The 144,179-nt window shown below is 35.7% G+C and overlaps 2 protein-coding genes across 7 annotated transcripts; both read left to right on the plus strand.

Annotated features, from left to right (window-relative positions):
* The first annotated feature begins 17,008 nt into the window (after positions 1-17,008).
* On the plus strand, positions 17,009-91,908 carry LOC149577617 (vacuolar fusion protein MON1 homolog). 5 transcript variants are annotated; one of them, XM_089824667.1, is made up of 15 exons: positions 17,033-18,167; positions 34,718-34,797; positions 34,927-34,998; positions 35,119-35,158; positions 42,728-42,829; positions 43,008-43,129; positions 43,758-43,890; positions 64,835-64,926; positions 65,307-65,388; positions 65,550-65,614; positions 65,874-66,170; positions 66,301-66,392; positions 90,238-90,302; positions 91,100-91,200; positions 91,395-91,908. In XM_089824667.1, exons 1-14 carry the CDS (start codon positions 17,490-17,492, stop codon positions 91,193-91,195), a joined length of 2,016 nt encoding a protein of 671 aa, XP_089680793.1. In that variant the 5' UTR covers positions 17,033-17,489; the 3' UTR covers positions 91,196-91,200; positions 91,395-91,908. The 5 variants fall into 5 exon arrangements, with proteins under 5 accessions (XP_089680786.1, XP_089680793.1, XP_089680778.1 ...); XM_089824652.1 differs by having other exon boundaries at positions 17,034-18,167; positions 91,048-91,200; positions 91,395-91,621; XM_089824660.1 differs by lacking the exon at positions 91,395-91,908 and having other exon boundaries at positions 17,009-18,167; positions 91,100-91,376.
* LOC149577618 (uncharacterized) lies at positions 85,066-88,725 on the plus strand. Of its 2 annotated transcripts, XM_089824691.1 has the most exons (4): positions 85,066-85,139; positions 85,786-87,716; positions 87,865-87,989; positions 88,181-88,725. In XM_089824691.1, exons 2-3 carry the CDS (start codon positions 85,794-85,796, stop codon positions 87,952-87,954), a joined length of 2,013 nt encoding a protein of 670 aa, XP_089680817.1. In that variant the 5' UTR covers positions 85,066-85,139; positions 85,786-85,793; the 3' UTR covers positions 87,955-87,989; positions 88,181-88,725. The 2 variants fall into 2 exon arrangements, with proteins under 2 accessions (XP_089680817.1, XP_089680822.1); XM_089824696.1 differs by lacking the exon at positions 85,066-85,139 and having other exon boundaries at positions 85,715-87,716.
* Positions 91,909-144,179: the final 52,271 nt, after the last annotated feature.

Below are 144,179 nucleotides of genomic sequence, written 5' to 3' on the forward strand. Positions count from 1 at the left end.
GAACAGCAAATTTTTGAAGCACTTTCAGCCCAAACGAATGCTACCATTAGATCCGAAAGGCACTTTTCAACTAAGATCCATATAAAATTTGTTGATTTTAGAGACAGAGCTCCGGGAGGCAAAAAAAATTCATTTCAGGAGGTTCTATATGACTGTACGGACGATTTCGGCATCTAAAATTTTTTTAAAATATATTTACAGGTTGCGCCACCATCTAGTGGCCACCACGGGGCCACCCGAACTCAGCCCATGCTCTGCTAGGGACTGGCCACACCACCCAAGCAAAACCCAGCCCTCGCCGCGGCCCGGGCGCCACCCATTCTACCACCTCCTCCAGCGGCTCCTCTTGTTCAAACAGCTCCACCCAGTTGCGCCTCCCATTTTCTCAGCCTCCGCCAATTACTTTAGCTCGCGCTTCACTCTAGCACAATCAACATTCTTGCATAGTCAGACTAACAGTAATCAGGGCCACATCAGCTTTTTCAGTCTCGTCAGCACGTCTAGCACGTGGCACATGGCAGGTATGCCACATCAGCCAGTTTTCTACATGGCTGCCACATGACCCTCTCTTTTTTGCTGTGATGGGCCGCAGGCTGTCAAATTTTTTGTTGTGAAATGCTGACATCAGCATGATGTCAGCACTACATCAGCACCTTCCTGCCTCTCCTTCCAGGTTCTATTTTGGAGCTACTGTTGGTTTTTTGGCCATAACTTGAGCATACGAAGGTATTTTTTCGATCCGAAAGAAGCGCCAAAAAGCTGGTTCTGAGACAAAGACATTGGTGTAGGTATTTTTAGGTTTTAATGCATTTTTTTTGTATAATTATTTAGTCAAAGTTTAAAGTTTTGTTTTTGACTCCAGCTTGCATATTTTTTGCGTCTCATGTCATTTTTTGAAAACTTTATATTTTTGGAAAGCTGGTTCTGTCAACTTTTCAGAAATTGGTCATTTTCTTTAGTTTTTGGCCCATGCTCTTTCTATCATATTTTTGGCATTTTTTCTATATGGTGGATATCTTGAGTGTTTTAGGCCCGAGGATCATTTTCTTGGCATGGTTTTCTTTGTTTTAGGTTGTACTTTGTTTTGTATCAGCTTATTTTTGGTTTTGATCATTGTAGCTATCATTTTGAAGCACTTTTATGTATCACACTGAGATAAAGTACCACTTTTGCATTTCAGGTTCATGAACGTTGTTTTTGAGTCAGTTGTACATTCACTATTTTCATAAAGCGCCATGGGGGGGATAGTTGTTTGTTGTTTTAGGCATTCTCCCTTTGTCAAGTGAGTGTCCCTTCCACGACATTAGCCTCATGCAGAGTTAGTGTGACCATGTCTGTATAGATGTTTGTACCTCTTCCTCTCTCATCATTCTTGGTTCGTCTATAGGAGACTTTGGCTCACCTTCTCAGTTGCCTATCATCACACCCCGTCTGCATTAAGGGGGGGTTATGTTGTTGTTCTAATGCATCCGTGGTTCGATGGTTCGATAGTGTGAGCTATGTATTCAATGGTTGATCCCATATACAAGGCAATTGCAGTGGTTGGCTACCTATGCATTTCGGTGAGATGGATCATCTACCATATAGACATGCTCGGTTCATGCCTTCTTCTTCCATGAAGGTTCTTCAGATTAGCAGTTTTCTTCTTGATGGAAAATTTTGCGACTTCTTCATGCTTCAGTGATGCTCTTCATGATCACTCCTTGTTCCTATTTTAAGGGACATTTCCCTAGTTGGAGGCTTCTTCAGTTCTTCACTAGGTTCTTACCTCTTTTTGAGGGAGGGTTTTTCCCATGTAGTTTTCTCTCTTTCCCCATTTTCAGAGGTTGCATTTTTTTCATTTGTACATGGGGTCCCATTTCTGCATTTCTTAGTCTTGTGAGCTTAAGACATTTCCCTAAGATGCACTTAAGGGGGGGTGTTACAGTAAATAATTATTTATTCTATTTACTTAAGCTTACTTAGGTAAATGCATTTCATTTATTAGTTGTAGTCTAGGAGTTTGTTATAAGTTGTTGACAATACGAGAGTTTGTTCTCTCCTAAGTCATACTTGTCCTCTCACTTTGTTCGAGGACTTTCCACCTCATGTGGATGTATGCTTAGTTGTCACACTTATCTCCTAGCATCTTCTAGCTTCTTCTAGGAGATTCCTGGAGCTATTTATATTCGGGCTCCCTCATTGTATTTATATAACAACATATCACTTCTTGCATATTGTAAATACATATTTTCTTGTGTTTGCATATTTTCTCTCTCATGTCCGTTTAGGGTTTTTTCCTTGCTCCACGCTCTTCTCTCCTTGGATTCTCTTTGACAGGTTATTTGCATGCAAGTGATCTTGGGCATCTTCGGAGTTGGATTTCATGAACTCCAATAGTTCATGTTTCATAACATGTTCTTCAATGATCTCTGATTTTTTTGATGATTCACCTTCAAGGTAGCTAATCATTGTCATATCTCCTACAAGCCTTTGTGCGATGATTTGGTCATCAAATATGACTTCTCAAGATGTTACTTAGTTTTTGTAAGTTCTCCTTTTATCACACAATTGTATTTCTCAAGTTAAATTAACTTCAATTGAGTATCTTCATGTTTAGATGTTACCTTAGTAAGTTATGATCTCGTATTTGCATTCTCAGACCTCAAATCTATTTCCACTTTGTGATCATCTATCTTAAAACTCATGTTTAGTGCTATGATCTCAAGTTGATGCCTTATAATATCATTCTCCTTATTAATCTTTGCATTTGATTCATAATCCTTAATTTGCTCAAGCAATTATTTTCTCTTCAATCTTGAACTCTCAATCTAATTTTTTATCTTATGAACGAAATCTTGTGCATCCCTTAGCTTGGTCTTTAGTTTATTCCTTTCATCCTTAACCTTTTTTTTCCCTCGAAGTGTTGCTTCAATGTTTTTCTACAAATCCACTAAATCCACAATGATCTCCCTTAGGCTGTTAGGCTCCTTCTAAGTAACTATGCTCTGATACCAATTGTTAGAAGTAAGGAATACTCTGAGGGGGGATGAATTAGTATTCCATAATTTTTTTTTTACCCAACTATGTATATCAATTTCAAATCTCAAACTTTCATGAATGAGTAAATTGAAAAGTAATAGCATGTATAACATAAAGAAATTCATAACTCTATCTTTTGTTAACTAGGGAAACCCTGGCCAAGGGAAAATCCTAGTGGGAATGGTACCCAAAAAATGATCCACTAATCATAAGTATCTAGTGAAAGATGTTAACCCTCTTAAGAGTATATTACATGCATATAGAATATATGTCCTTATTAGATGACTAGGCCTTGTTATAAGCCTTAGCCCTATTAGGAGTTATAATTACAATACAAAGGTGAGCGCACTACTCATACAAATATATACAAATTTATAAGTAGTATAGATGAATACCACAACCTTCACTATACTGATATCTTCAACATCTAATCAGTTCCTTGCATCAAAACATGCATAATAGTGCCTATGATCCAGATTATATAGAAGATCTAATCTTTTTGAAAGTTTTTTTTCATATTTTTTTTAATAGTTTTTCTATATCTTTTTGTTTAGCCTTTTTGGAGGTCTTCTGCTCAAAATTTCAAGCTGAAACTATAATTGGTCCTTAAAACTGGGTAGCTATAGGCTTATTGTTTTAGGGATTGAACTAGATTTTTAGTTCTTCTTTCCAACAATGTAAGCAGTTTTGAATTCTAAGCTATGGATCAAAAGTTATGACCCCGACAAGTTGGGGTAATTAGACACCTAGTTTTGAATAGTTTAGTTTAATTTGTTGTTTTTAATTTTAGCCACGTAAACATTTCAAATTCCTGGTTATGGTGGCTATTGATATTCCATCACTACATATATTCTTTCAATCTCAATGAATAAGATGGCTTTTGGTTTGTATACAACTCTTTCAAGTTTTTGCAAGAATCTCCAGAATTTGAACATTGATATCATGGGTAAATAATTCACCAAATATCATGTTTGTAGCCCACTTCATTAATTCAGATAAACTTGCTCTTCTATAACCAACAAACTCGCATTTATACAATACCAACAAAGTGTGCATAAGTCAATCATATCCTTACAATACAATTTCCTTCTCTACTAAACAAAAGTTTATCCTTTTATATTGAAATCTTTAGAATGTCGGTCTTAATCTTCCTCACACATTACCAAAACTCAAAATGAAAAAATTCCATCTAAGGGTTAAAAACTAAGATGTTTCCCCTACCTTTTAAAGTCCCCGATTTGACAAGTAAAAGCAATTTCTTGACCAAACTGCCAATACTTTGTCAAATGCTTTGTTCTTGTGATGTTAAACCTATCTCTGGAAAACCTTACCAAAACATATACAAATTATACCATAATGTTTAACAACCATAAATATATCTTCTATAGTGTCCAATACAACTTCATCTAAGTCTACAAGCTTATATATGCTCCTAGTGAAGCTCGCTAAACTAAATAGTCTGACTGTGCACTACATGACTGCTTCATACTTATTTAATTTTCTAAGTTACTCAATAATAAACTTAACACTTATCTTAAACAACCTTAATACATCATAATGTTTCCAAAAATGATAACTTATATCAACTTACCTAAGCCAAATTTCTAATAGGTAGCTCATCAATATTTGAATCATAATTAGTTTTGTCACCTTTAGGTCTAACCATGTGTATGCTTTCTTAAATTGGTTCAAGCATGTGTATGACATTGTCATTGTCTATGTATGTGTATTTTACCTTGGTATGTCCATTCTTATTCTTAGATGTTTATCTCTTTTCATATTCAAGTAGAGGCTTAGTGAAAACTATGTGATCATTATTTTCATGAATCCATCAACTCCAACCTTCTTATCATCAATAAGATCTTGAATGAGTTGTTTAATTTCATGCATTTTTTTTTGTCTTGTGATCTTTATTTCTATGAAATTTACAATAATGATCATCATTCCACCATTTAGGTTTAACATCATGTTCTTATAATCTAGAGTTATTTGGTAGTGTGATAATCTTGTTTTCAATTAAGGTATTTAGCACCACCTCATATGAGTCTCCCAAAGGTGTAAAGTTACATCTAGCTTTTGATACCCATGAGGATTTTCCTCTGTAAGTATTGGATTTTTTGGATTCAATAGCCTTGGAAGCCTCTTGTTATCTTGTTTCTTGAATACCACTAATCAAATTGAAGATATGTTACTTGGACTTAGATGTATCTAGAACACCATAATTCACCACATGCTTATTTTTCGTTCCAAGATTTTCTTTTGTCTTTCTTGTTGTAGTTGGAATTACTGCTCTTAGATTTATCCTTGTTAAAATTTAGTCCCCCTTTCTCAACAACAACCTTTTCAATATGAAAGGCCCATTCAACCATAAGATCAAATTTGTGGGAGAGTTGTTTTCTTTGTTCATAATGTAATTTGGGAATGAGGTTATTCACAAAGATATTAGTTCTCTCCTTTTTAGAAAGTTGGTGTGGGTATCATAATAGAACCTTCCTCCATCAATGAAGGAAAGTAACAAAGGGTTACCTTATTTGTTTCTTAGTGTTGCAAAGTTCAAGCATTGTGATAGGATGTTGAATGTTGTAGTAATATTATCATATGAAAAATTATGCCAATTCATCAAAATACCTAAGAGGTGGAGAAAGATTAGAGAGCCATTCCATTGCTTGTCCAAAAAGACTTCTTGGAAATAACCTCACGAGATAAGTGGGTTCCTCTAGGAATTTCATACCTGAAGCATAAAACTCTCTAATCTGATCATGAGGATACTCACTACCATTATATTTTCATATTTTGGAAGTTCAACCTTCCAAGGGAAAGGACACATGTAAAAATTATGTCAAAAGGAAGTGTACATATAGCCTCAAGTGAAAATGTTATCTTAGGCTTCTATTTCTCCTTTTATATTTGACTCATCCTCTTCCTCGTCTCTTGCAATTCCTTGAAAATATTCTCTAGGGGTGAAGGTTATTCCTTTTGTATTAAGTCATCGACATTAAAGTTGTGTCAAAATTTCACTTCTTGAGAGGCTAAGTGTAGAAAGTGTTGATCTCTATTTTGTTCCAAAGTATTCATCACAAGTCTTTGCAAATGTCTATCTTGTTGAAATTGTAGGATTTTATCTTTAGCGATCTCAGATCCAAAATCATTGTCATGTTGGGAGTCGCGTGAGGCATGTCTAGTGTGTGATGAACTTGGAGGTGAATTATATATGTTATGGGGTGTCCTTGGAGGTTTCCTTGGAGATGAACCATTCCCAAAGGTTTGTGTGTTGAATTAATGAGCTAAGTGTAGTGTTTCTTCCCAAGTAAGCTCATTTTTAAAGGTCTATGTGTCTAAGTCTTTCATTCATCATAAAGATTTCATGTAAGCATTTTTCATGTTCTTCTTTAGAGATAGTGGAGGACACACCTTGTGTGGTCCTAGGTGATGAAAGAGGTGGTTCAAAAGTGGTTCTATAGGGATCAAACCAAGTTTCTAATTCTTTCCTAGTTGACTCATCAAGGTGAGGTTTGTTGGGTGATGCGACGCACTCCCCTGCCCACAGGTGGTTAATTGCGTGGTGTTCCATGTTCACTAACAGTCATGGCTTTTGGTGCAACGAAAATGGGCCCTACAATTGGTATCAGAGCCTGGTTTTGGCTTGGTCATGGGTTCAAATCTCCCCGGTGCCTTCCCAACCCGTGTAAGCACCTGGTATGCGCGTCGAGGGGGAGATTGTTGGGTGATGCGACGCGCTCCCCTGCCCACAGGTGGTTAATTATGTGGTGTTCCATGTTCACTAACAGTCATGGCTTTTGGTGCAACGGAAAATGGGCCCTACAAGGTTGGGTTTACTTTCCTTGGAAAACTTGGTATCTAGTTATCATTGGCATGAAAGAATGTGTAAAATCCAATACAATGACTAGCATTACTTGATGTCCAAACTAGATGAGCAAAGTGTCTGCTTGTACAAAAGAAAAAAGAGAGTTAAAAAAAGAAGATAGAAAAGATAACTTGTCACAAAATGTCCAAGCTACGAGCTTGATAGAGCCTATGCACAACACTTGTGAAGCAAGAAAAGAATAAAGTCAAAGTAACCAAATAAATGATAATAAAAAGATATAGACAAGTGAACAATCTACTAATCAAGTATGTAATCAAGTAACCTAGGTGATCTTTCTTAGCTGGAGACAACTTCTAACCTGCTAAAATAGCCTAAAGACCAAAAAAACCATGTATAGGTTGTCTTAACTGACTAAGAACATGTTGCAAGTGTAAGAGACTCAGAAATAATAGTTGTATGATTAACCATTGTGAACTAGGCAAAAAAAGGATAGTAGGATGATGTTTCTCCTAAAGCTAGATAGTAGAGAAAACTGGGATGATATTATGGATAATGGCAATGCGATAAAGCATTAGAAGGCAAACAATTGACCACAGTTTAGGCAAACAATACTCTAGAATGTCGTATGATATATCTCATAAAAATGGGCGATTGAGAAATATGGAAATCCAAATGGCTAAGTTTTTTACCAAACAATCTAGTTTGATTTGTTGTTTTGATAACTTTTGGCAATGTTGAATGTTTTGACAACGTCTAGACTCAATAGTAGTAGAAAGTTTGATGTTTTTTCAAAGCAAGTTTTTCAAGCAAAATTGTGACACATGGGGTAGTCTTCAAACAATAAAACAAGGGATCAAGAAACCTTGCATGATACAAGCACAGATGATGTCTCAAAATGAATGTCCTAATACTACCATCATGTGTATGTTCAAATGATTTCCATGGGTCTATCACAAAATGAATACGCACCAAGAAATATCTAACTAAAGGTCACAACTTGCATCAATACCTTGGCCCAAAACTTGATGATCCCTCACCTCAAACAAAGTGATATTGGATTTACCATAATATTCTATCAACACATCCAAAAGAATGCACATGATGAGTCAAATCTTGGGGAGGTCTAAGTAGTCCACTTGGATCATTCCTTGTACCAAGATACCAATGTGGCATAAATAGTATAGCTTCTAACCTAGGTTCTTAGTAAGGGCTTCATTCATAGTACCCTTCTTGCATCCGATATGGAACTAGGACCTCACAACCAAAAGAGTACTTAGATGTGATGTTCTTGTAAGCTAGATTAAGGCCTCGAGGACTCCAAGCACAAATAAACATATCCACTTAATGATTCTCCCATGGTTGTAATCCCATGAGTTTCCTCACTAGATGAATAGAAATATTATGTTCACCCAAGACTTTAGTCTCTACCAAGGGCTTTGTAATTATAGTAGGTTAGATTAGATAGGTTCTCTTGTTCCCACTTGGGTCATCCCCGTGATATTATTCCCTTAATGATAGGCCCTCTAAAGGCAAAAGATCTCACAAGGAGATGAATACAAAAATGGATGGCAAGTGGAGGTTTAGATTTATGATTTCCCTCAAAGAGGTAATGAACATACTTTCCTACTCCAAACGATTCTCCCAACCACACCAAGAAAGGGTTAATTAAGGCTAGTAGAGAGTAACCTATCCAAATCAATTTCTTGAACCACACCAATGTGTCAAAGTTTCTATTAATTTTCTGAGAAAGATAAGAGCATACTTCCTCACTAAAGATATGAACCCTTAATCATGAGTTGTTAAGTGCCTATGAAATGAAATAAAAGCTAATAAACCACAAATACAATATTTATTTTTATCTCTAAGGAAACAAGATCAAATCACAAGTTAGTGATTTGACATTGCAATCCTTTGACAAGCAAACCTGCAAGTTAGGGTATAAGATATCAAAACAAAGCACAATAAAACCTGCAAGTTAGGGTATAAGATATCAAATCAAAGCATAATAAAACCTATAAAACCATTTGTTAGGTGTTGTAAAAAATTAGAAAAATTGAAATGCAAGTAAGATATAGGCAAAATAATCTATCTTACTTGAAATGTGCAAGTAAACATGTATGTATGATGAATCATAGTTGACCAAAGAACCGTATGATATATTGCTAAAAGTCAGGTGATAGAATGCCTAGGCAAAAAAGATACTAGACCAAAATGATAGACTAGTAGCCTAGATAAGATAAACCTTAAAATAAGCAAGCATCAGAACTGAATCTGCAACATATCACCTACAAAACAAGGAGATATAGTATCCCATATAGAGAAGTGCCATGTAATATTTTAACCTGGAAAATGGAAATAAAAGACTTGCGATGAGAAAATTTGAAAATGCAAATAAATGGAGCTAGAAACTTGGTTCTAGTCCCATGATGGGTGCCAAAAATGTATACTAAAAAGTGAGCACACTTTTGTAAACCATTATTCTCAAAGAATCTCATAGACTAGGAGAAACTTGAGAGACAACTTATAACTCTCTATCCATGATGTGAAATAATCCAAATGATGTGATAGTGGCTCTCAAATAAACCTATAGATCGAGACCCTTAAATAGTGCACCATCAAATGAGAGATTCAAAGAGTACAAGCAATGAGAGTGCTAGTATCCAAGAATCAAAGTGATTATGCAATGCAAGCTAACTAGAATGAAAATGCAAGATTTAGCTAGTATGAGATGCAAGTACAAATAAAAGTAAACTAAGCTAATAAGATGAATATTACAACCTCCTAGTTAAGATATGTAAGCTAAGCTAAACACAATAAAAGGAAATACTAATCTAGTATGCAAATATGCTAGTGCAAAGTGAGTGCTCAAGTGCTCAAGAAATCAATAAAAGAAGCAACATAACATTAGCATAAACAAGATGGATATGAGAGAGTGAGGAGAGAGCCTACTTTTAAAGAGTTTTGGATGATCAAGATTAAGAGGAAAAAATCAACAGTGGATATTTGTTCTTTAGTTGATCCATGTGCAAGCAATTATGAAGAGGCAAAAGCAATAGATGAGATTAAGAGGCAACAGATGATTGGAAAAGGTTAAGAGGCAAAATAGATTCCACTCAACTTGGAAAGTGTGCATATAAGGTATAAATAACTGACTTTTATTATTATTTTTAAATTAGGAAATTCCTTTTATGTGCACACATAAGATAAAGAGGAATTTTATTTAAGTAAAATGGAGGGTGTTCTCCTGATTAAATAAAACTTATGATGACATAGTCAAACCATAGGATAAAATCAAATAAATAATAAATTGATGATTCGATCAAGGATAAATGATTGATAAATTATGCAAAATTTATTAAGCACATAATGTGATCTAGCATATAGATTAAAAATACTAAAAAGGGGGCTTATAGTTTACTATACCAAAATTGGGTGATTACACCTCTCATCTACATACAAAAAGAAAAGAAAAAGGTACTTGTGGAAAAATGTTTGCTTCAATCAAACCCTTGTTTAGGAATTAACCTTGAAATCAAAATATAAATTCTTAAAAATAGAAGCATGTCATTATGTAGCAGAGGCTTAATAAGATATTATACCTTCATAGACCTCTGTGATGTTGAATAACTCATGAAGATGCTTTAAATTGTCCTTTATGTTATCTTGACCATGGATCTAGGATATAAAGAGTAAGAATGCATTTGCACATGCTTAGATCTAGACATTACTCTTTATCTTTCATGCGCGATGCTTGATTGGATAAATTTGATTGCTTGAATTGCCTTAATTTCTCCTTGAATTTCTTAGGTCTCTCAAGTAAATATCTTGATTTGTTGAATGCCTTGAATGAGATAGCTTACCAAAATTAGGGAGTTATATTTTTTGTATACCTCACCTAGCCATTTCAAATATGAAAATGTGAACAGGACATGAATATTTAAGGATCCAACTAAAAATATAATACTATTGTGTGATTCATATTTGAACCCATTTCAGGGACAAGGATGACTAAACTTGCCCTTCATTCTCCTAGTTACTCCATATTAGTCAATTTGGACTTAGATTTGTGTTGGGGTCAATTTTGATAAAATATAACGCATATCGTATGCTTGGAGACTAAAGTGGGCCTTAACAAAGGACCAAAATTGTATAAGGAAATAATTTAGGGCACAACAATAAGCAATTCTCTTGCAGTTTGTCAATAACGAAATTGAGTAACCACCATCTAAAAATGCCTCTTAAAATTTGTCCAACTTGTGATAATTTTGGACACTTATGAGTCATAACTTGTCATATTAGGAATCTATTATTTATCGTTAGTCATCATAAGCTCTTACACATTTCTCAAGATGTCAACACATGGAAAATAACATCTTTCACAATGTAGGAAACTTGCCTCATTATGTAAGGATAAAAATGTCCTTGTCACCTCCCATATCACCTCCTACCATGGTGAAAACTCAATGTGACGAGTCACACAAAAAGAATAAACAAGATGTGCAAGAAAATACAAACACAAGTATAAATAATTCAATTAATTAAGTATTAAAGTTGAGACATCTTAATCTCTAACATCTCTCTTTAGTTGGTAAATTTTACGTATAATTTAAAATACTATTTGTTTTGTTTTTTTGTTTTTTGATAGGTAATTGACCAAAGCCTAGATTATTTATTTATTATTTATTATTATTGTTAAGATTAATTATTATTGTGTGCTAATCTTGAGTAGATTCGAACCCAAGACCTCCTCGATGAGAAGCTTACAATTTATTGTTGCGTTGTAGGCTCTTGTCTAATTTAAAATACCATTTGTTACTCATGTGCATGATTCCTTTTATCGGATTCCTTCTAAGGCTCTCTATTTATAAATTGAAAATCTTCTTAGAGACTTCCTTTGGATCTCTTTTGATGGTAATAAATGATTTCATCATGTAGCTTGGGAATATTGGTGTCTTCCTCTTGATTACGAGAATTCAAATTTACTATGAATCCATTGTCAAGGCTTAATACTTCATGCTAAATGGATTACCATGGATCTAAAAATGACTATCTCTAGAAAGCCCTAATTCAATATTATATTTTTTACGAAGTATCTTTTAGGTGTCCATTAAAAGGCCTTAGACATCACACTCTCATGAATTTGAAGGAACCCATTTAAATATACATGGTATAGTAGTTACCAAGAGTATTTGAGAGGGGTTGAAAAAATATCAAGCCCTAACTTTTGTTAGATGATAATTATTTCTGTATTGATTTTTTTTAATTAATATTTTTTAAAGTAGTGGTCTCCATTTTCTTTTTTAAGATTAACCATTGGCTAAAGCCCCTTGATTTTGATTTGTAAAGTTTTAAAGAATAAGGGCTAAACCATTTCTATATCTTTTCAAGAAAGCCATGAATAATTTCTTAACTTGCCTCTAGTTCAAGTTAAGTTTTTGATTATCAACCTAGGATTACTAGCTAGTTATTATTCTTGAGTGGTTCACAAAAATGTGTTACTAATTTCAAGCCCTGGTGAAAAGATAAAAAATGGCAATTTGATACATGTTTTCATAATTCTAAACTTTTTAAGGGATATTTATGGATTATACCTCATCTTAAAATGGTGGCATAATTAAATATCTATTGGCACTTATAGGCCTATCTATGCACTTGACTCCACATACTCTAAGTTGGTTGGTTGACTATTTGAACCCATACTTGGTTATATTTCTTAATGTATTATTTATCAACTTGACTTCTACAAAAGACCACACTTTCTTAGGAGTTTGTAATCCCCATTGTCCATTTTGTGGAGAAATTGAGACTTTAAAGCATATTTTTAAATTTTTATTTTTGCACTAGAGCTTAAGAAGGTTGGACTTGGATTTATGACTTCTTTAAATACTTGAAGCTTGACCATTTTCATGGCATAAGATTTTTTTTGGGAAATCAATCTTGTCCTGCTTTCAAATTTACTTAGGTTTGGCATGCTTTTAGGGTGGAGATTATTTTTAGCATTTGGAAAGGGAAAATAAAAACTTTATATTATTATGGAGTTGATATTTATTATAGTTTTACATCAATAATATGATTTATAAATATACTTATACAAATTTAGGTACAAGCGAACAAAGTTGCACTTAAAGTTGATTATTTGTAAGGGTATATCACTAGAACACCTAATTTGTTAGAATGATTTTAGAATGACTGAGGGGGGGGGGGGGGGGTGGATATGTTCCAAATAATCTTTTAACAACTCAGATTTATTCATTAATCCACTCGATCTCTATAACAACTTAATAGTAACATAAACTTGCAGTTCACTATTCCAATAGTAACCTACTTGCAAAATGTAAAGTAATACAGAATAAAACACATCAAATACTATTCACACAAGTATAGCACTGAGATTTAACATGGAAACCCAATTTGGGAAAAACCACTAGTAACATGCTACCATTTATCACTCTTTTCAAGTGATCTCAGTTAAGAGCCAACCCTATTAAAGCTTACAATACACACTATTAGGTGTGACCCTATTTAAGGATTTAATCACCTTGTTAGGAGTGGCTTGGTTAAAGGTCTTAAGAACATCCCATTAGAATGTCATCTTGATTAAAGGATTTGCAAATGACTGTTAGGTCAACCTTGATTAAACGATTTTACCTGATACAATGGCTAGAAAGTAACAAGAGGTCTGATCTGGTAAATACAACTTACTTTGCAAATACATATCATAATGTAACTCATCTGCTAATCCATTGACTGGCCTTCATTAATATCTCCATTACTAATTTTCTTTGAAACCCTTCAATTAATCACACTCCACCTCTTCTCAACTCTTCACAACCTTCTACTCGAGTTCACCAATCAATAGAATAAACAACTACTCAACCTTTCTAGGTTATCCTTATGTCTCCTTAAATAGGTAGCTTTGATCTTTTGCTACTTAAACATCACCATTAATCTTAGGGTTAGGCCAGATTCATCGAATCCTTCCATCATTTCATTTCCTCCTCCTTCTAGATACTTCTCAAAACTTCTCTTTAAATCCATGCCTAGGGACACTCAAACACGATTGATCTTGCATTAAATGCTCCTGTAGACGCTCAAAAATGGTTCGCATCTCTGACTTCATCACTTCTTCATACTAATTTGTCCCATTTTCTCATTTTACTAACTTCGATCTTTTGGCCAGATTGACCATATTTCATCATTTGTATCCGCCTTCACATCAATTTCATATCAACTCGAAATCATATCAAATCAACTCAAAACCATATCAAATCAACTTGAAATCACCCCAAATCAACCCGGAATCACTCAAAATCAGTCCTAATCAACCCGAAACGTATCAAACATCCCAAATCAATCATCATTTATCTGACTCCTAGGTATTGTTGTGGCTTTCAATGCCTTGGAAACCTATCAACCTATCAATCTTATCAATTTGACCTTAGTACTGTCGTGGCTCTCAGTGCTAGGTCAAACTATCATTCATGTCATCCAATCTTTGACATTGTTGAGGCTTTCAATGTCAAATCATGACATCATCAACCATTTTAATAACATTGACAATGTTCGACAGTGTTATTATGATCAAACCTTATCAATCAATTTCAATCCTGTAGCATTTACAATGTCGGTTAAATGTTACATGTCAACCAATTCATGTCATGTGTCCTTGGCATGTGATATCAACTTCAATCAATCAATCTGACCATGGCTTTGATCTACTGGTCATCATCTTATTCCATATCCATCATCATTAGATTTTCATCAAAGGATACTGTTGCATTCATTTAATCAATTTGGCCAATCATTTACTAATTCTCTCTATAGGATTAAATAACCTGTAATTTAATTCTATTATTCTTCCTAATTATCATCCTCAATTAATTAATCTTATTAATTAATTGATTCATTATCTACAAACCATGGAAATTCTTAATTTCCCAAGTTCCATTTTTCATCATTAATTCCATTTTCTACTAATTCTTATTTTGTGGAATAAGAGGATTTTTAATTCGAATATTTTATAAAATATTGCATCATCATGACACTTGGATATGACACCTCGTGGATTCTCCTTCGACACTTGGCTAAGACTTCTCATAATCAAATATTCTTATTCTCTTACGCATGTCTCTATTTGGCTTCTTTGTCATAGACTCTTGGCTTTAAGTGGGTTGAGGTGTCTTATGATGCATCATAGATTCTCTTCCACATTTAGCCATGTTTGACTTTCATGTGTCATAGAATCTTACAATTGGCATATTTTGTCATATGTGTCATGGATTCTCAAAGGAATCTCTTGCCACATCGCACATCTATGGGTGACAAATCCAATGCCCTCACTTTGAGTGTTGATTATAAAATGGACACTCTTTCTCTCATTTCGGGCCCTCTTGAAGTCTTGGAAGCCTTTAGGTCCTAATTTATTTTAGATTTCTCACTCCATCTCTCACATTCAAATCACAACTTCAAGTATTCTCATGGCATTATCCACATCATAGACTTTTGCTTCAATTTTGTGTGCACTATAGGCAACTTTGGAGCTACAATCATTTGGAGAAGAAAGAAGGACATGGGAGCTACAAGCGAAAAAGGGGGTTTCTATTGCTTTCTTTATTAGTTTGGCTTTCATGGTAGACTAGTGGGTGCTAATGTATGTTGATTGAGTTTTGTAATTTTCTCATAGTATGTTATGCATTTAACCCGTTTTCTGGTCCTACAGCTCTAACTCATCAATACTTATCTTTCACACACTTTGACCAATCCAAAATTCAACTGTGTTGGCTAGAAATTTGAATTCCTTCACAAACTATCAAATCCTGAAACTTGGTCAATACTGAGTTCCTCGACCTCGGTCATCACTAGACAACTCGGTCAATACTAACTGTCTCGCTTGGCATACTCTGTCTTTTCTTGGTTTGAATTTTTTGATACTTAGCCTTTACTGATGCTCGATTGACACTATATTTGTTCGACTTCTACTGTTCACTCGGTCCACGCTAGCACAATTCAGCTTCAACTATAAGTTTCTTAATCTTCTTCTCTTTTTCTTGGTTTAGCCTATGCATTTAGTTTTCAATTGATCATCTTTGTACTAGGCTTCAATTCGACTATCTTCTCCACTTAGTGTAAATATTAAACAACACATTATCTTGTCCATGTGCCAACTAATCAAGTGGCCATTGTAGTTCCACATAACTCAACCTTTCCACCAGCTTTTCTTGTTATCTCTTCTTTTTAAACCCTATTCATCAATCAAATGATATGACACTATATTTAGGTAGCAACTGTCTCACCAGTAAGGTTTGACATCAATGACAACACAACAATTGTTTCAATTGTAGTTTCCAACACTAATGTTCATTGTACAATTGTTAGAGGACTTCTCCTTCTATCTCTTGCCAAGATACTCCCCTATATGTGAGCACATATATGAACATTACTAGTCTACTATGGGAGATCATGAATCGTAATCACATGATTTTCAACTACCTTATTAATGAACAGAATAAATTTTTCCCTCACAATTAGTCTTTAGTATTTTCAACAATCATCAATTAGATAGCATAGTTCTCTTTACATTGTTGTTTTGTTGATTCTTGCTATTTAGATTTTGTCTAATTATACTTTATTTTACTACGTTGTCTCCAATCTGATCTTATACAAACATTAAAGTCATGCCTTCTATCATCTACCTTTTATTAAAAATTATTAAATCTATTTTAACAAATAAAAGATAATATAATAATCATTCTTCGTATAAAGAGAAAACAATACAAACTCAAATGCATATCATGCCATGGAAAAATACAAATTGAAGTCTTAAATTTACAAGTAAGCATCATGTCTCTTTTAAAAAGAGTGTCATAATCTAAATGCAAATTAAAGTGGGAAAACACAAAACAAGACAAAGGGAAAAAACTAGATGATACGCACTTTTATTTGAAGTTTTCCTATGTTAGAAGTAGGGAAAACATGATAAAAGAAAACGTTGCGCTCATTCCTACCATTCCACAAAAGAGTAAGTGACAATATCCGAAACCAACAGAGAGTAAATACTAAATAATAATAATAATAATAAAAAGATTAGGAAATGAGGGCCCTTTTTAAAGCCTAGGAATCCTAGTTGTTGCCAAAAGCTTGAAAGTGACACGCTTCCATATCAGTGTAAATTTTATTACTCCAAGTAACGGGTGATATGAAAAAAGCAAGCGCAAATCGAAATATTTTTCTAGACAGACGTTGTTACCAGCAACTACTATTCTACTCAAGGCTGGCTTAACGAAGAATGGTAGATATGAGGCAGAGATCGTCCCTCGATTTTGCTGTTTATGTAATCGTGCCCATTTCTTTTGTCTTTGAATGAATATATAAATAGGGCCGTAATTTTGGACCCACTTCGTTAAATTTGGGGAATTTTGATGCTGGAACGGCAGAGTTCCGAGCATTGAAGGGTTTTGAAAAGTAAACGAGTTTTTGAGAGAGAGGCTGTTAGTTTGACTGTTTAAATCCAGTTAGTTTGGCTCTTGAAGTCGCCGAGCGGGCTCACTTATTGTAGATTTGTGCTGATTTGGTGAAGAAGTTGAGGTGTTGATCAAATGTGAAAGTTGTGTAGTTTTGCACAATTTTACAGAGATTAGAACTCATGGAATCAGTTTCCGCTCCGGGAAACAACGAAGAAGAGAATAAATCTACTCCGGCAGATCCTGCTAAAATTGATGTGGCAGTAGAAAATGATGATAATAATAATGATGTCGAATCGGTGGAAGAGGCTTTAGAAGTATTGCGGTTGAAGGAGAATTACTCCGTGCAAGGAGAGCGGAGCAACGAAGACGTTGGGCAAATTGAGCCTGACATTAACGGAGATAATGGGATTCGACCGGTGGACGTTGATGATGACGGCAATGATAAGACTTATAATAAGAATGCGGACTGTATCTCAGGGGTTGAGGAACCCTATGCCAGCCAGGAATTTGTAGAAATAGGTTCGCATAAGGAGGTTTCTGTGGAGAAAGACGGAGAAGACGAGGAATTTTTAGAACCGGAGAAGGGTGGCGTTGATGAAGGTGAAGAAGTAAAGGAATCTTCAGAATTACCTGAGCGATTGGAGGGAGAGATCTCGGAACAGGAGGAGAATGAAATTGAAGCTGGGAGTAGCCCGAGCAGTAGTGGATATGCGGGTGGAAGAGGTAGTAGCAGTCCTGCCAGTGTTGGCAGTGGCAGTGGAGCGGACGAAATCAAAGAAGGTGGAGAAACAGGGTTTTATGATAATGGAAATAGCCCACATCCAATGAGGGCAGCTTCGAAGCGGAACATTAACGAGGTGAGGAAACCTGACAAATATAGGCTTTTTATTGATTTTGGTCCTATGGTAAATTTCCCTGACTTGTAAAATTGGGCGTAGATGTTACAACGTGACGACAGATTACCCGCCTCATACATTGAATTTGAAGTACTTTGTGCCAACGATTGCATTTGCTATTTAACCTAATTTAAAATTTTGCCTCCTCGACGCCATATGTTTCAACTTTCATTCTCTGTTATTTGTGGCAGTGGTGCTGTACTCAATGCCAACAGATGGGAGCTGGGTTATTTTTTGTCATCTGCATGCTGAGACTTTTTTATGTTTTTAGGATATATGTACTATTTTTCGAATGTGCCAAAAAACAAATAAGAATTGCAAACAGCCATAGCAACAATAGGAAACTCGTCCTCATATACTTATTAAAATTTGACATCCTCGTATAATGATAACAGTGTAGCATGGGTAGCTAGTACAACTTGGAGCACTCTTATCTCCTATAGAAATATATAAAATGTACTTACATAAGTCCGCAACTTATGTATAATCTTCAAATGAAGATCACACTTATAATAAATCTGCAACTTGCAAACAAGGTCTGCACCTTACATGTGTTAAACTGGATTAGAATATGTGTACACCATGATATTTCTAAAGTACTATATGCAGAAAGGACCATCTTCACAGACTCTGGAGCAGAATATAAGATTACTGCAGATGAGTGTTGTAATCGTCTTTATACCTATGACCCTTATATGTATTGTTATAGCACCTTCTAGTATACTGTGGACTGTTGCGATCACCAGTCATAATTGCCCTTCCTCCAATATGTGCAGTGAGTACAGGGTTGTTTTTGGGCTGTAGTGTCGAGTGGCTTCATGGAATCAACATCAACAGAAACAGCTGCTGCTGAATAGTTTTCCTTGAATGGCTGCAATCACCCTCAACAATGAGTATGGAATACTGCAATTGGTCACATTCTGATGTGGCTCACTAAACAGTGATGAAATACAGTTGTAGACTCTGAAATCAACAACAGTGGTGCTCAAAGTTGTCAAAAAATACATTACTGATCTTCGCTAACATTTGTTTACAAATTCATTCACCCAAATTTGAAACTCAATAAGTATTCCATGCAAAGACAACTATGGATATAGAGCAATTCTGACAATATATTAGCAACAATTTTCCAAAAATCTCTTTTACAAATGAGGAGAGCAAGCCTTATAAAGGAAACTCTAGTGCAACAAATGATTAAGATTTAACCAAGATCAATGACCTAGATTGATCCACCAAAGCCCTAATTAAGGTTTCCACAATTACTACTAACAAACATTAAATGCTAATCTAATTACTGCAAAGTACCACCTTGTGGGTCAATAAGAAAATTACTTTTCTTTTGAGAGCCAATAAAAAAATTGGTTAGGTAGGAACCGACCACAAAAGACACAAATAAATGGATGAACCAAAATGAAGCATCTATACTAATGAAATTCCAAATCACTTGCACAAGTGCCACTTATATTTTTCCACTAAGCTGCATTGCACAGAGCCATCAAATTCAAAAAAATTGTAGTCTTTTCCAATTGTTCTAGCATGAGAAAATTTGCTTCCATGATGTAGACATCTTTCACTTTTCCTTTCAACTGATCTACACTTAGCTTTTCATCCTCCAATTAGAACAAGTCTCACATAAGTAAGAAGGTCATTCTTTTCCTGAACTGTATCTTTTGAAGTTGAATACCACCTGCTTAGATTTCCTTCTTGAGAGATGGTGGATGATGCCATCCTTGAAAATCAACTTCTTTACCTCTCTTCAACACTTCAGCCTTTATCAATGTGTTCTGTGGTGTTTCCTTGATTTTTTGTGATCGGGAGAGTCTTTTCATTACCTGGGATGAATTCTTCACAATCTTTCAACACCACATAAATTTGCTATTGGAGAGAGCATGGTGCTGTAGTTGTTGAAAAACCTTTCAATAAAACTTGTTTGCTTCTTTAAGTATTTCTGCTACCCAATTCTTTGCTTTTTGTCCTGTCAATCCAACTCTTTCCTATCCATCCATTGATGCACTAGAACAAGTAACTAAAGGAACAAATGTTTGAACTTTGATCAGCTTGCTAAGTCGGGTTCATCAATTGCTTGTTATATTTTTAACCATTTGACCTCTTCCTTGTATTTTCTTTTCTTCTCAACTTCCTTGTTTAATCGCTCTTCAAGAACTTAAATGGATTCATTTGGATATCATAATCTTGTGGTGGCAGATCTTCTCTAGCTTTATCCACCTTTAGGATAGCAATCTGTAGAGTGCGTGCACTTGAACTCTCTCTTGTAATTTTATAGAATTTCTTGCCTAGCATCTTTTATTTTCATTGTCATTCATTTCACAAATATTTCTACACTCTTCAACAGGCTGTGTGACCGTCACTTGTTTTCTCTCCATTTGCTTCAACAACCATGCTGGTGCAGTGAACTCTCTTAATTCATCTTCTCGATTTTCCTCTTGATTTTTATCTTGGACCTCCATATTAACATCTTCATTTGTACTATCATGTTGCAGCTTCTCCTCGCCATCTTCTGAAATGGTTTAAATATCGATCACATTATTTTGCTTCTCTTTATTATCTTCAATTCTTTGAGGAGGAGATTCTACTTCTTGCTCTTGTTGATCCAAGGGAACATGACTGGAACTTTGGCATTTAGTTGCCTTTGATTCAATTTCAACTTGAGCAGACACTACATTCTCCGATGTGGATATCACATTCACTTGCCTTGTATCAGCTGCTCCTGACTTTTGTTTCTTTTGCTGTGGCTCTGACATGTAGCTCCTTTTCTTTTCTTCCCCAGGGTTTGTGAGGCCTTATCACTATTGTTATCTTTCTTGCTACATTGACTCTCTTGCCTTTTGGAGACTTCTTGTGGTTGGTCAGACAATTCTTCTTCAGGTTCTTCCACATCTTTCATCAACTCATATGTCAATGAAGATCCTCTTGCTTGCAACTATGCCATTTGTTTGTCCAACCAGGCATGAGTGAATGCCTTAATTGTAATTGTTACCATCATTGCATTAAAACTCATTCCTCGTCAATCCAATATATAGCAGGACTGATATCTTTTCTTGTCTTATAATTAGGTTGAAGACACTTTCCGTCATCCTCAATTTGATCTTGAATCTGAATCCATTTGCCTTCTCTAATCAGTTCTATTGACATTTGAGAAAACGATCTTCTCTTTATCTCAAAATCATCCTTCGCATTTGTCCAATGATCTTCTGCATGTGCCAAGTGCCTCTGTACCATACTCTATAAGCTCTTTTTATTTGATGGTATGGATCAAAGTTTGTCCTAGCATGGTATATCCACAATGAATAGTATTCAAACTCTCTCCGTTGCTTTTGCTGCCAAAAGGGATGGACAAAATTCACTTCTAAAACTAAATGGAGAAGTGACCCCTGGCTCGTGCTTATGTTTTTGAATATTGCCATATGTGAGCAGTTACCTTGCAATCTCCATTCTTACTAACTTGTTTGGTGGAAACCTTAGAAGCTTATTTGGGCACGTGGTCCTTCCTAAAACTCTGATATGGGTGAACTTTGAAAACTAAGTATACACTTCCTTATATAATTTATTTAGAGGATTTCCCATGTTAGAATGTGAGCTTGATGGTTGTCATTGATTTCAACATCTTTCTCTTAATCTTTGGTGTATTTATAGTTTTGTACTGATAGTTTTGGTGTATCAGTTGGTTGCATATATTTTATCTTTCACCATTAGCCTGTGTTTCTGGTATTGTGCATTATCGTTGGCCGAGCACCAATTGTTTTACCATTTCATGCCTCGGTGTTGGCATGCAACATTTTGTCGGATTGTGTCTTGGGTTGATCCTTTGTGAAGCATGTGGTTTTGATTTCAGCATGTTGATCATAACCATTGGCACCAAAGATTGTTGTAGTGTGTTGGTGTGCTTGAGGATTGTTATATTGTTCAAGGTGGTGTGACCTATCTCAAATTTGTTTTAGTTGAGGAATTTGTTTCGTGCATCTAGTATAAGTGGAGTATCATTTCATGTGGGATGTATGGAAGTCCGTCCATGAAAATATTCATGTGATCTTGTTCCCTTATATGTGATCTATATGTGATGCAAGTGCAAAGTTACTTAGCTGGCTGATTCGAGGAGGTGTAGACAATAGCTGACTATAACTATAGAGACTCGACAACTATATCTTGTGGTGGTTTCAACTTTCTACTTCATCTATTATTGATAAACTGAATTTCTTTCTTGGATTGCAAGAGAATGAGAACATCACAAGCATTTTTATTTGTCAATCCAAGTGTGTGAAGGAAGAAGTTTGGCTTAGAAAACTCAAAACTAGTAAGTACTCGTATTGTTATGGGCTGCAAGTTGACTAAGGAAGACAACTCACCAAAAGCAGATGATTGGAGGTTTGTTGTACCTCAATGTATCTAGACCAAATATCATGTATTCAGTATGCCTAGCAGCCAAATTTCAGCAGGAACTGAAAGAATCTCATGATATTGTTGTGAAGAGGGTCTTTAAATACTCGAAAGGGATTAAAGATTATGGGTTATGGTAATTAAAAGGATAAGATTTTACATTGACCACATACACATGCTAATTGTGCAGGATCGTTGGATGACCAAAAGAGTACCAGTGGGGTAACCACCTTCTGAGCTCTTGATTAGTTTCTTGGTCAAGCGAGAAGCATAATTCTATAACGCTTTCAACTGCTGAATCAAAATATATTTCAGTGCTCCCCTGTTGTACACAGGTATTATGGATGGAGTCTTTGACGAACATAGGAATTAGATTCTCTGAATCAGTTCCCATACTATGTGATAATATCAGTGCTATAAGTATGTTAAGGAATCTGGTAATGCATTGCAAAACATAACACATTGATATTAGATGTTATTTTATTAGAGAGCAGGTTGAGGTTGGAGAAGTCAAGTTATAGTATGTGTCGACAAAGGAACAAATCACAAATACATTCGCAAAACCTTTGTCTAAGGATACTTTCGAGTATCTTAGAGTGAACTTGGGCATTTTCCCCTTCCAAGTGCTCATTAGTGTGCACTGGTGCGTGCATTGGTATAGCTTTTTTGCACATTTACATCTTTTTGGATTAGTGCTGGTGCACTTCCTCTCAAGGGGAGTAAAGTGTGTTAGTAAGGGGGAGCAATATTTTTTTTTCAGGCCCTTTTGTCATTGTTGTTAAAGGTGGAGAGTTTTTTCAGGAGATATCTTTTTGTGCTTTGTTTATTAATGAATGTTGCCATTAATGACAAAGGGGGAGATTAATAGAATGTGAGGTTGATGGTTGTCATTGATGTCAACATTTTTTTCTCAACCTTTGGTGTATAGGCAGTTGATGGTTGTCATTGATTCAAACCCTCTCTGTTGCTTTTGTTGCCAAAGGGATGGACAAGTTTCACTTCTATACTAAATGGAAAAGTGACCCTTGGCTTATGCTTAAGTTTTTGAATATTGCCATATGTGAGCAATTGCCTCATAGTCTCCATTCTCACTAACTTGTTTGGAGGAAGCGTTGGAAGCTTCTTTGGGCATGTGGTACTTCTTAGTACTCTGATATCGGTGAACTTTGAAAACTAAGTATATCCTTCCTTTGATAATTTATTTAGAGGATTTCCTTGTGTTAGAATGTGAGCTTGATGGTTGTCATTGGTGTCCAGGTCATTGATGTCAACATTTTTCTCTCAACCTTTGGTGTATTGGTAGTTGCGTACTGATAGTTTCGGTGTATCGGTTGGTTGCATATTGATTATCTTTCACCAATAGCTTGTGTTTAGGGTATTGTGTATTACCCTTGATTGAGCATTAATTGTTTTCATTTCGTGCCTTGGTGGTGGTGTGCAACATTTTGTTGGATCGTGTCTTAGGTTGATCCTTTGTGAAGAGTGTAGATTTTATTTCAGTCCCAACAACCTTTCCTAGCATTTTCGTCATACTCGTTGGCATCGGAAATTGTTGTAGAGTGTTGGTGTGCTCGAGTATTCTTGTATTGCTTGAGGTGGTGTGACCTATCTCAAACTTGTTTAGCCAACATACTTGTGGCATACATCCAGTATAAATAGAGTATCATTTCATGTGGGATGTATGCAAATCCACACATGAAAGTATTCATGTGATCTTGCTTGCTGATATGTGTGCTTATCTTTCATATGGTGATCTACTGTGCTTTAATTGAAAGATCTTAAGTGGTGGTTGATGACTGTTAAGTGCTAACTAGAAGATCAATTTTTTTTATAAGTGTGTGGGAATAACTGATTCACCCCCCGCTTAGTTATTCGGCTTGTTCAACAACCTGCAGTGCCCTCACTGTATGCATGGCAAAGACATCATCTAAAATCTGGAAAGCATTATTGTTTCGAAGGTTTAGCTGTGGGTACAATCTTTTACCATGTGTTTAGCCTTTTTTCTATCAACCCTAGACATCTCCATCCATTTCCTTTTGAGATCTTCTCGTTGATATGAATTTTGAACAAACTTGTACTTGAAATCACAATGCCTTAGCTATGATCTTCTAGAAGTGATGAGGCCTCACATGTAGTTAAATAATTTCTAATTGATCTTGGATTTTTGGAGGAAATTCAAGATTGTGATAATATCCTCCATTTGTAGACTTTTTCATTTTCCTAGTTCAACTCATTTTTTCAATTCCAGTTTGATTTGGTTATTGGGTTTGCACCCTCATTTTGATATTCGACCTTGAACCATCTCGCTAACTTGGTGAATACTTCATGTTGCACATGATGTTGAGATCATGCTCGCACTTGAACTATTTAGCTCCTTGGCTACTTTCTTGCTTGTCAATTTTATGATTTATCTTGAGAGTCACCCTCACTTGAACTTCAAGTAGCTCTTCCTTCGTGCATCCACTTGAACTTCCTTCCAAATTACATCAATTTCACATTGCAAACAAGAAAGTAATTGTGTTAAATTTGTGAAATGGATGTATGATACCCCTCATAATCCATCTTGCTAACTTGGTGAATACTTCATGTTGTGCTTGATGTTGGGATCATGCTTGCACTTGAACTATTTAGCTCGTTGGCTCCTTTTTTGCTTGTCAATTTTATGTTGAGAGTCACCCTAACTTGAACTTCAAGTTGCTCTTCCTTCGTGCATCTGCTTGAACTTCCTTCCAAATTATATCCATTTCACATTGCAAACAAGAAAATAATTGTGTTAAATCTGTGAATTGGATATATGAAACCCCTTATAATCCTTGGATTTTCTAATTTAAATGATCCCTAAATGTCTATTTAATTCTACCTTAAGCTCTAAGATCAAATACTTACAATTGACTTGGAAAGTCCTATCTCTAGATGCCAATTTTAATTAATTTCACCATAAATTTGTTAGAAATTACATTCTGATTTATTAGTTCAAAATCTGGTTTCTAACTCCTGATTACTCTTTCTAAGCCTAAGATATTCACTTTCCTTATAAAACCACTCAATAATCTCCTTGAAAATATGTTGATTAATCATCAGAAAGCTGATCACCTCCATACCTGATTGATTTTCCAAAGATTTTGAATCTAGGGTCTGTAGAAATTTGCTAATTTAAACCAACTTTCCTTCAAAGCTCACCTGATTTTGATTTTTCTCTAATTACTGATCTGATTTCGGCCTTTAGATCTGTCTAGATGGAAATCCTCAGTATTTCACACCAATTTGGCAGTTGGGGTGGGGGGGTTCTTTCAAACATTCCAATTCTAGGCACTTAAACTCCAAAAGACATGCCCTTTTATCAGGCCAACCTGGCTTAGGGTTGAATTGAATTTCAAATTATTAAATCACCATAAGACCGACCTACCTTGGCTAATTGAACTTCCAACCCACTCTTGACCCTTACCCGACTACTTGCCTTATTGAACTTCCAACTTGTTCTTGACCCTTAGCCGACTTGGTTGAGGCTTCTTAAATGAATCTCAGTTGCAATTAATGAAGGGGTAGAAATCACAATCTTGCTGGGCTCTCATTTTCGAAAATCACCTGCTTGGGCTCCACATTAGATGTTAAGCGGATTTTACAGCCTTCTTGGGCTCACTTGCCAAACCTTGATCTGATTTTGATGGTTGCTTGGGCACTTTAACTATATGCTGACCAGACTTTGTCTTACTCTTGGGCCCCATCCAATGTGAGGGGGAAATTAAGGTCTCTTTGGGCTCCATAGGACTGGTGGTGGAAATCATAGGTTGCTGGGGCTCTTGCAATCAAGTCTTGACTTGGGCAGAATTTCCTTAGTGCTTGGGCTCAAACATCATAATGCAAGGCAGAATTTGAGGCTGTCGTGGGCTAAAAAATATTGGAAATTTAGGTTTCTTCGGGCAACCTCAAACTAGATCAAAATTTTGAGTGGTCTTGGACAACTTAACTCTTGGTGGAATTTATCCTCGAGTTGGGAAATGTAGGCGGGTTTCAATCCCTTCCTGGGCAAGGCCAGCTGAGATTAATCATTTCTTGGGGAACTTCAGCACTTGGTCTCACATTTTTTCATCAAATTCCCCCCTTGATTTGCTTATTGTCTTTCTTTTGTCAATGCAAATCTGAATATGTACAACTTAAATTGCCTTTGAAATCAGCCAGATTTCTTCGCTTTACCTTGGAATCCTGATTTTGAGAGCAGTGGTCTTTGCTTGGAGCTTGGAGGCTCTCACCAAGGAAAGGGAATTTGGGGGGTCCTTGGACACGCTTCAAAACTCGTGAAAATCTGCCAGTCCTTGGGCTCATGCATTTTAATGTGGCAGAAATCCAATCTTGTTGGGCTCCATCAGTTACAGCCTAGCAGAACTGGAGCCCACTTGGGTGCACACTGCAAAACTTGGTCAGAGACTTCCTAGTCCTTGGGCTCATCAACAAGCCTTTTGAGTGGAATTCACCTTGCTCTTGGGTTCACTCAAAGCTAGGAGCAGAAACTTTGATGGTCTTGGGCTATGCCAATAATGGGGCAGAATCAGGAGCCTTGTTGGACTTGAACAGCTGACTGATGTGAAAGACTAAATGTCAAAACTTCTAGTTGTTTAGTTCAGAATTGATCTCTGTTCTGCTTGACTGTCACCAGTGCTTGATCCAACTTTGTGTGCTTGCCCAAACTTGCTTTCAAATTGAGATCATCCTTGAACTAAACCTGTAACAAAGACCTCTCATTTGCTCAAAACTTCTATCTTTTTAGTCCTGCAGACTTCAAAATGTTGCCAAGCTACAACAGAGACCAAAAAACTAGAAACAACTAAAGCAAAGGAGGGGGGTTTCCATTTGCAATGGAGCGATGGTGTGAAAAAGGTCTCAACAGATCTCAACTTTTCGTAGAATCTTGTTCATTGGCCACTAACCAATGGAAGCTGTTAATCAAGGATGGCTAATTCATAAGAATTCCTGGACAACCAGTTGGAGCATCCAACAAGCACCAAATTTTTAGAAATTATATAACACAAAATCATTTTTCCATTTTAAGAGTTGGGGATTTTTTTGGAGAGACAAGCATTTTGAAGGTACTCCATCGAAGATTATAATTTTGTTCCTAGAAGATACTGAAAATTGCAAAGTTGTTCTAGGGCAGATTTTATATCTATTTTTCTTTTTGATAATGATATGAATATATGATCAAGGATCTGATTGTCTCCTGCACTATATTGCACATTCTTAGAAAGAAGTAAATTCTCAACAAGAGTAGAATTTTTACCTGCACATTTGTTGTAGGACTCAAATTTTTTATCAGTTCATCTTCAAGTAGGGTGGTCAAACTTTTCAAGCAAGTAGGGCCCGTTTGGCTGCCAGAGTTTGTAATTCCAGCATTGTTCTCAAATCCGGAATTTGTCAGATTCTGGATTTGAGTGTTCGGAATATGATTGGACTCTTTTGGTTCACCTATAATTTGATTTGGAATATGTTTTTCCTGTGTTTGGTGGTACAAAGCTGCAATTGGAAGTAAGGGAAATGGAATCTTGAAAACATACTGATACTGAAAATGAACAAATTGAATCCTGCAGAAAGGCTATTGAGTTTGTTTGGGTTCAAAACATCAAATAAACATAGTCCAGTTATTGGTAGTAGCCAATGAGCATATATGGACAAAAGTCCCAGGTTCAAATCGCAGAATAGTCAACCTCCATTACTTAAAAAATAAAAGCTCAGCATCCATTACTTACGATATAAAAGACCAATGTGGCGAAAAAACATTAAACCGAAGTGAAGATCCAAAACAGTAAAATATCTCTCCACAACGTAGATCATGAAGCTGAAGCGGAGATCAGTGGCGAATAAAGTGTGCAGGAAGACCCATGTCATTCGGACTCCTTCACTGTTACGTTTGCAGGTATGGAAGCGGGTCATGCCTGCAAAGTTGTTCGCCACAAACCGAGGCTGACGGTTTGCCCCGTGAATGGTTCGCTTCAGCCTAAGCTTCGTCCCTTTCTCTGGTTTGATGCAAACAATGAGTGCCAATAAAACTCAATAATGACCATCCACAAAAACTGAGCGCCAATAACCTTTTCACCAGGCCCACAAAATATTATCAATTATGAAAAAGTGAAATGGGAATTGGAATTTCCAATTCCAAATCCACCTCCTGAGGTGGAATATCAAATTCTCATCTTGTGTCCAAAATGGGAATACAAGCTCCAATTCTCAATTCCATTTTGGTGCATCCAAACTGTGAATTAGAAATTTTAGGAATTACTAGATTCCGATTCCAGTTCAATTCCCACAAACAAACAGGCCCATAGTGATAGAGATGTGTGGTACTGGTGAAGGATTGATTAGTAAGAAGAATCTCATTCAGCAAGTCAATAAGAAGGTTTTATATTATTGTAAGACAATAATTGATTACTATTAAACTCTAGAAACTGAATGTTGGCATACTATATCATATTTAATAGGTTTTTGGCTTTGTTTTAGAATGTCTGAACAATATCACATTGTAATAGGTTTGACTCCCCAAGGAGTGGATATCAATCTGCAGCAATACCCTTATCCATTCATAAAAATATAAAATGAGGAAGCACACTTCAGTTTTGTGTATCTATTTAGGTATTTATGGTACATACATGATTGCCCATTAAAGGTACAACAAAACTAGTATGTGAAATTATCTGCCTTTTTCACTATGATAGGCCCATTATCCAACACATATCAAGTTATTAAGTCTATACTCCTAGGTTTTGCAGAGCCTAAAGCCTAGGAGAGTTATATACCTCTTATTCATTGGCTCAGCATTTTAGTTGTTATGATCATAGGGATTCAAAACCTCCTAGAAATAACTGGTTGGAGAACAACAAGTTGTAGACACCAAAATTGGCCAGTTGGTGCCATCCTAGAGAAAAACAACACAATTACTTCACCCCCTATGGACTGTTGAATGGTAGCTTGGATGGCTTGCACTACTACCGAGCAAATGGTTTCTATCTTTTCATTAGTCTTGGGAGCATGTCAACCAAGGGGTTTTATAGTCAAAAAAAAAAGGAAGATGGTGTGGGCCTAGTCCCTAACACAATAAGCAGCATAAAAAGAGAATTGTGGTTCCACAAAGCACATGTGGACCAATGGCACAGATAGGGACAAAAATACCTTTTTCCTTTGAAAATCTCACACCCCTTTGGATGAGGCTGATGCAGCAAAATTGGATGGCACACATTCTTGGAAACTTCGATTCACAGTCAACAGCCCCATGCACACCACAAAACTCAGTAGAATATATATTAAATCTCCAGGTTTCCTTGTGTTCTTTTCTCTAGGAGGAGGAGGAGATTGCTGTAGCTGTAATATTTCCTCCTTGCTTGAAGAGTGCTGAGAAAACTATTTGCTTCTCGTGTTGAGCAAAAGCTGTTGCATGGCAAATGACATTTCGTTCATATCCCAGCCTTTTGTCCATTCTTCAAAGTAAAGGCCTGGAAACTTTATTCTATATAATATTTAAAATTCATTTCTATCTTGTTCATGCTCCAAGCCTGTTCTGGATATCAAGTTTTATAATAGAGGTTGTCAGGATCATCACTCTGATACCACTATTACGAGCCTAGATAAGTCTGAACTGAAATTGGTAAAATTCTTGGAAAGAATTTTGTCAATAAAATTTAGAAATGTAAATTTCTTGGAGGTAAAACAAAACAAATTTAAGAAGTAACTGTCACTAGAAACACAACTTGATCCAGCAAAGCTGCAAGTTACCAATGGTGAAATGAATAAGATATAAAGAAGATCTGCCTCCTGGAAAGAAATTACATGATTTCAAGCTTAATTCAAAATTGATTGCCTTCATAATTAGGAACAGCTCACAATGTTGCTAGAAACAGATTTAGAAGTAGCTTTCACTAGAAATTACATAACTTCATTGAATCATTCCAATTGGTCATCCACTCATTGCAAGATATCTTGCTGTACTTGCAACCAAGGAACCCTTTCAAAATATAAAATAATATTTGCCTAACACAATCTTTGCTTTATTCTTTTGAAAACAGAAAAACAATCTATTGCTTTTCATGGCCTTATACTCTTTTGTCCGTCTTACTATAATAAACTTATATTCTCTTTTCCGTTCTTTCCCTAAAACAGCTTAAAACTTCATTCTCATCATCTTTTCCTGGAATGCATTTTTCCTATCTCATTCCTGAGATAACTGTGTGATTTGATACTGTTTTACACAAAATGCATCTTTCTAATATTTCTAAATTCAAAATTCCTTCTATTAAAATATTTTGCTTTATTATATCCTACAAAATAAAGTTATAATTCAAAACTTCATTTTGGATATTTTCCCAGAGGATTGTTATGCTATCTTATTGGCTCCTGTTATTAGTTATAGAAGAATTGTAGGGTGCACACCCTGCATGCAGGCCCCTTCCCTTCCCTTCCCTTTAATAGTAGGGGTAGGGGTAGGGTAGGGGAGTGGAATTCTAGTTCCACCCAACCTACTATAGCCTCCCACCCCAGGGGGTTTATATTGCCATGCAGGGTGGGCAACGAACGAGTATTCATTCTCTTCAAAACAACAATGGCCTTTAGAACAACTAGAATTTCCTCACGCATGAGCACCCCCCTTTTCTAATAACCTGGGTTCCCTCCCTCCTGCAGGGGGTGCTTTCCTTCTCTCACCCTGCATTGGTGGCACATCCTTCTGGTGCACCGAGTAGACTAGTTTGATGCAAAGAGCCTGTGTGCAGAGGTGGAGCACCCCCTGGATGGATTGACTTGACGAGATGGGCGATAAGAGATTGTTTAATTTTATTATGCCTTCAAAAAATAGTTTGCATGCATGTAATATGTACTCAGACCATATTTCCATACAATGTGAAGTCCCTTATTGATACCATTATACTCTAACAGGCCAAATGAAGGCTCAGTGTTAAGTTAATCAAGCTTGAAGTTATAATGTTTATAGACACGGATACAAGTCCATTATGGATGTGATTGTGAATCCACCACGTTTTGTTTTTCAAGACAATAGGCTAGTTTGTTTCTTATAATGTTGATCTATGCATTATCTCTTTGAAAAAATACACCTTCTACCCTCATGTTGGAGAAATCTGTCTATATGAATACAAACTTGCTTATTGAATGTCTGCATATCAAATTGTTGACAGTAGAATCCTTATGCTGCTTGAATTTCATTTATTTCCTTCTTTTACAAAATCATGTATCTACAAAATGCTATGTTATATGGGGATTCCTGGGAAAGTCCCGTGCTCTCAAACCCCAGGATGTTTTGAGGACGTGGGGATAGTTGGACAGCTAGGGAGTGTGTAGATGTTGCCCAATTTTCTTGGGGATGATCAGTCACTCTTTATGGCTCAGCACTCTAAAATATAATAGTTAAAAAAAGGAAGAGAAAAAAGAAAATGAAGGAACATAAAAGGGTAATAGTCTGCTCTGCTTGTTAGTGATGGCATTCATGCTATGAGCATCTTAAGAGTATCGCCATTAATGATAGGAGCATCTCTGGAGTAGCATCATTGACTTTATAAGCAGTATGGAATGATATTCATGCAATTATTGGTGAACGATATTAGTCCCCTAGCACCCACTTTTTATGGTAATGGCATTCTAGAGTGCCACCATCCTAGGAGTTTCTATCAGGAATACGCCTTTTTGGCATGGTTACCGATTTGTTCTGGTATATGGTGGATGTGGAAGTGTGTGGATGCAGGATGCAACCGGAAGCCCTGTGGATGCTTCCCGGAAGCTATCCATAGACAAATTTCAAATTCACAGGCTGTAAATCCTCAAAAAATTAACAAATTGCAGGTTTTCCCCAATTGCAGTCATCTTCTGCATCACGTGATCTCCAATCACTCATATTAAACCAAATAAAGCAGCAGCAAATAGCTTCCCAAGTTATTCCTCATAGTCAGCAGGATTATCAGAAACAAATTATTCAAAAATTGCAATTGCTTATGCAACAACATGCAGTGCAGAGCTTTCAACAGAACAAATCAACATCAGTTCTCCAACAGCAACAATCACTCCAATCCCAAGTGATACATCATCAGCAGAATCAACAACAACATTATACATATGCATATGCATAGTATAACTGTATATGCAAATACATAGTATAACTGCATATAAAGATATATACACGCATCCGCATCCGAATCGGTAACTTAGCTTTTTGGAAACTATTTACTTGTCCAATGAGTAACCTTTCTGCAGCTATGAGGTGTATTCAGAAAGATTAACATTTAAGAGGGAATAATGAGATGAAAGTGCATAGCTAGAGGCATCAATAAGAGAAGCAGAGTGAGATCCAAATTGGCAGTCTGACTTGAATGAGGCTAATTCTTGTTCTTGAGCAAAGGTGCTGATATAATTATCATCAATAAATGAATGATTACCAACTATATCTAAGCATAGTAGTAGAAAAAACAATGAAGAGGTTTTATGTTGTACAACTATGACATGATAACAAATGAATAATGCCTCATCCCAAGACATTTAGGGCAAGGTCATTTACTTTGATCTAATAGAGAATTGAAGTACTCTGTAGTGGCTAGTAATAGTGTGTTCCTTCTAGATCTAGTGACGACAAAGTAAACAATGAAAGCCATATGTCATTTCTTTATCTTTAATTCTAATGTAATATGCAGGTACATAAACGCAGTGAAATTTTGTTAATTTCTGAGATGACTTGCTTGTAATTTCTCAATTCAGCTCCAATGCTTTTTTGTTTGGTAAATGTTGCATTATATTGATTTATATAAAAAATAGTACAAGTATAGATAGTAGATACCATCTCTGTAAATATGAATTCTGTTCCAAAACCAGACTCCATCCATTTGCCATTGATCACCTAACAGCCTCTGATGTCTGTACCAAAAAATCATACTCGAATCTTCTGCCAGCTATACCCTATCCGTCTATCAACTATTCATATATTCAATTTTTACAATCATGCTTCATTCAATTTACAAAATGCCTGAAATCTTGAACAAAAATCAGGTTATGAGCAACCCTATACATAGATGACACTCTACATATTACCCAAATGCTTCAGAAAACTCCAATTACTAGGTTATCTACTCTAGAAGCTAGACAAAAGCAAAAGGACAAAAAACCAGAACCGGCCACGTATGGAGTACTGTTTCATTCAGAAAAGATAGTGTGTTTGCCCTAAGGATCACTTTGTACCATTTCTTTTTGTGGCCTTTTCCTACACCCTTGAAATTTGGCGATTTTTAAGGATTTAAAACTTGTTTCATGCACCCATTATGGTGGCGTTCATGTAGCTTGTAATTGACGATGATATTGAAACACGATCACCCACTCACATTCTAGATGCGACTTTGTATTTCAATTTGAATGTTTTTAGGGCCACAAGGAAGAAATATGTAAGAAATATGTTTGAGTGTTTTAGAGCTTGCTCATTTGTTATGTAAACTCCCAACTTGTGATTACATATTTTGAAAGTTTCTCTGATTGCTCGCTCAGTGAGGAGTGTCATCACTTCCTTATCTTTCCCATAGTGGATTGCCTTCATTTGTGGATTATACTGCATGGGACACTCAAGTACCGATTCCGTGCATTGCATTGTTGGAGGGAAAGCAACAGCTTGAATATTTTATTTCTTTACCATTCACCTCCCCGTCCCTGAAGGATTCCCTCTAAACATTTGGTCTCTTGTGACATGTTCACCGTTCCGAGGTTGTTATCTCTAATCTTCTTATTCCTCATAGTGAAACTAGTTTCAGGAGTCATCTCTTTTGTGTCATTCTTTGTTTTTCTATCCTTCCTTGAGTTCCCAGTTTTAGCTCTGAACAATAAGCGACTACATTGCTATTATCAGAGTCCTCATTCAATGTTTCCTCTCTGGATATATTTTTTGGAATTAATATTGTTTTTCCTTCTCAATTTTTAATGTTGTAAGCGTGAGGATCACACATGCTTCTTACTAAAAGAAATAAAAAACTTAGGTGTTTGTGGTTATCAAAATTACAGTTATCTATCTATTATCTGTGATCATTTTCTGCTATCATTGAAGAAGAGGTTTCATGGCTAACCATACATGTATCTAACTCTCTTGGAATCTGTAGGACGAGTCCTCAATTTCATGGAGGAAGAGAAAGAAGCACTTTTTCATACTTAGTAATTCTGGCAAGCCAATTTATTCTAGGTTTGTACGCTGCCATCCAAATAGAATGAGATATGAGCTTTGATCACAGAATGTAATTTTTATATTATCTATACTTTTATATTCAAAACGACCAATTTTCCGTAAAATTTTACTGGTTATGCTAATTAGATATGGTGATGAGTACAAGCTGGCTGGTTTTTCTGCAACTCTGCAAGCAATTATTTCGTTTGTGGAGAATGGGTACATAGATTACATTTCTATCTAATCTTTATCTATGTTGATTCTCTTTGTTTCTTCACTCAAGAAGTATACAATTTCTGACAGTGTTCTTTGTATTGTTGGTTGTGTTGTTTGATGAAGTGGAGATCATATCAAATTGGTATGTGCGGGTAACTATCAGGTTAGCCCTCAGAAGCTTTGGTCATTTATTAGTATGCTAGAATTTTCTATGCTTAGTCGTTTAAAAGGATCTCTGTTCAGTTTTGGAGATTTATATCTTTGATTATGATGTAAGTAATCCATATGAATGAATTGAAGATGAGAAATGTGGATTTGTTTTGACCCCTAGATGTGATTCTGGAGGATGAGATGTGGTCATTGATGTATGTTGCTCTTCCAAATGTAGATTCAATGAATTGGAATTTCCTACAATTTTAGCTGCTAGGCTTTCATACCTTATTAATTGATTGAATCTGTTTGATAGCATGAGTTGCGGTTGTCATTGTACATGTATTCAAAATGAACGTTTCAGGCTTTTGCTGCTATAAGAAACATTTTTGTGCTTAATTCCTCGAGGTAATTTCTTAGGTAACTATAGAGCTACGGAAAAATATTCTTAAATTTATTCTATCTGCCAAGAGAGGATATGCTTTGCACTCTTTATGATATAAGCAGATATTGTTAACAAAACCAAAACCATTGAACAAATGCAGCCTACCTAAAACAAAAGTTTAGGGCAAACTTCAGTAGGATTCTTTCCAACATTTGATTGAAAAGAGAAATTGTTAAGCTGTCCTCATGGTCAATATTCTCATTTTTGTATATTTGGTAATGCTTCAGACTGTTTCACTGAACTAGCTCTTTATCTTAAAAATCTAAAAGTAATAATGGCTGTATAAAACGATTGTTAATATTTCATTGTTAGCACTTGGAGAATTAAGAGGACTGCTAATTTAAATTCTTAATCAGATAAAGTATACCATTTTAAAAGAAAATCTTTAGAGAATGATATAGAATCCAAGGATCACAATCACTGCCTCTGAGGTCTATCTTGTTGCAGATAGGGTAAATGAAAATAATTAGTGTGACTCATCATAGATAACATAGTTCACAAACTCCAACAAGAACAAAAGATAGCATGGATAACAAGGTCACAACCTAATTGTGCTAGTTATGGTGACATAGAGGGGCACGTCCTTCACTCCCAACCTCCAAGTTTACGGTATGGGGATGTCATGGGTACGGAGCATCCCCTGACCATCCAGGGGAGTTCTGCTTGTCCCCTGTCAGCAGCCACTTAAAAGGATATTTAAAAAAACATGTTTTTAGTTTGTAGTTTGGGTTCCATTTGAACTTTAAATGGAGGTGGGTCCTATCTTGGGCACTCCAAGCCTATAGAAATCCTTCAAGCATCATTTTTCTCACATTTGCATTTCTCATTGTTTGCTACAATAGATAGAGAAGAATGAAAAGAAGAGAAAGGAGTGATTACAGGAGTGAAAGGAGTGAGTGCAAGTGAAAGAGGAGCAAGAAGAAGAGAAGGAAGATTTTACACCTTCTTCGAAGAGATTCATCAAGTATAGGGGAAGGTTTTGTTTTATTTTCTGACTTATGTATCTAAATTTCAAGTTTTATTAAATTGTTGAATATCGAATGTTCATTGTAATTTGTTTTACAATATTATTTCATTTTTTGTTCAAATTTTGAATGTTTTAAAGCTTTCTTTTTAAAAATTTTGTTGTTCGAGTTTCATGTTCTAAATTAGAATTTTAAATTATGATGACTCTTGATGGCAAAACGAAGAATTTATGATAATTCATCATTTGTCCTCAAGATTGATAAGTTTTAATTTTGTTTGACTTTGAAATTTGTTAAAATCAATAAATAACCTAAAATTTATAGTTCTAAATTTTTATTTTTTTATTAAAAGTAGGTTGAAACTAGTTGTTTACAGAATTTATTTTCATTTTGTGAAATGCAGTATTACAACGAGCTCTCATAGTCATGATATAAGTGGAGATGAGGATGGAAATTCAGTCCAAGGGTGCAAATTAATCAGAATATGAGGTTGAGCTTGAGGAGAGTGACGTGGGGCTGATCCAAAGCCTAAACTAGCTCCATGGCCAGTTGACCAGCTTTTATAGATCACCCTTCCCAGCTTTTGTTAGAGTTTTCTAGAGGGGTCAGATGATCCGAAGTCTCAATTTAAACAATTTGCAACGAGAACAACAATCCTGCAGTTCGTGGCACAATAAAATGGAAATGCAACATTTGTGGTTTGGGATGGCTTGGGAACATCATTAAAGTTAATGTACACTTTCTCTTTTGGAGAGGGTGTGGTGTGAATCCATGTAAATTTTTGCAAGACTCTAAAAATATCACGTATTGAATTAAATTCAACAATCTTTGGGGTGTCCCTGAAGACAGTGCAATTGCAATCCCTACTACTTTGTATGCAAGGCAATAGGTTTAGACAATTCAGCCGATGTAGGTGCAACAACTTGTTTCTACTCATACATTGCACTAGAGTGTGAGGATGATGTAAGGGTCATCCTTAGGACCATCCATCTTGTCAGAGTGCAACGCGGGAGGGTAGTAGCAAGGGGAAACACAAGGCATGAACTTGAAGTAACCCTATAGTTGAAGGATCAAATAGATGATTCCATTGGTAAGTTCTTTGCCAATGACATCCCATTGTGTGTAGATATCCTTATTATAAGGAGATGATGGTGATGGTGGCGAAGGAGGGACCATAATATGTGCCGTTAGATGAGCACAAATGGTGGGCCACGATCTTCAATAATAGCTATGCCAAGATTAATGTTTTGATGGAGCAGATGAAGGAATGTTGGATATAGTCTAGATACAACATACCTATGGAGGTGGACGGGCATTAGGCATTTTCTACACATCAACATCATCGTTACATGTTCAGAGGGCCCATACTTTCTCAAAAAGCAATTGATTGTTCAGAGCATCATAAAGATGCTGACTTTTCAGTTTGAGGTCCTCATGGAGGCTATTGAGGTTTGGGCCACAAAATGTGGTCCAAGTAGTGATAGATGCAACACTTGTGTAGAGCTGTAGAAAAGCTTATTGAGGCATCCTAGAAACATATTTGGTGAACTCCATGTTGTGTGCATGCCATGAATAATGCACTCAAGGACATGGGGAAGATTGTCTAGATAAGAGGAGTGGTTAGTTATGTGAGAAGGGTGCAAATGTTTATTTGCAATCACCACACTTTACACGCACTCTTTAGGTTCTTTGTGAAGGATTTTATGAAACTAGTTGAGACAAAATATGCATCCTATTACATTCTCTTGGAGAGAATGCTTGAGTTGCAAGAGGCATTGCTACTCATAGCTATGATGAGTGGAATCAGTGGGATTAGGCAAAGAGAGAGTAGAGGAGGAGGGTGAAGGAGACAATGAAGAGTGATAATTTTTGGAGTGATGCAAAATACATTGTCTCTATTATTACTTTGGTCCAAGCGATCAGATATAGCGGTGGGGGTGTACCTAACATTGAAGAGGTATATGTGTGCATCAATTCTATGCTTGACCAAATGAGGGTTGCTATGTGCGAGGACCCCACTTTAGCATTATGCAATGAGCACATTTAGCTGAGCATAAGAGGGACCTCAAAGAAGTCAATTCAATCCTTGCAACACAAGTTACACAACATAAGCAATACAAAGAAACTGAGAGATATGCAAGATCAACCTTCTGATAATGAGATAATCAAGTACATTGGATCTGCAACACATAGTTTTACATTCCAGGCATATAGCCCTGATTATAGATGTCCTATATACTAACCTTTAAGAAGTTATCGAATTATCCAGAATTACTAAACTACCTTCTTCCTAAAATTGCCTCGATTGACCAATTACGACTTATAAAGCCTTAACAAGAATTTAGTCGACTTGAGAAAAAATTACATTCTTCAAGAATAGGAAAATGTATTACATAATAGGTTAAGACCTAAATCATAAGAATCTTCCATGACTAGGTAAAATACAACAAGCTATCCCACAAGTAGGTCAGCCATGGCGTATAGTAATCGAGAGATGAGCCACATCGGTGAAAATCCTTCGGAAGATTAGGAAACACAAATTGGTTGTGAAACAAAGTGAAGGTAAAACATGATGCTACAAACATGCTTTGAGGTGCGCAACAACAAATGATCCAAACTAAAGGAATGCTGAAAGAAATTCAATGACCAACAAACCAAAAAAATAGGAAATGGAATATTTTTGGATGGTGTAGATTGCCAAGAACCCAATCTGCTTTTGCATCACTTCACATGCACTCTTCTGGACCTTTGCGAAGGAGTTATGAAACTAGTTGTGACCAAATATTGGTCCTACTACATTCTCTTGGAGAGAATGCTTGAGTTGCACGAGGTTTTGCAAGTCAGAGTTATGGTGAGTGGAATTAGTGGGTTGAGGCCAAGAGAGAGTAGGGGAGGAGGGTGAAGGAGACAGAGAGAAGTGATCAATTTTGGATTGATGCTAAATACACTATCTCTATCACTACTCTAGTTTTCCAAGTGATCAGATATAGTAATGAGGATGCACCTAGCCTTGGAGAATTGTATGTGTGCATCGATTCTATGCTTGACTAGATGAGAGCTGTTGTGTGAGAGGACCCCACTTTAGCATTCTATAATGAGCACATTCAGCCTACCATTTAGTGTTGATGGGGCAAGCTGAACACTCTCTTGCACATGGCTGCTTATGCAGTGACTTTGAAGTGGTACATGCCTATAGGCCTAGTATACTTACACTAGTTTGGGATATTGAGGTGAAGGCATGATTCTTCAAGTGCATTGATAGGATGTATGATGTCATATTGCTGATTAGATTTACACTGAGTGGATATAAGAAGTATGGCACAAGAGTACCCAATTTTGCGGTGGAACTATCATGGAGTACAAAAAGCCAAGATTACCACACTAGCCATTTGTCTACTAATTCAGGTTTCTAGTTCTTCAATTGTAGAAAGGAACTGGTCTACTTATAGCTTCATATCTTTTCTTAAGAGGAACAAATTTACATCTAGGAGAGCGTAGAAGCTCGTGGTTGTACATAGTGCCTTGCATATTATTAACAACAAGAGACGCGTATGGAAGGAGAGCCTAGCAACATGATGGGATGTAGAGCTAAAGGATCCAACACAGATTGATGAGGATGTAATGGCTTTAGATATAGGGTTGGTTGGTGTTTGTTTTTGGTGGATCTTGGCTGCTAGGAGTTTAACACAATTCCAGTGATGAGGAATTCTCGCGTATCATTAACCACAAGAGACACATGTACAAGGAGAGCCTAGCAACACAATGGGACGTAGAGCCATAGGATCCAACATAGATTGATGAGGATGAGGATGTAACGGCTCTAGATGTGGAGTTGGTGTTCGTTTGGTAGATCTTGACTATGAGGAGTGCAGGAATTCTAGTGATGAGGATTTATCTTGAGAGATGATTATAGGCCTCCCTTCACTACATTTTGACATTTTGTACTTGTATTGATATCAATATCATGCTACTCATTGTCATTATCTTTATGATATTTTTTATATAATAGAAATCTTTGATTTTGTGTTTTGACAATTTTATTTAGCATTCTAATTTCTAATTAGTAATTCAATAAGAAGTGTTGTATCGTTCATTGTTCAATGCTCAATTATACTATATTTAGTATTTAGCATTTGCAAATTTGCTATTTTACTTCTTATATTGATATATATATTTTCATAACTAGCATTTTGTCATGTCCCCTTCTCCGTACTAGTGTTATGGTGCCGGGTTAATCTATCTCCACATCCGGATAGATTAACGGCATCAATAGTCAGGAGGCTTACCAGTCGCACAGGAAATTTTATCTTTAGTACATCATTTATAAAATTAAAAGTGCTAGGATAAAGTTATTTTATGTTTATAAAGTCATTTACTTTATAAAGTGACTTAAGTGTCTATAGGATGAAATTGTGGTTTTATCCCACATCTCTTATTCAAATGCTCTTCCCCTCACTGCGAGGTTATAAAAAAAGAGACCTTGCCTTGGGATTTACACACAAGAATTTATGAACTGAATACAATGACATGTTCTGGTTGCTTCAATGTGACTGGCTAGAAAACTCTGAGGACGAAATCCCTCGAGTTATTCAAGGAAGTTGGATGTCACCCCAACTTTCCTCCTTGGAACTAATACATTATCCAGGCAGAAAATTGGCAAGAAGTTTTTGGCACTGAGAAGTACAGTCAGAGTTTCATAGTGGGATATAGATTATTATATTATTTTATTTGTGTGGAGGAACAGTGTTTGGTCGATTAAGCAAGGCAGTTCCAGATTGGAGTTTTCATAGAAGAGATCATATGTAAAACATTCCAGCGGGCTAGCAGTATCTCCTGTCCGTAGAAGTTCTGGATGTCACTTTCAGGTCTGAACCGATAGCACTATCTTATACCTCCGGCATCATCCTCTTCTCCGAGCAGACGCACAGGGAGCAGCTCCTGTTACATGTGGTGGACTGACGGTCTAGGAAGCTGTTGGATATATTAGGTGTTACGGGTCAGTTACTTCCCAGTCGGACGCAATCCCAACTCACATGCCAGCAGTGAAGGCATGGGCTGTTGGAAAGAGGTGTTACTGCAGACCAAGCCGTGTAGCATTCATTCCTGCACGGGACGGTACACAACCAGTGGTCTCTCCATAGACAGGGCAACGTCAACGCCACACTAAGGAGTTGTCTTGCTTCAGCATTTGTAGCAGTTGACAGTCGCAGTGAAAGCGATATCTTGAATGGATTTCACCAGTTTCTGCAGGACTCACACGTCTATTGTATTCATGCATATCGGGTCTGTCCCCTCTTTAGCACTCTCTATTGTCATGGACTTAGAATGTTAGTGTAAGATTGAATTTCTGTTCAGAACGTAGCTCCAAACTTATCAATATTATGGTATGGATAAATACTGTGGCTAGTTTATGTTCAGTTACCAATTCTGGTTAGTTTGGATGTATCGGCCTTTGTTTTCCTTTTATATATTCTGGGCAGTAACTTCATGAATAAAAAGAAGAGTTGAGCAGTAATATAAGATTTACAGACGCTGGTTTCAATCCAACTGTTTAACAAAATTCTTGTCAGCTTGGTTCAAGTTTTTTTAACTCAAATCCAGCAGGGAACCTTACACATTTCAAGTGGTAAATGTATAGTATATAGTATATAGGGCACCACCCCCTGTGTCCCCATATTGGACATCCTTGTCCCGCTGTCTACCCGCTCCCCTGTCCCTGAAGGCCTATGTTACACTGGATAGTTATTGTCTGCTTTTGTCATTGGTCAGTAAGTGGATGACATCTCCTTTTTGCTTTGTTAGATAAACATCAATTTATGGAGCTTTGTTGGGCATTTGGTTTTACAGACCACACTTTTGACACTAATTGTAACATTCCATCCATTACTATTTCTTATGAAAATTTCACTTAGAATATATAATATCTCTGAAGGTCCATGACATCCTCTTCATTTCAGCTGCAAGCTCAATACTCCCTAGGTCAGACAGACGGATATGGTGAGAGTTTAAGAGGGTGTTGCATGGTTCTGACAATGTAGAGCAATTGTTGTTTTATAAAAGAATTCTATGAAATAATTGAGTTAGTATCTTGAAGTTTGATGCGAATATTTTGTCGGTTTCTTCTGGGTACTTGTTATGCAGGGGGATTAATCTATCTTCTACTGTTATTCAGATTATTTTTCTTGTTAAGGGTCCAATTTATTTGGTCTGTATAAGCTGTACAGAAGAACCATTTCGAGCTTTGAAGGGGCAGTTGGAACTTCTTTATGGCCAGGTATTGATTTTTGTATTCTCTCATTTCTTTATTATTTGGCTTTATGATCTAGAGAATTTAATTTTAAAGGATAGTTTCATGATGTATTTTAATAGAACACAAAGCCCTGCAAATTGCTTGTTGATGACATTTGTTTATATTTCCTATCTGATACATTTTCTATTTTAACACCATGCAGATGCTGCTAATTTTGACAAAGTCAATAGACAAATGTTTTGAAAAAAATTCCAAGTTTGACCTGACACCTTTACTTGGAGGCACAGATGCTGTCTTTGCATCTCTTGTACATGCATTCAGTTGGTATTGTGCTCTCAACATGGTAGTTTTTACTTAATATGTTTTATGTCCTTGATAAGAGTAAGAAAAATCCCATAAATCAGGAGGACTAGTGCTTGGCTTCTTAAATTGTAAGAAACATTGAATGCATGATTATATCATAATAGGCATCCACATAAATGTTTCATGATTGTTTTGTGCATCATGGCAATGCATACACGCTTCATCTGAAAAAGTAAGAAAAATCCCATAAATCAGGAGGACTAGTGCTTGGCTTCTTAAATTGTAAGAAACATTGAATGCATGATTATATCATAATAGGCATCCACATAAATGTTTCATGATTGTTTTGTGCATCATGGCAATGCATACACGCTTCATCTGAAAATTTAATAGTGCAAGATATGAATTGAAAAAATAAAGGGGAAGTTTTGTCATTTTACTTATTTAATACAGTGTAGTTAGTAATTATATATACACGCTGAAAATTTAATAGTGCAAGATATGAATTGAGAAAATTAAAGGGGAAGTTTTGTCATTTTACTTATTTAATACAGTGGATTTAGTCATTATATAGAAAGCCGCACATCATTTTTTCCAGAATACAGTAGTTCTAGACTATCTTTTTAAAATTATTCTTTGGCTTTTGTAGTAATCCTGCAACCTACTTGCATGCGTATATGTGCCTTCCTCTACCTTACTCAACAAGACAAGCTGCTGGTGCAATTCTTCAGGACGTTGCAGATTCTGGTGTTTTATTTGCCATTCTCATGTGTGGACATAAGGTAGACCTCCTTTTTTCTGTATCCTTTATAAACTAGTTGGAATGAAGTTTCAAATGCAAATTAAGAGGAGCAGTTTGTGAAGTTGGTTTTCTTAAAACATATTCATGCAATGGAAGTAATGAAGATAGTTTCTGCACATGAAATTGAGAATGGTGGAAGTTATTAACAATTGCTTAATTAGCAATTTTTTTTTGGGAACAAATTGGCAAAACCAAAAGATAAAAATATTTCTTACTTAATCATGGAAAAGTCAGGTTAGGGTTAGAGAAAGGTAACATAATATCACTGCAGAATCCAGAAAGAACCTCAAAAAATCAGAAGAAATAAGTAAACATTTGCAATCTTTTTGGTTGAAAAAACACTAGCCACTTGATCAGCTGCCAATCATTTGTGATTCAACCATGGTTTCTGCTCTAAATTTGTTGCAGATAGTGCTGTCAATTTGTTAATGTGGAGAGTTATCTTGGCAATCATTTTTGAAGGCTGTAACCTCAAGATCAAAGTTTATTCATTTGTGCATAACTACATGTTCTATGTCTTCAGCCTACTCTTTCAATACCCCCTGCACAACCCTTACCCTTTTCTCCACATATATAGCACAAAACTTTTCTATTGATATTATATGGTACCACTCTTGGAGGCTCAATTAGAAAAAAAACAGAATTGTGGCTAACTTAAGGATGTCTTGAATGTTCTTTTTATACTCTCACGTGGAACAGGCAACTGGCTATTCGCAATACACCTTAAATGAAATTGGGTCAGCTATGTGAATGATATGATATATCAAATAAAATTTGAACAAGCAAAGATATATATATTAGTGCATTTTGACTAAAAGATACAACTAATAAAAATATTAGTATAAAGAGTGCCTAATGCATTTCCTGTCTAAACAATAATTAGAAATATGATTATGGAGAATGGATACCCAAATGCAAAAGTAAGACTACAAGATTAGTTTGCTTGTATGATACATTCGTGTACTGATAAGACTACAAGATCTAATTGCATGGATGATACATTCATGCACACGATCTTGTCATGATATAATACAGATCAGATTAGCTGAAGTAACAGAAGTCTAAGTAGCCAGAACTTTGGCCTGCATCGTATTTAAGGCAGAAACATCCAACCTAGTAAATTGCCAATGGTGGATCTTAGGGTTTTGTTAGAACAGACCAATCCTTTCTGGCATTAGAGGAGGGAGTCCACTAACAGTCAATGCTAGAGATCTAATGGAATAAGAATTGAATTTAGTCATGTAATCCTGATTATGACTTTAAGATTGAATTAAGGGAAAGTTATCATTTTGTGTCATTCAATATCAGCGTGATTGCATCTTTGGTCAGATCTGGTGTGAGCTTTCACCCTACAGCTCTTTGCATTATATGTAATACATGTGCATAGACACTAACAACTGAAAGAAATCTCAAACTAAAATATTTGCAACAAGTTTTAAAATATCTTGTCATTGATGTCAAATCAGAATCAGATTGAAATCAGTTTTTGTATGATTGAATTCCTTGGCTGCATCGCATATGTCTGTAAACAGAATGTCAACTTGGGATCCGATTTCGTGTGATAAAATTCTTGGTTGTCTGCAAACAGGAAGATTTCTGTGATTCTCTCTCTTGTAAAGTATCCAGATTGATATGCATCTTGTCTAGAATTTGATGAATGATTGTTTTGCACAGGATGGAACATTCATCCTGTCTAGAGCTACATTATTTTGCAGAGGATAATTCCCAGAATATCATATATCAGGGCTGCACAGGTGATTAATAACTATGATCAAAACTTTTGAATGAATATTAAAATATTGTTTTAGATCATATTTCTAGAAAGCACGGAAGATCTTTGATCACTCTCTAGCATCATAAATAATTATAATCTTTGAAAGAGAATTCAGTGGTTTAGATTAAAAGCCACAATGGCAGATGGCTAAACAGTGGTTGTCAGTTTGGACATCTTCCCAACAGATGGTAGTTACAAACTCCTTTAATGCACTTTATTCATACATACTTTGCATTCGATTGTAATGTGAGTGGTGTGAGTATTGTGTCAAAAGGAAAAGGCAATATTAGTAATAATATGCTTAGCATATTTGGAGAAAGAGAGTTCTTATTGTGTGAAATAAATGCAGTATGTGTGTAAAGATATTGAATATTGCTGTGAGGTTTTCATACCATCGCCCCATTGTGAATGGGGACCCCCTTTTTTTGCATTGCCGGTAGTAGTTACTCTTAGTTCGTTTCTAGGATCTTAGATGGCAACAATTTTCAAGTCTTCAAGCCATAGTGGGAAATGAATTTGAGTTTGATGAAATCCAAGAAGTGGGCGCGAGGTTGACATTTAGTCAAATCCTTGATTTTAAGTCTATGTCTTGACAGGCCCTTAGTAGGGTAGAAATTATTAAGTATGAGGTGTGAAGTCATTAGGTTCAGACAAGCATGCTAAAGGAGGAGTGTCCTCAAAATGGAAAGAGAAGACTGGATGTTAAAGCATTACTTAAATCCTTGGGTAAGGGCAAAATCTGCTCCCTACCTAGGATTTTTATCCTGGATAGGTCAAGAATTCTGCTTTGGTAGTAATTCTTACACCCTTTCTAATTCAGCCTTGATCAAATAATGAGATCTTGATGTTGTGAGGCAAAGTGATGAGGGGAGTGAAAATGAACATGGAATCATTAAGAGTTTGGAGATTGTCAAGGGAAATTTATCTAGGGATGGTGGGTTCCACCATCCCCCAAGGATAATTGTCCTCTCTCTATACCAAAATCTTTGCCCTCATTAGATTTTTTACTTACCAAAATGACGAGTGTAGAGCAAAACTAAAGATGAGCTTTTTTATATCAACACGATTGTGAGAGTGATGTTAAAGGGCAGGAAAATCAGATGTGCCTATAATGGTGATGATTAGCGTGAAGAGTTTGAGATGAAGCAAAATCCTTTGTAAGGGGTCAGTTTCATTGGCATATGAGGACTTGATAATCCTTCCTTATAGTTGGTGTATTGTCTTAAAATGGACATACTTTATATTGACTTTTAGCCCTCCTTAGTGTGGTTTCGGTCTCTCTCTTTCCTCCTCAGTCCATCTCACACTTTTAGAACATCTTGCGCCTTCCAATGTGGTCCTTTAATTGTTGCATTATCATCTTTTTGCCAATACCTTCAGGCGGGTCCAGTATTTCCCAATTCTTTCTGCACCTCCTCTAAGACCTCTAGTAGCCCTTCTTGCTCTCTTCTCTGGGAATAGGTTGACTTGGTTGACCTACTCCCTTTGAAGTCGACCTCTTCCCTGATGATTTGGGGTCATGGGGCTCAATGTGTCTCATTCCAATGTGGTCCTTTAATTGTTGCATTATCATCTTTTTGGCAATACCTTCAGGCGGGTTCAGTATTTCCCAATTCTTTCTGCACCTCCTCTAAGACCTCTAGTAGCCCTTCTTGCTCTTTTCTCTGGGAATAGGTTGACTTGGTTGACCTACTCCCTTTGAAGTTGACCTTTTCCCTGATGATTTGGGGTCATGGGGCTCAATGTGTCTCAAAGTTTCCAATTATTTTATTTTACTCTTTTGTTAGCTTGCCTCGTTTTCTAGTATAAAAGGAGGCTTGGAGGCTTCATTTTCACATTCACACTCTTTATGATCAAGCATCCAAGGCATTTGACAGCTCAAGGCATTCAAGCAATCAAGCATTCATTCAAGATCAAGCATTTCCTCTTTGCAATAGGCTTTTTCTTTTAAGATGGTCGTGGAGTTTGGCTTCAAAGAAGAAGATCTATCATTCTAAATCCTTAAAGATTCTTCTATCATCCATCCATGACATGTCACATGCATTCCCATTCATGAGGTTTTGGCTTCTTTGATTTCATTTTGACTTTTTTGAGTCAAGGCTATTACATTTACATACTTGATCATATATCAAATTCAATTATATTTACAAAGGTAATTGTATCTTTTAGTTGATATTATTCAGTCCTACTACATGTTAGCATTCCCTTTAACAATTACATTTCAATTCAAGTTTGATTCTTTAATCGAGGGCTCGACCAAGGCAAGCCCTCATCCACCCAACAACAAAAACTTCAATTTTATGTGTGTAGGAGCAGGATAGTAAAATTGTGATTGCAGAGTTACAAATAATTCTCGAAAAGCTTTCTGATGGATCTAAATTGACCTTGTTATAGTGCCTCGAGAACACAGTGACATTGTGGGAATCGTTCTAGAACAATTACCACCAAGTCGGCCTGTTCGTTGCTCCTCGACCGAAGAATCACTTTTTGGGTTTTTCAGGCTGTTCGGGGATCTACTGCTAGAGTTTCAGTTACAAGTCCATATTTGCAATTTTCTGAGCTAAAACACAACTTCCTCTACATATTACAAGGTGAGTTTTTTATCTTTCATTTCAAACCATAATCTTGGCATAATTCTGTATCTAAATTGGGCTGATTTCATACACTTGGCATCTAGATTTACATTACTTAATCAATTAGCTCAATTTGGCATACACATTATCACACACGGACTAAAGAGTGTATATTCTTATATTGCATTCCTTTTCACAATTCAAATTCAGTTTTGACATCCCTTGCTTTTGGGCCTTGCTAATCTAATTTGGATTAAAAAAGAAATCATATTTGGAGATTCGCCCTTTCCCTACACACACATATTCTAATGCTTTAGTGTGTAAAGTGGAGGCCTACATCCTATTAAAGCGCTTCCATTTTACCCCTAAACAATCAGATTCAGGCTTGATAAGAGGAAGTGCCAGTTTGGCTTACTCTAATTTATAGATTGATGGGCGCATGGTTTTTGCACCAAAGATGAGGAATAAATGGGTGATTAGCAATAATAAGGATCAAATTGAGGAAATAGAATCCTCTCCTAGTCTTGAATTCCGCCCAATCTAGTACCATAATCTTTGACCTCCCCTGAACCCGCTTAGCACTTCAGGAGTGGGAATACATTACATGATTGCCAAGAAGTTGGGAAATGAAATAGTAAGCATGTGGAAAGTGAGTTATAAAGAAGTGTACTCTCCATTCATATCGTATTTCCACCTTGCTTGAGGATAGAATCCTCTTGAGTCGTTGATTTCCGCGTAGCCTAAATGGAATCCTCGTCTCCCTTGGAATTCTGCCACAAAGGCAATCAAGTTGACCGCATGCTTTGGGACTTCTAAAATATGAAAAGCTATCGGAGGGTGATAGTAGGAATCAATTTGGACATGTAAAAGAAAGATTTGGAGGTTGATGAATGAAAGATCCTTAGTGGAGGGCTGATTGCACCCTCCATTAAGGATTTTCATCCTTTTCACTTTCTAAATTCTGCTCATTGCCATAATGTGCCCAACTACTTGATAAGATGACCTTAATTTTGGAGCCTCATCCATGTCGGCCTATAGAGGTTTGGAAAAGTTTAAATAAAAATAATTTTTAATTTGCTAACTAAGGTTAAAGTTGGCCTCCCTGTTGAAGTGCTTCACCACCTATATACAGAGGTATAATTCATGCCATTTTGACATCTTTTAGCTATTAAATTTTTTCTACAAACAGGAAAATGCATTCCTAGCCAGCTGTGATTTCTTCTGAGCGGGGTGGGGGGGCTGTAAATTGTAGGTGGAGCAGATTTTCATTGTAAATTAATTACTTAATGCAAGGGTCCTTTAATATACCTGATTAAAACAAATTGAGAATTTGATTGGTAGCTTTAATAAACTAATGAATCTTAGTTAGATAGGAGTAAATCAAAATAAGTGCAATTGAATTTACGTGGCTTTGCTTTGAGTCTTAGTTTTCTTTTATAAGTAATTGAAATATCATTGATCAGAAAATTCAGATGAAGTCTCTAATTTTCACTCTTTCAAAATCGTTAAATGTAGATAGGGAGTTTGAGTAAATGAGATAAGTTTTTTGATAATGTAGATAGGGAGTTTGAGTAAATTCAACTTTAGAGCTTTTTAAAATTTTATTTAATTAGAGGAAAATTTAAGTGATTTTCTAACTTGGGCAACAAAAATTAATTAAAGCATTGAAAAATAACATTTCAAAAGATATTCTAAGTCCTAGCTTCTTAATTCAAATTCAAGTCATAAATCCCTGGCTTACTAATCAAAAACTTGAACTCCAAAGTCTAATTGATGATTTGTAACGACAAGGAGGTGAAAATTCTAGGTTTCTTCATTTTGTCTCTTCTCATCATCCCCAAAACTTGGTGCATTTTTCTTGTTTTGCTAGGTCGTTCTCGAGGAAGAGGGGCTTGGTGAGAGGAGATGAAGGCAAGGTGATGATCAAGAACTTCAAGGCCTCAAGCGAGTACAAAAGCTGACCTCAAACTCGAAAAATTCCAAATGAGAGAAGAGAGGTGAAAGATCAAATCATCCATGTACCAATACTAATCATGCCCAGCTACAGATCCAAATTCAAGACAAGGCCATGAGGAAAATTTCCAAGGGATAGAGAAGATCTGAAGATAAAGCAATTTGGGAATATGAGCCATCACAATCATCCTCAAAGAGATTGATAGTTTTGGAAGAGTTAATCAAAATTAGAAATGATGAGTATCAAGAGATTTTTGCTCTTCATCAAAGGATTGATCTACAAGATAAGGTTGATGAGGTGTACCTAATTGTCTTCTCCAATAAGAAAATTCTTATTTCAAGAGCAAGTAGTCAAATCATGCCAAGTATCTTATTTCCTCATTGGTTGGAAAAATTATTGTAATTTTCTTATTGGCCCATGAATTGATGCCCTCATGTAATTGGTTGGTATTTTAGCAACCCTAATTAGGGTTTGTAGGGATGAGTCTTGTCCCTTGATCTTGGACTGATCTCGGCCCTTCATTCATATTTCGACAACTATAAAAGGTTAACTCCTTCTCATTTGTATTTAATTAGCATTCGATTAGATTGGAGATAGTAGAAAGCTAGGAGGGATTAGAGGTGGGCTAGCTAAGGGAGAGATTTGATCAAATTGTTTTTATAATGTTGTCAAGGTGATTGATAATTCATTGTTGGTTATCACAATGGATTACTTAATATTGCTTTGAAGTGTTGCATGGTTTCCTCAATCTTTTACTTAGATTTTAGATTTCTTTTATGTCGAAGTAGTTAGTTGAACGAAAGTAATTGTTAATGTTTACATGATCAGCGTGAAAAATCCGGACCACCAACCTCTTGTTGATGGTATGAATGCCTTTTGTGGGTAGCCAATGATTGAAAGCACTTAACTTCAATTGATATTCAATCTTTAGTTTGCGTCATTTGATGGGATTGGAGAGGAGATACTGATTTGACAACCATTCTGAATGTTCCTAAGAAGCTTGCGCTAGGTGGGTGGAGTCATTGATGAAGTTGCGTCCGCTAATGTTGTTGTAGCTATGGTTAGATTCCTTCAGGGCGATATAGATAACATAAAGGTTGTGATAATATAATTATTGTGATATAATAGTTATATTGATAAAACTATTGTAATTGATAATATAATTATTGTATTACTTATTATGATATAATATGATTATATTATTATGTGATATAATAATTGTAGCCACTTGAAGAGTTGCGTCCCTTGGCGGAGGGGCACCACAAAGGTATAAAGGAAGATTAATCTAGTATAGTTCAAGTTGTCCACGACTCCTTGCATTCATAGTCGGGAGTAGCAGCATAAGTAAAATCTAAGGTGAAGTGCAAGTTTGAAACCAAAACTATATTTTTATTGCACATTGTGAAGCTAAATCTTTACAAATGTAAGTGTTTGATATCCAGTGTAGTAGCATAAGTAAAATCTAAGGTAAGTGCAAGTTTGAAACCAAAACTATATTTTTATTGCACATTGTGAAGCTAAATTTTTACAAATGTAAATGGTTGATATCTAGTGTAACATAGGGACTCACACCCCCCTCCCAAACCTTAAAGTACCCATCCTCGAGACATCCTCGCACAGAGTACTTGAGTACTTGAGTACCCCTGTCTCTACGCCTTTCTGCAACCATGCCGCCGTTGGGGTGGGTACTTGAATTTATATTTGAATTTTGATTTTTGAATATTACTATTGGGTATATAATATGTTACTATGTGAATGTTCGATGGATCTAGTTCATGTTGCAAATTTTCTATATTCAAGTATTTTAACTTGGTATGTTCTACTGAAAAGTGAAACATCATTTCATAACTAGTATTTGAAGTTCTATATGAATACTATACAACACCCCTCCCTCCCCCGTCCTCCCCTTGCCCCCGCCCCCCCACTGTCCCTAAAACGAGGCCCATTTTCCCCTTGTCCTGGCGTCCCGCTGTCCTGATGCACCCCAATATTGGTGTTACACTATTGATATCCATTGAATGAAACAACACAAGGCTCCCAAGTGATAACCAACAAATCGCATTATTTCACTGAGTATCCACAAAAAGGAACCTTGAAGTCATTTCATGATCTCACTTTGTAACCTTAGCATGAGAGATGGCTTTATATCAAGAGAATTGAATATTTGACACTTTGTTCCAAAACATTTAGTGTTTGATTCTGCACATTGTAGTGGATCAAAACTCACATTAACAAGTATTTTATGAGATTTTTAGTACGAATGCCAAGAGTTTATTGCTAAAAGAGGTGCTTTTGGAGATCAAATATTCTTAAGTTTGAAGATGAGGTTTAATAATGTCAGTTCTGAAGATTAGTACATTTTTAAGAAAACGTCTTAAGATCAGGTATGAATAGTGACCGTGATTTGATTTTGCTTTTCTATCAAATCTGTTCTAACAATATTCTGGTCTTGGAGTTGAGATTATTCTCTACCAAATATGTTTTAACAGTAAATAGTGGTCCCTTCTGTTTCGGTTCCTATAGAGGTGGGCTCACTTTCTATTGTGGTGGTAACAAATTTCTCAGAGATGGAGTGGATATGCTGTTTTTTACTGTAAGATTTTGGGTACCATTTTGCTACCCAATGTGTAGGCTTGGGGAGCCTTTCAAAACCCCCTTGTTTGTACATCCCGCTTGATGGGTCGTTGGTTGTCTGCTGTCAATGGCTTTTTTCTCCCCACTGGATGGGTTGCTTGTTGTGTGTTGTCCATGGCCTTGTTTGGCCTCTATATTGTAAGTGGCCAATTGTGGCCCTCGTTCTCTAAGAAACCTTTTTTGGAAGTGTAGTAAATCTGTCAACTATGTGCCCTTTGTGGCCATGTTATGCAACAACGAGCCACTTTGTTTTTGTGTTGTCAATCTCTTGACAACCCCTAGGCTGTAGTTTTGTATGGGTCAACCACCTTGTCTTGACTGCTGAGTATAAATAAAAATAGTAAATAGTGGTTTAATTTGTCCTATCAAAACTGTTCTAAGACTTGTTGATGTGAGTTTATTCTACTACAAAATGCAGAACTGAAGACTTGATATCCCAAGATGAAATACCAAATTTTCAACTCTTGTTCTATCAAAACTGTCCTAAGACTTGTTCAGATATCCCAAGATGAAATACCAAATTTCCAACTCTCTCTTGACTAAGGATGCTCATATGCTGAACAATGTGTACAGTTTGTGTGATCAAATGAGATAGCCATGAGGTTCCTTCTTTATTGTGGACTTCTACTCAGTTTTAGGATCTGATATGTTGGTTATCACAAAGGGACTTATGCTGTTCATTCAATGGATACCAACTTGACTTTAACTAATTCCAACCAAGCAAACTACAAAGGATAAGGGTCGAGAAAACTATTTTACTTGTAGAATGCAAAAAACAATGGAATTCTTTGTGCCTCTACTAGACTTAAGTAAGCTATTAAGATGTTCAAACTATCGAAATTCGATTAACACCATCTAGTGATGCATATTAATGTGAAAAATATAATTGAAGTAAAGCTCATAATTAAGCCATTTGACTAGGTAAAGCATACTTGCAATCAACAAGCAGCTACTGGTTTGGTCTTGTTAAAGTTGTGGCTTCAGTCAGATTAATTCAATCTGAGATACATTGTAGTTATTGGTAAATCATCATTTCCTATATATATGTATTCATGTAATAGCAATATATAATATATGTATATTATAGTGTGTGTGTGTGTGTATATATATATATGTTATATAATACACATATATATATATTATACAAATTATTATTATCAAATATATTACTTAAATGATGATTAGACCCTAGAGGCATGTCTCTTCATGAGACATGTCTCCTCCTCTCATATTAGAATACATAGTTCATTGATATAATTGGGGGGTTCGGGGGGGGGGGGGGGGGGGGGGGCGAGGTGTGAATCAGTATTCAACTATTATTCACAATCATTAACCTTAAACAAACTTAAGCATGTGACTAATATAAACTGAAAACAAAACACAACAAGATACTCATACACAATTAACACTAGATATTTAACTAGGTAAACCCTTGATTAGAGTGAAAACCCCGGCGGGGATGGTACCTACAAGATGATGTGCGAATATAAATATTCCTTCTTAGATGATAGACCTTGTTAGGAGTCTGTTACAATATTCGGTACATATGAGTCCTTGTTAAGAGATTCCAACCTTGTTAGGAGTTGTAGAAGACAGCTGGACCCACTGCCCAAACAACTTCAAGGTTAAGATCAATGAACCCACTGTCCAAATGATCTCTATATTATTACTTGCAGAATAATACAGCTGAAATATACTTCCTTCCTCTATCTCTGCCCTGTCAACCAAACTTTTGCTCCTTCGGATCTTGTAACCATATCTCATAATACACATCCACTGATCCCTTGGATCGCTTATAGGCATTAAGCATTTTACTCCTCGCACTGCGCACTAATACTTTGCATCCCACTTGGTCCTCTAATCGAAGTTCTCATTACAAGTAAGGAAAACAACTTTCCTTTATACCGTATCTTCATAATAGTTCCTTGAGTCGACTTTGAGTCTTTCCCAATTAATTAAAATAAGATAATTAGTTAATTCACAATTACAATAACACTGTCGGCTCACGGTCTACACAAAACTTCACATGTGAAACCACGTCTTGTGCTTACACTGGCGTCACCACACGACAGACCTCTATCACTATGTAACTGCACATCTCTTCATTACATCTCAAATGAAGATAGCGATAGATCATCAGAACTCTGTTTTCCAATGCCCTGTTTCTGCACTGCTTCCAGTAAATCAAGTGTAACTTCCGTACACCATCAATTCAGACTTAGTCCTCTTAACCACGTCATCAGGACAACCTTAGGAACATGTCCTCCACTATGCATCATCTAAAACTTCCTCAGCTTCTGCGCATCATAAGGTTACTGACTGCTATTCTTCTAGTCTTTACAGAATTACTGCTATGTTGACATCAATGACAAATATAGTCATGAATGCAACATATCAATACTCTCCAATGCTTAAGATTCTCCCTCAATGTAGTATCATCAGCATTCATGCTAACAATTAAAAGTGAAAATCATGAGACTTATTAAAGTGAATGTTATTGGCGGTGAGGAATATGAACCAGCAAAATCAAGGAAGGTTGAATACCAATTAAAGTACAGTAGTGTACATGCAACATACATGTTAAGAAAGGGAATCTTGGTATAACCCAATCACACTATATAAGGAGAATCATAAGTTATTACAATTGAATACTTGCAGAAATTATACATAGCAGACTTGGTATAGACAGCGGTCATTGAACATGGATGAGGATCAGCATTTAATGTCCAGAACAGATTGGGCACAACAGTATTGCACACCATTACAAGATACATGGAATAAGCAATCACCTTACAGATTAAGGATGATTAAAATATGAACGCAATAGTCTAGACTCCCATTATGGTGAACAAAAAGGCAAGGGCTATTATAATATTGTGCAATACTGGACTCCGAAGGAAGACCACAAAGTGTGACAGTAAAATGCATACTCGGAATTGGAAAATGATCGGACTATGTGAAATAAAAAGGAAAACAAAGATCATTCCAATCGGGAGGTGGATAGAGGTGTGAGAAGACTGTTAATGCAGACCATGGAGTATGTTAAAGGAAGACAAACTAATTTCTGGCATCAATTGTGGGCAGATAGATAAAGAATATCACCGCAGATGGATTACCAAACATTGCAATCAACCCAAAACTTGATAACATAGTCACTGTTAAAGCGGAAATGTCATTCCATTCAGCATCTGATGATTCAATTCTGTACCAGATATATGTTCAACCTTTTGTGTGGTTCTTCATGCTCTCAAGCATCCTCTAGTCTAAGAAAACAAAATACAAATATTATCAAACAACCAGTAACGGGACGATTGGATAAACTGGTTCATTCATCCTACAGATATCTAGTTAATGGAGAACAGTGATTGTCTGTGGAATCAATTGATTCATAATAGCAATCATATTGGTATCAATGGAGTAGAATATTGATGGTAGCACCTGATTATCCATGGATAGGAATGAATACTTCATTTTCAGAATGCAATCAATCCAGTAATTAATAAAGATAGTCGTTATTTACCAGTCTAGAACGCTCCAATAGCAATCAGAAAATTTGGCAGCAAAGTAGGAAAGGTATAAGCAAGCATAGAGATCCAATATTGAAAAAGGAGGTAGCAGCGAAAATATGTACTGGGAGTATAATTTTAGATAGAGCTATAAGGGAAGCAAATAAGCATAAATAATAATTATTAAACATCAAACGATACCTCAGAAATTTGGAAGCAAGCAGTGTTGGTTGACCAAGGGCCTATAATTACTACTGACGACAACAACACAGGATTGGTCAGCACTCAAATGGGTAGTCTGTACAAGCTATCAAAGGACTAAACAATCCATTGGCATGTTGAAGACTCACAGGAGTTTATTAGAAGCTTTATTTTTTATTCATTCTATATCTTCATCATGCTTCAGCCATCAGTTAGGAGTTCATGCTATAAGACTTTGCTTCTATCCCGTCGTGGGCAATTAAAGGTAACAGTATTGGATTTGCTCAACTATTAGCAGGACATTAGAAATTAATGTCTGGTGTCATGTGTGTTCATGACGCTGGAAGCTCTGCATCCAGTCACCTTCCAAACAGATTAAGCAACACACCATTATCACACCCACTGTTTGAGCCATAAAACATCCTCTCAATCAATCGTATGAACAAAGATGAAGGGATCCAGTAATATTACAAAAGACAAAGGTCCCAGAGACATATTTAGAAAACTACTGAGTATTAGTGATGTTTGCTGGACAAGACATTGCAAGAAATTTCTGTCCTTGGATCAAGTCTTTATTGATCACATGGATTAGTCAGATGGATTATTAGCAGTCCCGATTAGAAGTAGTTTAGGTGGAATGTTAATATGAAAGGAATATCGATTATGAAAGTAAATAAGGAGACTGATTTCATGATTATAGAGGCTGTGAATTTCAGGAAACAATAAGAGGCAATCTAGATTTAATGAATGAGGATTAATTTTATTGAAAATATTGCAGGGAGTTTGAAGATGTTGGATTTAGGGATGACGATATTTTGTTAAGTATAAAAACATTAATATAATGGGGTTGCCTATAGTTTTCAAGAATTGGAGATGGAAGGATCTACCTGTGCGGAGTTGGTGATCAAAGTAATATATTCGATGCTCTTATATTAATCAATTCAATACTCTAATATTGGGAGAATTTACAGTTTCGCATGGTACAATAGAAGATCCTTGAAGACATTAAGGTGCTATATGTGAGATACCCAATAACAAAGTTTGGTACATAGGCATATTTTGAAGTAAGAGAATCATTTAAGGAATTTGAAGGTGCATTACTTGGAGAAGTTGTAGGTCACAAAAGCACAATGAAAGTGACGGTAGTACCTCAAGGTCTTATTGCACATAAAAGGTACGACATGTGCCAGTGATATAATAAATTGAATCTGCCAGGTTTCCAAGCAATAATGATTATCTTTCAAAATATCGATTATTGTATGAGATATTGATCAAATAGACTAAGATTTGAAGATCTATTGAGCAAAAAGAAGGTTGATACAAAATTGTTCAACAATATAAGAATGAGTGAGAATTTTACATTGTGGGCGGAATAATAGTCAATGTTCCATTCCCTTTTGAACCTTCTTTAGAGGGGAGATGTTCCATTCTCAAATAATCTAAGAAGACATTTTTTGAATCTTCATGTGCAGATAAGTATTCTTATCTTTTACATTTATCTACTCATTGTAGTCTCTCTCTTATTTGTAATTCTATACATACTATAAAGGTTATTTGCCTTGATCTTTTCCTTTATGTTCGAGGGTGTTCTTATAGGAAAAGGAAGTTGGTACTTTACACATGCTACCAAATATTGTGCAGACTCAATCTAATGATAGTAATTCCAAAGACCCTGATGATCAAGATGGATAAAGTGAGGCTGTTGAAGCAAACATCTTTGATGATTGAGATTATGAGATCCTTCTGCATTAAGAGGGAGTATGACACTTCTTCTAAGGCAAAGTAGGAGCTTAGAAGATTGATACTCAGAGGGAGTCTAGAAATACATGTGTGTGACTGCATGATTTTGATGGGCCTACTCATATGTATATCATGAAGAAGTGATGACTTATCACTAGAAAATTAGAAAATTGATATTAGATTCAGAGTGAGTCTGACAAGAATCCTTGGGGGAAGAGAGCCTCGAAGGGAGTAACTACTGGACCTGACTTTCTAGGATCATTGTTCAAAGGGAGAATTTTTGGGGTGCAATCCTTTGTGAATGATATCTTTTCTATGAGGAGAAGTTCTAAGTGAAATTCCTTGTAATGCATTTTTCTCTGAGGGAGAGAATTAAGGTGAAAGCCTTTGCACCACCCTCTGACTTGGTTCATGGTGGTTACTATTTCACATATGATATGTAATGAAAGGTAATGATCTTTCATTGACATATACAGACAGAAGGTAACCATTATAAGTGGTAGACCTGTTATCATGACAAACTTCATTAAGTTGTTGTCCTAGAGTGTTGGAAGTCATGATAACAAACATATATAAAACAAAATGTAACCATTGTAAGGTGACGATCTTATAAAGGGTAGATCTGTTATCATGACAAAAGTCATGATAACGAACGTATCATATAAAAGGTAACCATTTAAGGTGGCGATCTTATAAATGGTAGACTAGTTATCATGACAGAGGTCATGATAACAAATGTATCATACAGATGGTAACCATTGTAAGGTGACGATCTTATAAATGGTAGACCTGTTATCATGACAGACTTAATTGAGTTGTTGCCCCAAGGTGCTGGAAGTCATGATAACGAACGTGTCATGATCAAACTTCATTTAGTTGTTGTCTCGGAGTGGTGGAGATCATGATACTTGTCATGATAGGGACTATGACATTGTGATTTCTTGTTATTTGATATACTATTTTAAATTGTTGTCCCAAAGTACCGGAAATTAGATAACTCATATCCTTCTAGGATATAACAAAGTCTTTTGGTAGGCATCAAGGATTTGATGCTAGTGCACATACCAAAAGAATATGCATATGATGAATATTATATTATTGATATTTCTTGTTGAATCATACTTCTGATTATATTGAAAGATGACATCTAATTGTGATATTGCTATCAAGATTTAACTGTGTGATTTTGAGTCAAACTCATTGACCCATGTTTCATGAGTAGTGATTCAACATGAATCCATCTCTCATGAGAATAAATGGAACACACAACACTCATTGGATCTAAGTGAGCTCACAGGGGTGAAGCACCGGGACTTCTCGGGAGGTCACCCATCCTAGTATTACTCTAGCATCGGAACCTTAGGTTGGAGTAGTACTGGGATGGGTGACCTCTCGGTGACCTTCTGGTAAGTCCCAGTACTTCACCTCTATGAGCATCACCTAGACCCAATGAGTGTTGAGTGTTCCATTTATTCTCATGAGAGATGGATTCATGTTGAATCACTACTCATGAAACATGGGGCAATGAGTTTGACTCAAAATCACATAGTTAAATCTTGATAGCAATATCACAATTAGACTTGCTGTGGAAATTATCTCCTACTTATCAATTGATGAGCTTAAGGGGCTTTCTAATGAATGGTTCATAAGGCACAACACTTGGTGAAGGTTTTGCAAATGGGGTTGCAAGCTTTGGGTTTAACCATGGAGGAAACTTGGTAGTTAAGCGTGCTTAGGCTGGAGTAGTACTAGGATTGGTGACCTCTCGAGAAGTCTCGGTGCTTCACCCTTGTGAGCATCACCTAGATCCCATGAGTGTTGAGGGTTCCATTTATTCTCATGAGTGATGGATTCATGTTGAATCACTACTCATGAAACATGGGTCAATGAGTTTGACTCAAAATCACACAGTTAAATCTTGATAGGAATATCACAATTTGACTTGCTATGGAAATTATCTCCTACTTATCAAATAACATCTAAGTTAATGGTTTTATGTTGATATTCTTAAATATGCCATTCCAAAAATATCATATTGAGATGATATGTCTCCATATTCTTGAGAGCATAATGTGTTGTATAAATCCTCCCTAGCTAATTGGGAGTGTTAAAGTTGTAGCTTCAATCGGATTAATTTGATCTGAGATACATTGTTGTTATTGGTAAATCGTCATTTCCTATATATACATATTCATGTAATAGTAATATATATATCATAGTATATTATATATATATAAATTAAATGATGATTAAACCTTAGAGACATGTCTCCTCCTCTCTTATTTACATGAGACCCAAATCTGCATTGGGAACATCTCAATTACATGGCAATGTTAGTACATTTGCAGAAAATGATCCATGTTACTCAATAGCTCTAAGCGATTTCACCAAAGAATTGTACAAATTATATACCATTCAACTAAACACTACGTCTTGCCAACATGAAATGGAATCCATATCTAATTGAGGAAATGTGGAGACCATGCAATACTCCAAAGTGATACAAGTAATCCACCATCAAGATCAACAATTGTCAATGAATTAAGAACAATTTGGCAGTATCATAGTAACAAGCTCAACAAGTCTGCCCCTTAGCTAATCTAATCTAATCTCTAATAATTTACAAATGTGAAGGCTTTGACCTTTTATAGTAGTTCCAAGTATAGTGAGTGGCCCATAGTAATCCATCATAACCCTAATTAGGGTTTCATAATCTCCACTAACAATCATTAAATGTCCACCCAATTAGCAAACACCACCACCATGTGGGCCAATAGAAAATTACATGGCTTTGTGGGCCAATAGAAAAATTACATTGCTTTGTGGGCCAATGACAGAAGACAGGTTAGATGGAAGCTTGCCAGAGAAGATACCTATCAATGGGCCAATACTAAAATGCCACATGATTATAAGAAACTTTCTTTTAGAGGATAATTTTCTTTGGTTTTTTCCCTTTTTGCAAGTTCAATGAATCTTATCATCACATTGTTGATGTCTTCCATTGGGACACTTGGCATGATCTGAACAGTTGAAGAAATGGGCACCACCTCAACATGCTTATCTTATAGGCTTAATAAATACCTCTTGATGAGGAGAAGTCATTATTAAGCCTTCAATTGTGATGGCACACATTCTCCAATAGTTTCATCTTCATGCTGTCTTCTTTATCCCTTAGGAATCTTTTTGTTGCATTTGGCCTTTTCTTGCATTCTTGGCTTCTTGATTTGTATTTTCTTGAATTAGGGTTTTGATTTACATCTTGTTTATTTTCAATTCGTAGCTTGTTTTGATTTGCATCCTTGCCATAGTTCTTTACAATGTTCATTAACAACTTCATCTTGTATTTCACCTTGACCATTTCACCTTGCAGAACAACATTGTGTAATTTAACACTTAATTTCACATTTTCATATGAAGTTCAAATTAATGTTTGAAAATCAAAGTTCTTGAATGAAAATTCCTCCTAGATAGTTATGATCATTCCATGAATTCAAAATGTAGAACTTTTATCATTGCGATCTGATTTCACCTAAACAAATGGAGATTTCAACCCTAAACAATGCAGTTATAGCCATACTCTTCTTTCAAAATGCTTGCCAAAATTGCCAAAATAAACCCTCTACTATCCATGGATTGTCAGAAGAAACTAGGTTTTACCATGTTGTGTATGATAAATTTTCAGTTTTGTGTTTTGAATCCTAGAAGGTCTGACTTATTTTCAGATTTATGAATTTTCTATGTATCTCTGTCATTCAATCACCTGGGCTTGATTTTATGTTAAAGTCTGGGCTTGTTTTAATGATGCTTTTGACTTCTGATGACATTCAGGTCTAAAATATACTTGCTGTTAAATGACTTCACAAGCTTGGTTTAGTTTATATGAATCTTGCTGTTGCTCGGATTTGATCTTCCCTGCAATAGTTTGATCTGCTGCTTGAAGAAATTAATTTTGAGATGGTGTGTTGAAGAATTTGAGGCTTAAGTCGAACTTATTAAAGTCTCTCAAAGCTTCTTTTATGTTTTTTAATTCTTGTCACTGTCCTTGGAAATACTTCAATTCTGGCTTCAGATGCTTATAGTATCATTCCCAAATTTGTTCAACTTGCTTTTTGCTGAGTCCAAAATGACCTCAGATCTGCTAATGATTTGAATTTAGATAAGCCCAGTTATTAATTGATTTGATGCATGTTTCCTTCAAGTTGCTCAGGTTGGTAAATGCTTCAGATTTTCCTCTAAATAAATTCCTCAAGACTTGATTTTGTAATGAAACTGTGGGTGTTTCTGTAGGAGTAAATTTTCTGCCCTGTATGTGATTGAATTTATTCCGAGTTTCAGACCAAAATCTGGAACTAATTAAGCTTCCTTGAAGTCCATGCCAAATCTAAATTTTATCTTTTTTTTTGGAAAGTCATTGAATTTGATCTCTGATTATAATGGTGTCATCGCTCCATTCATACTTCTAATTTGTGATTCGCTGTTGCAAATCTCCAGCTATTACTCAAGAAAGAGTCACTCTTAATCAAGCTCAATCTGCTCTGTATATGGATGGATTAGAAAGGATGTGTATTGAGGGACTTTATCCTTTCATTTACAGGCATTAACTCACCGTAAGACAAGTCTCTTTGCTTGGCTGACCTGGCTTTCCTTATTAAATTCACGTTCTTTAATTTAAAAAATTGAAAATATGCCTCCCCCATTGGATGCATAGGTGGATGCAAATATTCATTAAATCTGAGCTTCTCATGGTTTAAATTCGAGGCTGTTGTATCAGATTTTAAGGCTTTTTCATTTATGTTCACGAGGCCTTGTATTAAATTTATGGGGACCTTTGAATTGAATTTAGAGATCAGGCCTTATGCATTAATTTTCAAGCCCCCACTTCATTGATTTAAGTTCACACACTGTTATTAAGCCTCCACAATCAAGTTTAGGGCCACATATTTGGCTGAGGGGTAGATTTAGGTTTGTCCCTTTTTGGATTTATAGTTCTAAGTTCTAACCATGGCTGTTGAACTTAGGTCCACACGCTAGGTGACAAGGTCAGATCTAGAACTTAGAGCCCACATGTTTGATATTGTTTCTCATTTTAGATCATCTGTTTGCTGTTGGAGACCAGATTTAGAGACTTATTGAATTTCATGCCCAGATTTGGGTCTTACTTCATATGACCAATTTTCCACCTGTTTGAATTTAGGGCCCACGCTTACATGTTTGTCATGAAGGGCCAGATCTGCATTGAACTTCATGCCTTATTTGATCCAATTAGGTCCACAAATTTCATCGACACCCGATTCAGGGGCTTTTGAGACCCACACATTTCATTTAGGCCATATTTAGCCCCCTTCTTCATCAAATTAGGGCATGATCTGATTAGATCAGGTCCACATGTATCTTATGGGGCTGACTTGCATTGATTTTGGGCTCCATCCTTGAACTTTGAGCCACACGTCACAACTCAGAGCTAGATTTAGGCATTTTTTGGATCGCTCCTGGACCTAGAGTTTACAGAGTAGGCCTACATGTTTTGAATGTAGGCCTTGCTGATTGGCTGGGGCTTCATATGTTTGAGCACAGGACCTATGGTTGAGCTTTGAGCCAGGCCTCAGCATGTCAAGGCCATTTGAACTTGATAAAGGGGGCCTTGTGATTGGTTCAAAGCTTCTAACTTCCCCACTTTGCATTGTTCTTTTCTCCCTTAATCAATTTCACCAAGTTGATTTGCTTTCCTTTGTCCAATGAACACTACTTTATCTCCATGCCACTTAAGGAACTGGATTCCACTTTTTTATTTGTCAAGTTGCCACTTACGGAACTGGATTCCACCTTTTTATTTGTTAAGTTGCCACTTAAGGAAGTGGATGCGACTTTTCTATTTGTCAAGTTGCCACTTAAGGAAGTGGATTCCACCTTTTTATCTAACAATCTTAAAGAAGTAATTAACATTTTGAACTTTGATTTTCTAGGGCGATTCAACTTAGACAAAGTCACAAGGCTAAATTATGCATTGGTTCAAATTTTCTAATTCCAACACTTAGCCAATTTTGCCAATTTTTTGCGACAGTTATCAGCATATTAAATTCAATCACCTAGTTTGGGAAAAGGCTAGAGTTTTATTATATCTTGGAAAGTAACCAATCACAACTGGTAGTGCTAATAAATGAACCATAAAAATCAATATAAATTTGTATGACTGATTGAGTACAGGAGACATTCTAATTTGAAAACTGTTATTTACTGAAGGTCACCATAATAATAGGATCAAGGTTAACATGTGATAAGTAGTAAGATGTGGTGAAGAAATTTAATTAAATGCATAGGTGTTATTGTAATCATATCTTGATGTATCTAGAACTCTTTGCACCTATTATATAGCAAACTTATTGCACGTTCTTGGTGAATTTGCATTGGCATAGTCTTATATTTGATATGTGGATATAAGTGTCAGAACAAATTCCTTGCTGCATTTATAATAATGATGAATTTGATGTTTGTTAGTTTGATTCTAACAAAGTGGGGTTTGACTGTGGACATCTTTGTTGCAGGTTATTAGCCTTGTTGGGGCACAAAAGGCAGTCCTTCACCCAGATGACATGCTTTTACTTTCAAATTTTGTGTCATCTTCAGAATCTTTTAGGTATACAGGGAAAACAATTTTTGTTGCACAATACTTGCTAATGAGCTGATCACGAAGATATTTTTCATTTTCTCAGAAACAAGACTCATGAAATTGGCTTTTTGTTCTTAATTTTGCAAAGTGCAAACTTGCTAGGTCTCTTTATCCTCTATAGCTATGCCACAGTAATAATTATTGAAATTTGGCTCTAGACATGAATAAGTGAGAATCTCTATGTAAAATAGATATTATGAAATACTGAAGGATATTAATTGGAATTTTAAAAATGATTCATGTCATATATCCTCAAGTTTGTGCAGGTTAAGATGATGTAAAGTTCATCTGCTCAAGCTTTATTTTGCTATCGTGCATGTATTTTAATGTACTTTCTTTGCGTGCAGAACAACTGAATCTTTCTCTCCAATTTGCCTGCCAAAATACAATGCAATGGCATTCCTTTATGCTTATGTGCAATACCTTGAAGTGAGTCTTCTTGAGCATACTTGAGCTGGAATTTATTTTGATTTTTTGTGTGCTAGATCTCTTAAACAATCTCTCTCTCTCTAGTTTTTGAAGACCATTTTGAATGTTTGTGTAGTGCTTTGTTCATGATAACAGTTATCCACTTGTTTTTCTGATGACAGGCAGACACATATCTGGTGTTGCTTACCACTAGTTCTGATGCTTTTTTCCATCTCAAAGAGTGCCGGTATGATATTGATCTCTATTGATACCTTATATGATTTCCACCCAATTAAGGAATAAAATGGAAAGTTGTCCCTATACCATTAGAGAAAGCTACAATATGTTAAAATGTTTGTAATTTTCTGCCACTTTTCCATGTCTTTGTTCACATTAACATAAAAGTTATTTGAACTGTCTTATAGTATTTAGATTATAGTAGAATATTCATTCAGGAGAGTTAAACATTATCAACATTGCAATCATGTGGATGATAAATGTCACAGGATACGCATTGAGAATGTACTGGTCAAATCACAAGTCCTAAGTGAGGTTCAAAGGTCTGTGCTAGATGGTGGTCTGCATGTGGAAGACTTACCTGGTGAGAACACAGTGGCTATGGGATCAACGTCCTCCCGTTTCGAACAGGACATAGTTGGATCTTCTACAGGAATTGAGAAAATAAATATTGGAATTGGAGGTCCAGCTGGGTTATGGCATTTTATGTATCGTAGTAACTATCTGAATCAGTATGTCGCTTCAGAATATCCACCACCCTTAAATAACCGTAATGCACAGAAGAGGTAGTTCTTACTTCTTAACTCTTCAACCTTTGATCACATATATGAATGAGATTAGTGTCATAGAGATATTTTAGATTATTTTTGTGTAAAGGCCAATTTATTGGACATAGCTTTTGATTATTGCTTCCAGGTTATTCAGGGCTTATCAAAAATTGTATGCCTCAATGCATGATAGGGATATAGGACCTCATAAGATGCAGTACAGGAAAGATGAAAACTATGGTTAGTTGCATCCCTCATGTTTGTCATCAATTTGGTTCTTATCTCTATTCCCTCTATCTTGATTTATCTGACCGATTTTATACATTTTCAGTTTCAAACATTGACTGCATATTGAACAAGAAATAGAACATGCTCCTCAAATTGGTTACACTGAAAATGCTCTTATTGGATTACAAGTTTTCTGCATTGAGATGATTTTGATTCCAATTTTGTTTTGGAAGAAAAACTTACAGGGAACATGGTTTTAATTCTGTGCTGTTATCTTCTCTTTGCATTTGACACTGTCATTCTGTTTGCCATTTTTGGTTTTGCTTGGGATTCTTATTATGCGTTGATTGTCTGATAAGATTTTAAGCCAATACTTTAATCCTGTAAACAAGCATCTAAGATATTGAGTTAGCCTGTCCTTTTCTAAGAGTTGGCTCTCCTGAGTTCTATCTTTAAAGTGTTTTGGAGCTTTTGTTATGGGTCGTTATGGTTATATATGTTCTTCTTTGGCCTTGAGGCTAGAATGTGTCTTTTAACATTGGAAAGATATCTCATCATCATCTAGAATGCAACAACAACAAAGCTAGCCAGCATGATGGAGCAAATTAACTAGGAAATAGGAAATCTTCTGAAATAAAAACCATAACAAAAGCTGAAGTTCTTGTTCAGAGAAACATTGGTTGGAATAGTGACCTTACATAGCGAGGAGTGAAACTAAACTAGAGAGCCAGAGACAAATTTCCATTGGATGATCATTCATGTTTTAGCTATACGGGATATGCAAAAGCTTTATATTTCTGTCAAAACTTGGTATTTCTCATGTTTGGTATTGACCAAGGTCATAGTAAAAAACGATATGTGATATTGAGCTTGATTTCCCTTTGCAAAGAGTTGGGTCTTGATCTTTTAAGTATTGGAATTTTTGTTCACCAAGGGATTGTGGTATAATCGTACTTGAGTAGTTGTAAACAAAGTGATTCAAATTCAATTCTCGTTGGGAGGTTGACTGCAATTTGTCTCTCAATGGTTTTGGACAACAACCCAGTTGAGTTCTAAAAAAACCCACCAAGAATCAAAAGTCGACAGATTCAAATCTCTCAGAATGGAAACCCTAGTTGGATTATAGAGAGAGTTGGAAGCAAATATGCATGTAAATAATTTCAAAAATAAATGACAAATAATCTCAACCAAGAAATTATAATTATTTTCGAAAAAATTTAGAGTTTTAGCTTTGACACCATATTACGAAGTGATTGGAAAATATTTGCTTGTTATTAATAGTGATCAAGAGATCAACTTATACAATAGACTGAACGGTGTTTCCTTAAGAAACAATTGTAAAGAATAGAAATATTCTATTCTAGAAACAAAATATAAAATATTAGAAACATTCTAATATTTACAGAAAATTACAATAAATTACCATTAGATACTAAACAGAGATAATAGAAACTATCTATTATCGTAATATTATAATATTATATATATGTAGTAATATTATTAATTATATATATGCATATATGTATGTATGTATGTATGCATGTATATGATAGATTATATCAACATTGTACCTTATGATTAAATCAATCCTGTTGTAGCTATAATCTTAGTAGAATTAAGCTTGACAAACAACAAGCTGATACACAAAAACAATGAAATCTCAATCAAGGTTCTTAGCTGTGGTTCTCTCCACTAAGTACCCATTATGTAGCCGATACTTATGTGTAGCAGAACCTTGCAAGTGTCCTGGGGGTATGGGTATGAGCATAGAAGCATAAAAGGTTTGGGGAATAAATTGGCGAACCGTATTAGGAATTTAAAAAAAATGGGTCAAAATTTGGGGAAAATTTGGACTTACAAATAAAAATGTGAAAAATGAAGAAAATAGTAAAGAGTTACTTCCCTTTTAAATTAAACGACATTTCCATAGCATAGATGATAAAGGACTTAAATAATGATTGAAAGCACTTGCACTACTTCGAGGACTCATTTTTTTTAACAATAATACTATTTGTATAAATTTTCAATCAAACTTCGATTTGAAGTAGCACCAAAATTGTACGTGGGCTTTCTTATTTTCCAAAATCAGGATGAAACTTTCTTCGCAAAATAGTGTAAAAAAAAGAAATCTGCATACTCATATAAGTGGAATTTATTTGTGATATTGCTATTAGGATTCATCTATGTAGTTTTTGAGTTAAATTCATTGATCCAAGTTTCATGAGTAGTGGGTACAAGATTCCATCTCTAATGAGAATGAATGGAACACTTAGCATTTATTGCATCCAGGTGATGCTCATAGAGATGAAGCATCGAGACTTCCCGAGAGGTCACCCCTTCCAAGACTACAACACAATCACACTTAACCGTGAAGTTTCCTTCAAGGTTTAACCCACTTGCTTGCATAACCTTCAACAAATGTTATTTCTTATGAACCATTCATTAGAAAGTCCTTAAGCTCATCAATTGATAAATAGAAGATATTTTCCATAGCAAGTTCAATTGTGATATTGCTATCAAGATTCATTTGTGTAATTTTTGAGTCAAACTTATTGATCCAAGTTTCAAGGGTAGTGGTTCACAAGAACCTATCTTTCACGAGACTGAATGGAACACTTAAACACTCATTGCATCTAGGTGATGCTCACAAATTTACTCCAACATTAAGCCTACTTTGCTTCCAACCCCATCAAAAAAATCTTCAACAACTCTTGTGCCTTATGAACCATTCATTAGAAATCGCAATAAACACATGAATTGATAAGTAGAAGATATTTTCCACAATTCAAATTGTGATATTGCTATAAGGATTTAGCTATGTAGTTTTTGAGTCAAACTCATTGACCCAAGTTTTACAAGTACTGGTTTACAAGAACCCATCTCTCATGAGAATGAATAGGACACTTAGCACTCATTGCATCTAGGTGATGCTTAGAGAGGTGAAGTACCGAGACCTCCTGAAAGTCAGGCATTCCATTACTACTCCAAGTCAAGCACACTTGACCACAAAGTTTCCTCCAAGTTTACACTCACTTTGCTTCGAACCCCATTTGCAAAACCTTCAACAAATGTTGTGTCTTATGAACCATTTATTTGAGAACCCCTTAATACCATCAAATGGTAAGTAGGAGATATTTTCCACAAGTCAAATTGTGATATTGCTATTAGGATTGATATGTGTAGTTTTTATGTTAATCTCATTGACCCAAGTTTCACTTGTAGTGTTAAAAAAGAACCCATCTCTTATGAAAATGAATGGAACCCTTGACACTCATTGCTTATAGGTGATGCTCATAGAGGTGAAGCACTAGGACTTCTCGGGAGGTCACTTATCCTAGTATCCTAGGTTAGGCCACTTTTCTTGCAACCCAATTGGCAAAACCTTTAACCTATGATGTGCCTAATGAACCATTCATTAGAAAAATGCTTAATCTCATCAATTGATAAGTAGGAGAATTCATTTTCTAAAATTCTTTCAAGTTCCTTTAATTATATATTCTAAATAAACAACTATGCTCAATTATATATTCTTAGTAAACAACTATGTTCAAAATTGGCATGATACACACACATGTGAAGTGATATATATACACACGTATATACTGAAATGACTTTATATATGCTGGCCTTAGAGATTGAATGCCATGGATTATATAATTTAATTTTAAGTAAAGTTATAGAAACCTAGCGATATGATTATTGTAAGAACTTATAATTTATTAACCCTAAAATGATTATAATGATTATTGTAGGGTTCTTTCTTTTCTTCAAAATAAATAAGGTAAAACCTTGTTACCCTACTCTTTTAGATGATATCGCAACAAATAAATAAGGCAAATTTGTTAGGTTATGCTCTTGTTTCATATTGCAACAATGTAAATATTTGAAATTTATACAACCAAAATCAATGTTAAAATAGAAATAGTATAAATCAAGCTATATGATATATTTAATGTAGAAAGAGAGGAAAATCTTTGTTTATAATTGTCTATCTCCCATACAATATATAAGGATTCTAATTCATTTCATCACAAGTCTTGACTCCAAATCCGCATCCTTGACTAGTTTGGTCTATATCTCACTTATATCCCTGACTAACTTGACTACCTGTCAAGCCAAAGTTGCTCAAACTCATCTCTAAGGCTCAGTGACTCGATAATTAACATTGAACTAAGATTGCCTAGGACAACTACCCCATTGTACTAAGAAATTCACTACACTTAGGGCTATGGGGAACTAAGAAATTCGCTACTCTTAGGGATAGTGAGTATTGTGTATTGTAATTTCTAATTGGTGGTTTGATATTCAAAACATCAATGTTCAAGTATTTTGTATTTGGTATTTGCAATGATCAAGTATAATACTATGAAATGATTTGGTTCACAATTCTATGTATTTCTCTTTTTTTTTGTATATATAATGTATATATATGCACACACACACACAAAATAATAATTGTGCCCACATACTAGGTTTGTGTACTTGCATCCATCATGGAACCCCGACCAACAACTGAGATTAGCAAAGATCAATTTATCAAAGTGTATAAACATGTGATTAAATCATCATCAATCAATTCTGATCTTGGAATCAGAAATCAATCAATCAATTCATCATTCAAATATCAATTATTTAAGTTTCACCTTATCAAACCCATCTCATTTATTCAATCATTGTAAGTGGAGGAAAAATTATAAGGAGGAAGACCACATTTCAGTTTAGACCTGTGATCTGGGTGAGAAGTATTGTGTAGTAATATCTGACATACGAATGTTGTTTATGATTGTTTTTACTGATTTAAATGTGGAATAAATTGTAATGTTGAGTGATTGTTTATACTTAAATCGTTTTACATGTGTATATAGATAGTCTTCACACACACACATCTTAATTTACCGCTTCAGTAGTATAATCCTTGTATGTGAGAACGAACTGATAGATATACATACAAAATTAGTGATTTAATATGCATTTAATCTGTTGACTCTTGACTGTTGTAATATAGAGTCATGTGTGAAATACCATGTATGCCTTCTGACTATTGCAGTTTGCCATGGTAGGGTGAAATTAGGTAGTCACCATTGGGAGAGTGGTGATGAGGTCACCTTCTAAGAACATCACCTCATGGTTGTGATAGGAGAGTCCTCATGGGGCCACATGTAGACAAAGTGCACTGCCTTTGGGCTTAGAAAAGATAAGACTTTCAGAACACCCTATTGTGAATGATCCCTACAGTACTTACCATGGTAAATAGGCATTAAATCATGTGAAGCCAAGCTAGGAGTGGCAAGATGAAAGAGAATGGTGATAGGACCCCACACTAGGTAGCCCGCCTCATATGTAGCACATGGGCCATATGAGGCTAAGGGGGATGATATATCCACACTTGGTCCTAGAGTAGGAGGTTTCTAGGGCACCTCATTAAATTACCCTATCTTAACACTTCTATGGTTTGGTCACCTTAATGTTAATTTTAGCAATCTATTGATTTGATCATTTTTGTATCTGGAGAAGTCTAACTATGAATTATGATAATAAATAAACCCTAATTGGGCTGCAAGGCTTCAATCAAAGTGAAAGGTATCTCTCAAGACTTAATCCAACTTGTTTGACAAGAAAATATGATCAATGGCAAAATTTGGATAGTCATAATTTGGAGAACTTACACCAATTTATCGTCTTAATGAATGTTGACCATTTTGTCGAGTTTACATTTTTGTTGATGTTCTTTTTTCTTTTACCTTTTGATAACCTTTTAAATCTTGGTATTTTTCTTTTTTTTTATCCGCAATAAAGATAGATATATTAAATAAAAACTGGTTCCAATACATAATATGAGTCTCATCATGGACAATTGAGTATGCCATTCCCAAATCATAAGACCAACAACAAGCCACCTCGCCCACATTAAGGTATTACAAAATGATCACAAGGCCTCAAAATGTGATCATTTGAAACACATCCCAAAAACCCCTATAGACTTCAGCAGACCAAGCAACGTGAAACATGGAAGACCAAGTCACTTAAACCATTGAGCAACCTCCTCCCGGTATAAATTGGGAATGACATTGGTTGAGGCCCCCACATGCCAAACACCACGAGCACCATCTCTAGCACCACCGCTCCTCTGAGCCCGAGTTGTAACCTTGGTATCCGTGACAAGGGTAGGCAAAGAGAAATGTCTATCCCTATCACTTCATTCGTAGACATTGCAACATCCCCAAATACCCACACACCACATGCCGAACACTACGAGCACCAACTCTAGCACCACCGCTCCTTCGAGTAGTAACCCTGGTATCCGTGACATGGGTAGGCAAAGAGAGATGTCTATCCTTGTCACTTCATTTGATAGACATTGCAACATCCCCACATATCGACACACCCAAATGGCTTTGCACAATCACCCCAACACAATCCTCACCTTTCGCATCATCCTAGCCAAACCCATTACGAACACCTCTACAACTGTCCTGCCTGTCTTGCTTTGGAGGAATCTGCCTCCAAACTAATGGTCATCCATCCTCAACCAAAGGAGCAGAGGATTTGACAATTGTAGATGTCCTCTTCCTCAAACTCACCACCCTACTGCTAACCAGAGCGCATGCTATGTCCAAAGATCGTAAAAAGAATTCCAGTTTGTACCACCCCCAATAGGTTAACAACAAGTGCACCTTTGTTGGTGTTCTGGAACTTCGGACCAGAAGGGGTTGCAGGTCACTTGGGCCACTCCTAATCAATCTCCAAGGGTGGTCCTCCATATGGATTTTGACCCCCAATTCTACCCTGTTGACATCAGATGCCAAGCCTGTTGGAAGATTGGCAAGAGTGGAAGATTGGTTTAATGATGCTATGTTAGATTCATGACTAAGTTTGTCATTGATGTCAACATAGCATGTTTGATGTCTTCTGTGGTATCTGATAGAAGAACAGTGGAAAGATTAAGTTGGTACAGACGACTAGTTAAGCATGACAACCACCCGAGGTTATAAGAGATACTTCTGAGTATCTGGTATATGCAGTTAACGTCGGAAGTAGAAAGGATAAGTCTAGAAGAAGTTATGTAAGTTTTGGTGATGTCTATTCTGAGATAGAGTTTACTGAGGTATGTTCTGGTAAACTTGTTATATCTCCTAGCAGAGTTGATATCTTGAGGATCAAGGTGGAGGACATGTTAAGGATGACATAGCCTAGCTCGCTTGTCATAATATTGCATGTACGGAAAGTTATTCAAGTTGCAAGGTGGAAGATTAAGGTTATCGCTAAGTGTGACGTGTTCTTAGTAAAGCCCTATAATAATTAATTGAGAAGGATTGACAACCGACTTAGGAATTGTTTTATAGACTCGGTATAAAGGAAGGACATTTTCCTTTATCATGATATGTTGATATGCGAATTGTGAATGTTCGGAAAGCAGCAAAGAGTGCGGAATGCGAAGTTGAGTTGAGCAGTGCAGAAGTGAAGGAAACTATTACAAGGTAATTGGTAAATACTTTCTTATTAATAACAGAGACCGAAAGGTCAATTTATACAAAAGGAAGAGACGATGTTTCCTTAGGAAACGATCGTAAAGAATAGAAACATTCTATTCCAGAGAAAGCAAAAAACGAAAACAAACTAAAGCTAAAGATATTTACAAGATAACCATTAACTAATAATAGACGTCTTATCTATTATTGTAATACCCTCCCTTAATGGTTAATCTATCTAACACACCAAGCTGTCCTCTGAATTTGACAAACTTATCAGGACCAAGAGAAGTCGGACTCTGCTTAACACCCAGAACAAGTTGATCGGTGTTTCGATATTCGAAGATTGCAATGATGCGCTGCTTCCAGGTTCCATAATTGCGACCATTGAATTTGGAATTATGCTCGAGCAGAATATTTGTCAGAGATGCCATGGCACGTTTTTCAATGAAAAATTGTGAAAATCTGTGAAGGCACGTTCTTCGAGGCAAAAATACGGAAGACCCAGAAGAATCAGAGAATGACCCAAAAGAGAGCTCGAAAAACCCAAAAGAAATTTGTTGTCATTTTTTGAATCCGTTGGCTCAAAAATCAAGGCACAAAAATCGAGGCACCCAGAAAAAATGGACGACAACCCAGTTGAGCTCTCGAAAAACCCACCAAGAATCTGCAAACAAAATTTTTTTTCGACCCCAAAAATTAGGGTTTCGAAAAAAAACGGCCCTAGCTGAAAAAAGCTTGAAAAAACTTCAGATTTCTTGATGAAAAATGGTCGAATCTGCTTCCCAGAGCACGATGACAGACTGAGACGGCTAAGAGCATGAAGATTTGATACAGAAACATGTAGATTTTCACCCCAAAAACGCGAGTCTTCAAAAAATGGCCACGATTTCCACGCAATTTGCAGACCCGTAATTCGGGAATTTCTCCAAGCAGAAAAACCCTAGGTGGGTTTTGGAGAAATTAGCTGAAATAATTTTGGAAAAATTTAAACAAATAATTTCAAGAAGAAATTATAAATTTTTCCGAAAAAATTTAAGTATTTAGCTCTGATACCATATTACAAGGTAATTGGTAAATACTTGCTTATTAATAACAAAGACCGAAAGGTCAATTTATACAAAAGGAAGAGACGATGTTTCCTTAGGAAACGATCGTAAAGAATAGAAACATTCTATTCCAGAGAAAGCAAAAAACGAAAGCAAACTAAAGCTAAAGATATTTACAAGATAACCATTAACTAATAATAGACGTCTTATCTATTATTGTAATAGAAACTTCATTACCGAGGTTTTGCTGAGTGATCCGAGGTTTGGTATTTGGATCCGAGGTTCGTGACCTGGTCGACAAGATCTGATAGTGATTGGTCCAGTTGACAGGATAGACGAAAGTACAGAGGAAAGAAGAAGATTACTCGTTTGAGTAGTGAGCTCTTCTTGTAGTTGAAATTGCATGTTTGGGCAGTGGGCTCTTCTTGCATACATTACACTACGACTTCTAACAGGGTTGGCACAACTCCTAATAGGGATTCAAAGTCTCCTAATAGGGACTCATTGTACTAAATGTTGTAACAAACTCCTAACAGGGTCTATCCTCGAACAAGGAATATTTATATTAGTACATCATCTTGTGGGCATCATTCCCACCGGGGTTTTCCCTAGTCAACATATCTTGTGTAATTGTCTACGTGCATCTTTGTATGGTTGCTGTTTACTTTGGTTGAATGGATAAGTTTGTTTAATAAAGATAATTGGATAACTGATTCACAACCCCCCCCAAGTTATCTTGATGGACTGTTGTTTCTAATAGAGCCCACACCCCACTTTGGTTTAATGCAAGCTTGTACCACGCTCATAACCTCTAGCTCAGAGTATGCTATCATCAGGGCGAGTTCCAAGAACAACAATGATATGTCGAGGTTCAAACTCAACCTCTAGTCTAAACAAAAATCTTCCACAAACAACAATTTTAGAGCTTCTCAGAATACTCGTCATCGTGCTGGAAGACATTCCGCAGGTGAGTCATGGAGTTCGACCCTTCAAATGCTGAAATTTGGCCGTTTTAGCTCAGAGATAAGTTAGCCTCCATATTCAATATCTTGAACTAGTGTGATTCTCAAACTTAGTGTGGCAGAGAGGAGTGGGTGCTATGTTTTTAAAGCCACATCCTAAGCCTCGAGAAGGAACAAAAATCAATAATTAGCCCGCAATGGCAATGAAATTCAACGCAGTTCGCACATGCCGGAGGTGCGGGTACATAATGTGAACTATCACACCTATCGTCATTTGATTAAGGGATGGATATAAAGGCAAATTTAACATGGAGGGGGATCTAGATCACACAGAAAAATGTCCCGGTATTCTTCAAAGAGTACTAGATTGCCTTCACTTGCTCCAAATTTTGAGAGTTTGTCTGCAACACCATTGGCCTCCCTTAGGACATGTGATACTCTGAAATCCTTGAATTCTTCAAAAGGCACCAAATCTTTGATGTACTTATTCAAGCACCAGGCCTCCATGTCCCCTTTCACAATACCCCTCACAATCAACTAGGAGTCTCCCTCCAGATGGATTTTGTGTACCCCTATCTTCAAACCGAGTAATACTGCCTCCACTGCTATGGGCCATCTTGCTTGATTATTTGTTCTATCCACAATTCGTTTTGCGGACATTGCAAGAATGCTACCATCCTCACCTCTAGCCACTACACTAATGCTTGAGGGGCCTGGGTTGCCCTTTCACGCACCATCGAATTTTTTTTTATCCATCCTACTTCAAGCAACTCCCATTTCACCTCCCATTCGCTTGGTATCTTCCCAACCCAAACTCCAAAGAGAGTGGCTATCGCCTGCTGAGAAACCCTTTCAGTTTTAGAGAAAAAAAGTTTTGATTAGCTCCAATTAACACTGTCCTGAGGCCTTGCTATATATATCTAACACCTTTTTCATATTATGCGCCTCCTCCATGGTTGCTAGTCCAAAGAAGCATGTGTCATATGCGAACTATGAATGTGTGGTAGGTTCTCATCCTCTTGCTATTTAGAGCCCTTTCCATTGTCCTCTGTCATGTTTTCTTGAAATTACTCTCCCCAAAACCTCTACCAAAAGGATGAAGAGGAAAGGCAAGATGGGGTCGTCTTACCGAAGACATCATGAGGTTTCGAAGAAACCTTGCAGACTTTTGTTTACTAGTACCGAGGCTTTGTAACCTTTTATCATACATCCAATCCATCTTACTCACCCTTCACAAAACCCGAACTTCCTCAAGACCTCCAGAAATCCTCTGTCAACTTTTTCATATGCCTTCTAGATCTCCAGCTTCAGCATCATGTATCTTCTTCTGTGAGAGCATGCCAAGTGAATTACCTCATGAGTAATTATAATTCCATCCACTGTATTTTTGTTGGGTGCGAGTCTACGCTCAAGCAAAATGAGCTTGTTGAGGATGAGTTTTAGCCTGTTGGAAACCACCTTTGAAATGATCTTGTAGATTGTATTGCACAAAGAGATGGGTCTAAACTCATCAAAGGAGGAAGGTTTCTCCTTTTTTGGAATAAGAGCTATCAGAGTATTATTGAAGTCTTTCAAAATAAATCTGTACTTTCGAGATTCTTCTACAACATCCAAGAGGTCCTGATACAAAATGATCCAATTTTTTTTGTAAAAACAAGCTTGAAAGCCATTTGAACTAGGTGCCTTATCCCTTCCCAGACCAAATAATGTTTCCTTTAGTTCCTCCATAGTAATACGTTTCATTAACATATTGTTATCTTCCCTTGACACCAGGTTTGGAATGACATTCGAGATTTCTTCTTGTTCAAGACTCCTATCTCCCTCCTTTGAATTCCAGAGCTTGTTAAAGAAGGATATTGCTTCTTAGTTAATCAATGTGGGATCCTTGGTTTTCATACCGTCTTCACATGAAATGAATAGAATTTTGTTTATGGACCTACGTAATTTGACTGAGCAATGGAAGTATTTAGTGTTTCGATCCCCCTCCATGAGCAATATTTTCCCATAGCGACTTAACAAGTCCTTTTCGGTGGCATAATCCACCTCATCCATGCCTTCAGTCATCACTTTGTAGTTGAGTGCCTCTAGATCGCATTCAAGAGATTGTTTCTCCTTAAAGATGTCTCTGAAATGCTCCTAGTTCCAAACTTTAAGGTTTTGCTTAATGGATTTCAGTTTTTAAAAGAACTTGAAGGCCAAATTGCCATTCACGACTAGGGCCGAAGTCCACCAGCCTGCCACCATCTCCATAAATCCTTTTTGCTTGAATCACGCTGTTTGAATTTGAAGGGGCATCTTGCAAGACTACATCCTTTTGAACTAAGAGTGACACTGGAAAGTGGTCGGATCTAGAGATCCCCAGAATTGAAGCCTCAAACAACAAGGGCAAAGGACTCCAATTGCCTGCCAAGAAGAAACGATCAAGTTTCTTCGAGATGTTGGAAAACCTAGACTACCTGTTAGTCCAAGTGAGGCACCCCCTTTAGCTTCAACCTCCCATAGGCCATTGAGATTCACAAAATCTTGGTAGTCCTTTTGAATTTGACTAACCACCCTGCTCCCACCTCTTTTCTTAGCAGAAGATAAGGTCGCATTAAAATCACCAGCCATTATGATTGGATCTGCCATATGATTACTGATGAAAACAAAGATCTCCTCCTACACCTATTTTTTCTCTGTTGTCTTCACAAGCCATAAATGTTGATCACAAAGCTTGCAAAATTGGTTGATAAAGCGAAGCTAGATTTCGCAATAGGTTCCAACTTGACTGCCCTAGTGTTCTAAAGATACCTAAAGCCCCAGACACACCAATCATTTCAGCAAAGAAACTAGACTATTGTTAGCGAACACTAAAAAATTGAGCAGCATCACATTCATATAATTTCGTTTCTTGAATAGATACCATATCCTCTTTTGCCTGATCAAAACCTCTTTTGATCAAGCTTTTTTTGTTAGGGGCATTGCAGCCCATGATGTTCCAAGTTAGGAACTTCACGACGCCTTGGGAGAGTCAATGTCTCTCCCTGATCTAAGCTTTGTTTGTCCCTTCATATTGCCAGCGTCCTCTAATAACTGCTGCATTGATCTTCTACCTCTCTTTTGGCTTCCCGTATTAACCTTTGAAGCTTTAGCCTTTGATTGCTTGATTGATCTGCATTCTTCAATACTAACTTCTTTGGATAGCCCCAGAGGATCATCCTCAAAGTTGCTATCCATCGTAGAGATATCCACCCTCTCCAATGACACCAAGTTCCCTATTAGGGATTTAGGAGGGGAAGGCCCAACATGGGAAGAATTGTGGCTATTCATTCTACTGTCCACATGCTTACTCGTAGAGATCTTGATCTTCTAGGATCCATATTTCCTACCTTAGGTTCCTTTGGATTTTTGAGGACCACCATCGAAGCCACCCTAGGCTGAACTGTTTCAAGAACATTCCTATCCTTTGGGGAAACAACCCATGACCTGCGTTTCTTTGTATTCGGATCCACTAGGTCACCTGGATCCAAAGCATCAACCATAACAGCATCAACCATGCTCAAATTCTTCATCAACCCAACTATAGAAGCACTAGTTGTTGCTTGGTTCCCTAGTTCATTTATGCCGACCAACTTGTCCTCCAAGACTCCCTCTTCTTTCCTTTGCCCTTTTTTGAGGCAATGCAATCTGGATCTGAGTGATTCCATTCCTTGGAGATTTCACATTTTTCTAGTAATTTTTCCACTTGGATGCCTTGCACCATACGCCCTCAGACATTTTGATCTCAATGGCTTTCGGGAGCAGTGAATGGGGCTTCCATAGGATGTAGATCCACACGTACATACTAAAATCTTCCTTGGCATGGCTTCATCAGATTTGATGAATTTCCCCAACTTATTTCCAATCCTTTCAAAAATATCTTCAGACCAATATTCATGGGGTAGATTGTATAGCTAGATCTAGATTGAAATTTCCTCTACCATAGCATTTTTTGGGTTGAAGTTTGGAACCCAATCTTTTCTGTAATAACCAATCCCATTCATCAGAAAAGGCCCGCAATACAAAATCTAATCTTTTTCCTTTGAGGATTCTATAATGATGAGAACAAAACCGTTCGACGGGGTTTTAATGGTAACATGATTCCCCCATTCTAAGTCTACCCAATTCCTGTTTTTTGAAAAGTAGGCCACTCGCCTCCCTATTTCATGAAAAAAGCTTTATCCTTTAGGTTGTGGATAGAGTCTTTCCATGATTCCGAGTCAATCTTGATGTCGATAACTTTGTCAACACGTGGCAAGTTGTTCCTTAAGGCTTGGCTAGGGAGGATCCCCTTGCCGCCTGTGCCAAAACTTTTTCCCACAGGTTTGAAACAACCTTAGGCGCCAATAATGATCCTTGAGTAACCCCATTTGTTTCAATCAGGGCTCTTGGTGAGAGGTGACCGAAATCTTCTTGAATTGCTCTAGTCTCTGAAGCCCTTCCTCTTAGGTGGTTTTAATGGAAGGGTCCTACTGCGACTAGGGTTTTTGAAATGGTGAAACCCATCGGAGCCATGTCTGATCCTATGCCAATTTGCCCAATGCTCCTGCATTCACCAAGTTGGTGCTCTCGCATCGTCATGATCAAACTCTACTCTGCTCCTTGACCCTGCTCCAAAGTTCGTTGCTCTACCCCTCGACACAATCAACCCCAACTTGTATCTTCATCTAGAAGCTACCTCTTGAGTTGTATTTTTCTTGTCATTATTGTGGTAACTTTGTAACATAATAATTAATTTGTATCATCATTTCCTTTTATCTTCCCTTTTTTGCCCCTATTGAAAACCTTTGGAGACCCTTGTGGTAACATAATCATTATCACTTGATAGCAGATGAACATTGAGCCTCACCATCTCAAATTAAAAAATAATTTTTAAGATCCATTGCCAAGCTATGAGCTTAGGTTGTCCTAACTGTAGGATAGCAGTTAAGCTCAAGAATTTGTCACTTGATCATGATTTAATCTTAAATTAAAATTACATAAGAGTATGTCAAAGTGACCGTGAATATATTTTATATTTTGCATGTGTTATTGCCAATAATTGAAATCACGCCACAGTTAAACTGTTTCTGAGATTATTGTAGAATTTATTTTACACTATCCTATTGAATTTCTGGTTGTGCACCTTAACTATAAGGCAAACCATTAGATCTGTTGCCTTCCCAACCATAGATGATAAACTCTTATCATCACCCCCGAGTATAGCGTCTGCTTAATAAAGCAGATTGTATATATTCTTTTCTGTATATTCAAGAGAGAGATAAATCTTCCTTTATACCAAACAAATGGGATTCACGAAGGGGCGCCACCCTTCCAAAGTTTGGGCCCAATTATTTTTATATTATTATTTTATAGTAATATGATTATTATTATATTATATTGAGGGTCCAACATTATTATATTAATATAGTAATGTTTGGCCCCTCAATATAATATAATAATAATTATATAATATGACTAGTATAATTTTTCTTGATGGGTATAATATGATTAGTATAATTACAATAGATATTTTCACATAATATAATTACATCTCACAGTAACATAATAACTATATTATCAATTTACTTATTATTATTAATCAATAATCTTTTATGCCAAGGCTGAAGGCCAATTAGCATATTGTAGCTCTAGGTCCGTCCAAGAAGGGATATGACCTAGCTACAAAAAATCAACACTTCCTCTTAGCTAGGGAGGATTCCTTGTGAAAGACCAAGTCACATGTTGACAACCATCATGGCTGTTCCTAGAGGATGTGTCCATCATGGCTACTACCATTGATGAGAATCAAATAAAACACAAGTGCTTATTGTCATCTTAACATAACATTCACCATGGCTACTCCGAGAGGATGGAGTGAGGGTTAATACCTCAAACTTCTCTCATAGAGAATGATGCTACAAGGGCTAATAACTCAAACTTCTCTCACAGAGAAGAATGTTACAAGGGCTGAAACCTCAAACTTCTCCCAGAGTAGAATGCATTTCCGAGTTGATGTTGCTCCCTCTGAACCTGCTATCAACCTTCTGAAATGTCTGGCTCACTTTGAAGCAAAATGACCAAGTTACTTGAATGTTAGATCCTCTATAGCTACTTCCTGTGAACCTCAAGTTTTGATCTCGTCTCTTCGTATAAGGATGTCTCTAATGGATTTTCAGACTCCCTCTAAATATTGAATCCTCCTCTTCGACAAAACAAATAGGCTCTTCATCTTTGAGAGATGTCTTCAGTTGTGTGACACCAACTTGGTCCTATGGCAGCAAGCTATGTTTCCATTGTTCAGTCAGCGTGACTTTCTTATTAGATTTGTATGGTACTTCTTCACTGATACATCTTCATTGAGCCTCTACACGGAAGATTTGTGAATCAGACATATGGCTTCTTAAAAACTTGATCACCTCATGCTTTACAAAACATGACACTTGATAAAAAAATCCTCCCTTTAAACACTTCAAAGTTCATATATTGCTTTATTGCCTTTGTGAAAATTTCATCCAAATACTCTGTTCATCTTTCAAATGGAAAAATGTATTTATTAGAATGCATATGGATTGGCTAATAATAAATTAAGAAGTTACCAATGAGTTAAAATCAACATAACTGTAACTATCTGCCAATGTGGCTTTCTAGCAGGCTTAACCTTCCAATGGATTCTCATTCAAATTATGTAGCCTTGATACGTCCTCCAAAATTCCCTACTTGAGATGATGTGCTAGGAATTACTTCCTTTCTGAACGTACGTGCCATAATATTGTTTCATCTGCTCTAGTTGGCTTCTCATTTTGTTTCTGAAAACACCAAAACCTAGTCTTCTCAAAACTACTGCCTGATATTTTCACATCTGTCATCTGGACACTTCTGGTTCACACCAAGTGCCAAAATAAGCATTTTCATTTCTTACTTTATTGAACTTGGTAATCAATACCACATTTTCGTATCTGAAATACACAATTCATGAAATACAAACGACATAGTTTGAATGGAACACTGCTTGTCTTTTTAATGAATTTAATTGCTCACTTAATCACATGTCTTCTTTCAAAAATATGATTGAACCCACACAAAGAACTTGGGTTTGATGTTTATTTCAAGCGACAGTTTTATGTAATCAAAATAATAATATTAGTGTAATGCACCAATCTTATCCTATCATAGATAGTATATCTCAATGCATATATCAAAACATCTTTCTACAAACTTTATTGCAGGTATAATGCCATAAACCAATGTTGGAATTCTGATGAGTACTACATGGTGCGATGATGATCTTGGCCAAAATATGGATACCTGCATTAATAGAAACTCCCAATAATTGTCTTCCCTGGTATTCTTGCAATCTTATTTGTTGTTGTTTGAAGATCGTTGATTGGATGCTTCTTTTCCATCCTGTGTTATTCTTCCAATATCCCTTTCATTGCAGCGATATTTTCTCTTCATATAACTATATAAGCCATGCAGAAAAGTGTTTAGACTGAAATACATGGTGTCCGCTTATTTTCTTCCTGCTACAAATTTGTGAACTTCCACAAAACTCCTCCATTCACAAGTAGCCACAATGTCATACCAGTGCTGGATTATATATCACCATGGTTATTTGCCATTCAAAGTTGACAGGCATGAGGAATGTGTGGACCCCAAACATAAAGTATGCTTAGAAATTCTTCCCCACTAATGTTCAAATCAATTTCTCATTGCAGACATAATTCCCCAATATAATCTGTGGTAGATAAAGGAAAATCCTCAAATTGTGCATCTTGATGTTTTTGTAGACCACAATTTCAGATGTGCTATCACTTCTGGTGCATCTTATGATCACTGCGGTCAATATACATGATCAATGGTCTCTTTGGGTTGGCAGATGACACACTATTGGACCCCATGACTATACTTTGCATCAAATATCCATAACAGACTCCCGACAATGTTTAGATACAACCCTACAGCCCAAGCCTTTCACATTGAATTTTTATATTGGAGGGTATCGTGTCATATAGTCAATGTCAAGGCAAGAAACAATTCACTGTGGCACAAGGCGCAGCCTATCCAGTGAGTCCAATGGAAAATTTAGTCAGACTGGCTACTCTTCTCCATGTTGGCAAGCATCTGAAAAAATAATATCCTGATTTTCTATTTCAGATCAGAACAGACATGAGCATATCTCCCAGACAAAGCAAGTAGTGACAGATACTGAAGCCTTGCGTATTTACCATTATCTGATATCGGGAGTAGACTCTCTTCCAATTTAAGGTGACAGGATTTGTTATTTGGGCCATTGAACAACTGATGCCTTTGATGACAGAGGGCAAGGGATTGTTTGATAGAAAGCATTTGCATTGCACCACAACACTAGCATTCTGAAAGCATTAATGTAAGGCGGGAGACATCTAAACGTCAATTTATTTTATCCTTTCACAGGTGCACATTAGTTCTCTGCAACTTTCTGGAAAATACATTAGTTATCGTTATCTGCATTGATAACAGTAGAATAAATCTGAACCATGGTCATAGAGGGGGATACAGTAATTGTTTGTATCACACATGAAGGCACATAGACTCGGGCATCTTCTTCTTCCTATGTGCCTGATTATTCCTCCCAGGCTTTGCTCTGATACCATGTTGAATTTCCAGTAGTGCTCGTTAACCACAGGAAAACCATAGATTGTAAACTCTTATCATCACCCTTGAGCACATCATGTACTTATTAAAGCAGATTGTATATATTCCACTGTAACCTGGGTGCGCGCACCCGGGTCAAAAGCCTTGCGGGTACGCACCCGGTGCGGGTGCGTCACGCACCCAAGCACCCCTGCCCGCGGCTTTTTGGCTGCCGCACCCCCGCCGCACCCTCGCCGCACCGGTTGAGCACCGGGTGCTTGGGTGCTTCCCGAGTGCGAGGGTGCGCGGGTGTGCCACGGGTGCTCGCGGGGTGCTTCCCGGGTGCGCGCGGGGTGCGTCGAGAAGAGGCCCAAATTTTTTAAAAAAAACAATACTTTTTGCTTTTTTTTTTGTTTTTGTTTTTGAAGTATGCTAACCCTAATTTGGTGTGGGTCCCATGTAGTCTATTTGAAGGCTTAATAAGACCAATAGATCTCTTATTCATTTCACCATTTTGGAGCAGCAAGGAGCTAAGTGAGAAAGAGTGTTTGGAGGAGCTTGTGAGAGATTAGTGGGTGGTTTTGCAAGGGATTGCAAAATCAAGAGGAGCAAGAGGAGCAAGAAAGTTTGATTTGGCAAGTGTCTCCTCAAGTTCGAGCCTTCAAGGTAGGGTTTTTTTTATTTTACTTTGTTTTTTTGGTTTTAAAAATCAATTTATAATTTTTAAATTTGGTATTTAGTAATTAGTTTTACTAAGTTACTTTCAAGTTTCAAGTTTCATTCTTGAATCTTGTTGATAGTTGAATCTTCTTAGTTCTATGATTTTTTATTTTATTATTTATATTAATTTTTAGTTTTTTTCATTGTTCTTAAAATAAAAATATGGCAATATGGCATATGCTGAAACGTATTTAGTAAAATACATTTCAGCATATGCCATATTGCCATATTTTTATTTTAAGAACAATGAAAAAATTTAAAAACTAAAAATTAATATAAATAATAAAATAAAAAATCATAGAACTAAGAAGATTCAACTATCAACAAGATTCAAGAATAAAAAATAAAACTTGAAACTTGAGAGTAACTTACTAACTTAGTAAAACGTTTCAGCATATGCCATATTGCCATATTTTTATTTAATATTTTCTTTTAGTATTTTACTATTTAGTTTCATTTTTTAATACTTTAAATTTTTAAATAGTAAATGCTAAAATTAAATAGTAAAGTTTTAAGTTTTAAATTATTTTTACTTGGGCTGAAATGTATCATGATCATTTTTATAATTTTACTTTCATTTTGTGAAATGCAGTTTTATAAATGGCTTCTAGATCCAGCCAAAGTGCAGAAGACATGGAAATTAATGAGCCAAGTGCATTTGATTATGAGCCTGAACTTGAGCCTGAAGGAAGTGATCATGGGACTGATGTAGGTGGTCAATCTGAGCCTGTGGAAGAGCCTCCTTATGTTGCACCAGGGGTGCCTTCTACTGATTGCCCTTCAGAGATTTTGAGGAAGTATGCTAGGGGTCCTTATGACCCAAAGTCCCCTCTTAAACAGTTTGCTACAAAAATTACACGCCCTACACCTTCAGGGGGTGGCACACGCAAATGGAAGTGCAATATATGTGGAGCAGAATGGTTTGGCAGCATTACAAGAGTTAATTCACACCTTTTTTGGAGTGGCTATGGTGTGAACCCATGCATGTTCTTATCAAATCCTGAGAATGTCAGATACAGAATTGAAGTAAATAAACTATGGGGCATTCCTGATGATAGTGTTGTTCCAGTGCCTAGATCTTTGTCTGCTAGGCAACAGGTACAGCATATACAACAGTTACAGGGGCAGCGAGATACATCTACTCGTATCTTGCATCAGAGAACAGGGACTATGTCACCTACACCATCATTCTCCTCACCTACACACAGTTCAACTGGGGACAGCAATAGGGGGAAACGAAAAGCAACTTCAAGTGGTACTGATAGTAACCCCATTGCTCATTTATTTAACATGCATGCAAGGGACCGGTTAGATGATGCTGTTGGTGATTTCTTCTTTGCCAATGGCATCTCTACACATGTGGCTCGATCTCCCTATTTTGTGAGGATAAATACCATGGCAGTGAATGAGGGAGAGCCATCATATGTGCCACCAGGTGACCACAAGCTGAGGACTACAGTGTTGGATAGAGCCTATGACAAGGTTGGGATCTTGATGGAGCAAATGAAAGCATGTTGGATGGACTCAGGTTGCAGCATTATTATGGATGGGTGGACGGACATTAGTCATCGTCCACTCATCAACATTATGGTTACATGCACGGAGGGCCCATATTTTTTGAAGGCAGTTGATTGTTCAGGGCATTGTAAAGATGCTGATTTTCAGTTTCATGTGCTTAGGGAAGCCATTGAGGAGGTTGGACCACAAAATGTGGTCCAAGTTGTGACAGATGCAGCACATGTGTGCAAAGCTGCAGGGAGGCTTGTTGAGGCAGCTTATAGGCATATTTGGTGGACTCCATGTCCTGTGCATGCCATGAACAATGCACTCAAAGACATGGGGAAAATAGAGTGGATTAGAAAGGTGGTTAATGATGGGAGAGAGGTGCAGATGTTTATCTGCAATCACCATACATCACATGCACTTTTTAGGAGCTTCGCAAAGAAGCAATTCCTGAAACCAGTTGAGACCAGGTATGCATCATATTATATTCTCTTGGAGAGAATGATTGAGTTGCAAGAGCCATTGCAACTCATGGTTATGACACAAGAATGGAATCGATGGCCTGAGTCCAGAACAGAGCAGGGGAAGAGGGTAAAGGAGACAGTGAAGAGTGATCAGTTTTGGAGTGATGCAAAATACATAGTCTCCATCATTACTCCAGTGTTTCAGGTGATCAGATATGGAGATGCAGATTCACCTAGCCTTGGAGAGGTTTATGAGTGCATTGATTCCATGCTTGGGCAGATGAGGGTTGTTGTGCGTGAGAGAGACCCCACTCTAGCATTCTATACGGAGCACATTGAGCCTATCACTCACCGCAGGTGGGAGAAGTTGAACACTCCTTTGCACATGGCTGCCTATGCATTGAACCTGAAGTGGTACATACTTAGGCCTGGTAGAGTCACACCACTTCAGGATGATGAGATGAAGAATGGGTTCTTTCGATGCATTGCCAAATGTATGATACTGAGACTGCTAGTGAGATCCGTACCGAGTGGTCCGAATTTGCTAGTCTTTCAGGTAATTCTTAAATCTTGATTTAGTGCTCTAAACTCTTTATAATTGTAAGTTCTTTTAATAATTAATTGTTACTTATAAGTTATAACTTTATTTAAGTTATTTATAATTTTAATATTATGTTGTAAACTTTAAAACTTGTAACTTGTAGGATACTCGGATATTGCAAAGGTGGATCTCAAAACCATGGCACAAAAGAATCCCATTTTGTGGTGGAAATGTCATGGGTCACAAAAGTTAAAGATCACCTCACTAGCCATTCGACTGCTTTCTCAGGTTTGTAATACTAATAACTAATTCCAGCCCTTTACAATCTTAACTTGAAGAGTTTTACCTTGCTGATTTTAATTTATGATTCATTGATTCAATAATTATTAATCATCGATTTACCATTTATCATTTGTTACAAATTGTATGAACATTTGTTTGTAACTTGTAAATTGTAACTTTCAACTTTGTTATCTCAGGTGTCTAGCTCCTCAGCTGCAGATAGGAATTGGTCCACCTATAGTTTCATTCACTCTGTTAAGAGGAATAGACTTACCTCTAAGAGAGCGGAGAAGCTGGTTGCTGTACATGGTCACTTGTGGCTCAAAGATCGCAAGACACACGAGTATAAGGAGAGCCCTGCAGCACGATGGGATGTGGAGCCAGAGGATCCAGCTCAGATTGATGAGGATGCCGATGCAGAAGCCAATGTAGGGCTAGTTGGTGTTCCTTTAGAGGATCAGGATCTTACCCAGGAGGAGTCTAGTAGTTCCAGTGATGAGGACTTTGGCATAGGGGATGATTAGAGAGCATTTGAGAATCATCCATTCTCATTATTGGCATTTTTTCATTTTGTTGATTATACTCACTTTGATATGGCTATGATACATTATTATTATTTCACTGTTTCATGCTATTCAGCTCATTGTCATCATGAGCATCTTTATGATATATGATATTCATAAAATCATATTTGAACAATGAATTTTGAATCTTGCATCTTGAACTAAGTTAATTTGTCAAATGGTCATTAGTAATAGTAATGGTTATGAAATTTCAAGTTTCAAGTTTGAACTTATGGTTTGTGAATCACATTTTAATTTTCTCTATTCGTTGTAGTCAACTATATTTGATATGTTAATGTTACATTGTTATATAATATATTGAAGTATCATTTCATAATTAGCATTTTCAATCATATATATTAATAATATTATATATATACTATGCAACCCCCTCCCCCCACTCCCTCTCCTTCCCCCCTCCCTTGAACCCCCCCTCCGCTCCCCCGCCACCGCACCCCTGCCGCCCCCAAATTGAGGCTATTTTTTTTCCGCACCCGAAACTCTTCCCGACGTTCCCCCGCACCGCCGCATCTCCGCGCTGGGGTAACATTGATATATTCTTTTCTTTATATTCAAGAACGAAAGATATATCTTCCTTTATACCAAACAAATGGGATTCATGAAGGGACTCCACCCTTCCAAAAATTGGGCCCTCATGAATTAAATATTAATATAATAATGTTGGGCCCTTCAATATAATAATTATTATATATCATATATAATAATATAATAATTGTTATATTATTATAAATAATATAATAATTATTATATATAATAATATAATAATTATTAGATTTTTTTTAATTTTATTTTTTGATCGGTAAACGACGGAAGCCTTTTGATTATATTAATTTAATAAATAATACATCAAAGTATCTCCGTTCAAACAGATGCTGGGAGGAAAGAACAGAGAAGAAAACCTCCAGTCTTGCCCGGGACAGTAGTCCTAATGTTACATATTTAAAAGGGGCATACCCCAGTTTCCAATTTTCAAATTTAGATTTAGGGTACAATATCAATGCTTGATTACCATTTCTGAAATTACAATACAATAACGCACTCCTCATTAGCTGTAAAGAGCCAGTGATGAGGGTTACAATATAATAACATAATAATTAATAGACTATTATATATAATAATGTAATAATTACATTAGATAGTAGTTATAATTATAATATAATTATATTATCAAATAATAATATAACTATATTATTAATGTTATAATTATACTATCACATAATATAATAATTATAATTATTATTAATCAACAATCTTTTAACTAAGGCCAAAGGCCAATTAGCATATCGTAGCCCTAGGTCCGCCCAAGAAGCGATCCTATCTAGCTACAAAAAATCAACATATCCATGTATTATCTGTTTGTTTCCATCTCTTTGGCCTATATTTAAGATTTCAAGTCTCCATAATTTGTAATCACACAGTGTTGGTCTATTGGCTTTGGTTTAGGGTTGCAAGTCTCCATAATAGCCTACAATTCTGTGGCATTGAGTTTGGTATTGCTGTTGATATTTTAGTTTGCATCAAGGCCTATAAACAACATACTTTGTGCTATAATTGACACAATTTAGGTTTAAATGTACTGAGTTTGCTTTTAGGTTTCTTTCTAAGAACGTAAACATTTTAGTTGAGTACCATGGAATTTTCTCTACTGATTTGTTTTTTTATATTGGCAGTTCTGTTATGCTGGATTACGCAGGATTTTGAGCTTTATGCAGCTTTTGATCCACTGGCTGAAAAGGTATGTTGTTAATCAAAATAGTTGAACAAGTTGTTTTTGAGTCTCTGCATTTATGACCTCTTTTTTAAAAGCATTTTTGGTCAAGTGAAATAAGGCTTACATTCATACAGACAATGAGAAAATAAAATCTATTTGTCAAAAGATGTCCCTTTTTATTCCATGTTAGTTTTATCTTAATCTTATGGTTTGAGATTTCTTTTGGAGGACCTTGTTCTCTATAAGAGTACAAATCCCATGTCAAATTACATATGCAAGCTTGGTGTAAATGGACTAATTAATCCTTACCAGCATTGAATCTGTCTCATAATGAAAAGATAAGTAGAGCAATGCTTTTAGCAGTTTTATGCATAGTTCCTTGTATTATAGCATCATGTGTTTTGATGTACAAGTCCCAGAATGTGTTCCCAATTGCTTAGATTGCTTCTAAAAATGGCCTGGAAGCACATTTGCAGAGTACAGAGAAGCAAGCCAGATGCAGGATATATGTATGTATTTATGCACTTGTGTCATGTGTTATACCCCTGTATTGCTAAGCAATATAATGTACTCTCGAGCCTCATGAATCATGACATCAAGGCCACTACACAAAAAAAGTACTTTTGAATCTACATTGACCATTCTTATAATCTATGCTTTTATAAATATGCAATATTGAGGATAGAAAAATAAGCCAGAGTAGAATTTGTATCAATTCCTGACCTCTGTGAGGTTTTGTGAGTAAACTGTCTGTTTGTTGAATTTGTAGAGGTCCTTACACCATTCTTCAGGGGCTGATTGCTTTCATGGATTTAATGCAGAGCTCGGCAATAACTGTCTGCAATCGAGTCTGCCAATGGTTGCGAGACATTGAAAACGAGATATTTTTACTAGGAGCAAGCTCACTTTCCTGGTGATTCTTGTTAGTTTACACCTAAAGTTGTAATCTTGATTATTTTCAATTTTCTTCTCATTTTTTTTGACAAATCAAGCTGATTGTATATTGGAGCATCAATAGCTTTCCTCTGACTTGTAATATAATATTTCTCAAGACTTATTTATTTAGTAATAAAATATTTTTGAGTCTTTGAAAAAAAACATTTGCTTTTACTTCAGGTGTACCTCATTGTATCTATATGCTGAATGTTCATGTTGTCCACCACTTAATGAGTTGGAAGTCGTATGTTCTTAAGACAACTATGGTGGTAAGTTTACAATTCATATGTGCGTTAACAGTAATGCAAGGAAGAGTGCTATTCACAATCCCACTGACATCTCAACCTAAGAGTAAATGTGGAACTTGATGAAGCATCAGAAATGGAATTTTCCATTCTCTTTTTGTAGATCTCTTTGTTGCTACCTGTCAACGTTGATTAATCAGATATAATCTAATATTATGCTGATCCCTTGGGACACCCTATCAAGGGGAAAGCATTTCTGGTCATTTGACCATATGTAATGGAAGTCAATTTTTCAATGACTGGGAGGGCTAGGGTAATCCTTCAGAGTAAAGTTTAAAAATTGTACATCTTAATCATGTGGAATCCTAAAAGGCAATGACCGATAGTGCAATTCTATGATTGTAAGGACCAAATTAAAACACTCAATTGAAAATGGTTTTATACTGTCCGATTCGGTTTCCCTATTTCCTGTGTACTGATGGAGGAAAGTGCTTGAATGTCATAGAGCTTATAATGAGAGATGCTGGTTATGTTGCTTTCTTGTGTGGAATGATCTAAGGAAACAAGTGGATACTGTTCTTTTATGAATAAAGATTTTCATAGTTGAGCATCTTCGTTCTAGCACTCAGAGTAGTGACATGTTGCTTATAAAACTCAAAATTCGGAAAATATTGGGACCTTTATCTAGGTTGTGACATGTTGCTTATAAAACTCAAAATTGTATAACTTAGCCACTTCTCAACTATTCCAGTTACTGTAAGTTGGAATATATGAGCCCTATTTGATCATAGAATTCTACGAAGAGAGGTTTTGTAGGAGATCTGGAATTTTGGATTAAAACAACTTTGAGTCATTTTCAGATACAACACATAGACAATACCATCTTTACCTTGGAAAATCTCAAAATTTTAAAATAGGAGTTTATATTATGTTAAAATAAACTAAATATATGGTCCAACAGGATTCAACCTCTCTTGCTTTATTTCCTAGCCTGAAATTAATTCCCTAGAATATTGTCTTACAAGCATTTACACCGTGATGCTATCCTAATCAATTCCGGAGAGTTTGAGAGGGTAGAATTATTATAAATGCTGCATGCTACTATTCTACCAAGAAAATCTGTATCAGGTAGAACAGAAGTTTATCTTCTACCTTTCGGCATTACTTTAACTTGCTCGCAAGCTACCATGTTTTCCAATCCAGGATCAAATTTATTAGTATTTTGATGGGTTATCAATGCAAATCCTGTAAAGTAACTTGCTGGAAGAAATAAATTTGTAGCAGATCTACATTTGTAGGAGAGTAATATAAGATAATTTTTCCCATTTGACTGATTCTCCTCTGCAGTGAATGCCATTCTACAGAAGTACCAAGTAATGAAGAGTAGTGGTTTGTAATGGAGCAAGTTTGTTCTAACACACTCGTGAAATGAATAATTAATATTTAAATAATTGTTTTTGAAATAAAAAGTGACCAAAAACAAGGGGATCGGCCCTTACAACCAAAAAGCTGGTAACCAACACATTACCAATACCAGCACATTACAGCAGAGAGCAACTGAGGACCTTAACAAATTAAACTAAAGTTCCTCGTAACCACAGTAAAACTTATGCATGTTACCAACCAGCATAATACTATGAACAAAATCATCTAAACTATAATAGCAGTCTAATAAGTCTATCAAATTAGGAGATTTCATCATAAAAACTATTGACATAACCACACCAACCCAAGTTTGAGCAACAGCTGAAAACCAACAAAACCAGAAACAACATATAAACATAAAACTTGGATCTGAGGATCCCCAAAATTTAAAAAACCTAATTAACAGTTTTCTCCTTTCCCTTCACAGCCCAGAATCCGAGCCTAGTCATTAGCAAGGAATTTAAAGAGGAGCTTATGCTCCTCCATATCCATTCCAGTGTCCTCCTCCTGAGCCAGCAGTTGGAGGGTAGTGGCAGCAACGTGGGTGACCTTAAGGGCAAATTTAGAGAAGGGGAAGAACCCTTCTTCTAAAGTTGTAACCCTGTTTTCCAATTTGGCATATGCCTCCAATTGCTCCTCGGTCTGTTCCTTATTATCCGTTTCCACCTTTTTAGCTTCCTCTCTAGCATTTTGCGCCCGGTTATCATCTTGCAAAACTCTTGGGTTAGTAAAAACCTTAAGTTTTTCTTTGGCTGGGGAGGAGATAGTGATGGGGAAATTGTCCACTTTGCTGCTATCCTCATAGAACGTAATGGACTGAAGGGTAAAGCTAAGGGTAAAGCTGGTAGAAACATGGGCAATCTCCGTGGTTGCAGCATTGCCAGCTGACCCTTGAGTATTATTAGCATACAAATAGGCATTGTCAACAGAATTGTTCGCCGAGTTAACACTTTTTTCTACCTCCTCCTTTCTTTTACCTTTGGAATCCTTCTCCTCCCCTTCTTCATTATTTTTTGCGCTCTCTTCTTCAGCCTCCTCGACCCTGAAGCTGTTGGATTTTTGTTTGTGCCTTGCCTGGGATTGGACAATTCTCCCAGACCTTCTCCTAGCCTTTCCCTCAGCCTCCTCCTCTGAGTCCTCTTCCACTACCATTGGTTTTTCCATTTTAATTTTTTTACTACCTTTTTGTTCACCAATTGCAGGTTTTTTCTTTTTCTTATTTTCACGGCTAGGGGAGGGTTGCGGGGTATGAATTTTTGTTCCAATACTGGTGCTTGGGGATGAATTCTAACGGTGGTGCTGGTTGTCAACCACCACCACCCTAGGGGGACAAAGGGCAAGGTGGAATTGTTACAGGTGAAAGATATGGCCTTGGTGGATAATTGTTAATATAAAATGTTTTTTTAAATTTTAAATCTTTGTTTTTTATATTAAATAGCAGCAAAACAAGTGATATTTACAAAGGCAGACGAAAAATATCATTTATAGGGTCTAAATATCATTTATAGGGTCTAAACAACTCATCTATATGTTGGGAGGATAATGAGAATTTGAAGCACAATTTTTTCCACACTTGCTAAAAACTGTCTAGGCAATACAAACACTAGAATTTTCATCAAATGGAGGAGCAAGTGGTGAAAGACTCATTGTGAAACCTCTATTTTAAACCTTTCCTATATATATATATATATATATATATATATATATATATATATATATATATATATATATATATATAGAGTTGATAGGCAAAAGACCATAAGGCCTTGATATCCAAGATTAGGGATGGATTATTATTTTTGATTAAAGCTTAACTAATTTAATCATTTGATGCCAACGTAGTTCAACTTACATTATCAAGTATAAGTCAACATTTTCTAATCTACCGCACAATCAAAATATAATTTAGAAAATTATTATGATTATACATATTTATATTATATTTTATTTTTTCTCTTGATTGTTTTAGAACTCTATATTTAATTTTTATTAGATTATATCCCAAATAAATTATTATCTTTCTACTATTGTTACTGTCTAAGAATAATTGCCTTTTTAATGGTTAACTTATCAATTTTATCTTATTATTATCTCTTCTCCATCTGCTCCTTTATCTTATTAGTATCTCTTCTCCATTCGCTCCTTTATTAGCAAGGTTATCTGCATCTTTATTACCTTCTACAAATATGTTTGATGATTGTTTCTTTGAAATTATCAGCTATATCTAAGGCATACTCAAGTTTAGAATTTAGGATCCAATTAGGGGTTTCCCTTTCTCTGAACACATTTAAAATAATTTATGAATCACCCTTTATAATTAGTTTCTTAATTTCGATATCTTGATTGAGTCTTAAGCCTTCTATTAGGGCTTCTAATTCTGCTAGATTGTTAGGTATTAATACTAAGGGTTAGGCACATTTAATTAGACGTAGTCCCTTATCTGAATAAATTGTACATCCTAGGCCTACTGATCCTAGATTACTGTAGAAGCCCCATAAAAATTTAATCTTAACCATCCTATAAGACGAGGTTCCCATTTACATTCTTTTCTTTCAGTTTTATTTGTTTTAGTATAACTCTTTGGAGGATTTATTAGATTAAACCAATTTCTCTGCATTTCTGCATCCCAATCTGGAAAATGATCCTTTCTCCTTATATGAATTTTTGAGATTATTATTGGCTACCTCAATTATGCATGCCTTTAATTTATTAAAGAAGTATGATACATCCTTGTGTTAAAAAAAGTTAATATGTTCTTTTCTTTCCATATTTCACATAGAAGAATAGATGGGGATATTTTCCACAAATTATTATCATTATTTTTTTGATTGGTAAACGGTTGAAGCCTTTATATTATATTAAGATGTTAAAAAGATAGCGACAATGTGCTCTGTTCAAACAGACACTGGTAGGAAAGAACGGAGTAAGAAAACCTTCAGTCTTGTGCGAGACCAAGGTCCTATACTATACATAGCTTAAAAGGGGCATTCTCCAGTATATTCCTAATTAATGAGATCTTACATTGTCCAAATATTTAAATCTAATATTGACAGGAATAATTCTCCTTGCAGTATTTAGCTTGTCTTCCAAATTCAAACTTATGATGCTAGTCACGATTGCGTATACCTCCTGAGATAATCCTTCTACTAACTTTCATATCAAAGACGCCTTTCTTTCCACAAGTATTAGTAGTATTAGACCAACAAGAGTAAATGAAGATATTTAACAAGATTGCATAAAACCTTTTCAATAACAAATTTAACACTTCTCTCCTTAGCTATATGAAGTTTATTATGAGTTTTTAGACTACCATTTGATTTATCATTTTTTAATGTTCATGTCCTTTTAATGTTTATACACGCTTGTAGTGTCTAGAGTAGTGAATAATCCATGCATGTTATACTGTACTATATTGAGAAAGATTAGGAGAGAGACATTTTTCATTAAATTATTTCCTTGCATTTTTTCTGTTGCCTACTATAGTTGATTGATTTATTTCTCTATATGTTTCTTTCAAATTTTGATCTTAATTTAAATCTGAGAGTTCCTACATGAATTGCAATGTGTGGAATGTAGGCTTGTAGATAGATAGTACCAATTTATGAAGTTACTACCAAGATTCTAAAATTATTCATAGATTTATAATAAGACACATATTCAGATCCTAAAATCATCATACTTATATTGCAAAAACTAGAAAACAAATTGTCACGAACTATAATTCTATTCTGAAATTACATGAACATGGGATACATTCATATTGATTGCCCGAGGCAGATGAAACCTATCAGAATTAGAGAACATTAGAAGCAAGGAGAAAGGAAGGACCCAAAACATAACCAATACCCAAACAACGAAGGAGGAGGAAAGTAAGATACGTAAACTGATACTATCTGAAATATAGATATGCCAAAAGACAGGAAAGGAGTAACAAGAAGAGAAAACCTCCAACTAGCATCTGATATAATCAAAATTTGACATTAAAAAAACTAACAAGTAGGGGACATCAATAAACTATAACCTTTCTATTTCCAGTACACGACGATGATTTTCGCTATGTCCTTAGGGTTCTCGGTTTGAAAGTTTGGCAAAAATTTGAAGGCGCTTTTCTCCTTGCTATACTTTTCCATATTTGGGATACAAAAATCCAATGCTTCCATATTATCAAGCTCTTCTCCCAATTGAATATAGGAATTGAAGATGCTGAGATAGTTCCTGAGCTAGGCCTTGCTATTGTCTTCTAAGATCCCTCTCCACCTGAGAAGAAAATGGATATTGGCTTCCATTTTCAGCCATTCTTGAAAAAATAAAGCATTCTCTTGGATTACCAGAGAGGGACGTCTAGGGACAATGGCCAGCTTGAAGCTCCCAGATAGATGCGCCACGTAAAGCTCTGGGAGAGGGATCCGAAGTTTCTCATCTATACTCTAAACAACTTCTTCAAGACCTACACACCAAATTGGATTGAATACATTAGAGAAAAGCTTGATAATTGCCCACTACTCTACTTTGGCTTTTGCCAAACAACCTATAAAGGAACCTATAATGTCGTCATTGGTTCTCCAGGAGAAATCATTATTGAAAACACCTTCCCCTAAGACACTATTCACAACAATCCTAGTCATGTCATCTATAGGATTTAAAGGATGATTCCATCTTTTTGGTTTTACGTTACCTCTAAATGCCATGGTCCGAATCTCTAAGGCATGAAATAAGCTAACATTGGTTTCCATACTAAGGCTGTAGCTAAATCAGACTTAACAAAGAAGGGGAAAATAAGCATCTAGTATCGAGACGAATATAAATAGAAAACTAATGATTTCAGAAGAAGGATCTAGAAGAGCCGCAAGTACTTGACGTCATTTGCTGATGCTACCTTCAGGAACCAAATTATATTTAGATATGATGATGCCTAGTGTCATGAAATGATGGAAAATACAAGGGTATAATAAAGAGGTTACAGATGTTGGGAATAAAATTAAAATTAAAAAGTAGTCGAGAGAAATATTATATTTGGGGATAAAGAAACTAATAGGATTGAAAAATATGTTCTCATATAAACCTTACTGAATTCCTTTAATATTTGAAAGTATTAATGTCTTAACTCTTTTTGTTTTAAATTAAAAAAAAAGAAAGACCTTTTATTATTATTTTTTAAAATTATATTTTTAAGTTTGTCAAAGTCTTGATATATGTATGTATGTATGCATGTATGCATGTGTGTGTGTGTGTGTGTGTGTGTGTGTGTGTGTGTGTGTGTGTTTGTCTATAGCTTTTTATGTATTTATATACATATATATGAATGCATGCATGCATGTAAACGTTATGAAGATATTATATATGTTTGTATCCTTATTATCTAAATTATCCATCAGGGCTAATTTAGCTAATAAGACTGAGAGTTACATTATCTAGTTTTGTTTAAGACGACTATTCAATTTTCGATTAATTTACTTACAATTATATATTAAGATATTTTCACCATCAGCACTCTTATTTGCTAATTGATTTGCCTCTGTATTACCTTCCCAAAAAAATGTAAAATCTGAATATCTTCGAAGAGGTTTAGGAGATTTAGAACTTCTTCCAATTTAAAATTTAAAATCCAATTTGGTGTCTCCTTTTTCTTGATGACATTTAGGACAATTTGTGAATCTCCTTCAATAATAAGTTTTGATATACTTAGATCTAGACAAATTTGGATACCTTCTTGAAGGGCTTCTAATTTAGCGAGGTTATTAGTGGTTGATCCTATAGATTTAGCCCTTTTAGTGATCCAATTGCCAGAATCATTGTTAATGATGCATCCTATTCCGATAGTATCAAGATTGCCTCTCGAGGCTCCATCAAAATTTAATTTGGTCCATCCTCTAGGGGGTGGAATCCAACTACATTTTTTTCTTATGTCTTTATTCTTTTTTTTTAATACATAAACTAGGGATTAATTAGGTTTTCCCAACTTTTTTTCGTTAGACCATCCCATTCTGAAAATGATCCTTCCTCTTTCAGTATTTTTCTAAGGTGGAAGTTTAAGGTTTCAACTATACATGCCTCGATTTTATTAGTAATCTCACATACCGTTATATCTTAATCGTGAAATATTCTTCTTTTCCTTTCTTTCCATAGTTCCCAAACAAGGATATATGAACAAATATTCTAGAGTTTACCATAGATACAACTACTACTATCAGTAGGCCAACCCTTAAGTAGATCGTCTAGAGTTTCTGGCAAGGACATAGTCCAACCCAACATATGTTGGAGCCATTCCCACCAATATTGTGTATATGAACATTTATATAATAGATGATCAATGTCTTCATTGTCATTCTTACATAACACACATCTTGAAGGTCCCTCAATGCCCATCTTTCTAAGTCTATCAGCAGTTAGAATCCTATTCTGAGAGGCAGTCCATAGACAGAAGCTTGCCTTTGGCAGGTAAGAAGAATCCCAACAAAGTTTAAGGGGAGTATTAACTTCTTCCCATCTTTTGGAATGAGTGATTACTCTATATACATTTTTCATGTTATACCTGCCATCTTTTGATGCTGCCCATATGAGTTTGTCATTTCTTACTAATTGTTTTATTTTCCTCTTATGAATGATGTTTCCATACACCTTTTTAACTGCTGGTTCCAAGTCAATATTATCTAAGGTTTTCCATTCCCAACTTATACTGCCATTAATATCTTTTTTGATTTTATAATTGCTGGCCTTACGCCCCCGGAGTTTGACTAATTGGTCTTTTAAGACTAGTTGGGATACTCATTTTATCTAATCGAGGATGACTATCCCAAGAGTCCTCCTAGAAGAGAGCTTCATCACCATTACCAACATCCCAAGTGAGATATTTACTAATCAAAGATTTGCTTTTAACTATAAAATCCCAACTCTCGCATTCTTTAGGAAGGATCCTCATTCTAAACAAGGAGTAAGGATCGACTACATTTAGGTATTTGTTAGATACAAATTTTGCCCATTTTTTAATTTCTTTCTATGAACAGACTCCATGTTAGTTTGGCTCCTAATGCTTCACTTTGCCAACTTAAGATTTTGATACCAAGACCTCCTAATTCCTTTGGTTTACATAATTTCTCCCATTTTATAAGAGCTAATTTTTTCTGTTCTTCTGTGTCATTCCTAAAGAAGCTTTCGAGTTTTGCCGCAATCTTCTTGTTAAGACTTTTAAATAGAGGTAAGCAAGAAAGAGAGTAGGTTGGAAGGGTCGATAAGACTACTTTGATCTTTATAACATTACCGATTTTTGTTAACCATTTATCTTTCCAACCTCCTATATTCTTATCAATTCTATCAAGTATATTATGCCATCCCTTTTTAGTTTTACTACCTTTGTCTAGCTCCATTCCCAAGTATTTACAGAGGAATGTTCCTCTTTTATATTATACCTTTTTCAGCGTTTAGTCCAATAGACCCAAGTTGTGGTCTTTTATTGGACGTTAATAATATTATCTTATCTTATCTTTGCCCTGAAGCTTATACTATTGAATGATTGACTTGAAGTTTAGGGCCTCTTTTATTGTACTTTCTCTTGGCATAATGGTATCATCTGCATATTGTTGATGTGTTATATTTGGAACATTCTCATTTTTGTAATTCCACTAATTTTACTGTCAATGTGGGCTTTGGAAATTGCTCTACCAAAGGTTTCTGCCATGATGATGTATAAGAATGAAGACAGGGGATCTCCTTGTCTTATACCTCTTGGTGTGTCAAAGAAGCCTTTGGGAGTTCCATTAATAAGAACTAGAATTTTATTTGTTCAGATGCATTTGTATATAAGATTAATCCTTTGGTGCGAGAATCCAAAGGCTTCTAATGTTTTGCATAGAAATCTCCAATCAACCATGCCATATGCTTTCTAAATATTCCGTTTTATGAATAAGTTTGCCATTTTTGCAAAAAAGAGGGGTAAAAATTTATTAAGACAGAAAGGAATACAACAAGGAGAGCTCAACAAGGAGCTCGATCCTGAGCAACAAGATCATCAAATTCTTGCACCATCTCAAAGGACAGTTGCCCCCTATCCCTAATATTCCAACCCGGATCATGACTAGAAGCCCATTTGGCTAAACAATCAGCAGGTCTATTCCATTCTCGCGGAATATACTTGAACCTAATGAACTGAAAGGAGGAAGAGAAGAAAAGAATCTGCTTAACAACAGTGGCTAGCTGCCAACTAACATCCTCAAGCTCTTGCGAAGAAAGCATGTTCACCACCACCTGGGAATCAGACTCACAAATAATCTTACTCCATCCCCACAAGCAACACTGTTCCACAGCATATAAAATAGCCTGAGCTTCCATGAGATTATTAGTATAATCACCCTTATGAATTGAGAAGAAAAAATTAACATTCCCAGAACTACAACGAGCCACTCCGCCAATACCAGCCGGACCAGGATTCCCACGAGAAGAACCATCAGTGTTAATTTTCAGAACTCCACAGGGAGGAGGAGTCCAGTGCCCATCCCGGTTAACCCGACCATTCCTCTGATGGTGAAGCTGCCTGGACATAGAAGGAAACCTATGAGCCGCAAACCCATCCTGCAGATGAAAATTGAGGCGATTACAGATAGCAAGATCAACCGGATCCATACCCCCATCAAGCTCACACTTCACAAGAATAGTTTCTTGGAGAGAATGTGATATTTTTCACCAAAGATGCAAAACACCAAGCCGAACATCTTGGAATATCTGACGATTCCTCTCCAACCAGATATGCCAAAGCATGAAAGATGGGCCAGCAATCCAAGCAGCATGGAGAGAAGAAGACTTGGAGGGAGCACTACCCAAGCGAGCCCAGAACTCAGGCAAAGAGGAAGCATGCCGACAAGAGCAACCCCAAGCGCTCCACCAAAGGTGCTATATCTCAGTAGAATAGGAGCAATGGAAGAACAGATGGGAGACAAACTCCTCTCCATTACCACACAAAACACAATAAGGGGGGCCCTGAAATCCACGTTTACAAAGATCATCCCAGGTAAGACAACGGTTGTGAGCCACTAGCCACATGAAAAAATTGCACTTTGACCAAGAAACTTTATTCCAGACTTGCTTCCACCAAGGGACCTCAGCATCCCCAAATAATTGTCTAGTTATCTCCTGATACCCAGCAGAGACATGATATTTACCAGACAAGGTACCGCCCCAAGCCAATACATCTGGACCAAGCAAAGAGGAACACTCTCTAGAGGCCAGAATTTGAGAAAGCTCTTGACGATCCATGTCTGTACCTCCAGGAGGCCAATCAGAGGAATGCTTCCATCTATAACCAACAACAGGTCCCAATTGATAAGGAGTCTTGTAATGAGGCACTTTATCCCATCCAGCGACAAGAAAAGAGTCACAAAGAGGCTGAAGATGAGGGTATATGGATAAAATGGAAGGGAATTCATCCCAAGCATCAGACCAAAACAAAGCCTGAGAACCTCCTTTACATATCCAGAACAGACCCCTCTTCACCAACATCGCACCTGTCTTCAAAGTATGCCAAACCATTGAGCCACGACCTTCAAGAGGAAGTGCAGAAACAGAGCAAGGATCAACACCATGAAAATATTTATGAGTGATAATACGAGCCCAAAGTTGATGCTGTCCAGAGCACCATCGCCAATAAAGTTTAGCAGCCAAAGCTTGTCTACTCAATAGAGCAGAACGAAGACCAAGACCACCCTCCTTTTTAGGCCTACAAACAATTGCCCAATTAACCAAGCTCCATTTAGTACTACGCAAATTACCACTCCAAAGGAATTGTCGAGAAAGAGCATCAAACTCCTTGGGAAAGTAAATAGGTGTAGCATGAACCATGCTTCTATAAGTAGGAAGAGCTTGGATAACAGCTTGAAGAAGAGTAACCCGGGCAGCAGTAGAAAGCCATCTATGAGTCCAATGATTTACCTTATCCTGAAGCTTGGTAATCAAATTTTCCCAGAAGAGACGTGGCTGCCTGGAAACAGCAATAGGAATGCCAAGATAAGTCAAAGGAAGTGAACCTATCTGAAACCGTAGGATACCAACAATCCTGTGCTGAATAGAATCAGGAGTGTTAAAAAAGTAAATGAAAGATTTGTGCTCATTAACTTTCTGGCCTGAAGCTGCCAAATAAACGTCCAAAGCATGTCGAAAGGCTTCAGCTTCCTTGATCCTAGCAAGACCGGCAAGAGCAGAATCATCAACAAATTGAAGATGGGAAAGAGAAGGTAAGCCATTACCCCACCGCCAGCCTTGAATAGAATTCTGGGACACCTGATGCTTAATGAATCTGCCCAAGCCTTCAGCCATGATGATGAATAGATATGGGGAGAGAGGGTCACCTTGGCGGAGGCCTCTAGAAGCACCAAATAGTTGTGAAGGTTGACCATTAATAAGAATAGAAAAAGAGGCAGAAGTAACGCAACTCATAATCCAACTCACCCAGTCAGAGCTAAATCCAAAAGAAAGAAGAATACTCCTTAGGAAGCTCCATTTAACTCTATCGCAGGCCTTAGCCATATCCAGCTTAACAAACATGGCTCTCTCCCTTGAAGTAGCCATAGAGTGAATAGCCTTAGTAGCAATAACCACCCCATCCAAAATTTGTCTTCCAGCAACAAAACCACCTTGTTCTTCTGAGATAATAATGGGAAGCCACCTTTTCAGTCTCTCAGCAATCAGCTTAGTAATAACTTTGTAGACCACATTACATAAGGCAATTGGTCTAAAAAACTCCAATTGATTAGCACCCTCTCTCTTAGGAATAAGAGTCAAGAATGTAGAGTTCAAAGCTCGAAGCATCTGCTTGCTAGTATAGGATTCTTTAACCACCTCCAACAAATCATGATTAATGATGTCCCAAAATTCCTGAAAGAATTCAACTGGAAAACCATCAGGACCAGGAGCCTTCCCCTTAGGCATGCCAAAGACCACCGCCTCTAGCTCTTCCAAAGAGATAGGACGCATGAGATAATCATTCATTTCCTGAGTGATAAGGGAAGGAATACAGGACAAAATAATATTTTCTTCATTATCAGCAGGAGGAGAGTCCTCAGAGAAGAGGGTAGAGAAGTACGAAATAGCCTCTTGGAACAAAGTTGGCAAGGAATTCAGTTGGATACCTTGAGAATTAACCAAAGAAGAGATAGTGCTCTGATTCCGACGAGATTGTACTGTTTTATGGAAAAAGGCAGTGTTTCGATCACCTTCCTGGAGCCAATCAACTCGAGCCTTTTGCTTCCAAAAAATTTCCTCTCGAAGTTCCCATTCTTCTAGAGCTCTAGAAGCAAGGGATTCAGCCTGGCCAAGATCCTCCGAGAAACCTCGATCTCTAATCTCCCTTGTGATGACATCAAGATTTTCTTGAGCAAGCCTCTTCATAAAGTGAAGATTCCCAAAGCATTCCCTATTCCATATCTTGAGCTGCCTTTTAACATATTGAAGCCTTTTAGAAAATGAGAACATTGCAGTACCATATGCAGGGGCACCATCTTTCCACCAACAAAAAACAAAATCATGAAGAGAGGAGTCACGAAGCCACATCAACTAGAACTTAAAAGGAGGATGCTTCGGAACATAAGCCCCTATAGCGGAAAATTTGATTGGCCAATGATCTGAACCCCTCCAATCAAGGATTTCTGAAGAGATAGTAAGGGTGCCACTAAGCCAGAAGCAAGAAACAAGAAATCTATCCAGGCGTTCTGAGATAGCAGCAACACCAGTCCTGCGATTATTCCAGGTATAGAGGCCATTAGAAGGCTTAACATCAGAGAGATGCAAAAGAGATATGTGTTGCCGAAGAAGAGCAGAAGAAGGCCCCAATCTAGCCAAACCACCATGCTTCTCTTCCAAACTTAAAACTGAATTGAAGTCCCCTGCTAACACCCAAGGATGATAAGGATGACAATTTCTAACATATTGAATGTGTTCCCAAAGTTCCTCCTTTCCCACAAGATCAACAGGTGCATACACATTAGTAACCATGATTACCTCTCCTGAGTCTAGAGCAGAAGCTACCATAGAGAGAGCTGAGCGAGAAGACATCCAGCCAAGAGGAGAAATTTTTTGAGGATCCCAAAATATAGCTAAACCACCAGCACTGCCTGTTGCCCCAACACACTGGCATTGGCCACGAGACCAAATACTAGAGGCATGTTGGACCATAGACTCCATAGAGAGCTTAGTCTCTTGGATACAAAAAACATCAGGACTATGATCAACCACCAAGTTATGAATAGCCTTTTGTCTAGGGATGCTATTCAACCCCCTTACATTCCATGAGAGAATAATCATCATTGGGTAGATTTGGGAAAATGAGAATCCAAAGGTTTCACTGAACCAGACTTAATCAATATATCTCCTGTGAGTTTAATCTTCTCTTGGTCTGTTTTGCACCCACTCCTTAGAGGGGGAGAAGAAGAAGCCCACTTAAAGGGTCGAGGCAGCAACCCCAAGGGGAGAGGAGATCCCTTGCCCTTACCTGATGGTAGCACATCCTTAACCAAGTCAGCCAAAACAACATCATCATCTTCCAACACTGTAGGAGTCACTAGAGCCGCTGTCACAGGAGCTACAGGAACCTCACAATTCTGATATACTACAACTTGAGATGCCCCACAAGCATCATTAGGAACAGATCTCTCATCTGGGCAAGCTGGATCAGAAGAGATAGGAGGAGGAATACCCTCCTCTAGAACCATACTATCCAGCACCTCAAAACGATTAAAACCTGAATCAGATAATCTTTCTTTCAAAGGCCTCTTTTGACCACGTCCCTTAGCTCGAGGACGAACAGGGGTAAATCAATCCTTATCCTGCATTGGAGCCTTACCCTTACCTGTAGCATCTTGTGGATTCATCCCCTTGGTAGTATTAACCATTTGAGATTGTCCTTTCCCTGTAGTATCTGCCAAACCACCAGCATTTCCAGCTGTAGACCGATCCACTCCTTTGAAACTCGAGTTACGGGGGCACTGCCGCAGTAAATGACCATACTCATGACAAATCCAGCAACGGAAAGGGAGGGATTCATAATCTAACTGCTGCACCCAAGAAGAATCCCCCAGACAAATTTCCAAAGAATCTGGTAATGGATTGTTCAAATTAATTTCAACACAAATTCTAGCGAAAGAAATAACCTTTTTATCGAGGGTTTGATGTGCGATCGCAGCTGGCTTCCCCAACAAAGCAGCAATTTGTCGAAGGATGTCTTCACGCCAAAATTCCAAGGGAAGACGAGGCAAGCGAACCGAAACTGACACTGTTGAAGGGAGATCCTTAGCAGAATTAAAACCTGAATGCCAAGGTTTGACAAATAACCCCACATTGTTGTAGAAATAAGGGCCTCCTTCAAAAACACGATCACGATCAGACATGCAAGAGAATACAACAAAAAAAAAACTATTCCCTGCCAACATAATCTCCATATCGCCTTCCACCTGCCAAGAGCGGCGGATCCATGCCTCAAGAGCGGATAGGGAAATCCGGATTCCAAGAAATTTGCATATCAAAGCATGCTTGGTCCAATAATCAATGTCCTCCATTACAGCCGTTGGAGGAATAACCAGAACAGGGCGATCATGGCTACGCGGAAGACAACCATTAACTTTTTTCAGCTTGGAGCTCTCCTCTGAATAAAACAATTCAGATCGCATTGCATGCATAGTTGGAGAAGAACCATCTGTTCTCATCAACGGAGAAGAAATCCCAGGCCCTGCCATGCAAACAATAAAACCCCCAATCCAAAATTGAATGCAGAAGATCTCCAAAAACGCCGACGCAAATTATGTCCATTAGCTATCAATCCAAACAGAACAGAAAAATAGTAAAGATCAAACACCAAGAACAGGCTAGGGGAAAAACGCTAGCCCAGCCGGCAGCCAACGCTTCTCAGAGACTCCATCGCACCCCTTAGATGTTAAAATCGGATTCAACCGCCATTCAATAAGTTTGCCATTTTATTCTTATTGGTTGTGTGCAATGTTTCTTGTATAATGAGTATCCCATCTAGAATTGATCTTCCTAGTACAAAACCGGTTTGTTCTTCTGATATAATTTATGTAGAATCAATTTCATTGGGTTTGCTAAAATTTTGGATATCATTTTATAAGTGGTGTTGCAGAGAGCTATAGGTCTAAAGTCCCCTGGGATTTCAAGATTATCTTTTTTGGGTATCAAGGTTGGAAAGGTATTATTAATTTCTGAAAGTAATGATCTACCATTTCTTGATGCTTCAATGGCTTTCTAGAGATCAATTCCTATATTATCCCAACATTTTTGGAAGAAGAAAGCCTGGAATCTATTTGGACCTAGAGAACTATTAGGATTCATGCTGAATAACACAGATCTGATTTCTTCTAAAGATATGGGTGAATTTAATGCTTAATTTTCTTCTATAGAAACCCCTTTTGGTATGTTTTCAAGCATTTTTGCTTGAGCTATCATGTTCGAACTGTCAAAATTATTTATTAGTTTATTGAAATGATCTACAAAAATCTTTGATATATTCACAGAATTTTCATTGATAGAGCCTGACGCGTCTTTAATTTTTATAATTTTTCTTTTAGCTCTGTTGTACATAGTGCTATTATAAAAATATTTTGTATTATGGTCTCCTTCTAGCCATCTTTCTCTTGATTTTTGCATCCAAAAGACTTCTTCCTTTGCTAGAGTGTTTTCTTGCTTGGCGAGTAGTTCTTTTTCTGAAAAAAAGGTCTCGTTATGCTTACCTTTTTAAATTACTTTTGTGTTTAATTTTTTAGGCTTTTTTCGTTATCTGTTTTTTCTTCAAATATATTGTTGAATTGTTCTTTATTCCACTTAAGTATATTTTCTTTAATCATTTTCATCTTAGATAGAAATATGTACATTTTGGATTCTTTAAAATTGCCTTGACTCCACCATTCTCTTATGAGTTCCATAAAGTATATATATATTTTTAAAACATATTTTTTCACATTTAAAAGGATTTCTAACAGGTATAGTAGGTCCAATAAATTCAATTCTAATGTAATATTGATTAGATCCTGCTATAGGTAGAATTGAGGCTTGTAAATCTAAATCTAATTCACTTAGTTCACCTTTGAGCAAGAATCTGTCCAGTTTCTCAGCTATAAATGAAAAATCTTTCTTTCTATTATTTCATGTGTTTTTACCGTTGTTAATAGGAATATCAATTAGGTTATTAAGGTCTATCCATTTTTAAAATTCCATAGATGCTTGAGAACTTTGTTGGATGCCTCCAAATTTGTCATCTATATTCATGATAGTATTAAAATCTCCACCTATAATAATGCGTTGATTCCTGTGGTTTTTTATAAATAGACTTATCTCTTCCCATAGAAGTATTTTATCTATGTTATGGATCAGTCCATATATGTTTATTAAAATTAGTTGTAAGTTAGTCTTTATGCTTTTAATTTTGCTACTCATCCATAAGTTATTTGAATTAAGTCCATTTAGAATTACTTTCCTAGGATTCCAAATCATTCCTAATCCCCTAGAGGCTCCTCTTGATTCGTAAGTTAATGTTCCAACTACTTAATATCTTTTTTATCTTAATTCCTTCTTCCTTATTCGGTTTTGTTTCTTGTAACATTATAATTTCAGAATCAAATTGTTTTAAATTATGTTTTAGTAATCGTTTCTTGCTAGACGCATTTAAGCCCCTAGCATTCCAGGTAGTGATCTTCATGCTACCTTGAGAAGGTTCTTCCCCTTCCCTGTATTAAGTAATTGACTAATTTTTGTTGTTATTTTGCCTGCCCATTTGCTTCTCTGAGTTCTTTAAGAGACTTCCTTCGTCTTTTAGCTTTCAATCTACCATATTTAGGGGTATTGATTCCTTCTTGATTCATCAAAATACCCAATTGCTCCATGTTCTCTTGTGCATTTAAAGCACTTTCAGATTGTTTGCCTTCTTTCTCACATTTTTCTTCATTATCTGTTTTGCAAGTCTTATCTGATTATCTATATGTATATCATCTGCTAAGTCTGGTCTACTCCATGTTCTATCTAAATCCATACCATCTCCTTGACCTGTTATTGTTCTAGATTCAATTGTTTGTAAATCTCTATTTCTCTTGTCTTTATCCTCAATGAGTAACATATCTCTTCTCAAATCTTCAAAGGTGTAATTATCTCCGCTTATTTACAGTACTCGCTATATTAAATTCTCTTTTTGTGATTCACTGCTTTATCAATATTGTCGAAGTTAAAAACTTGGATCGATTCATTAGTTAATAGTTATAGGTTCTCTTTCTCTGTCTCATTTGAAATTATCATTTCCATATCTTCATTCTTTGATGAATCATTATTCAGGAAGTCATGAAAATCTTGTATTATAATTCCTTTCATCTTACTTTGATCCTTCTCCTTGAATTATGGTCACTCATCTTATAAATAAGTGATTCTTGTGTTGTGGTTGGTGTCTGCCAAAATTTGGTGCATAGATTTAATGTCTCTTTTTTAGTGTCTATTCTCTTTTGCCGGCTTTTTCATCTTTTGTCGTGGAGTTTTTGTTATTTCTTTTATGCATTTAACATTTCTTTGCCTTGGAGGCTCATTAGTGGAATGATGTTTGTTTTCTGTTTCTTCAAGAGTCTTATTGTTATTCACCAAGATCTTTTTATTCTACAATCATAATTCCTTTTCTAATAATTTTTCTTTTCCACTTATAACTCTAAAATTCTTAGTTTTCTATGTTTTCTTTTGCTTTTTGTTTTGTCTTTTGTTGTTGTTGATTGTTCTTAGCTTCTTTATATTAGAAATATTATCTTTTGTTATTCCTTCTTTTCTCCTGTTGATTTTTTTATAGTTTTGATCTTCATACACAAAATCTAAAGTCATTTGTAGATTAGTGCCTTTACACTCTTTCAAATCTAATAATTGAATAATTTCTTTATTGTTTTTTGGAGTTAAAACCTTTTCCTTTTCTTTCCTTTGAGATTCTTTTCCTTTTGGATCTTGTAGTGTCTCCATTACTTTAATCTGATCTTCCTTGGCACTAGGTATGAAACTGTTTCCCATCCCTCTAGTTGCAGTTGTAGATGTTGTTTTTTCTAGTTTGATTTCACCATCCTCCAATTTTGTAGCTACTTTTCCTACTGTAACCTTACTAGGCTCCAAAAGAGCTATTTGATTTATGATCTTACCCTAGTTTTCTTTTTTATTTCTGATGTTCATCATAGGGAAGGTATCTTTAAGATTTGATGTAGGTTGAAAAGTTTTAAATGAGATCTTTCCTTCATTATCTAATTTGATTATTTTTGAGATTTTGCCTTCAAATCTATAATATTTCAATTTGTATATGGAGTTATTTGAAATTAACTTAATAGTATTGAGTTCTAGATTTTTATTCTTATCATTAATAAAAAATTTAACAATATTGCAATATTTATAAGAAGCATCTATTCCTATCAAATTACCAATTGAAAGTACAATTTTCCTAAGAATCTCTAAATGCATAAGTTCAGGAGGGAGGGATTGAATGGAAATCCAAGTTGGCATAGGGAAGTGTAACTATTCTTCCTTATAATTTGGGATCCATTCAACGAATTTAACAACATAACCTTTACAATAACAATCAGAGACAGAGGAAATCATTTTTCACATATTCATTACTGCAGTGTATATATATCAATCTATCAGAATGGTGAGATATACTTACCTGATTTTTACAGATTTCCTTTAACTAACTAATGAGATTCGTCATTTCTTGTCTTGGCCCATTCCAAAACGCAAATACACTAAGAATATGACATTCCTGCCAGCGATCTTCACCGACTTGATTGCTCATAATCAGGATCTATTCTTCAATTTTATCATTAAAGGTCTATGGAGCCATGAGGGTTTGATTGGGGGAATGACAAGGAGAGTTGGGGGAACCATTCCTGCGATGTGGAGAGATATATGCAGGGTTAAGAGGTGATTTGGGTTTTGAATTTTCTATAATTTGAAGATTGGCTTCATGAAGCCTTGCATCGGGTTCAGATAGAAATTTTATCTACTGGGAATACAAAGGTAATCTATTTTTGGTTGCATAATTAGTATGATTAAAGAAGATTTTTTTTTTGTCTAAGCTTGTAGTGGAGCAAATGATATTAGGGAAAAATCCTTTCTAAATCGATGTGTTGCCTAATTTGGGGAAATCGTCTTGTTTAATGATTCAAGGAGGTACCAGAATCTTACTTGCCTTATTATGAACTGACGAGAGTTGGAGTGTATTGGCCTAGTTCGTTTCCAATTTGGGTCTTGCTGTATTGTTCTTATTGGATTTTGCCATTGGCCAAAACCCTAATCTTTCTGTAGATTTTGCTGATAACTTTTGAATGGTAGCACTTGTGTTTTATTACTAATCTGATGATTGTAATTTGCTTGCGGTGTACTATTCTGCTTGAAGTCATCATACCCAATTAGGGCTACAAATGAATTCAATGTCTTCACCACAAATCGAGAATCTATAGAATGAGAAACATTGAAAGGAGGAAGATCGATGCTGTGACTCCCAAACTTATCTTCTTCTCTGCTAGGTCTTCGTGGTGATGTTCATGGCTGATGCACTGGATGTTTAATAAGTGTTTGAGGAATATGTTTTGGAATATTCACCACAAGCACCGATTTCTTCAAAGGTCGGGCATGTCTAAATCGTTGTTTGTTTTTAGTTGCAAATTTCACATGATTTGTAAAATGTACTTTGACTTCCATTTTTCTTCTTCTACAATTGTTCATAAAAATATTATAATCAAGTTGTTCATTTTCCACAAATTATTATAAACATTAGAACTTTGTTATTTCAGTCAGTACTTAAAAATTTTAAAAGATTTTTAGGAAATGTAGAATTCTAGTTTAATTTTTGACATAATCAATACCAACATTCTTTAGCAAATGAAAACTCAAAAAAAAATGTTCAACAGTTTTAGATTTTTTTTCACAGAGAGGACATCTTAACGGTTCTTTAAAACCCATTTTAGTAAACCTAGCTGCTATTATAATTCTCCTTTAAAGAGCTTCCCAAGGGAAGATGCTTGCTTTTGGAAGACATATTGGATCCCAACATAAATTTAGAGGAATATCAATCTTATTCCATTGTTTCAAGTTCATTAGCTTTTCATACCCTATTTTAACTTTGTGCTTTCCATATACTTTCCGTATTTTGATGCTTCCCAAATTAGTTTATATTCCCTTTCTTTATGATTTGTTTGTCTTTTATTTAAAAATTGACTAAATATGTGTTTCTAATGATTTGATAAAGGGGTTTCATCTAAAGATTTCCATTGCCATTGTCCATAATGGTTATTGTTTATTTTAAATTTGTAATCACACGCATACCCCATATATTTGTTAGGATATGTTTTATGTTCATAGGTAGATTTGCATTATCTGGAGAGAGAAGCCCATCCCATGAGTCCTCCCAAAATAAAGCTTCCCGACTTAAACCAATGTCCCAAGTTAGTCTTTTAGTTATTAAAGGACAACAAATTAAGATAAAGTTTCAAATTCTTTATCCTTTTGGTGGATTTATTGTTCTAAATAGATATAAATGATTGTTGCTCTCTAAATATTTATGATATAAAAATTTGGCTCATTAACTCTTATGTTCTTTGAAAATTCTCCAGACAAGTCTAACCCCCAATCCTTCATTTTGCCAACTCAAGTTTTTAATTCGTAAGCCTCTATGTTCTTTAGGTCTACATATTTTATCCCATTTTATCAAAGCTTGTTTTTTCTTTTTTATTAGTTCCTTGTCATAAGAAATTTTAAAGTTTAGAGTCTAATTTGCTTTTAACACGTTTGGGTAGTGGTAGACATGACATATGATATATAGGAATAGCTGAAACAGCTGCTTTGATCATAGTCATTCTTCCAAATTTAGTTAACCATTTGCCTTTCCAACTTTCAATTTTTAGTCTATTTTCTCTATAATTGAGTTCCAAGCTTTACGTTATCTGATACCTTTTTCAAGTTCAATCCCAAGATATTTACAAGGGAAGGTTCCTTTTCTATATCCCATAATTCTGTAGATGTCTCTTTCCACTTCTTTTGTATTAATGAAGAAAATTTCTAACTTATTTCATTTACCTTTTGTCCTGAAGCTTCCATGTAACTTTTTATTATTTGTTTAAAATTTTGAGCTTCTTCTTTATTACTTTCTCTTGGTCAAATAGTATCATCTATAAATTGTTGGTGGGTTATTTTAGGAATTTCTTTAGTAATTGCAATGTCTTTTATCTTCCTTTCAACTTGAGCCTTTGTTATTGCTCTACCAAAAGTTTCTTCTATAACTATAAAGAGGAAAGGTGAAATAGGGCCTCCTTGTCTAATCCCTCTAGAAATACTAAAAAAATCTTTAGGTGTACCATTTATAAGAAGGGATATTTTTGGAGTCGAAATACTATTGTATATTAGGTTGATCCATTGACGAGAGAATCTGAAAGCTTCAAGAGTTTTACAGAGAAATCTCCGATCTAGTTTATCGTAAGCCTTTTGAATATATAATTTCATTAGCATACAAGATTCCTTATTTGATTGTACAAAGTGAATTAACTTTTGAATAATAACAATACCATCAAAGGTTGACTTATTGGGAACAAACCCTGTTTGTTCCTCTGAAATGAGTTTTGGGAGAACTTGTTTAAGTCTATTGGTTAATGCTTTTGAGAGAATCTTGTAAATTGTATTACATAATGCTATGGACCTAAAATCTCCTAGATCCTCATATTCTGACTTCTTTGGAATTAAAGATAAGAAAGTATTATTAATTTATGTCAAAAGAGATCCAGAATTCCTAGTTGCCTCTATTGCTTTCTAGAGATCATCTCCTAGGATATCCCAAAATTTTTGAAAGAAAAAAGGCTTGAAAACCATCTGGTACCAGAGGTTTATCTGGATTAAGTTGAAAAAGGGCTTATTTAATTTTTTCTTTAGTAAATTTCTTATTTAAGGTCTTACCATCTTCTGATGTTATTATTTTAGGGATTGATCTTAACATCTTATTTTGAGCTATTAAATTTGAGGATTCATAATTATTAAAATTTTTAGTATAATATTTAACAAAAGTTTTTGCAATCTCATTAGGGATTCTGTTACCCTACCTACATGATCCTTGATTTTTACTATTTTATTTATATTCCTTCTATTGATAGTACTATTATGATTTTTTTTTTTTTGTATTCCTATCTCCTAACAACTAGGTTTCTCTTGATTTTTGTTTCTAAGTTATTTCTTCTTTTGTTAGAATAATTTCTTGTTTAGCCAAAAGTTCTTTTTCTTTGATAAATTTATTAGTCCATTTGCTCCCTTGATAATTTCTTCATTTAAATTTCTTAATTCCTCTTCATTCTCTAATTTATCTTTAAAAATGTCATTAAAGTGCTCTTTATTCCAATTTTTAATTTCTTCTTTTAAATATTTTAATTTTTGATGTAAAACTGAAAATTTGTGATTCTTCAAAATCCTCTTCATTCCAGCATTGCCTAATGTTATTAAGAAAACCTGTGTAAAACCACATTTTTCACATTTAGAGGATTTCTTAATGGTTTATGTAGTTCACATATTTCTAGCCTAACTAGGTAATGATTAGATCCTATATTAGGAAGAATGACTGTACCGAAATGATGGTTAAAAGAAGTTACGTTTCCTTTGAATATATATCTATCCAATATTTCTACTATATTGCAAAAACCCACTTGTCTGTTGTTCCAAGTGAAACTTCCATTAGTTGTTGGGATATCTATAAAATTTTCTTTTGCAAAGTCTAACATAACCTAGGAAATGGTCAAGGTTCCACAAGGTTTTTTCTCCAAAGTCTAGGATAGCATTAAAACCTCTTCCAATAAAAATATTTTGTAAAGGATTTGCTTCTAGATAATAACTTATTTCATTGCATAATTCTTTCGTATTCGATGTTGGAGTTGGCCCATATACATTTATTAGAATAAATTGAGTATTGCTTTTAAAGCTTTTGACTTTCCCCCCCATCTGATTGCTTTTTGAAATGAGTGGATTAAATTCTACCCTCCCATGATCCCATAAAATACCTATCCCCTCAAATTGTTATATTGTCATTGATGTCAAACCTTACTGGTAAGGTATTTGCTAACAATGTAGAGTGCCATATTAGATGATTGATGAAGAGGATTTGAAAAGAGAGATGACAAGATGAACTAGGAAAGTGGTTGGGTAAAGAGGACTGAGTACAATGGAACTACAAAAGGTACTTAATCCGTTAGTATTTGACAAGATAAAATGTTTGTTGATAATTGTATAAGTTGAAGAAGAAAGATGAGTTGAAGTGTAGAAGAGATGTTTGATAGAATTCAAGTAGTTGAGTAAAACATGAGTTTGACCGAGTGACAGGTTACCAGGTCAATGAAGATGTTAAGTAATGATCAAGCAAGATGAAAGTAAATTGAAGTAATGAACAAGCATAGTGATGGTCGAGCAAGATAGTTTAAGCCAAGCGAGCTAGTCTAAGTGGAGCAAGATAGATGAATAGTGATTGAGCTACCTAGTGATGACTAAGCTGAAGGACATAGTGATGATTGAGTGTCAACATTTTATAATTTGTGAAAAAGTGAAGATTGGATATTGACCGAGTTAAATTTGTGGAATAGTAAAAAATGTTATTGATAAGGATTGATGATCTGACATATTTAATGCACAAATTGAGATTGTTAAGTGATCTAGGGAAAATATTCAATCAGAAGTTTCCAAAAGTTTCAATGAAGAAGGACAAAATGATGGATAGATTTAATGAATTTTATCAAACCCTAAGATCTATGGTTATGTTTAATGAGAAAAAGATTAAAATCGCCCATTCAAGGAGGCATATGGGATGTTTTACAGTGGTTGTTGGCTGGTGAATTTGTGAAGAACTTGTGAAGAACAAAAAATGTAGAGGAAAAGTAAGAAGTTAGTGCAAGAGGGATTGCTTGAAGAGTTGCCAAGCAGATAAGAGATAAGAGATAAGAGATGGAGAATGTGTTGAAGTCTAGTCAATGAAATAGGAATGAGCCGAATGGAGACTTAACATACAAAGTGAGTTGTATTTTATCTTATTAACCTAGTTGTTACTTTGTAACCATTGTGACAGTAAAATCCTTTAATCAAGGTTGACCTAATAGTCATATTGTAAATTGTTTAATCAATGTGACATTCTAATGGGATGATTTAAAGACCTCTAACAAGGCCACTCCTAATAGGTGATTAAATTCTTTAATAGGGTCACACCTAATAGTGTGTTTTGTAACCTTTAATAGGGTTGGGTCTTGATTGAGCTTACTTCAAAAGAATGAAAATGTGGTAGAAAATTACTTGGTGGTTTTTCCCAAAATTGAGTTTCTACGCTAAATCTTGGTGTTATATTCAACTTATACATGTGTGAATGTTGTTTTCATGTTTTATGCTATTTATTGTTATATGTTTCTACAATTTGGCTAGCACTATAACAAATAACTAAGTGTTGATATGAATACGTTGAATTACTAATGATTTTCTATATTGGTTGAGTGGATTTATGAGATTGATTAAATTGTTTGAAGTTGTTTAAAGTTGAATTGGTACATCTAGACTTGAGGATAACTGATACACCCCCCTCTCAGTTATTGCAACTATTCTAACAATTGGTATCAAAGCATTTGGTTCCTATAAGGAAAGTTTGAAGGGACTTAAGCTAAAAGATGAAGATGTACAAGAGAGATGTTTGAACAAAAAGAACTTCCCAGCATGATAATGTCTAATTAGGTTGCACCTATCTGGAGTTGGAGATATTGCACTATACTACACAGAAAATGAATACATAGAAGTTTTTAGACCCATGACAATTGAGCAATTAAAAGAGAAGAATGACCACAATCAAAGAATGATATATCTGACATCTTCCTTTTGTTATGTTGAATTTCATGATGTGAAGGATTGCACCACTACAGAGAAAATTTGGGATAAGTTGGTACAAATTCGTGGAGGAGGGAAAGATGTGCTAAGGGCTAAAGTTGAAAGTTTGAGAGGCAAGTTTGATGACATGAGAATGAAAGAAAAGTGAAATTGGTTCCTAGTATTGTAGTCGAATGAAAAAAGTGGTGAATGCAAATAGAGGTGTTGGAGTAGACATATATGAATAGACTGTGATCAATAAACAATGTCAAATGAGAACAATGAAAAAGTCTAGTTTCAAGAGCAAGACCTATTCTTTTGATGATATTTTGGAGTTGGTTCATACTAATTTATGTAGTCCTATTGGAGTGAAAAGTTATCATGGTGACAAGTACTTTATCCTATTTGTCGATGATTTCTCTTAAATGATGACTATGTTGTTTCTCAAAGAAAAATCTGATGCTTTTCAAATGTTTAAGTGGTATTTGGCTAGAGTTGAAAAGGAAACATGTAGAAGTCTGAAATGCTTGAGTTCATATAGAGGAGGTGAATTCATATTTGAGGAGTTCAATACATTCTGCAATGTCAAAGGAATCAAAATAAAAATATCAACCCCAAGGACTCCACCACAAAATGGGATAGCTGAAAGAAGAAATAAATCAATCATGGACTATGCAAGATCATTAATAATGAAGAAGAATGATAAGTAGGAGATATTTCCATAACAAATCAAATTGTGATATTGTTACCAAGATTTAAGTATGTAGTTTTGGAGTCAAACTCATTGACCCATGTTTCATGAGTAGTGATTCATATACGAATGCATCTCTCATAAGAATAAATGAAACACTTGGTACTAATTGGATCTAGTTGATGTTCACATAGGTGAAGCACTTAGACTTCATAAAAGGTCACCCATCCTAGTACTACTCCAGCTCGAGTGCACTTGACTACATAGTTTCCTTTATGGTTAAACCCACTCTGATTGCAACCCCATTTGCAAAACCTTCACCAAGTTTCGTGCCTTATCTTCATATATCCATACAACTTCACAACCATACTTTGCAGCTATCTTCTCCTATGGGTCAGACCTAGGTACAAATTATCACAACATTCTTGTTGCCCTTATCTCTCGCATGAGGTACAAAGCGACCGCATAGTTTCCTTAACATCGACCACTCTAGATCAGTGAAACCCCGTAGTGTTCCTCTTTGCCAGTGACACTCCTCCCACAACACTCAATGACAAAATAAAGCCCCTTGTTGCCCTCGTCCATCTCATTCATTGTTGTCCTTCCCTTTGAGGAAGGATCCCTAAACCCTAATCCTATTCGGGGTGACTCTTGCTCTCTTCTTCGTCTTCTATTTTAGGTTTGTGCTTGCTCTTTTGTTGACACCATTTGGTGCTATCTTCTTGGTTGTAAGTTCTCAGTCCCATAGACCTATGTTGTGGTCTCTTATTGGACATTAATATTATCTTATCTTATGAACTATTCATTAGAAAGCCCCTTAGTCTCATCAAGTGATAAGTAGGAGACATTTCCACAACAAGTCAAATTGTGATATTGCTATTTGGATTTAACTTTTTAGCTTTTGAGTCAAACTCATTGACTCATGTTTTATGAGTAGTGATTCATACTTGAATCCACCTCTCATGAGAATAAATGGAAAACTTAGCACTCATTGATTTTAGGTGATGGTCACATAGGTGAAACACTCAAACTTTGTGGGAGGTCACCCATCCCAGTACTACTCCATCTCGAGTGCACTTATCTATAGAGTTTCCTCCACGGTTAAATCCACTCTTCTTGCAATCCCATTTGAAAAACATTCATCAAGTGTTGTGCCTTATGAGCAATTCATTAGAAAGTCCCTTAAGTTCATCAAGTAATAAGTAGGAGACATTTCCACAACAAGTCAAATTATGATATTGCTATCAAGAAAAAAATGTGTAGTTTTTGAGTCAAAATCAGCCACGTTTCATGAGTAATAATTCATACACAAATCCATCTCTCATGAGAATAAATAAAACACTTAGCACTCATTGCATCTAGGTGATGGTCAGAGAGCTGAAGCAACATGACTTCTTGGGAGGTCACCCATCCTAGTACTGTTCCAGCTCAACTGCGCTTAACTATGGAGTTTCATCAATGGATAAACTCACTCTTCTTGCAGCCCTATTTGAAAATCCTTCACTAAGTGTTGTTCCTTATGAACCATTCATTAGAAAACCCCTTAAGCTCATCAAGTGATAAGTAGGAGATATTTCCACAGCAAGTCAAATTATGATATTGCTATCGGGATTTAATTATGTAATTTTTGAGTCAAACTCATTGACCCATGTTTTATGAGTAGTGATTCATACACAAATCAATCTCTCATGAGAATAAATGGAACACTTAGCAATCATTAGACCTAGGTGAAGAACTGATACTTCTTGGGAGGTCACCCATCCTAAGACTACTCCAACTTGAGCACACTTAACTATGAAGTTTCCTCCATGGTTATACTCACTTTGCTTGCAACCCCATTTGAAAAACCTTCACCAAGTTTTGTGCCTTATGAACCATTCATTAGAAATCCCCTTAAGCTCATCAAGTGATAAGTAGGAGACAATTCCACAAAAAGTTGAATTATGATATTGCTACTAGTATTTAACAATGTAGTTTTTGAGTCAAAATTATTGACCCATGTTTCATGAGTAGTGATTCATACATGAATCTGTCTCTCATAAGAATAAATGGAACACTTGGCACTCGCTAGATCTAGGTGATGCTCATAGAGGTGAAGTGCTAGAACTTCCCAGGATGTCACCTATCCCAGTAATACTCTAGCTTGAGCACTCTAAACTACAGATTTTCCTCCATGGTTAAATCCACTTCGCTTGCAACTGCATTTACAAAACCTTCACCAAGTGTTGTGCCTTATGAACCATTCATTAGAAAGCCCCTTAATTTGATCAAGTGATAAGTAAGAGATATTTCCACAAGTCAAACTATTATATTGCTATCAAGATTTAACTATGTTTTTTTTGTATCAAACTCATTGACTCATGTTTCATGAATAGTTATTCATACAAAAATCCATCTCTCATGAGAATAAATGGAACACTTAGCACTCCTTTGACCTAGGTGATGCTCACATAGGTGAAGCACTAGGGATTCTCAGGAGGTCACCCATCCCAGTACTACTCCATCTCAAACATGCTTAACTACGAAGTTTCCTCCATGGTTAAAATCACTCTGCTTGTAACCCCATTTGCAAAACCTTCACCAAGTGTTGGGCCTTATGAACCATTCATTAGATCATTAGAAATCCCTTTAATGTCATCAAGTGATAAGTAGGAGATATGTCCACAGCAAGTCAAATTATGATATTGCTATAACAATTTAACTGTGTAATTTATGAGTCAAAATCATTGATCCATGTTTCATGAGTAGTGATTCATACATGAATTCATCTCTCATGTGTATAAATGGAACACTTATCACTCATTGGATCTAGGTGATGCTCACAAAGGTGGAGCACCAAGAGTTCCCAAGAGGTCACCGATCCTAGTACTACTCCAGCTTGAGTGCACTTGATTACAAAGTTTCGTCTATGGTTAGACCCACTCTATTTGCAACCCGATTCAAAAAACCTTCACCAAGGATTGTGCCTTATCAACCATTCATTAGAAATCCCCCTACGCTCATCAAGTGATAAGTAGGAGATATTTTCACAAGTAGTCAAATTGTGATAATGCTATCATGATTTAACTGTGTAGTTTTTCAATCAAATTCATTGAGCCATATTTTACGAGTAATTATTTATACATGATTTCATCTCTCATGAGAATAAATGGAACAATTAGCACTCATTGGATCTAGGTGATGCTCACAGAGGTGAAACACTAGGACTTCTTGGGAGGTCACACATCCTAGTACTGCTCCAACTCAAGCACACTTAACGATAGAGTTTTCTCCATGGTTTAACCCACTCTGCTTGCAACCCCATTTGGAAAATGTTCACCAAGTGTTGTGCCTTATGAACCATTCATTAGAAATCTTCTTAATTTTATCAAGTTAGAATTAGGAGATATTTCCACATCAAGTCAAATTGTTATATTGCTATCGAGATTTAGTTGTGTAGTTTTTGAGTTAAACTCATTGATCCATGTTTCATGAGTAGTGATTCATACATGAATCCATCTCTCATGAGAATAAATGGAACACTTAGCACTCATTGGACCTAGGTGATGCTCACAGAGGTGAAGCACTAAGACTTCTTGGGAGCTCACCCATCCTAGTACTACTCCAATTAGAGCACACTTACCTATGAAGTTTCCTCCATGGTTAAACCCACTGTGCTTGCAACCATATTTAAAAAACCTTCACCAAGTTTTGTTCCTTATGAACCATTCCTTAGAAATCCCCTTAAGCTCATCAAGTGATAAGTGGGATATATTTCCACATCAAGTCAAATTGTGATATTTGTATCAGGATTTAACTTTGTAGTTTTCGAGTCAAATTCATTGATCCATGTTTCATGAGTAGTGATTCATACATGAATCCATCTCTCATGAGAATAAATGAAACACTTGGCACTCATTGGGTCTAGGTGATTCTAATAGAGGTGAAGCACCAGGGCTTCTTAGGAGGTCGCACATCCCAATACTACTCCAACTTGAGTGCGCTTAACTACAAAGTTTTCTCCATGGTTAAACCCACTCTTCTTGTAACACCATTTGAAAAACCTTCACCAAGTGTTTTTCCTTATGAAACATTCATTAGAAATCCCCTTAAGCTTGTCAAGTGATAAGTAGGAGATATTTCCACAACAAGTTAAATTTTGATATTGCTATTAAGATATGACTATGTATTTTTTTGAGTCAAACTCATTGACCCATGTTTCATGAGTAGTGATTCATACATGAATCCATCTCTCATGAGAAGGTTTTAACCATGGAGGAACAACACTTGATGCACTTGGTGAAGGCACAACACTTGGTGCACTTAGTGAAGGTTTTACAAATGGGGTTGCATGTAGAGTGCGTTTAACCATGGAGGAGACTCCATAGCTAAGTGCTCTTGAGTTGGAGAATTACTAGGATAGGTGATCTCTCGAGAAGTCCCAATTCTTCACATTAGTGAGCATCACCAATATCCAATGAGTGCTAAGTGTTCCATTTATTCTCATGAGAGATAGATTTGTGTATGAATCACTATTCATGAAACATGGGTTGATGAGTTTGACTCAAAAACTATACACTTAAATCCTAATAGCAATATTACAATTGACTTGCTTTGGAAATATCTCCTACTTATCACTTGATGATCTTAAGGGGATTTCTAATCAATGGTTCATAAGGCACAACACTTGGTGAAGGTTTTGAAAATGGGGTTGCAAGCTGAGTGAGTTTGACCATTGAGGAAACTTCATAGTTAAGCATGTTTGAGCTGAAGTAGTACTGGGATGGGTGACCTCCTAGGAAGCCCCAATACTTGACCTTTGTGAGCAACATCTTGTTCCGAGGAGTGCTAAGTGTTCCATTTATCCTCACAAGGGATGGATTTGTGTATGAATAACTACTCATGAAACATGGGTCAATGAGTTTGACTAAAAAACTACACAGTTAAATCTTGATAGCAATATCACAATTTGACTTGTGGAAATATCTCCTACTTATCACTTGATGAGATTAAGGGGATTTCTAATGAATGGTTCATAAGGCACAACATTTGGTGAAGGTTTTGCAAATGGGGTTGAAAGAAGAGTGGGTTTAACCATGGAGGAAAATTTGTAGTTAAGTGCACTCAAGCTGGAGTAGTACTAGGATGGGTGACCTCTTGGGAAGTCTTGGTGCTTCACCTCTATGAGCGTCACCTAGATCCAACGAGTGCCAAGTGTTCCATTTATTCTCATGAGATATGAATTCATGTATGAATCACTACTCATGAAACATGGGTCAATGAGTTTGACTAAAAAATAATGAGTTTGACTCAAAAACTACAAAATTAAATCCTAATAGCAATATCACAATTTGACTTCTTGTGGAAATATCTCATATTTATCACTTGATGATACTAAGGGGGTTTCTAATGAATGGTTCATAAGGCACAAAACTTGGTGAAGGTTTAGCAAATGGGGTTGCAATCAGAGTGGGTTTAATCATGGAGGAAACTATGTAGTTAAGCACACTCGAGCTAGAGTAGTACTAGGATGGGTGACCTCTTGGGAACTCCTGGTGTTTCACCTCTGTGAGCATCTCCTAGATCTAATGAGTTCTAAGTGTTTCATTTATTCTAATGAGAGATGGATTTATGTATGAGTCACTACTCATGTAACATTGGTCAATGAGTTTGACACAAAAACTACATAGTTAAGTTCTAATAGCAATATCACAAGATGGAGAAGAATGTTTCACAAAAGTATTGGAGAGAAGTCGTAAGTACTGGTTTTTATACACGAAATCAAATTCAAGTCAAGAAAATTGCAAACAAAACACCTTTTGAATTAAGGTATGGATATGCCTCCAATGTCAAATATTTTAAAGTATTTAGAAGCAAGTGTTATAAATTGAAAGATTCAAGGAATGAAAAACTTGATCTAAAGAGTGATGAAGGTATATTATTTGGATATTCCACTTAAAGAAAGGCATATAAGTGTTTGATTACTAACACTAACAAAATTGTGAAAAGTGAAAATGTTAGAGTTGATGAATTTGTAGAAAAGAATGAAGAAGAATGCAATAAGGAACAATAAGATTATAGAAATTGTGTACACATCTATGAAGGAGAACCAAATACCTTACCTAAACAAGAGAAAGAGATCATTGAGCATTAGCAAGCATGTACTACCGAGTTACAATAGAGAAGCTTCGTTGAGTATCAGTAGGCGGCTAGGCATCAAGCTACAAAGGTCGAGTCACAAAGAGAGGAGACAAAACACCAGACAGAGGAAGTTGAGTTACAACAAGAAATACCTGGAGAAAATGAGCAAGATGGACCGATTGAGATACAACAAGGAGAAAGAAGATCTGAACCTATTTTAGCAAAATATGTTTACTATGTGAAGTTTGATCCATGAATAGTTAAAGATGCATTGGAGAATGCAGATTGGATTAGAGAAATGAATTAGGAGATTGATCAAATTCAAAAAATAAAACATGGACATTGGTAGCAAGGCCATAGGATAAAAATGTGATTGGAACCAAGTGGGTATTTAGAAACAAGTTAAATGATAAAGGTGAAGTCATGAGGAAAAAATAAAGATTGGTTTGCAAGGGATATGCACAAGAGGAAGGAATTGAATATGGAGAGAGATTTTCCCTATTTACAAGGTTGGGGGGAGTAAGAACATTACTTGCATATGTTTCTTACAAAGGTTTCAAGGTATATCAAATAGATGTCAAATATGCATTTTTGAATGGAATCTTGGAAGAAAAAGTCTACATTGAACAACTTGAAGAATTTGTTGAACCTAGCAAGAAGAACATAGTATGTAAGTTGCACAAAGCACTGTTAGAGAATGGTATGATATACTACATTATATATTTCATGAAATTATTTTTGCAAGAACTAATGATGATAACAATCTATGTTTGAAAATTGAATATAAGGATAAGATTTTGCTACCTGAAATATTTAATGATGATATCATACATGATTTATTGTGTAAATCATTTGCTAATGAGATGAAATAATTTGAGATGTCAATTTTTGGAGAGATTAAATTCTTTGTTAGTTTTCTAGTCTATCAAATGAAATGAGGTACATACATTACACAATCAAAGTACATCAAGGAGATACTGAAAACCTTTGGAATCAAAGATTCAGGGCCAATTGGAACACCTATAGCTAGTGGACATAAACTTTCAAAGAATGATGATTATGTTGAAGTAAATCAGACATTGTATAGGTCATTGATTGTCAAATTGCAATATGTTGTTCATAGTAGACCTAAAATTGGATTAGTTGTTGATATTGTTGCAAGATTTTTTGTTAATCCTAAGGAGAACCACATGATGGATGTGAAAAAGGTTATTGAGATATTTGAAAGGAATATAACAATATTATTTATGGTATAAGAATAATGACCAGTTTGGGCTGAAAGTGTATGTAGATGTTGATTGGGATGGAAGCATTGATGATAGAAAGAGTATAGGTGGAGGAGTTTTCTTCCTAGGAAGGAGATTGATATCATGGACAAGTAAGAAAAAAAATTGTATTTCTCAATTCACAACAGAAGATAATATGTTGCACCAGTAGTTAATTGCTCAAGTGTAATATGGATCAAACAATTGTTGGAAGGTATGAAGGAAGATATTATTGAACCTGTGGTGATATATTGTGATAACACAAGTGCTATAAACATATCCAAGAATAATGTGAGCACACAAAGACTAATAAGATTTTAATCAAGTATCATTACTTAGGGGAGTTAGTGCAAGATAAAGAAGTAAGACTAGAATATGTGGAAACAAAGGAACAAATAGATAATATATTTACTAAGACACTACCCAAGGATTCATTGGGTATCTAAGAGGTAAGTTAGGGGTCATTCCCTTATCTAAAGAAAATTAAGAAGAGATGCAACATTGCATCAATTGTTATGAGCATAATATCTTATACATTGATGCAAGAGGTCACACTCTAGGAGTTGCCCAAAACTATGAAAAGAAGGACAATAGTATGAGTTGATAAAGCTGCAAGCAGACACATGGTGATACAATCAAGGAAATAGAATCAAATATGTAAGAGGGAGAGATAATTCTAAGATCACTAAGTATTGAAGATAAAGATGGCAATTTGTACATATGATGATGTCTTTGGCATTATTATCAATGAGGGAGAAGATGAATGCCAAATTACCATCCAATATCAAAGAGGGAGCACATACAGGTGGTATCACAAAGAGAAGTGTAAAGAAGAAAAGATGGAGCATATTAGAGATTGAATGGATGAGAATTAGAATGAAACTAAGGATATTAACAAATATTTGATATAGTGAACATAAATGGAATTGATAGTGGAAATCTAGCTAACACTTTTGCCATTACATTGTAATTAAAGGTGTTTCCATCAATGCCAAAGAGGGATTGTTAAAAACTAAAGTTGTAGAACAATTGTTATGTTGTCATTGATGTCAAACCTTATAGGTAAGACATTTTCTAATAGTGTAGTGTCATATTAATTAAACTGATGAAAAGGATTTGAAAAGAGAGATGACAAGATGAACTAGTAAAGTGGTTGAGTAAAGAGGAGTAAGTATAATGGAACTACAAAGGGAACTTGATCAAATAGTAATTGAGAAGATAATGTGTTGTTTAATCATTGTATAAAGTGAAGAATAAAGATGAGTTGAAGTGAAGATGAGATGATTGATAGAAGTCAAGAAATTGAGTAAAACGCGAGTTTGGCCGATTGACAAGTTACTAGGTCAATAAAGATGTCACGTAATGACCAAGCAAGATAAAGCTAAATTGGAGTGAAGGCTAAGAAAATTAGTGTAAGCTGAGTGAGTTAGTGGAATACGAGCGAGATAGATTAGTAGTGATCGAGCTACCTGGTGAGGACTGAGTTGAAGAACATAGTGATGACCATGTGTCAACATTTTAATAGTTTGTGAAATAGTCAAGATTGGGGGCTGGCATAGTTGAATTTGCAGAACAATCAAAATGTGTTAATGATCAAGATTGACGAGTTAGCATACTCGATGCATGAATTGAGTTTGTTAAGATCACTAAGGCGAATATTTAGTGAGAAGTTTCCAAAAGTTTCAAGGAAGAAGGGCAAAATGATGGATAGATTCAATGAATCTAATCAAACCCTAAGATCTATGATGATGTTTAAGAAGAAAAAGATTAAACATGTCTATTTAAGGAGGCATATGAGATGTTTTACAATGGTTGTTGGTTGGTGAATTTATGAAGAACAAAATTTGTAGAGGAAAAGTATGAAGTTAGTGAAAGAGGGATTGTTTGAAGAGTTGCTAAGATGATCAGAGATGGAGAAAGCAATGAAGTCCAATCAATGAACTTGCAAAGTGACTTGTATTTTATTAGATCAAACTAGTTGCTACTTTCTAACCATTGTGACAGTAAAATCATTTAGTCAAGGTTGACCTAACACTCATATTATAAATCCTTGAAATATACATTTAGAATAATATTTTCTTTTCAATAATCAAACTAATAATGATGTTTCTTATTGAATTAATGCATACTAATTTTTTTTTACTTGGACCATCTTTAGAGATACATTGTCCTATATTGATTCATTACTCAATGAGTGTGGCTCCATATTTGCAAGGTCATTTTAAGTGCCAAAGCATTAGATTACTTTTGAAATCAATCTCTTTCACATTCAACAATGACTATCATACTACAATTCTTTTAATTTTATTACATCTAAAAGCATATTACAAAGCACAGATGAAAATACACATATTTCATCATTTTCTTCATGGGTCAATTCCTCACAATGATGTACATAGAATGAAAGTGCAAGAACATAAGTGAAAAGTGAAAATTTTACAATATAATACACAATAACATGGGGGAGGATTACAAAATGACGCATCCCTTCCTTGCTACCACACAATCATACATCACAACAACATGAATAAAGTGGAGAGAGATTCTCTATAACATGTACAAAGCAAAAGAAAAAGTTTTATCCTTCAAGAACATTTACAAGATGATCCTTCCAAGCTTTTTTATCCCTTGCTCCCTTGAGCACAAAACTTGCAAATAAATCACAACAAAACAACAAGGACCATGGGTGCCCTCCACCCAACCATAGGCCTCCAAAGAGGCCACCCTTGTGCTAGGGGAACAAGGCTCAAATTAGGTTTTACATAAAATCTTGCAAATGCATATACATTACATTTCAAAACTTGAACAATCCCATCCCAAGGATATTTCACAATGGTTAAGCAATGGAACTATAACATAGGGTGAAGGTGTGCTTTTCAGATGGAGACTTGCCATATTAAACAATATTTGCAATAAACAATTTTCATGCCCTTTCAGGGCTATCACAAGTTAGGAAATTTCATGCCCTTTTGGGGCTCTCACAATCATCCTCCAAACACACTACCATCAGCTGTAGCTTTCTTGGAACCCATACTCCATAAAATTCCTCTCTACACCATACTTCCCTTATTACCCCCAACAAGATATGAATGATTATGGCATACAATGGAGCCCATACTCCAAGGTTCTCAATTACATTTTCAAGCCCAACTAAGCCCTTCACCCTAGACTTCTCTTCCCTTCCCAGAGGGCGAGTGAAGTCCTTACACCCATAAACAACATATATAACAAAATGGAGAAACAAAGAGAAATCAAATGCAACCACACATTTAATCTCAACCCCACAATACCACAATCTTCCCACAACATGGAACACCATTCAAACATTTATATGAATACTACATTACAATGCAATACCATGAAATCTACTCACAATATGAACTCACACTCCTTCATGCTCATGCATGCAATACCATTATGGAAGTTTTGAAGAAAAATACTACATGGGCAAGAAGAAACCAACCTTAAGTCTTTTTGCAAAATGGTAATGAATGGTTGTGGAAGAGCTCCCTTCCAAGCTTCCAAACCCTAAGAGTCTCTAAAGTTAGAGAGTGGGTAGACAACCCACTAATTTCTCCCAGGCCCCTTAAAAAGCCTCCAAATTCTCACTTACCTAAAAATGGCCCATACAAGAAGCCTCCCTTTTCTTACATTCTTTCCCCTTTCTAAAAATTGTAATCTTGACCAAGTAGGAGGAACATGTGAACTCTTCAATTTTGAAATTCTAAGAAAGTGACATGTTTGGAGGGTTCCCAAGATCATCTAGGCATACTAAAGGTTAAATTTAGACCCCCCGACCCATAGTACTATCATGAGAGCACTTATTTTTCACCATAATAACCCACTAGGACCAATTTTTGATCCTTAAAAGTTAATGAGAAGTTGGTATTCAAATTTCCCTTGATAGAGACTTCTTTTATCACTCTACCATAAAGGGGTTAACTTGGGTATTGCATTGGGTTAGGTGACTTTTTCCCAAAACCCTAAATGACTTGGTCATCAACAGATGGACAAAAAAAGTGTTAAGTGACACATAAACATAACACATTACATTTATAGTGAAATGTCTCTAATTATATATATATATATATATATATATATATATATATATATATATATATATATATATATATATATATATATATATGAATTAGAATATTGCACCCACATACAATTCACATTTATGAAACAAAATACATTTCAATGAGGTTTGAAACTTTTCCACTGATTCAACCTTGGCTATGTCATGTTTATAGTGGTTTGAGCCTTGGTTCCCCATTAAACCCCACAATCAAATTTCCTACACACTAAACTCAAACATCAGTAGTCCAAGAAAATAATGTAAGAAATAAGTAAATATGTGCAATAAATCACTTTCACATTCGACATTAGGCTTGCATATTTTATCATTTCCACTTAACTTTCCATTTTCTAATCATTAACATTCAAAAGATTAAAATATTAAATCTACAAATCCACTTTCATTTCCAGACTTAAATCTAAATTTCTGAACATAATACACCATGATCATTCTTATCTACTCCAAATGTAAAATCAACTTACATACACCAATGTAGGATTGAAATGAAAAATAGATAATTAAATTACTTCACATTAACAATAATGATATATGAATTATAACCCCAAATACACAAGTATGCTAAAACATAAGTAATTAACATCAGTTGGAAACCATGTTTGATAACCAAAGTATCACAATTAATGTATCAAGTTAGTATCATCATGACCTATAGAACATAATGTAGTTGGATAAGCATGTCTTGAATAACATCAGATGGAATCATTGCATAGTCTAGAGGATGGAAAATATCAATGTCTATAAAATTTCCTAAACAACAACACATGAGATCATCATGTCCAAATAAGAAAAATATCACTACCATCAAATAAACAAATACAACATAAATAATTTACACTGGAATCTCATGTAATGTTGAATTCCTTGCCATTTTAGAATCCTCCCATCTAGTGCACACTCTTCTTGTCATACTCCCTTTTCCAAATTAATTATTTATGATAATATTACTAAATCATCTCATTATTATCCTGAGATGAGGCATAACCCTAAATTTACTCAAATCAACTAATCAAATTTCATACTAGTTATGTCATCATTGATTCGATAATTGTTCATAGCATCTAGGGTAGATGCGAACAACTTCAACGAACAAATCTAGCTTGACCATTTATTTTAGTTAAACTCTAGTTCAATTTCTATCACAATTAAATCATCTACTCTCTCGAGCATCTATGAAAGTAACTTGAACTTACATTTTTTTTAGTTATGATTCCCATATAAATAATCCATACTCACCATAGTATATCACTATAACATTTTACCACCTGTAGCTCTACCAATTTTATGCACATTAATTTATCTTAACACCTAACATTGTGTTATCGCATTATGGTGTTCCAATTTCTCAATGAAAATTCCCATGAAGGTATATTTAAGACCATTGTTACCAAAATCATCCTTTGGATTTGAACAACTATGGTTTTATTTAATGCATAAGAGGAGGGGCCTTACACCCCTTACTTCCTCGCAGAAGCCGGGCAAGATTCCAGAAGGTATGCCTCACACTAGCTTCTCATTTATGCTCATTCGGATCATTAAGTCTTATTGGTTAGAATTCCATATTATCAATCCTATGTAGTTCCTTACACAAGGAACACTTAGGTTTCATAATTTAGACACTTCATAAATAATTTGGCTAGGTAATAAAAATGCAATGTAATAAGTTAACTACAATAAATCATAGGATAATAATAAATAACATCCTTAATCCTAACCTTTCTAAGTTGTGCAACACTATGAAAACTGCTAAGATGATTCTATAAAGTTGGTTACTCCCGATATTTGGAATGGATATCTCCTCTGTTAACCCTCAATTTGAAATGACACATTCCCATGCCCAATTCCCCTTTTCCTTGGTTTGTCAAAATCCACCTTGGTTATGTTCATCTACAATAAATCACATTGAAACACCTTTGCTAATAATTCTTCACTTAAAAATGCCTCAAAAATAAGTAAACTCAATGCCAAGGTAATAGATGTACCAAAATCAAATAAAGTTTAAGTTTTGTGCCAATATAAAGTAAATAAACTAGTAAATAAATATAAAACCTCAATCCAAGCCAATAAGGGTGTCCTTGAGGCAAAGTAGGACCTTGAAAAAGTAACTCGGCCAAGTGGTCCCACCTTATGCTACACAATCGTGGTAATAACAAGAAAAGTAAAAGAAATCTCAACAAAGGTAAAAGTTCATGATACATATTAATTTTTACATTACCAAATAATTTTCACATGACAAGCACATATTGGCCATACCAAGGATACCAAGGGGACATGAGAAAATGATTATCTTCTTTCACCATACTTGCAATTAACATGGACCTTATTTTAATATTAATAATAACCTCATTTAGATATAATAACTTATTAGATTATCTACCAAGAATAAATACTAAACTTAAAACCTATAAAAAATAATTAATTATACTTTAAATCTTCCTCTAAGATTGATGAAACCAATTTTGATTTAAATTACAATGTTTAGCTAAGAGGGTAACAATGCCAAATCCTTAAATAGTACATGATTGTAATTAAATTTCCTAGTTAATATGAAATAAGACAATTAATTGAGTAACCAAATGGGTCTAATCCATAGTGATACACATTATCAATTTTAATTATTGTCTATAATTTTATTTTATTTTATTTATCTTTTATAATGTCATATATATATATATATATATATATATATATATAATTTGATCATTAAATTGAATAGTCTTAGAGAATAAAATAAAGTGATCATTCATTCTATCTTTGTGGATAAAAAGCTTGTTGAATAAGGAAATATTTTTTTATCCATTAGATATAATAATCACAACTTTAAAAAAAAAGGAAACTATAAAGGAAACTATCACATAATATAGAATTTGTTTTTGTTTTTTCTTTTGTGTTTTTTTTCCTAAATGTACCTTTCCTATTTTGCAAAGTGTATAAAATATAGTTTTTTTTTTTTTGAAAAATCATTCCTTCATTGTTAATTTTAAAAGGAAGGTTTTCTAAACCTCTCTCTCTCTCTCTCTCTCTCTCTCTCTCTCTCTCTCTCTCTCTCTCTCTCTCTCTCTCTCTCTCTCTACTAAGTTAGAAACACAATAGGCCTAGGTCCTAGTGTTCATAAACCTGGCTCTGAGACCAAAATGTCATGCGCAAAATTTAAGGCAAAACACAAGTATAATTTTTTTTATTTCCCGAAAATCAACTTGCAACTATTATAGTCATAAAGTGTTGTAGAGAGTATGATTCATAAAGATAATTTAAAAGGGCATAAAACCATGACTATAAAACTATAATGCCCTAAGGGTCCTTATAACATTTTCTTAATATACTACAAATTTACTCTAATAATAATCTAGTAAACTCCGAAAGGAACTAAACATATAGGAAGAGCTTACATTCCACTACTTAACCATTATTATATATTACTAAATTTTAAGTTCAATTTACCTATATTTCTCAGTCCAAACGTATAGAGAATGTAAATAAAAGTGACCCTATCAAAACTATCTTAACTAAAAACCTTCAATGAAGAATGTTTCCTACTTGATCTATAGTACATTAAATTAAATTACATTTACAAATCAATTGTATTCGATTGACTAAGGCTATCTAACATTAAATTCCCTAAATCCAACTAACCATGTTAATCATATCAACTTACTATTATATTTCAGTGTAGACAAAAAAAGAGAGGTTAATTTATACTAAAATAGCTTTCTAACTACTACATGGTTAAAGACAAGTCCATGCCTTTTAATAATATACTATCTAGTCCATATTAACACTAACTAAGATACTACTAATTTATAATTACTCTCTAACTTACTTTATTATCTTTTATTTTATCCCACTATAAACTAAAATGTATTACATCCTTGCAATGAAGTATCTAACCCCTAGCTATTAATCACTAACTATTTCTAACACACACCTCCCTAACTATCCTAACTATGCTAGCCACTAATTCCCAAAAATCTACTAAATTACCCATCCTACCCATACCTTAACTCTTCCCACTTGCTAAATTATTTGACTACCTTCATCCAAGTACTTAGGTAGGTGGTAGCTAAGTACGTGTGGAAGGGCACAATAGAGGATTACAATGGCCCATGATTCCATGCCCCCCCTGTCTCATGTCTTGTATTGTTGTAGTGTGGAGATGGGTGATGTATGGGGAAAGATGTAGAGAGGAGTGGTGGGAATTATGTGATTCCCCCTCTCACAACAATTCGCATGTCCAAGTGGGAGGTTTTAAATTTTTTTTTTTTATCCTTTGTACAATAGTTCTTTCTAAGGACCAATCAATCCTCTTATTGGGTGACATATGTGGTCGAGTGTTGGGCCAAGTGACATACTCCATGGGATAAACACTTGATAATGTGAGGGACATGGTTTGAATCATGCTCCCAGGTTCCATGCACTTTGGAAATGCTCACATGCTTTTTTGTGTGTTGTCCCAAGGTAGGGAAGGGACTTGGATCACATGAATCCCCATCACATCATAGGGTTGTGGCCAAGATATGGGCCTTGGAATATGGGAATGTCATCATCCCCAAGGCTTATGGCAGATTTGTTTCATATATGTATATTTTGTACATTGTTTTCTTTGAAAGTTTCCTCTACATGAGTCAATTTGTAGATGGGATATATATATATATATATATATATATATATATATATATATATATATATATATATATATTTATATTTATGTGACTTATCCTTGATTCTAATCATGGGATTACCTTTTGGTTTTTACTTTTGATAATGCTATTGTTTATTTTCATGTCCTTGTTATCTTCCTATTTAGAAGATTCTTCAAAATATTCTTTTGATTATTTTAGTAGATTGTATTAGGGGAGTAGATTATTTTCACTCATACATTTTCCAGAGAGTGAAAAGTGCATGTACAGGCTTATTTTCTCTTGGTCATTTATACTATGTAATCTATTTGATTTATCGTCTCTACTCAACTATGATGTTATTTTAACATTTCAATATGGTCTATCTAGATTAATAGATCTTGTTAATATCACTTTGAACAATAACTTAACAAATGAAATGCATGTGGAACAAGATCAAATATGAAACCTATAGAATAATCGTTTCTTTTCAATAATGGAACTAATAACGATGTTTCTAATTGAATTAATTCATACTAAAATTTCTTTACTTGGACCATCTTTAGAGATACATTGTCTTATATTGATTCATTATTCAATGAGTGTGGTTCCATATTTGCAAGTTCATTTTAACTGCCAAACCATTAGATTGCTTTTTAAATCAATCTCTTTCACATTCAACAGCGACTATCATACTACAATTCTTTTAATTTTATTACATCTAAATGCATGTTACAAGGCACAAATGAAAAGACACATATTTCACCATTTTCTTCATGGGTCAATTCCTCACAATGATGTACATAGAATGAAAGTGCAAGAACATAAGTGAAGAGTGAAAATTTTACAATAAAATACACAATAACATGGGGGAGGATTAGAAAATGATCTATCCCTTCCTTGCTACCACACAATCATACATCACAACAACTTGAATAAGGTGGAGATAGATTCTTTATAACACGTACAAAGCACAAGGACAAGTTTTATCCTTCAAGAACATCTACAAGATGATCCTTCCAGGCTTTTTTGTCCCTTGCTCCCTTGAGCACAAAACCTATAAATACATCACAACAAAAAAAAAAGGACCATGGGTGCTCTCCACCCAACCATTGGCCTCTAAGGAGGCCAACCCTGCACTAGGGGAACAAGGCTCAAATTGGGTTCCACATACAATCTTGCAAATGCATATACATTACATTTCAAAACTTGAACAATCCCATCCCAAGGATATTTCATAGTGGTTAAGCAATGGAACTATAACATAGGGTGAAGGTGTGCTTTTCAAATGGAGACTTGCCATATCAAACAATATTTGCAATAAACAACTTTCATCACAAATCAATAAATTTCATGCCCTTTTAGGGATTTCGCAATCATCCTCCAAACACACTACCATCAGCTATAGCTTCCTTGGAACCCATACTCCATAAACTTCTTGTCTACACCATGCTTTCCTTATCACCCCTAGGAAGATATGAATGATTATGGCATACAATGGAGCCCATACTCCAAGGTTCTCAATTACATTTTCAAGCCCGACTAAGCCCTTCAACTTGGACTTCTCTTCCCTTCCCAAAGGCTGAGTGAAGTCCTTACACCAATAAACAACATACATAACAAAATGGAGAAACAAAGAGAAATAAAATGCAACTACACATTTCATCTCAACCCCACAATATCACAATCTTCCTACAACATGGAATAGCATTCAAACATTTACATAAATACAACATCGCAATTCAATACCATTAAATCTACTCACAATATGAACTCACACTCCTTCATGCTCATGAATGCAATACCATTATGGAAGTTTTGATGAAAAATACTACATGGGCAAGAAGAAACCAACCTTGAGTCTTTTTGCAAAATGGTAATGAATGGTTGTAGAAGACCTCCCTCCCAAGCTTCCAAACCCTAAGAGTCTCTAAAGTTAGAGAGTGGGTAGACAACCCACTAATTTCCCCCAAGCCCCCTGAAAAGCCTCCAACTTCTCACTCAGCTAAAAATGGCCCAAACAAGAAGCCTTTCTTTTCTTAAATTCTTGCCCCTTTCTAAAAATTGTAATCTTGACCAAGGGGGAGGAACATGTGAACTCTTCAATTTCAAAATTCTAAGAAAGTGACATGTTTGGAGGGTTCCCAAGATCATGTAGGCCTACTAAAGGTTAAATTTAGAGCCTCAACAGATGGACAACACAAGTTTTAAGTGACACAGAAACATAACACATTACATTTATAGTGAAATCTCTCTCTCTCTCTCTCTCTCTCTACACACACACACACACACACACACACACACACACACACACACATATATATGTATATATGTATATATATATGTATATATATGTATATATATATGTATATATATGTATATATATATATGTATATATATATGTATATATACATGTATATGTATATGTGTATATATATATATATATGTATGTATATATGAATTATAGTATTGCACACACATACAATTCACGCTTACGAAAAAAAACACATTTCAACAAGGTTTGAATCTTTTCCACCAATTTAACCTTGGCTGTGTCATGTTTACAGTGGTGTGAGCCTTGGTTCCTTGTTAAACCTCATGGTCAAATTTCTTGCACACTAAAATCAAGCATCAGTAGTCCAAGAAAATCGTGTAAGCAATAAGTAAAGATGTGCAATAAATCACTTTCACATTCAATGTTAAGCTTGCATATTTTATCATTTCCAATTAACTTTCCTTTTTCTAATCATTTTCATATAAAACATTCAAAACATTAACATATTAAATCTACATATCCACTTTCATTGACACACTTAAATCTACATTGCTAAACATAATACACCATGATCATTCTTATCTACTCCAAATGTAGAATTAACTTACATACACCAATGTAGTATTCAAATGAAAAATAGATAATTAAATTACTTCACGTTAACAATAATGATATATGAATTGTAACCCCAAATACACAAGTATGCTAAAACATAAGTAATTAACATCACTTGGAAACCATGTTTGATAACCAAAGTATCAAAATTAATGTATCAAATTAGTATCATCATGGCGTATAGAATATAAGGTAGTTGGATAAGCATGTCTTAAATAACGTCACATGAGTCATTGCATAGTCTAGAGGATCGAAAATATCAATGTCTATAAAATTTCCTAAACAACACATGAGATCATCATGTCATCCAAATGAAAAAAATATCACTACCATCAAATAAAAAAAATACGACATAAATAATTTATACTGGAATCTCACATAATGTTGAATTCCTTGCCATTTTAGAATCCTTCCATCTAGTGCACACTCTTCTTGTCATACTCCCTTTCCAAATTAATTATTTATGATAATATTACTAAATCATCTCATTATTATCCTGAGATGAGGCATAACCCTAAATTTACTTAAGTGAACTAATCAAAATTTTATACTAGTTATGTCATCATTGATTCGGTAATTGTTCATAGCATCTAGGGTAGATGAGAACAAATTCAACCAACATATCTACCTTGCCCATTTATTTTAGTTAAACACGAGTTCAATTTCTATCACAATTAAATCATCTACTGTCTTGAGCATCTATGAAAGTAACCTAAATTTACATTTTTTTAAAGTTATGATTCCCATATAGACAATCCATACTCACCATAGTATATCACTATAAAATTTTACCACCTGTAGTCCTACTTATTTTATGCACATTAATTTATCTTAACACCTAACATTGTGTTATCACATTATGGTGTTCTAATTCCTCAATGAATATTCCCATGACAGTATATGTAAGACCATTGTTACCAAAATCATCCTTTGGATTTGAACAAATATGGTTTTATTTAATGCATAAGAGGAGGGGTCTTACACAATGAACCAACAGATCAGCTAGATGGAGATCTGTATTTGTAAAGAGTTGTATCTAAATAGATCGAGCCTTTTGGTACTTTCTAACCATTGTGGTAGTCAAAATCCTTTAATAAAGTTTGACCTAATAGTCATTTTGTAAATTCTTTATCAAGGTGATGTTCTAATGGAAAGATCCAAAGTCCTGTCACCAGGCCACTCCTATTAGGGTGATTAAACCCCTTTAATAGGGTCACACCTACCAGTGTGTTTTACAACCTTTAATAGGGTTGGCTCTTAATTGAGCTCAATTTAGAAGAGTGAAAAGTGGTAGCATGTTACTTGGTGGTTTTTTCCCAAATTGGGCTTCCATATTAAATATTGTTGTCATATATTGGTGTAGGAGCACCCACATAAAGTATTTAGGTCAAGTTTTATGCACAAGCTAACTTGAGAAATTTATTTCGATTTAGTCATTAGGATAAGATATTTTCTTGGGATTTGTTCAGACCATTGTGGGGTCATTCTTCCCTATTTTATATTGATCTAGAATTTTCTATATTGTTATAATCTAGAATGTTTCATATACTATCCTAGCAAGTATAAATAGAGTTTTAGGTTTAGGTTTAGGTCAAGTTTTTGGATAGAAAGTTATGGGGAGAAGAAATTTGTAGGAAAGCAAGTGTATGTATTATTCATTTGATAAATAAATTAGAAGAATTTTATTATCTATCTCTTGTTGGTGCTGTTTCCTTTTGTTTTTACCTCCATTGAATTTTATCTCTGCATCATTTTTGGTATCAGAGCTTGGGAAAAGCTCCTAAGGAAATTAGATTTTATGTCTGGATCAGAGTCAGAAGCTGAAACATTAATTATGGTCACCAATGCTGAACTGGCAAAGAAAATACAAGAACAAGAGAAAATCAATAAGTGGTTATCAGATGAATTTGATAAGATGAAGGGCTAGTGGAAAAGGGAGCAAAGGTTCCTTCAGAGAAAGAGGAAGAAGGGGAAGAAGAGGATACCTTTGAGTAGGAGGTGGTTAACTTACCTGCAGACCAGAGATATTTCATAGAAGCCCTTGAAAGAGTTGGTAAGAAGGATCCCAAAGGTGACCTACCCATCTTCTCAAGAAAGATGGATGTTGATGCTATTGTCAATTGGATAGAAGCCTTGAACAACCATTTTGAATGTGAAAATATAGCAAAAAAGGACAAGGTAAAAATTGTCAAGTCAAAGTTGAAGGGACCAACTCTCACTTGGTGGAATTTCACTCAAGGAGAAAGGGTCAAAGAAGGTAAGAACATGATAACTTCATGGGAAAGGATGTGTGCCAAGGTGAGAGAAACATACTTACTTGAAGATTATGAAATCCAACTTCATTGAAGGAGACAAAGTTTAAGACAAAAGGAGCTAGATGTCACTACCTATACTAAAGAATTCAAAAAATTAAGCCTAAGGGCAAAGCAGAGTGAATGCAAAAGTGTAAAAGTTGCTAGATATCTCAATGGATTGAGGTTGAACGTTCAAGAAGAACTTATTTTATTGTGTCCTGATACAATATAGAAATGTTATCAACTAGCATTGAACGTGGAAGCCAAATTGAAAAGAAGGCAAGGAAAAAATAGTAGAGGAAGAGGAAGAAATCAAAGGGGAAGAGGAAGTTTCCAAGGAAGAGGACAAAACCATGAAGATCATAAGGAGATAAAGCAAGAAACCAGTCAAAAAAAAGGAAATTTTAGAGGTAACTTCAGAGGTAGAAGAGGAAATTCAAGAGGTGGATTTGGTGGTAGGAGGACAAGTGCGATTATTTGTTTCAATTGCAATAAGGAGGGACATTATGCCTCTAGGTGTCTAGATAGAGCAAGTTTAAGTTCACAAGGTGAAAGAAGAACACATTTGGTACAAGATGATGAATACCAAGAGAAGGAGATGGCTAACTCAGATGGTGTACCTGAAAGAGGAGAAAGTTTAATGATGAGAAGAACACTTTTGAAAGTGCCTACTACCGTGGAACCACCACAAAGAAAAACTATCTTTAGGACTTCTTGCAAATCTGGAGGTAAGGTATGTAAAGTCATTATTGACTTAGGATCTACTGAAAATTTAGTTTCTCCTGAGATGGTTGAGAATTTAAAACTTAGCAGAATAGCTCATCCTTTTCCTTATAAGGTTTTATGGCTAACAAAGGGTCAACAAACTCTTGTAAATAAGCAATCATGGGTTGATTTTCAGATTGGAAAGTATAAGGATAGAATTTTGTGTGATATAGTTGACATGGATGCATGCCACCTATCATTTGGTAGGTCTTGGAAATATGATTTTTAGGCACAACATGATGGAAAACTCAATATATACACCATCAAGAAGGATGGAAAGGTGATTAGATTGATTCCATTTGCTGATCATGAAGAAGTGCAAGAAAATAAAGAGAGGGAAGCCAAAATTATGATGGTTGATAAAAAAGAATTCTTACGAGACATGAAGGATGAACCTAAACCTTGTTTTGGTTTGTTGCCTAACCCACAACCACAAGAACTCTTTGGAAATGATAGAAAGGAGGCTGAAACAAAGAAGACAATTCCTAATGAAGTGAAAGAACTTTTGGATAAGTATGAAGGTTTGATTTCAGAAGGTATGCCAATGTCTTTACCACCCATACAAGACATTATTCATTGTATTGATTTCATTCCTGGAGCTACTTTACCCAATAAGGCTATATAGAAGATGACACCACAACAAAATGAGGAGATTGCTAGACAAGTAGAGTTACTCGATTCTAGCTTGATTGCGAAAAGATTAAGCCCATGTGTTGTACCTACTATTTTAACACCCAAGAAGGAAGGAACTTGGAGGTTGTGCATTGATTCTAGAGCCATTAATAAGATTACAATCAAACATAGGTTTCCAATTCCAAGAATTAAAGATTTTCTTGATTGTTTGGGAGGTGCAAAGTATTTCTCCATGATTGACTTAAAAAGTGAGTACCATCAAATAAGGATAAGAGCTAGAGATGAGTGGAAGACAACATTCAAAACCAATGATGGATTATATGAATGGAAGGTAATGCCATTTGGACTCTCTAATGCTTCTAGTATGTTCATGAGACTTATGAATGAAATACTCAAAGAATTCAATGGAAAGTTCATCATAGTATATTTAGATGACATATTAATTTTCAGAAAGACAAAGGAAGAAAACCTAGAGCACATTGACATGGTTTTGAAAAGAATTCATGAGGAGAAATTGGTAATAAATTTGGAAAAGTGTTTTTTCATGCAAGAGGAGTTGACATATCTTGGCTTTATGATCTCCGAAGGTAGCTTGAAGATGGATAAAGATAAGGTAAGTGCTATAATATCCTGGCCACCCCTAAAAATAGTTGGAGATGTTAGAAGCTTTCATGGTCTTGCTATATTTTATGGGAAATTCATAAGAAACTTCAGTCATATATGTGCTCCTATGTTAGAAACTATTAAAGGAGGAAGGAAGTGTAAGTTTGCATGGAGTCAATCAGCAAACGAAGCTTTTGAATTGCTTAAGAAAAAGGTTAGCGAGCAGCCAATTCTTTCTTTACCTAGTTTTAACAAAGTTTTCCAAGTAGAATGTGATGCTAGCATTTCTTAGTGAAGAAGGAAAACTAGTGGCTTTCTCAAGTGAAAAGCTCAATGAAGCCAAGTTGAAATACTCTTCATATGACCTACAAATGTATACATTAGTTCAAGCTCTCAAAAGGTGGAGACATTACTTGTTGCCAAAGGAGTTTGTTATGTATATTGATAACCAAGCATTCAGATTTCTGAATAGCCGAGACAAATTAAATCATAGGCACATGAAATGGATGGAGTATTTATAGGCCTATACCTTCACCATCAAGTATAAGAAGGGCATATCAAACAAGGTTGTTGATGCTCTTAGTAGAAGGAATCCAACTATCTCCCAGATACGACTAGAAAGCGTGGGAATTGAAGCACTCAAGGACATGTATGTAGTAGATCTAGATTTTGGTGACATCTACAAGGTATGTATGGAGTTTGGTGAGAGATACCATGCTGATTTTCTTGATTTTTTGATACAAGATAGACTTTTTTTCAAAGGAGGACAACTATGTGTACCCAGGTGCTCTATGAGGACAAACATTATCAAGGGGAAGCACAGTGGAACAATGGTTGAACATTTTGGTTTGGATAAAACCTTAGAATTGGTTAAGAGGTACTATTATTGGTCTAAACTTCAGTCTAATGTTAGAAACTTTTTGGAAACATGTATGATTTGTCAAAGGGCCAAAGGAAGGACTACAAATGTTGGGTTTTATCAACCTTTTCTAATACCATCTAGACCCTTAGAAAGCATAACGATGGATTTTGTAATGAGGCTGCCACAGACAAAAAAGGGGCATGATAGTGTATTTGTTGTAGTAGATAGGTTCAACAAAATAGCTCACTTCTTACCATGTAACTCAACCTATGATGCTTGTCATATAGAAAATCTATTTTTCTAGGAAGTCATGAGGATTCACGAGCTAACTTTCAACATAGTTTCAGATAAGGATGTGAAGTTTCTAGGATGCTTTTGGAGAACTTTATGGAGGAAAATTGGAACCAATTTATCATTTTCATCAGCCTACCACCCTCAAACTGATGGCCAAATAGTAGTTAATAGAATATTGGGCAATTTTTTAAGAATACCCACAATACAACATGCAGCAAAATGGGATGTAATCCTACCCCAAGCTGAATTTGCATATAATGACTCCATCAATAGAAGTATAGGAAAGTCACAATTTCAAGTGGTTTATGAAATTCATCCTAGAGGAATTTTTGAGTTAAGAGACATGAGTTCACAACAACAAGTTAGTGCCCAAGGAGAAGAATTTTCTATAACCATAAAAGAAATCGATGATGAAGTCAAAGCACAACTCTAACAAATGTCTGACAAGTATAAGAAGCATGCAGATATGAAATGGAGACACTTAGAATTTGAAGTGGGAGATTTAGTATGGGAAAATCTCAAGAAAGAGAGGCTACCAAAAGGTAAATCTACCAAGCTTATGTTGAGAAAACTAGGTCTTTTTTCAAATATTGAAAAAGTTTGGAACCAATGCTTATGAGATTCAATTGCCACCTAAGATTGGCATTTATCCCATCCTCAACATAGCAGACCTCACACCCTTCAAAGCACCCACTATAGAAATTGATATAGGATAGATTGCTAATGCAAAAGACATTCAACATCTACCATTTAAGAAGACACCACAGCTATAAAGGATACTTGACACCAAAGTCAAAGATAAAAAGAGGAAAAGAGTCCAAGTAGTATTTGGTAAAACTCAGACGTTATTTGGATGTAGATGTTGTGTGGATGACCAAACAAGTTATCAAGAAGCAAGGTACCACTCTACAAGAGCTCATCTCAAGTGGGCTTGAGATAAAATTTCCTGGGGAGTATGGTGCAGGAGCACCCACATAAAGTATTTAGGTCAAGTTTTATGCATGAGCCAACTTGAGAAATTTATTCTAATTTTTCCATTAGGATAAAATCTTTTCTTGGGATTTGTTTAGACCATTGTGGGGTCATTCTTCCCTATTCTATATTGATGTAGAATTTTCTATATTGTAATAATCTAGAATGTTCCATATACTGTCCTAGAAAGTATAAATAGAGTTTTAGGTTTAGGTTTAAGTCAAGTTTTTGGATAGAAAGTTATGGGGAGAATAAATCTATAGGAAAGAAAGTGTATTTATTGTTCATTTGATAAATCAACTAGAAGAATTTAATTATCTATCTCTTGCTGGTGCTAGTTCCTTTTGTTTTTGCATTCGTTGAATTTTATCTCTGCATCATATATGTGTGATGCATGTTATGTACTGTTATTTTATTTACTTTTGGTCAACATATACTGAACACAGAGTTAAGTGGTGAATGAATATGTTATGTTGATAATGATATGCTATATGCACTGAGGTGGTTTTATGAGATTGTTTAAATTGTTTTAAGTTATTAAAAGTTGAATTGGTACATATGAACCTGAAGATAATTGATACACCCCCTCTCAATTATATTAAATATTCTAACAATTGGTATCTGAGCATTTGGTGCTTATAAGGAAATTTTGAGGGGCTTAAGCTAACGATCAAGATGTGTAAGAGAGAGGTACCTAATTTGAATAAGGATAACTTTCCAACATGGAAATGTCTGATGAAATTACATCTCTCTAGAGTTGGAGATTCTGCAACATACTACATGGAAAATGAATACATTAAAGTTCCTGGGCCCATGACTATTGAACAAATGAAGGAGAAGTAGAAGCATAATCAAATGATGATAGACCTGACATCTTCCCTACATTATGTTGAATTTGATGACGTAAAGGAATTTACTACTTAAAAGAAAATGTGGGACAAGTTGGCACAAATCCATGGAGGAGACAAAAACATGTTGAAAGATAAATTTGAAAGTTTGAGAGACAAGTTTGATGACATGAGAATGAACGTAGGAGAAACTGTTGAATAATATTGTGGTTGAATCAAGGATGTATTGAATTCTATTAGAGGGGTTGGAGGTATCATATATGATGTGACTATGATACGTAAGGTATTGAGGATTTTACTTCCCATCTATACAATTAGAGTTTCTACAATTCAAGAACTGAGAGGTACACCTAGTATTGGTCTATTCTTGGATAATTTAATTGGTAGACTTACCACATTAGAGTTGTTAAATTTTGATAATTATTCACTTGCTAGTGTTGAATCTACTTTCAAGTTAGAGATACCTAAAGGTGAAGAGAAA

Source organism: Cupressus sempervirens, chromosome 1 (genome assembly GCF_028749045.1).
Source record: "Cupressus sempervirens isolate cs-2001-9-10 chromosome 1, ASM2874904v1, whole genome shotgun sequence".
Classification (NCBI taxonomy): Eukaryota; Viridiplantae; Streptophyta; class Pinopsida; order Cupressales; family Cupressaceae; genus Cupressus; species Cupressus sempervirens.

What these genes read in the sequence shown, in the direction of transcription:
- LOC149577617 (XM_089824652.1), top strand. Translation starts at nt 17,490, where the DNA reads ATGGAATCAGTTTCCGCTCCGGGAAACAACGAAGAAGAGAATAAATCT. An exon ending in TATGTGCGGGTAACTATCAG is followed by an intron (nt 35,159 to 42,727) that starts GTTAGCCCTCAG and finishes ACTGTTATTCAG; the next exon opens with ATTATTTTTCTTGTTAAGGG. An exon ending in TTCTCATGTGTGGACATAAG is followed by an intron (nt 43,891 to 64,834) that starts GTAGACCTCCTT and finishes TCTTTGTTGCAG; the next exon opens with GTTATTAGCCTTGTTGGGGC.
- LOC149577618 (XM_089824691.1), top strand. Translation starts at nt 85,794, where the DNA reads ATGGCTTCTAGATCCAGCCAAAGTGCAGAAGACATGGAAATTAATGAG. An exon ending in CGAATTTGCTAGTCTTTCAG is followed by an intron (nt 87,717 to 87,864) that starts GTAATTCTTAAA and finishes TGTAACTTGTAG; the next exon opens with GATACTCGGATATTGCAAAG.